Source organism: Ovis aries, chromosome 7 (genome assembly GCF_016772045.2).
Source record: "Ovis aries strain OAR_USU_Benz2616 breed Rambouillet chromosome 7, ARS-UI_Ramb_v3.0, whole genome shotgun sequence".
NCBI lineage: Eukaryota > Metazoa > Chordata > Mammalia > Artiodactyla > Bovidae > Ovis > Ovis aries.
In genome coordinates, this window is record NC_056060.1 from 40,878,143 (window position 1) to 40,997,500 (window position 119,358).

The 119,358-nt window shown below is 38.9% G+C and overlaps 7 protein-coding genes across 16 annotated transcripts; 3 read left to right on the forward strand and 4 right to left on the reverse strand.

The window, feature by feature from the left end:
• Positions 1-6,739: 6,739 nt before the first annotated feature.
• RPS29 (ribosomal protein S29) lies at positions 6,740-8,532 on the reverse strand. 2 transcript variants are annotated; one of them, XM_004010496.6, is made up of 3 exons: positions 8,440-8,532; positions 8,106-8,205; positions 6,740-6,838 (listed from the first exon to the last, which is right to left on the reverse strand). In XM_004010496.6, exons 1-3 carry the CDS (start codon positions 8,499-8,501, stop codon positions 6,830-6,832), a joined length of 171 nt encoding a protein of 56 aa, XP_004010545.1. In that variant the 5' UTR covers positions 8,502-8,532; the 3' UTR covers positions 6,740-6,829. The 2 variants fall into 2 exon arrangements, with proteins under 2 accessions (XP_004010545.1, XP_060274585.1); XM_060418602.1 differs by having other exon boundaries at positions 6,740-8,205.
• Positions 8,533-18,791: 10,259 nt separating this feature from the next.
• Positions 18,792-28,513, forward strand: LRR1 (leucine rich repeat protein 1). 3 transcript variants are annotated; one of them, XM_027971717.2, is made up of 4 exons: positions 18,792-19,045; positions 22,185-22,283; positions 24,882-25,603; positions 28,075-28,513. In XM_027971717.2, the coding sequence occupies exons 1-4, from the start codon at positions 18,833-18,835 to the stop codon at positions 28,313-28,315; spliced, it is 1,275 nt and encodes a 424-aa protein (XP_027827518.1). In that variant the 5' UTR covers positions 18,792-18,832; the 3' UTR covers positions 28,316-28,513. The 3 variants fall into 3 exon arrangements, with proteins under 3 accessions (XP_027827518.1, XP_027827519.1, XP_027827520.1); XM_027971718.2 differs by lacking the exon at positions 22,185-22,283; XM_027971719.2 differs by lacking the exon at positions 24,882-25,603 and having other exon boundaries at positions 28,075-28,233.
• A 2,760-nt stretch (positions 28,514-31,273) lies between these two features.
• RPL36AL (ribosomal protein L36a like) lies at positions 31,274-32,455 on the reverse strand. Its single transcript, XM_004010497.4, has 2 exons — positions 32,400-32,455; positions 31,274-31,722 (listed from the first exon to the last, which is right to left on the reverse strand). Exon 2 carries the CDS (start codon positions 31,689-31,691, stop codon positions 31,371-31,373), a length of 321 nt encoding a protein of 106 aa, XP_004010546.1. The 5' UTR covers positions 31,692-31,722; positions 32,400-32,455; the 3' UTR covers positions 31,274-31,370.
• Positions 32,456-32,622: 167 nt separating this feature from the next.
• MGAT2 (alpha-1,6-mannosyl-glycoprotein 2-beta-N-acetylglucosaminyltransferase) lies at positions 32,623-35,153 on the forward strand. The gene has a single exon (XM_004010499.5). The coding sequence runs from the start codon at positions 33,099-33,101 to the stop codon at positions 34,437-34,439; it is 1,341 nt and encodes a 446-aa protein (XP_004010548.2). The 5' UTR covers positions 32,623-33,098; the 3' UTR covers positions 34,440-35,153.
• Positions 35,154-35,207: 54 nt separating this feature from the next.
• Positions 35,208-43,544, reverse strand: DNAAF2 (dynein axonemal assembly factor 2). The gene is made up of 3 exons (XM_027971720.3): positions 41,570-43,544; positions 38,303-38,446; positions 35,208-37,411 (listed from the first exon to the last, which is right to left on the reverse strand). The coding sequence occupies exons 1-3, from the start codon at positions 43,406-43,408 to the stop codon at positions 36,908-36,910; spliced, it is 2,487 nt and encodes an 828-aa protein (XP_027827521.1). The 5' UTR covers positions 43,409-43,544; the 3' UTR covers positions 35,208-36,907.
• A 2,421-nt stretch (positions 43,545-45,965) lies between these two features.
• POLE2 (DNA polymerase epsilon 2, accessory subunit) lies at positions 45,966-75,906 on the reverse strand. 4 transcript variants are annotated; one of them, XM_015096967.3, is made up of 19 exons: positions 75,828-75,906; positions 73,035-73,130; positions 69,923-69,998; positions 67,709-67,786; positions 67,483-67,576; positions 64,003-64,077; positions 61,598-61,681; positions 60,985-61,041; positions 60,224-60,272; positions 58,739-58,811; positions 55,781-55,953; positions 55,127-55,216; positions 54,905-54,959; positions 54,137-54,196; positions 53,972-54,049; positions 52,325-52,433; positions 51,329-51,505; positions 49,219-49,286; positions 45,966-46,083 (listed from the first exon to the last, which is right to left on the reverse strand). In XM_015096967.3, the coding sequence occupies exons 3-19, from the start codon at positions 69,985-69,987 to the stop codon at positions 46,065-46,067; spliced, it is 1,404 nt and encodes a 467-aa protein (XP_014952453.1). In that variant the 5' UTR covers positions 69,988-69,998; positions 73,035-73,130; positions 75,828-75,906; the 3' UTR covers positions 45,966-46,064. The 4 variants fall into 4 exon arrangements, with proteins under 4 accessions (XP_014952453.1, XP_004010550.1, XP_042108235.1 ...); XM_004010501.5 differs by having other exon boundaries at positions 73,035-73,135; XM_042252301.2 differs by having other exon boundaries at positions 73,035-73,148.
• Positions 75,512-118,897, forward strand: KLHDC1 (kelch domain containing 1). 4 transcript variants are annotated; one of them, XM_042252303.2, is made up of 13 exons: positions 75,512-75,664; positions 87,554-87,624; positions 88,076-88,193; positions 88,625-88,743; positions 91,635-91,713; positions 93,320-93,403; positions 99,653-99,736; positions 100,209-100,267; positions 105,244-105,356; positions 106,864-106,936; positions 110,971-111,055; positions 113,127-113,179; positions 115,593-118,897. In XM_042252303.2, the coding sequence occupies exons 3-13, from the start codon at positions 88,080-88,082 to the stop codon at positions 115,777-115,779; spliced, it is 1,050 nt and encodes a 349-aa protein (XP_042108237.1). In that variant the 5' UTR covers positions 75,512-75,664; positions 87,554-87,624; positions 88,076-88,079; the 3' UTR covers positions 115,780-118,897. The 4 variants fall into 4 exon arrangements, with proteins under 4 accessions (XP_042108237.1, XP_004010552.2, XP_042108236.1 ...); XM_004010503.5 differs by lacking the exon at positions 75,512-75,664 and adding an exon at positions 77,952-78,134; XM_042252302.1 differs by lacking the exons at positions 75,512-75,664; positions 99,653-99,736; positions 100,209-100,267 and adding exons at positions 77,952-78,134; positions 92,011-92,102.
• The last annotated feature ends 461 nt before the right edge of the window (positions 118,898-119,358 follow it).

Consider the following 119,358-nt stretch of genomic DNA (forward strand, 5'->3'; position numbering starts at 1 on the left):
ACATTTTTGGTAGAATTCAGCTGTGAAGCCATCTGGACCTGGGCTTTTGTTTCCTGGAAGATTTCTGATTACAGTATCAATTTCCGTGCTTGTGATGGGTCTGTTAAGATTTTCGATTTCTTCCTGGTTCAGTTTTGGAAAATTGTACTTTTCTAAGAATTTGTCCATTTCTTCCACGTTGTCCATTTTATTGGCATACAACTGCTGATAGTAGTCTCTTATGATCCTTTGTATTTCTGTGTTGTCTCTTGTGATCTCTCCATTTTCATTTCTAATTTTATTGATTTGATTTTTCTCTCTTTGCTTCTTGATGAGTCTGGCTAATGGTTTGTCAATTTTATTTATCCTTTCAAAGAACCAGCTTTTGGCTTTGTTGATTTTTGCTATGGTCTCTTTTGTTTCTTTTGCATTTATTTCTGCCCTAATTTTTAAGATTTCTTTCCTTCTACTCACTCTGGGGTTCTCCAACTCTTCCTTTTCTAGTTGCTTTAGTTGTAGAGTTAGGTTATTTATTTGACTTTTTTCTTGTTTCTTGAGGTATGCCTGTATTGCTATGAACTTTCCTCTTAGCACTGCTTTTATAGTGTCCCACAGGTTTTGGGTTGTTGTGTTTTCATTTTCATTAGTTTCTATGCATATTTTGATTTCTTTTTTGATTTCTTCTGTGATTTGTTGGTTATTCAGAAGTGTGTTGTTCAACCTCCATATGTTGGAATTTTTAATAGTTTTTCTCCTGTAATTGAGATCTAATCTTAATGCATTATGGTCAGAAAAGATGCTTGGAATGATTTCGATTTTTTTGAATTTATCAAGTTTAGATTTATGGCCCAGGATGTGATCTATCCTGGAGAAGGTTCCATGAGCACTTGAAAAAAAGGTGAAATTCGTTGTTTTGGGGTGAAATGTCCTATAGATATCAATTAGGTCTAACTGATCTAATGTATCATTTAAAGTTTGCGTTTCTTTGTTAATTTTCTGTTTAGTTGATCTGTCCATAGGTGTGCCACCATCACCCTAATACCAAAACCTGACAAAGATGTCACAAAAAAAGAAAACTACAGGCCAATATCTCTGATGAACATAGATGCAAAATCCTCAACAAAATTCTAGCAATCAGAATCCAACAACACATTAAAAAGATCATACACCATGACCAAGTGGGCTTTATCCCAGGGATGCAAGGATTCTTCAATATCCGCAAATCAATCAATGTAATTCACCACATTAACAAATTGAAAAATAAAAACCATATGATTATCTCAATAGATGCAGAGAAGGCCTTTGACAAAATTCAACATCCATTTATGATAAAAACTCTCCAGAAAGCAGGAATAGAAGGAACATATCTCAACATAATAAAAGCTATCTATGACAAACCCACAGCAAACATTATCCTCAATGGTGAAAAATTGAAAGCATTTCCCCTAAAGTCAGGAACAAGACAAGGGTGTCCACTTTCACCGCTACTATTCAACATAGTTCTGGAAGTTTTGGCCACAGCAATCAGAGCAGAAAAAGACATAAAAGGAATCCAAATTGGAAAAGAAGAAGTAAAACTCTCACTGTTTGCAGATGACATGATCCTCTACATGGAAAACCCTAAAGACTCCACCAGAAAATTACTAGAGCTAATCAATGAATATAGTAAAGTTGCAGGATATAAAATCAACACACAGAAATCCCTTGCATTCCTATACACGAATAATGAGAAAGTAGAAAAAGAAATTAAGGAAACAATTCCATTCACCATTGCAACGAAAAGAATAAAATACTTAGGAATATATCTACCTAAAGAAACTAAAGACCTATATATAGAAAACTATAAAACACTGATGAAAGAAATCAAAGAGGACACTAATAGATGGAGAAATATACCATGTTCATGGATTGGAAGAATCAATATAGTGAAAATGAGTATACTACCCAAAGCAATTTACAAATTCAATGCAATCCCTATCAAGCTACCAGGCACATTTTTCACAGAACTAGAACAAATAATTTCAAGATTTGTATGGAAATACAAAAACCTCGAATAGCCAAAGCAATCTTGAGAAAGAAGAATGGAACTGGAGGAATCAACTTGCCTGACTTCAGGCTCTACTACAAAGCCACAGTCATCAAGACAGTATGGTACTGGCACAAAGACAGACATATAGATCAATGGAACAAAATAGAAAGCCCAGAGATAAATCCACACACATATGGACACCTTATCTTTGACAAAGGAGGCAAGAATATACAATGGAGTAAAGACAATCTCTTTAACAAGTGGTGCTGGGAAAACTGGTCAACCACTTGTAAAAGAATGAAACTAGATCACTTTCTAACACCACACACAAAAATAAACTCAAAATGGATTAAAGATCTAAATGTAAGATCAGAAACTATAAAACTCCTAGAGGAGAACATAGGCAAAACACTCTCAGACATAAATCACAGCAGGATCCTCTATGATCCACCTCCCAGAATGCTGGAAATAAAAGCAAAAATAAACAAATGGGATCTAATTAAAATTAAAAGCTTCTGCACAACAAAGGAAAATATAAGCAAGGTGAAAAGACAGCCTTCTGAATGGGAGAAAATAATAGCAAATGAAGCAACTGACAAACAACTAATCTCAAAAATATACAAGCAACTTCTGCAGCTCAACTCCAGAAAAATAAACGACCCAATCAAAAAATGGGCCAAAGAACTAAATAGACATTTCTCCAAAGAAGACATACGGATGGCTAACAAACACATGAAAAGATGCTCAACATCACTCATTATTAGAGAAATGCAAATCAAAACCACAATGAGGTACCACTTCACACCAGTCAGAATGGCTGCGATCCAAAAGTCTGCAAGCAATAAATGCTGGAGAGGGTGTGGAGAAAAGGGAACCCTCCTACATTGTTGGTGGGAATGCAAACTAGTACAGCCACTATGGACAACAGTGTGGAGATTCCTTAAAAATTGCAAATAGAACTACCTTATGACCCAGCAATCCCACTGCTGGGCATACACACCGAGGAAACCAGAATTGAAAGAGACACATGTACCCCAATGTTCATCGCAGCACTGTTTATAATAGCCAGGACATGGAAACAACCTAGATGTCCATCAGCAGATGAATGGATAAGAAAGCTGTGGTACATATACACAATGGAGTATTACTCAGCCATTAAAAAGAATTCATTTGAATCAGTTCTGATGAGATGGATGAAACTGGAGCCGATTATACAGAGTGAAGTAAGCCAGAAAGAAAAACACCAATACAGTATACTAACACATATATATGGAATTTAGGAAGAAGGCAATGACGACCCTGTATGCAGGACAGGGAAAGAGACACAGATGTGTATAACGGACTTTTGGACTCAGAGGGAGAGGGAGAGGGTGGGATGATTTGGGAGAATGACATTCTAACATGTATACTATCATGTGAATTGAATCGCCAGTCTATGTCTGACACAGGATGCAGCATGCTTGGGGCTGGTGCATGGGGATGACCCAGAAAGATGTTATGGGGAGGGAGGTGGGAGGGGGGTTCATGTTTGGGAATGCATGTAAGAATTAAAGATTTTAAAATTTAACAAAATAAATAAATAAATAAATAAATAAATAAAACCTAAAGGAAAAAAAAATAAATAAATAAAGGAGATTAGTCCTGGGTGTTCTTTGGAAGGAATGATCCTAAAGCTGAAACTCCAGTACTTTGGCCACCTCATGCAAAGAGTTGACTCACTGGAAAAGACTGATGCTGGGAGGGACTGGGGGCAGGATAAGGGGACGACAGAGGATGAGATGGCTGGATGGCATCACCGACTCGATGGACATTGAGTTTGAGTGAACTCCAGGAATTGGTGAGTTGGTCCAACTCTTTGCGACCCCATGAATCGCAGCATGCCAGGCCTCCCTGTTCATCACCAACTCCCGGAGTTCACTCAGACTCACATCCATCGAGTCAGTGATGCCATCCAGCCATCTCATCCTCTGTCGTCCCCTTCTCCTCCTGCCCCCAATCCCTCCCAGCATCAGAGTCTTTTCCAATGAGTCAACTCTTCGCATGAGGTGGCCAAAGTACTGGAGTTTCAGCTTTAGCATCATTCCTTCCAAAGAAATCCCAGGGTTGATCTCCTTCAGAATGGACTGGTTGGATCTCCTTGCAGTCCATGAGACTCCCAAGAGTCTTCTCCAACACCACAGTTCAAAAGCATCAATTCTTCAGCACTCAGCCTTCTCCACAGTCCAACTCTCACATCCATACATGACCACTGGAAAACCATAGCCTTGACTAGACAAACCTTTGTTGGCAAAGTAATGTTTCTGCTTTTAAATATGCTATTTAGGTTGGTCATAACTTTCCTTCCAAGGAGCGAGCGTCTTTTAATTTCATGGCTGCAGTCACCGTCTGCAATGATTTTGGAGCCCAAAAAAATAAAGTCTGACACTGTTAACTCTTTAATGGTAGTTTACACCTCTCCTGTACAATCTATTGTGTTTTGCCATCAACATTATTGAGCTTGGACTTACCTGGTGGTCCAGTCGTTAGGACTCCAAGCTCTCACTGCCAAGGGCCCAGGCTCAATCCCTGGTCAGGGAATTAACATCCCATTTGCAAGGTGTGGTTAAAAAAAAACAATTATCAACCTTTTACTAGCAAATTTAATTCAACTCTTCCAACAATTCAGTACCTACTATTAATACACAGTGTCTAATGCTACATGCTGTGGTAAATATTAAGATAACTTATCATGTAAATTCATCCTCTGGGGACAAGGTAGTCTTTCAACCTTAAAATAGTACTTCCTGTTACCTAAATTCATCTTTGGGGATCAGAGGTACAGTCTTTCAACCTTAAGTGTGCTGTGGGTATTAAGAATATTAGCACTGATGTCAGTCTCAAGTTCCAGTCTTGACGCCATTCTAATTTAGGAAGACTGCAAAAACTGCTTAATCTCTAGCTTTGTAAGGATACCCACAAATGTGGATATCCACAATGTGGATATATCAATGCACAAATGTGGATTGAGACTCGAAAAAGATATTACACATAAAAGCACTTAGCATAAAGTGTCACATACATTTTTGTTGTTGTTGTCATAGTTGATATACAATATTGGGGCACATTCATTTTAAAACAATCTTTATTCAACTCTGAATAGAGAAGACCATCTGCCCACACCAGCCTTCCTACCCACACCACAGGGCCAGGACTGGCCAGAGAATGTTCCCTTCCACACAATTCTCAACTCACACACAATTCTTACAGGAGCATTTACCCAGAACTATCCAACTAGAGCAGTGTTCATCTTTCCCCCAGCTCTCATACCCACATATACCACTTCATTTACTTAAATCACTGTTTAGGCCTCTCCTCTTCACCTAAAATTTTTTACACTTGCTCAGCTGGTATTGCTTCTCACCCAGCCACTCTTATCTTTAACATAGAAAACTTTCCTGTTTCATCTCCTCTGCCAAAATTCTATCTACTTCCTCACCGTTTGAAACCTGTTCCCTAAACACTTTCCCAGAAACAGTTAAAATTTCATTAGAAGTCCATCACAGGATTACCATGTACTCTTGTGACTCAGGGCCAGTAAGAGCTGAATTTACCATGAAGCTCTTGAGACCTAAGCTTCAGGGTCCCTAACCTCCATGAGCTCAAGTCTTTCACTGTGTTCAACCGTTTTTGAAGTTTTCTAACATAACACTTTTTTGCTTTCCCTTCTATCTTCCTCTTCCCTTCTCTTGGAAATAACCCAGAAGAGCCTTCTCCATGTTTATCAATCTCTAGACTTTAGGGATAAGATCTCACCCAGTCAGGGGAATGAGATCCCCAAACAGCAGATACTATTCATAACCTGAGAAAAACCAGTCAAGCCTATCTCGTCATAGTTCAGTTCAGGTTAGTCACTCAAGTCTTGTCTCTTTGTGACCCTACACCAGGCTCCGGTCTCTGAATTCTCCAGGCAGGAATACTGGAGTGGGTTGCCATTTCTTTCTCCAGGTATTCAGTGACAATTCCATACCACCCACTGCAAGATCCCCAGGCAACAGCAAGCCCCAGAGGGAGCCCAGGATAGGCTGTCAATTCCAGATGAATGCCTACTTCAGAGCTTAACACAAATGTCTAATAAGCATTTTAAATTCAGTATGCCTGAAACTCAACACTTTTTCTTCCCTAAACCAAGCTAACTTCTCAGTCCTGGCTCAAGAGTAACCCTTCCAGTTGCTTGGGCCAAAACCCTTAGAATCACTCTTGGTTCTCTCCCACACCTAATCCTTCAACAAATCCAGTCTTCCTCTTAAGTCATTTTGACTTGTGTGTTAGTTGACTAGCTCAACTTTTATGCTGCCTACTCTGACAGACTTGTTTTTCTGTTAAACCTTGCCCACTAAAAGCTATTTTTGTTCGTAAGACCCATTTCACTTTTAATCACCTCACCCAAACACATTAGGAAATTTACAAGCTTTCTTGTAAACTGGTGAATTATCCCAAAAGCCAGGACTACTAAACACTAGGTAAATGCTCAGAGATCTTAATGGCAGCAACTACTCCAGTCCAATTTGTCTCAGGTTATATGCTGGATGCTGCTACATGTAGTGGGCACCCTAACAAAAAATGGCTTTTTTGCTGTATAAAGCTAAAACTGACACCGCAAGAGTTCAGCATGAATACTTTCGCATAAGTCAGGGAAAATAAATATTAAGTTGAATCCTGAAAAGTAAATTTTTAAAAGATTTCACTCATAACTGAAGTTTTGAAAACTTTTATTTTATATACAAAGAGCTAGTATTTCCGCCTAAGGTTGGTGTGCTGGATGAGCCATCTGAGGAAGTTCAGTTAGTCCAACTGGGGAAAAAAAAAAGAAAATTAATTAATTCAAAATGCCTTAAACATCACCATTTTATCCTCAGAAAGAAATGGTTCATTGTAGAATGAGGTTTAAACTGGAAATCTGACCCACCCAAACTAGTAATCCAGATCTAAATACCTTAAATATTTATTGAACACCTACTACAAGCTGCTCCATGAATCTCAGCTTGATTTGTAACTCAATTTTTATATTGGGATATCCACTTCTACCATCAAAGAAATTTCCCAGTAGAAAACATTGCTTCAGAAAATGATCCTTACCAAAAGCTCAAGATGGTCATTAAGTAGTAACTAATTACACAGCTAATATTTTGTTACTCATTGTGTGCCAGACACTGTTCTATGAGACATTCATAAACATAAATCAATTCATTTATTCTTAATCTCTGAGAAATGGGACACAAAACTGGCAGACTTGAGTCCATTCTCCCATCTGTGATACTGAGTTATTTCAGCTTCCATAACACTAAACATGTATTTCTCAGGTATTTGGTCAAAGTCAAAAGTTTAAGCTTAAGATACTTTGTCACAGAAATCGCACATTAACAATTCATCTCCGCTATTACATTAACAAATTATACCCACGGTAACACTTCAACATAAGAACTTCTAATTTAAACAAATAAGTTCTACTCAACATTGTTGCATTCTAATTACTAATAAAAAGGTAGTGACAAAATTTTATATCTGAAAGAGCCAGTTAGAAATTAATCAACTTAAATTAAAAACAAAAAAAAAACATTTAAGTGACTTTTAGGAGGCAAGAAACCGTCACGTATGTTTGCAATAACCCTACTATTCATTTTTCGCAGGAAAAAACTTAACTTTGAGTGACTTGACCAAAGTCATAAGACTATTAAATGACAGACCTCTGAATCCTAAAAAGGTCTATCTGGCCCCAAACCTCAAGCTCATTCCACTACATGACCCTATTCAATTATTTCAAGGCAGAGGTCAAGGCACGTATTTTGCCGAAAATTAACAAGCTATGATTAGTGATCTAATGTTTCATTTTAGCGACTTCTGAAAAGTAATGTTTATCCAACATTACATATAGCAGTTAAAACTAATAGAAATTGGTAAAAATGTATTAGAAAAACTACTTTTCCACGCCTTCGCATCCCCCTCAATCCTATTAAGATGACTGCTGAGCCTCTCAACTGCGTTGTCCGCTACAAAGGAAGAGCCCTGCTAGCTGAAAGAGAAAAACTCAAACAGGAGACCATGGCGTCCGCCAGCGTACCTTAATGAAGCCGATGTCCTTCGCATACTGCCGGAAACACTGGCGGCACATATTGAGGCCGTATTTCCGGATCAGACCGTGCCGGTTTGAGCAGACTCGGCTGCAAAAAGAAACGGCGTTATCGCTAGTGACAGAAAGTAAAGTATCGGCACTCCGGGGGGCCACCACTCGCACCGGAGGTCTCCACGGACCCATCTGAGGCCTGTAAATGGCGGCAGCCACCTCTCCGATTCCGTCTCCCCCCACGCGCCGCCCGTGGGCTCCACTACATTATATTTCAAGCAGTGTCGCGCCCCAAAGCAACCCTTCCAAACAACCACATTCTGTTTCTCACCAAGAGCGAGAACCCTGGCCGAATTTTCTCGGATGGCTCCAGTAGAGCTGCTGGTGACCCATGTTGCTTTCTCGGCTGCAACGAGGTAAAAGGAAGGAAGGAGCGTACGCATGCGCTCTTCAAAATTTTAGCACACAGCTTACCCAGAAGCCAGTGCTGATAAATGGCGCGTGCGCAATGTGTCCACGGAGTTGCAGGGGCGGAAAGAGGCTCGCAAATATTCTAGGCGGGCCCAGCTGATGACGTCACCACACCTCAGCCTCAAGTGTTGTCTTGCGCAGGTCTGCGATCGCCGGGCGCGGTGGCGCGCGCCTGTAATCCCAGCTACTCGGGAGGCTGAGGCTGGAGGATCGCTTGAGCTCAGGAGTTCTGGGCTGCAGTGCGCTATGCCGATCGGGTGTCCGCACTAAGTTCGGCATCAATATGGTGACCTCCCGGGAGCGGGGGACCACCAGGTTGCCTAAGGAGGGGTGAACCGGCCCAGGTCGGAAACGGAGCAGGTCAAAACTCCCGTGCTGATCAGTAGTGGGATCGCGCCTGTGAATAGCCACTGTACTCCAGCCTGGGCAACATAGCGAGACCCTGTCTCTTTTGAGCCTCCAGGAAAGAATTTTGAACTTTTAAGAAATAAATGATATAACTTTGTTCTCGTCGTCTGAACCTTTATACATTCTTCTAGTTAAAAGTTTACACTTGGAAAAAGGATTTTTTCCTGAACTCAGCACTGACACCTACTGGAATAAAATTGTAAAATAACTTAAAATCAACTGTAATAATTAGGAGTGGACGGTAGGCGTTGCTGTTTTGTTAGGCGACTTCTTTTTAATTGGCACACAGTTTCTAGAGACACCTACACTATTCCAGAAGAATGACAAGAGACAATGTCTTTAATATTTAAGTGTAGCTAGTTGAGTTTAAAGTAAGAAAAAGTAAAAAGCCAATGTGTGCTGCTTTGACTAAATGATTCGGTAATAAAACAACTTGTGAAAACCAAATGCCATCCAATAAACTAGTGAAAGTTCAGTTCGGTTCAGTTCAGTCGCTCAGTCGTGTCCGACTCTTTGAGACCCCATGAATCGCAGCACGCCAAGCCTCCCTGTCCATCACCAACTCCCGGAGTTCACTCAGACTCACGTCCATCGAGTCAGTGATGCCATCCAGCCATCTCATCCTCGGTCGTCCCCTTCTCCTCCTGCCCTCAATCCCTCCCAGCATCAGAGTCTTTTCCAATGAGTCAACTCTTCGCATGAGGTGGCCAAAGTACTGGAGTTTCAGCTTTAGCATCATTCCTTCCAAAGAAATCCCAGGGTTGATCTTCAGAATGGACTGGTTGGATCTCCTTGCAGTTCAAGGGACTCTCAAGAGTCTTCTCCAACACCACAGTTCAAAAGCATCAATTCTTCGGCGCTCAGCCTTCTTCACAGTCCAACCCTCACATCCATACATGACTACTGGAAAAACCATAGCCTTGACTGCTGCTGCTAAGTCACTTCAGTCCTGTCCAACTCTGTGCGACCCCAGAGATGGCAGCCCACCAGGCTCCCCCATCCCTGGGATTCTCCAGGGAAAAACACTGGAGTGGGTTGCCATTTTCTTCTCCAATGCATGAAAGTGAAAAGTGAAAGTGAAGTAGCCTTGACTAGATGGACCTTAGTCGGCAAAGTAAGGTCTCTGCTTTTGAATATGCTGTCTAGGTTGCTCATAACTTTTCTTCCAAGGAGTAAGCGTCTTTTAATTTCATGGCTGCAGTCACCATCTGCAGTGATTTTGGAGCCCAAAATAATAGTCTGACACTGTCTCCACTGTTTCCCCATCTATTTCCCATGGAGTGATGGGACCAGATGCCATGCTCTTCGTTTTCTGAATGTTGAGCTTTAAGCCAACTTTTTCACTCTCCTCTTTTACTTTTATCAAGAGGCTTTTTAGTTCCTCTTCACTTTGCTGTCCCTAAAATCCACGTAGTCATTTATAATGTCTCTAAATAAACCTAAAATTATACATGGCTCTGATATCAAAGCTTTAACCAAATCTATAAAATGTACCACAGGGTGCAATAATGCAGGAAACTTTTACACATGAACTCTTTTACTAGAATTGAAATACCATACCTCTTGAAGATATATTCTGTCAGGTCTAGTGCCCCTCCCAACCTAAATTAGGCACTTTGTTACCTGATAAAGGAAGTAGTCAAGCCAGAGATTTAAAAAACTGATATGACCTGATCCTGCTCTCAGAACCAATGTATTAAGAAAAATAGAACTGTCTCAGAGCCCTTCCTTCCAGTTTCAGCTTCTTTGTTTTGTTTTCACGTTCAACGTTCATGACTCTAAGTAGGTAGGACAATTGTATTCAATGATAGATGTACTCATAGAGCACAAGAAGAGCAAAGAAGAAAGAGATTAATTCCAGGGTGAGTTTCATTTGAGGGGCCTTTGAAATAGACCTTAAGTGAAGAGTGAGGTTTACACAGACAGCAGGGAGCATAGTGAGAGGACGACTTTGAGCCCAGAACTGGAGTTGGGAAAAGCTTAGGGAGAATAACAACCCTGTGTAAGTAGAGAGGAGGATGCACAAAAGATCTAGTGACAGATGATTAATTAAAACTTAAAACTTGCCTGGATTTGTATCAGTCATAGATGTGTAGTTTACAAAATCCATATGCTTCTCAGAAGCTAATCAAACATTTCCCCGCCTATAGTCTCTCAGGCCTTTCCTTGTTGTTCTCCATAATTGTTAAAAGATGACAATGATACTGAGATCAATTCCATAAATAATTTCAATACTCTGCTATAAAATCCTCAAGGGAGCAGGGGAAAGATAAACAAGAAACAATTAATTACACTTGAACAATAACAATCTCTTATAGCTTAAAGTGTGTTGAACTATGGTGATATTCAACTAGTTCTTAATGTTTATTCTCGTCTTGAAAATTATTCTCCTTGATGGAGATATTACAAAACTGCGGTTGAAAAGTTGTACTTCCCACTCAGTCTTAAGATGATGTAGCACCATCTGTCTCCATCAATGGAATTATCAATTTCTTTTTCAATAAGAAAGCTGAGAATACCATTTTAAAAGTCCATTTTAGCCCAATATTTGTAAAGAGCTTTTAGCTTAATTCTATACTATTTTTACAAAATCCTATTACTCATTTGTATTTGGCTTTTAAATACTTCTTTTAGATTACATTTTCCCTGAATATAATACATACCAAGTAGTCTACGTTATGACCAACCTAGACAGTATATTAAAAAGCAGAGACATTACTTTGTCAACAAAGTTCCGTCTAGTCAAGGCTATGGTTTTTCCAGTAGTCATGTATGGATGTGAGAGTTGGACAATAAAGAAAGCTGAGCGCTGAAGAATTGATGTTTTTGAACTGTGGTGTTGGAGAAGACTCTTGAGCGTCCCTTGAACTGCAAGGAGGTCCAATCAGTCCATCCTAAAGGAGATCAGTCCTGGGTGTTCATTGGAAGGACTGATGCTAAAGCTGAAACTCCAATACTTTGGTCACCTCATGCGAAGAGTTGACTCATTGGAAAAGACCCTGATGCTGGGAGGGATTAGGGGCAGGAGGAGAAGGGGATGACAGAGGATGAGATGGCTGGATGGCATCACCGGCTCAATGGACATAAGTTTGAGTGAACTCCAGGAGTTGGTGATAGACAGGGAGGACTGGCGTGCTGCGATTCATGGGGTCTCAAAGAGTCGGACACGACTGAGCAACTGAACTGAACTGACTGACTGACTCTTTCTTAAATACAATGAAATTCAAAGAAAAAGAAAAAATGTGCCACTAATCTCCTAGCCCAGATAACCCCTATTAATATTTTGTTTCACCTGAGTATAGATATTATTTTTTAATTTAAGCACATTGGAATGATCTGCATGTTAAGACATCATTATGCAAGATATCACCTATTTTCCTCCTTAACTTAGTCTCACAATTATTTGTGATTCTGCATCCATAATTTAAGACTTACATCTCTATTGAGCTGTCTTCAATTTCAAAATATATATTGTGTATATATATATATATAAACATGTATATGTTTATGATGCATTAAGCTCTGCATCATCAAAATTCAAATAGAAACAAGAGTTGCCATTTTTAGGCTATCAGAAGGACAAGTACAAAATAAAAAGATTGCTACTTCACACTGTTGAGGAATGTGAAAAAACAGATACTTTCTGTGGGTATGAGTTGAATTGTTACAATTTCCATAGAAAGCAAATTGATAATATCCATCAAAAATTTAACAGATTTTTCTTTTATAAAATATTTCAACAGATATTGATATTTTAATTAATTGTATACTGTAAAGCAGGCTTTCTGGTGGCTCAGACTGTAAAGAATCCACTGGCATTGCAGGAGACCTAGGTTTGATCCCTGGGTTGGGAAGATCCTCTGAAGGAGGGCATGGCAACCCACTCCAGTATTCTTGACTGGAGAATCCCCATGGACAGAGAAGCCTGGCGGGCTACAGTCCGTGGGGTGGCAAAGAGTCGGACACGACTGAGCGACTAAGCACAGCATAGCATATACTGTAAAGCAAAACACAGATACATAAAGTATATTTTTAAAAGTAAGTTTTTATTCAACCCAGATCCCTGTTTCTCCAGTCTCTCTGTCCAAACTCACCTGTTACCAGTTTTGGAGAGGATCTTTAAAAAACAGTGTTATCTGTCTACCTATGTATTCATCCACTTAGAAGTGTATGTGTGTTGTATCTATGTATATGTATAAATGTGTCCATATACACATTTGTACTTATCTTTATATATGTTTATTACTTCTCTTTTCATTTATACAAACAGAATACCATACCCAGTATTTTCACAAATAGGTCATAAAGCATCTTAGAAGAGTATAAAATCTATAAAGAAGTACCAAAAGTAGAAGATGAAATTAAATGGAAACATCTTTGAGCATTCTTTTGCATACTTAAAGTGTAGTCATATCTATATAGTATATCTATATTATAAAGTAGGTCTTTAAAATAAAAATTCTGGAAATGGGACTCAGAGACCAAAGAACATGAACTTTTAAATTTTTGATAGAGATTACCAGTTTGCTTTCTATGGATATTATAACAATTCAGCCTCATACCCATAGAATGTATCTGTTTTTCCACACTCCCCCAACAGTGTGAAGTAACAAACTTTTTTTATATTTGGCCTTCTAATAGCCTAAAGATGACAACTGTTCTTTCTATTTGAATTTTGATGATGCAGAGTATGTTTTCCTATGTTTATAAGACAGCCATGTATCTTTATCAGATAATTTCTCCTTCCAGTCTACAGTTCACTTCCTTAATGTTTTACTGGGCTGTAGTTTGTGTATTTGTAAATGACTATATGAAAGAAAATTAGCCCTTTGATCATCATATTGGTTGCAAATAGTTTTAAAGTTTTTGTATCAAAATTTATAATTGATAGGTTTAAATTTTTTTTTCCAGTGTTTTCTTGTAGTACTATTATAATTTTGGTTTTCATTTTAAATCCTGAATCCACCCAAAAGTTATGTCTCTGTCACCGACGAGTACGGGAGAATCCAGTTCTTTCCCTACCAAATGGCTAGCTACTTATTCTAACACAAGAAGGATTAACCAAATGCATATTAATCAGTAATCTTACTCTATTCTAGCACAATACAGGCTCTCATACATATTTGTTAAATGATATTCATTTACTCATTCATTTATTCTGCAAATATGCATTGAGTACCTACAATATGTGAACATTATGCTTGATCTTAAATACAACAGTAGTGACTCAAGAAGCTGTCCAGGAAGCTTGTAGTCTATTGGTAAAGACAGGCATTAAATAAATAATCATATAGCAATTATTTTAGACAAGATAACCTAAGATTCCTCTTGCTGTGAACATCCAAACTTGCTAGAAGAAACATGGTACATTTTAAAATGCAGAGTTGAGTTCCATGGACTCTCAAAGATCACATACTAAGAAGTAACTGAAAACGACAAAGGCTGCTCTGGAGAGATTTGTCCAGCTAGTTTATAGGACCTGGATTCCAAAGAGAAAAAGAGGCAAGGCTTTGGGTAACTGTATTCAATTAAACTGCAGAGTGGAAATCCATGAAGGTTTCTTGGAAGAATTAAATACAGCATTTGAGACTTAAGTTCTAGTACTATTTGTTCTACCAGTGACTATCTGTGAAGTCACAGGCAAATTCCTTTACTCTTTTCAGTCTTCACTACTCTTGTGTAAAGTGAGAGAATTGAATTAGAATACTATAAACTGTGTTTCAAAGTAAGAGAAACCCAAGTAAGATGGTAGGCACTAAGAGAGGGCATCAGAGGGCAGACAGACTGAAACCAAAATCACAGAAAACTAGCCAATCTGATCACATGGACCACAGCCTTGTCTAACTCAATGAAACTAAGCCATGCCGTGTAGGGCCACCCAAGGCAGATGGGTCATGGTGGAGAGGTCTGACAGAATATGGTCCACTGGAGAAGGGAATGGCAAACCACTTCAGTATTCTTGCCTTGAGAACCCCATGAACAGTGTGAAAAGGCAAAAAGACAGGACACTGAAAGATGAACTCCCCAGGTCAGTAGGTGCCCAAAATGCTACTGGAGATCAGTGGAGAAATAACTCCAGAAAGAATGAAGGGATGGAGCCAAAGCTAAAACAACACCCAGTTGTGGATGGAACTGATGATAGAAGCAAGGTCCAATGCTGTAAGAGCAATATTGCATAGGAACCTGGAATGCTAGGTCCATGAATCAAGACAAATTCGAAGTGGTCAAACAGGAGGCGGCAAGAGTGAACGTTGACATTCTAGGAATCAGCGAACTAAAATGGACTGGAATGGGTGAATTTAACTCAGATGACCATTATATCTACTACTGTGGGCAGGAATCCCTTAGAAGAAATGGAGTAGCCATCATGGTCAACAAAAGAGTCCAAAATGCAGTGCTTGGATGCAATCTCAAAAACGACAGAATGATCTCTGTTTGTTGCCAAGGCAAACCATTCAATATCACAGTAATCCAAGTCTATGCCCCAACCAGTAACGCTGAAGAAGCTGAAGTTGAACAGTTCTGTGAAGACCTCCAAGACCTTTTAGAACTAAAAAGAACCAAAAAAGATGTCCTTTTCATTACAGGGGACTGGAATGCAAAGTAGGAAGTCAAGAAACACCTGGAGTAACAGGCAAATTTGGCCTTGGAGTACAGAATGAAGCAGGGCAAAGGCTAATAGAGTTTTGCAAAGAGAATGCACTGGTCATAGCATATACCCAACAACACAAGAGAAGACTCTACACATGGACGTCACCAGATGGTCAACACCGAAATCAGATTGACTATATTCTTTGCGCCCAAAGATGGAGAAACTCTATACAGTCAGCAAAAACAAGACCGGGAGCTGACTGTGGCTCACATTATGAATTCCTTATTGCCAAATTCAGATGTAAATTGAAGAAAGTGGGGAAAACCACTAGACCATTCAGGTATGACCTAAATCAAATCCCTTATGATTATACAGTGGAAGTGAGAAATAGATTTACGGGACTAGATCTGATAGACAGAGTGCCTGATAAACTATGGACAGAGGTTCATGACATCGTACAGGAGAGAGGGATCAAGATCATTCCCAAGGAAAAGAAATGCAATAAAGCAAAATGGCTATCTGAGGAGGCCTTACAAATAGTTGTAAAAAGAAGAGAAGCAAAAAGCAAAGGAGAAAAGGAAAGATATACCCATTTGAATGTGGAGTTTCAAAGAATAGCAAGGAGAGATAAGAAAGCCTTCCTCAGCAATCAATGCAGAGAAATAAAGAAAACAATAGGATGGGAAAGACTAGAGATCTCTTCAAGAAAATTTAACATACCTAGGGAGAGTCGAACACAAATGAAGCTATTTAGCAGCAGCAGCAGCACCAGGGAACATTTCATGCAAAGATGGGCTCAATAAAGGACAGAAATGGTATGGACCTAACAGAAGCAGAAGATATTCATTAAGAAAATATGGCGAGAATACACAGATGAACTGGACAAAAAAGATCTTCACGACCCAGATAATCATGATGGTGTGATCACTCACCTAGAGCCAGACATCCTGGAATGTGAAGTCAAGTGGGCCTTAGGAAGCATCACTATGAACAAAGTGGAGGTGATGGAATTCCAGTTGAGCTATTTCAAATCCTAAAAGATGATGCTGTGAAAGTGCTGCACTCAATATGTCAGCAAATTTGGAAAACTCAGCAGTGGCCACAGGACTGGAAAATGTCCGTTTTCATTCCAATCCCAAAGAAAGGCAATGCCAAAGAATGCTCAAACTACCACACAATTGCACTCATCTCAGACGCTAGTAAAGCAATTCTCAAAATTCTCCAAGCCAGGCTTCAGCAATACGTAAACCGTGAACTTCCAGATGTTCAAGCTGGTTTTAGAAAAGGCAGAGGAACCAGAGATCAAATTGCCTACATCTGATGGATCATGGAAAAAGCAAGAGAGTTCCAGAAAAACATCTATTTCTGCTTTATTGACTATGCCAAAGCCTTTGACTGTGTGGACCACAATGAACTATGGAAAATTCTGAAAGAGTTGGGAATACCAGACCACCTGACCTGCCTCTTGAGAAACCTGTATGCATATCAGGAAGCAAGTAACAGCTGGACATGGAACAACAGACTGGTCCAAATAGGAAAAGGAGTACATCAAGGCTGTATATTGTCACCCTGCTTATTTAACTTATATGCAGAGTACATCACGAGAAATGCTGGGCTGGAAGAAGTACAAGCTGGAATCAAGACTGCCGGGAGAAATGTCAATAACCTCAGATATGCAGATGATACCACCCTTGTGGCAGAAAGTGAAGAAGAACTAAAAAGCCTCTTGATGAAAGTAAAAGAGGAGAGTGAAAAGCTGGCTTAAAGCTCAACATTCAGAAAACTAAGATCATGGCATCTGGTCCCATTACTTCATGCCAAATAGATGGGGAAACAATGGAAACAGTGGCTGACTTTCTTTTGGGGGGGCTCCAAAATCACTGCTGGTGGTGATTGTAGCCATGAAATTAAAAGATGCTTACTCCTTGGAGGGAAAGTTATGACCAACCTAGACAGCATATTAAAAAGCGGAGACATTACTTTGTCAACAAAAGTCCGTCTAGTCAAGGCTATGGTTTTTCCAGTGGTCATGTATGGATGTGAGAGTTGGACTATAAAGAAAGCTGAGCACCAAAGAATTGATGGTTTTGAACTGTGGTGCTGGACTCTTGAGAGTCCCTTGGACTGCAAGGAGATCCAACCAGTCCATCCTAAAAGAGATCAGTCCTGGGTGTTCATTGGAAGGACTGATGTTGAAGCTGAAACTGCAGTACTTTGGCCACCTGATGCGAAGAGCTGGCTCATTTCAAAAGACCCTGATGATGGCAAAAATTGAGGGCAGGAGGTGAAGGGGACAACAGAGGATGACATGGTTGGATGGCATCATCGACTCAATGGACATCAGTTTGGGTAAACTCCGGGAGTTGGTGATGGACAGGGAGGCCTGGCCTGCGGTTCATGGAGTCCCAAGGAGTCAGACAAGGAGTCGGAAAGGTCCGGAAGGTCTCTCCAAGTCTAAGATGCAGTCAAGTCAGTCACTCCATCCAATCCACTAGCGGTTGTAAACAGGGAATCTGTATAATAGGAATTGGTGTTCAGTCTCTAAGTCTTGTCGGACTCTTGCGATCCCATGGACTGTAGCCCGCCAGGCTTCTCTGTCCATGGGATTTTTCAGGCAAGAATACTGGAGTGGGTTGCCAGTTCCCTCTCCATCATTTACCCAAAACAAATCAAGTCTTGGATAAATCCTGTCATATCAAGTTCCCTTCTGATGTGGCAATTGTCACCTCCAGGGCACCCAAAACAAAACACCAGCCTATCAGCGCCCCAGCTGGCAGTGGGCCCCTCGCAAAGCTGGATAGGCAAAAAGACCCCCCAAAACACAGGAACTACGGCCTTTCTTGGGAAACTCAAAGACCCCACGTGTGTGGGCAGCGTGTAAACTGTCAGCAGTGGAAACTAGGACTCGGCCCCCAAGTATTACACCGGGGCCGTCAGCGCGCGCTCCTGGGAAAGGACGTGGCGCCCCCGCCGATCGCCGGGTTCGGGAGGCGCGAGCCGGATCCTCCGGCGGTCTGTGTCCGCGGTCCGCAGCCACAGTGTAGACTCGGTCCTGCACGGGAGAGGGGACCCCGTTCGCCCCCGCAGGACTCGTGGAGCCGCTGCCCGAAGAAACAGGGACGTCGGCACCGCGAGCCGGCAGGCAGATCCCCGGACAGCCCGCGCTCGAGGGCCCCGGCGGCGGCGCGGTGGGGCGGGAAAGGGGAAGTTTCAAAGCCGAGCGGTGGGAGCCAGTGGCTGGCGTCCCGGCGGGATGAAGCTGCACTGCGAGGTGGAGGTGGTCAGCCGGCACTTGCCGGCCTTGGGGCTGAGGAACCGGGGCAAGGGCGTCCGGGCGGTGTTGAGCCTCTGTCAGCAGGCGCCCAGGACTCCGCCGGGTCCCAGAGCTGGAGGCGAGCGGGGCGGCCGTCACCCCGCCTGCTTGTTCATTTCCACCCTGAAGGACAAGCGCGGGACCCGCTATGAGGTGCGTGGAGCCGGCGGGTCAGGGCTAGCAGCCAGGCGTTCTTGCCCTAAGCGCCCGACTGTTTGCCCAGCTGGACTCCGTCTTGGGGGTTCCCGACTGCCGGCCCCTGAACCCCACCATCACCCGGACCCTGGCGTCTCCCTACGGACCCGAAGGCGGGAAGATTTTAAGAGTCACTTCTTAATTTTCTTGCCCATTTCTGCGACTTTATTGACAGCCTTGCTATTTAGTAGTAGATAGCAACCCTGCCCCTTTAATGCCTTTGAAATTTCGGCATAAGTAGCATCAGTCCAGTTTGGGAGAACCGTAAAATGACTACACCTTGGTTCAGTAGATTCTGTTTCTCCCAGTTTCTTCGCTAAATTTGTTTGTTTTTAAGGCTTTGTGGGATGCGTCTAAGGTCGTTAGGCCAGGTTGTGCTGTGCTTGGTCGCTTCAGTCGTGTCCGACTCATTGCGACCCCAGGGACTGCAGCCCGCCAGGCTCCATGGGATTTTCCAGGCAAGAATTCTGGAGTGGGTTGCCATTTCCTACTCCAGGGGATCTTCCCGGTTAGTACAGTGGTAAAGCAGTGATGCTTGGGTTGCGTCTTGATAATTTTATTAAAATTCTTGGCTACTGCATCTCTTGCTCTTTCTTAACTGTTTAATTTCCTAAGTTTTGATTTGTTAGGTACGGGGCTCTTTTGTATTTACATAACAGTAGTAAACCCTCTAGAAGTTGGAAATTGAATTTTTAAAGCACAAGTTTTATAAAATCCTTTTACCTTGATTCCCAGGCACGTTCTTTTGTGAAAATGACTAGAATACCCTTGTGCCTACTATAATAAAATTGAGGGGTGATTCATCACCCTCTGTTGCATCTAACTTTTGACTGGGTTTTATACAATTTGTGGGATTGTTTCTCTTAGTGTTGTATCCTCAGTAAATACTCTTAGTTGAGGAAGAGTTATTGCTGTTTTATTCAGAGCCACGTAAATGTTTGTGTAAGTAGTTGAAAGTCTAAATAATTCCTCTCTTCCGGTGGAATCAACTCATGTAATTTTTCAAATGGAAGGGACTTCTGTCACCAGATTTTAAAGATTAGAAAACTGTTAGGTGAGAAAAGCAAACTCATAACCAGAATTGGGTCTCCCTTTTTTCCCTGTTGACCTCCCTTAAACCTATCTTTTCATGCCCACCTTAGGTACTGTCTTAAGAGTCTGTTATGATCTCTCCTTTAAAACTTCCGCTGTGCTAAGGTCAGTAGCTGAAAATCCTAACGAAAATTTTATTGTAAACCACTAGTTGAAAACAGTGTGTGCAGGGCGCATTGCTGGATAGATACTATGGGAAATAAACCTGATTTAATCACTGTTTTTCCAAGACTAGAAAGGGAAAAACAGAAACCACCACTTACAAAGGTGGGCTGTAATTGCTGTAATATAGGGAGAAGCAGAGTGGTATTATATAGTATAATATTAAAAATGAAATGAATTCTGATTCAAGTCTTTGAGAAAGTTTTGTGGAAGAAGTTGTGCCACAGGGCTTAGAACACAGTAGGTGTCAAGTAAACATTTATTTGATAAGGTGGTTTGGTTTTGGCCTTGAGGAGTAGGAATTAGTGCTGAGTGTGGAAGCACCTTGGGTCTCTTTCTTACAACCTTCTACTTTTCTGTCCCATGACGCTGACATCCATCTGACTGATTTCCAAATCTGTATCTTTTGCTAGTCCTCTCCCTTAATTTCCAACTTGAGCCAGCTACCTACTGGAAATCTTCATTTGGTTGTGTCACAGTATTTCAAACTCAGAATACCTCCAGATTAATTTTCCTTGCCACCCCTAACCCAGCGTTTCTGATAGTGTTCTGCAGCTCCTTTAAGTAAGATTCTGTCCCTCTCCAGGAACCTTAAAGGCTTTTCTTCCCCACATCCAACATATTATTGAATTCTTTCAATTCTGCTTCCTGGGTAATTTTGTATTTTCATACCCCCTTCCATCCCAAGGTGTACCTAAACCACCATTGTCCCTTGCCTGGCTGGTTTCTTAAAGGATCTCCTTACCTCTACCATTGTCTTTCCTGCATCCCATCGTCCCCTCTCCCAAAGTTCATTATTAAACTTTGTAGTTAAAGGGAACTTTTCAAAATGTAGATCTAACGGTAATATCCGCTGAATATTCATCTAATCTCCATCATCTAATCTCTGTTTACCTCTCTACACTCACCTGCCTCTTTTCACTGGATCTTCCAGCATACTGAACGTCTTTCACCTCCTCAGTTGCCAAACTCTCTTACCTTCAAGGCTTTACACACTATTCCATTTTATTTATATACTACCTCCCTCTCCTTCCCTCAGTATCTTCACTTGCCTAACATCTTAATCCTTCATTTCTTGCTCATTTCAGTTCTCTTTCATACCCCCAGACCAGGTAAGAGTCCTTTCCTATATAAGGTCTTATAGCGGCCTGTACTTCCTTGTCTTAATATTTGTTATGCTTATAATTACTTGTTTAATAAACTTTCTCTCATGAAATTGGCAACTTGATAAGTGTAGTTACCATGCTGGTCTTATTTACCACTGTTGTCCCAAGCCCCCTGTCATAGAGCCTGGTACATAGTGGTTTCTCAATAAATAGTTGTTAAAGTCTGCAGCAGAAGCAACATCAGTTATTAAAAATTATTGAGCAGCTACTATATGTTAGTCACTCTTCTGGCTCTGGGAAAATAATACTGAACAAAGGAGACAAGATTCCTGCCTTCATCAAGTTTATATCTTGTGGGAGGCATGCCTACCCCAGGCTAGTAGGCTGAAGTTAAGAAAGCAGGTAGCTACTATTGGCAACTCTTACTACACCCAGAGTTAGAATGGGAGAGAAGAAGCATTCTCCTCAAACAAAGCGGATTCTGTTCTTGAGGAAGGAAGAGTTATTGGACAGGTAGAACAATTGTATTTTACCCAAAGCTGGATAAGGAGTGTAAATACCCCCAAAAGCAATCAAACAAAAACCTTTAAATCTTAAAACCACAAAGCACCCAGATGTAAGGACTATAAGCCAAACTGAATCTTGGCAAAGTGGCATATTGCAGGTGTAATAAATACTGAATAACAGTACCAGGTTTTGTCATTTTTCTCCCCTCCCCCCTCATTGGTTGCAAGCAGCTAAAGGAGAACATTGAGCAGTTCTTCACCAAATTTGTGGATGAGGGGAAAGCCACTGTTCGGTTAAAGGAGCCTCCCGTGGATATCTGTCTCAGTAAGGTATGGTATTAATGCGTAGGTTGGTTTACTGTAAAGAGAATAGAGGCTGTATTAGGAGCCTGATCTCCCACAGAGCTGAACAGAGATAGGCACTTGCAGGCATGTTTGTGGAAGTGATGGCAGCTTCCCTGGCTTGCTTGTGTGGCCTTGAAAAGAGCAGAGTCAGTCTTAGAAAAGTTGCCCAGGATGAGAAGGAAAACTGATTTTGCTTCTATGCCCAAGATGGAGCCTTGGGGTGGTCTTAGAACTCTATAAGCAGGTGGCACAGGTCTGCATCTTGCCAGCTGAATCACAGGTGACAAATCTAAATTTGGTGTTAAAAAAATGGATAAAATACAATTAGAAACACTTTAGGGGATATTTTACTTACTATAATCATTTTTTAAAATATATAAACCATTAAGATAAAAAACTGTTTTCTTTTTTGCCTTATCTCGCTTTTTCCGTTTTTCCCTTCCCAGAGGGTAGGAGCTGTGATTTGTTCAACCTTGCATTTGCCTTTATCCTTGACCCCAAGTCAAGTGCTTTCTAAACATTTAAAGTTTAATGACTGTTCAAGCTGTTTTATTGAATGGAGGTGCTTTGTCCTACCTCCTCCTGTTCTGGTTTTTCATTTTCTCTTGCTAATCAGCCTGTCCTGCCATTGACTCCTTCTACCTACAAACAAGCTGAGAGTCCTACCAATTAGAATAGAAAAGACAAATTTCTGGAAAGTTGAGGCTAAAGCTGTTGGTTCCACTTTCTCAGTATCTCTTTTGACCTCTACTTTCACTGGTTTGGGCTTCCCTGGTGGCTCAGAGGGTAAAGCGTCTGCCTGCAATGCAGGAGATCTGGGTTCAGTCCCTGGATCAGGAAGATCCCCTGGAGAAGGAAATGGCAAACCACTCCAGTACTCTTGCCTGGAAAATCCCATGGACAGAGAAGCCTGGTAGACTACAGTCCATGGGATCGCAAAGAGTCAGACATGACTGAGCGACATCACTTCACTTCACTTTCACTTCACTGGTTTATTCATAAAACACTGTCAAAGGTCAGTGATCTCTTCCTATCTGCTAATCACATTGCCATGATTACTCATCCTTTTTGAGCTCTGAAGAATTTGACACTGATGACCACTCCCTTCATACTAACTTTTCTTTCTTGCCACCTGTGATAGGGCATTGTGCTGGTTTATCTTCAGTTTTCTTAGCCGCTCCTTTGTTTCCTGTTTCTTGGCAACGTTTTTTTCTATCCTGGGAGTGAAGACTTTATTCCTATCCTCTGCCTGTTCTCTGCCATACATGCTTTCTGATACCACAGCTCCCTTTGATGCATGTAACTCCCAAGTATGTAACTCCCAAGTAGGTCCCTCTGCTGGACCTACTTAACCCAGGTCATCAGACTTTCCTCACTCCACGTCACTGTGTATGTTGCTGCGAGAATAATATGTAGCTCTTGTTACATAATTCTCAACTCATAATTCTTCAGTGATCTCCCACAGCTTGATCATTCTGTCCTCCTTACCCTGGCATCAAGGGTACTCATTTATACTCTGTAGCCATACAGTATTTCTACTCTTTTACTCCTCTGCAAAGCTCCCACATTCCAACCAAATAGTTTCCCAGACTTGCTGAAAGTTCGCTAATCCTTCATATATAAAGTTTTTGAAACTTCTAAAGTATCCAGCAAGTATTTTTATTGCTGACTTAATTCACATATCACTTTAATAGGGATTTCTCTGTCCAGCTGGAAGTGGTCTCTTGCTTTCGATGTGTTGTACAACTTTTTTCAGTAAGTGCTACGTTACACCTGCCTTTTTTTATTTTTAAAAGTTTCTTGATATATACATATATAATTTTTACTTATTTTATTTTTGGCTGTGTTGAGAGTTGCAGTGCATGAGCATCTCATTGTAGTGACTTCTCTTGTGGAGCCCAGACTCTAGGTGAGTGGGTTTCAGTAGTTGTGACATGTGGGCTCAGTAGTACCTCTTGGACTTAGTTGCTCTGCGGCGTGTGGGATCTTCCTGGTCCAGGGATTCGAACCCATGTACCCAGCATTGGCAGGCAGATTCTTATCCACTGTACCACTAGGGAAGTCCTTGGCCTTGCTTTTGACAGGGCTATTGCTTTTCGCAATTCCTAGTCTTTGTGAATAACCCCCCTGGGTATTTTGCACTGTACAACACTACTTCAGTCTGTCTCTGAGGCACTGGAGATTTGAGTCATTTCATCTTTTCATTTTCTTTTTGGTTACTAAGGTTAAACTAACTTTTTAAAAAAAATTTATTGAATTATAGTAGATGGGTGAGTTCATCTTAAATCCAAGTCTTCAGTGGAATCTTCATGTTTTCCTGTTTTATTTTATGCTCATATGGTTCCCCCTGTGAACAGTTTTATTTATTTAACAGTTTCAACATAATTTTTTCAAAAACTTAATAAATTTTTGTATATGTAATTAAATTTAGTGAAAATAGAATACTGAAAAAAGCTTAGTAATTTTCAATAAATAATTGCATGATTTTTATACAACTTCACCACGTTTGTTTAGGATGAACTAACATGCGTTTATTACCTAAAATGGAATTTATAATTGTACAACCTACTTTTACATCTTCAGGCCAATTCCAGCAGTCTAAAGAGTTTCCTTTCAGCTGTGCGACTGGCTCATAGAGGCTGTGATGTTGAGGCACCACTTTCAACCCTCACACCAGTGAAGACTTCAGAATTTGAAAAATTTAAAACTAAAATGGTTATCACATCCAAAAAGGACTATCCTCTAAGCAAGAACTTCCCCTATTCTCTGGAACATCTTCAGACTTCTTATTGTGGGCTTGTCCGGGTTGATATGCGTATGCTTTGCTTAAAAAACCTTAGAAAATTAGACTTGAGTCATAACCATATAAAAAAGCTTCCAGCTACAATTGGAGACCTCATCTACCTTCAAGAACTTAACCTGAATGATAACCACTTGGAATCATTTAGTGTAGCCTTGTGTCAGTCTACACTCCAGAAGTCACTTCAGAGTTTGGATATCAGCAAGAACAAAATTAAGGCACTCCCCGTGCAGTTTTGCCAGCTCCGAGAACTTATATATTTAAAACTTGATGATAATGAATTGATTCGCCTTCCTTTCAAGATGGGACAGCTCAGGAACCTGCGGTTTTTGTCAGCAGCTCGAAATAAGCTTCCATTTTTGCCTAGTGAATTTAAAAATTTATCCCTTGAGTACTTGGATCTTTTTGGAAATACTTTTGAACAACCTAAAGTCCTTCCAGTTATACACCTGCAAATGCCATTAACTTTACTGGAATCTTCTGCACGAACCATATTATATAATAGGTAAGCCTTTGATAGCATCATGGTATTTTCATCATTCTCAAGAATTAAGTCTTTAACATAGCTGTTTATACTATGCACAATCTGACCTTTTGCTCCAGTGGCCTTCTTTTAAAAAGAAATGACAAAAGTTATGGGTCTAGAAGAATGGGCATATGAATAAACACAGATAAACTTTATAGTGCTCATAGACACCCACTGAAACCCAAGCCAGTCTTCCCTCTTCATCATCCCTAGCTTAAGTGCTCTTATCCTAAAGCAGTGGTTCTCAGATTTTACTTCACATTAGAATTACCTAAGGAGCTTTAAAAAATTCTGATGGTTAGTCCCCACCTAAGACTTATTAAATCAGAATGCTTGGGAGTAGGACTGAGTTTTTTTTTTTAAACTATCCAGGTGTTTCTAATGTACAGATTAAGAGCCTTGGCTTACTTCTCAAATTTTAATATTCATCACATTCCTGGGAGTCTTGTTTAGCAGATTTTGTAACACAGTGCTTAACTAAAGCAAATTGCTGGTCCCAACCCTCAGAGATTCTTATTCAGTAAATTTGTCATGGGGATGAAGAAACTGCATCTCTAACAAGTTCCAAGGAGATGCTGATAATGCTGGTCAGGGGACCACACTTGGGGACTGCTGGTTTAAGGTATTGACTCTTAACTAGGAGTTTAAAATTCTCTCTTAAGTGACCGTACATGTAAGTGCCAAGAACAGTGCCTGGTTCTTAATAGGTCCCGATACTCACTGGATTTATAAATACATGTAATTTGCTTATTTGACAAATTAAAAATCATTAATTGTGTTATCATTTGTTGTAGGGAACTTCTAAATAATATAGATGTGAAATACATACCTAGATCTGGTCATATGGGTCGTAGATTCTACCTCAGATCAACTAGTTCAGAATCTCCAGAGATGGGCCCCTACTGTGTGTCATATATTTTTTAAAGTCTCCAGAAGTGATACTCATGATTCAGGTTAAAACCGCTGATTTGAGAGAACTCTAAATGGTGTCTTTTGGCAATAAACTACTCCCAAGTGTCTTGTTCTTTGCTTTCTCTGAGACTTACCTATAAAAAAAATAACGTGTTTATTCAATTTTGAAAATTATGTCCAAGTGAGAAATACTGTAAATGGTCACTGATGATTTGAAAGGATCGTAAATTGGCTAGGATGACTCTGATCTTTACTGAAGTATAATTTTGCAAATTTCCAGCTCCCTTGGTTTAAGAATATAGGTCCAAAGCCATGAGAACAATCTCTGCTATTTAGCTGTTGATAGATTGTCCTAACTACTGGTCACAAACATAAAGTTATAGTCTTAGAAAAATATGTGGGGACTTACATTGGGTAGAAAATACAGTTTTTAACTGTTTTGTGTTTTTCTTGGTCTATAACCAAGAGCCTGGAAAGTGTTTTTTTTTTTTTTTTTAAAGTTACTTACACAATTTAACAGATTAGTACATGTGGAAAAAATGAAAAATTGTAAACAAAGTCAATCCCATCCTTTAAGTAAGTAAGCCACTATTTTTTATTTGATGTGCACTTTTCTGCTAGGGTTTTAAACACCAGTTTAGGGACTTCCTTGGAGGTCCAATGGTTAAGACTGTACTTCCAGTGCAGGGGGCAGAGGTCAGGGCACTAAGATCCCACATGCTGTGTGGCAAAACAAAACAGCACCAGTTTAAATTATAATAGTAGGTTTTACTTGTTGCAAAAGATCTGAACACCTGTTAATGTGCCAGCCTATGTACTAAAGAAAGAATAAAGAAAAGCGACACAAAGCACTTGGGCTATGATTATGTTCAGGGTGCAGGAGAGATCTGGGCACTGGGCGGGCAATCTCAAGAGATTGTCTCAGTGTTATGCAGGGTGAGAGCAATTGTATTGGGGGCCACTGAAGTTTTAATTTTAAGTAAGAGGGTGAATGACTTAATTTAAGCACAGTTAGGAGCCTTGCTTGGCTTTAGTAAAGCAAAACTAATATCACAACATTTAAAACTTTGTTTCACACGGTTTAGGATTCTCTTTTGAACACTTGATGCCTAGGAGTGTATATGTATTTATTTAAATAAATGTTTCTTCACAGATAGAACTGAGAAATTCTCTCATTACCATTTTTAGGAACTGTATGAGAGAGCCGTACATTTAAATTATGTTATACTGGTCATACAGTATAATTATATAAAGGACAGATGACTCTTTCCTTGTATTCAGTAAGTTATACTATTAAGTGGCAATACTAAAAGGTCACTACTTTATGGAGTAGTATAGATCCTCTTAGGCTTATGTCATATGCTGTTATTTAGGATATTTTTCCCATTTGTACCAGTTTGGAAAATAAAAACAATATACTGAATTAATAGAGTAATTTTATTTTCTCATGGTTATAATTCAGTGTCTAATAATTGATGTCCTAATACATGAAGTTTTGAATCATTAAAAAATATCTTTAAAATATTTTTTTCCAATAGGATTCCATATGGCTCTCATATCATTCCTTTCCATCTTTGTCAAGATTTGGATACTGCAAAAAGCTGTGTTTGTGGAAGATACAGTATAAGCAGTTTTATTCAAGGAACTACTACCATGAATCTACACTCTGTTGCTCACACTGTGGTCTTAGTAGATAATATGGGTGGTACTGAAGCACCTGTTATTTCTTACTTCTGTTCTCTAGCCTGTTATGTAAATTCTTGTGATATGCTCAAGTAATAGGTGATACCACAAAAAGAAATTCCATTTAGTCTCAGACTAATTTGGGATTCACTTATGGTTTAAATGTCAAATTGGAGAAAGGGCAGCTTTCCATGGATTTTGTATACTTGACTGAGGGGAAGAATGTGTGGTAGTCTAACATTTTCAATTGTTTGACTGTAAAATTTTAATTTCATTAAAACCTGGTTCATTTTATTGTGGTGTTAACTTTTATCAGTTTATCACACTTGTGTTGATTTTGGCCTAGTATTTCTGGTTGTGCTGCTGCTGCTGCTAAGTCACTTCAGTCGTGTCTGACTCTGTGCGACCCCATAGACTGCAGCCCACGAGGCTCCCCCGTCCCTGGGATTCTCCAGGCAAGAACACTGGAGTGGGTTGCCATTTCCTTCTCCAGTGCATGAAAGTGAAAAGTGAAAGTGAAGTCACTCAGTCGCGTCCGACTCCCAGCGACCCCATGGACTGCAGCCCACCAGGCTCCTCCGTCCATGGGATTTCCCAGGCAAGAGTACTGGTTGTGGGGTTATCTTTTAATGTTAAACAGATACTGATCCCAACCATTCTGTTCATAGAATTTTCTTAATAAATTTTTATCTTGCATTTGTTAAATTGAGTTTCTGTATATAGAAAATATATTTTGGACAAATACAGTCTAAATTGTAGTGAAAATTTGTTCAATATGAAACTACATGTTTTTAAACACTTGTATTTTCAGGTATATTTTTCTATATACGGAATTTTATATTCACCAGCCATAAAGTAGAAGTTGTTTTGGAGAAATAGACTTCAGCCTTTAAGTTTTATATTAACTGCATAATCTTTGTTGTGATTTTTAAGTTTTTCCATTTTTAGGGTTGGAATAAGGTTTTGGTGTTGGAGAGGAATAGGAGAAAATTGCTACTTTTTTACTGATTGTCTGTATTATATGAGGGCTGTTCTTTTTCTGTTGGTCAAGTTTTTTAAAATTGGAGTATAATTGCTTTAGTGTTGTTAGTTTCTGCTGTACAACACAGTGAATTAGCTGTCATTGTTTTGTGTGTGTCACTCGGTCGTGTCTGACTCTTTGCAATGTAGCCCGCCAGGCTCCTCCATCCATAGGAGTCTCGTATACATATATCCCCTCACTCTTGAGCCTCCCACCGCCTCTAGGTCATCACAGAGCACCAACTTGAGCTCCTATGCTATACACCAACTTTTGGTCTTTAAAACGAAGAATTTTATAAGAATCTTAGAATTTTCTAAACTCATTACTGAGATATTGACCAAAAATATTATAAAATTTTAGTAACTTTCTTTAAAAACATGGTTCTTTTAAAAGTGATTAGGGGGACATATTTAAAAAGTAATTCAGTGCTTACCTGATTTTTACATATTCCTGTAGAGAATTATTTCATCAATAAATGCAGGTATAATAGTCTATGTTGGGAATAAGTGCTAATCATGTTATTCCTACACTCCAGCCCTTTGCATTCTTCCTCTCTACAAGCCATCTCCATGTAAGTATCTTAGCCTACTTAAAATTCATGTACAGAAAGCAGAATTTGTTCTCATAACCATACCCCTTCCCAATTTATTTTTCCTTTCACTCGATATTCAAACTCCTTTTTCTTTCTTGCCTGTGTTTACTAGACTCACTTCTTTCATTCTGATTTTACTTTTGTTTTATTCATAGTTGTTTACCTCCTCAACCCTCCCCACAGTCAATTTATAACATTTGAGTACCCCCCCCGCCCCGAGTATGCTCAAAAGGGTTCAAACAAGAATTTATGTTGTCATGAACTCATGCTCTTTTAACAAGCTTCAGAACTTTTTGTAGTTAGAAGTCCATTATCAACTCCTACCTTACATTCAAGACTGAGGTCTAAAAAGGTACTGTCCAAAAAACTGATGGAATTGGTTGTTCTGTCTCTTGTCCAATAGGGTGGTCATTAGCCACATGTGGCTATTGAGCAATAAATGTGAGGCATTGCATTAATATAAGTAGCTATATGTGGCTAGTAGTCCCTGCTGGAGTGTACACTTGCAGAAAAGTCAGGGGGGTTTTTTTGGCAGCCATTGTAGAATATTAACTCTCCGACCAGGGATTGAACCAATGTTATTAGCAATGAAAGCACCCAGTCTGAACCACTGGACCACTAGGGAATTCCCAATGTCAGTTTTTAATTTTTTCAACTTGGATCCCCTGTTTCACTCAGTCCACTATTCACAGGTCTAGCTTATCCCCTTCACTTTTAAAATTTCATATTGGAGCATAGCACAAATAATAGTGTTAGTTTCAGGTGTACAGCGAAGTGATTCAGTTATACATGGATCTGTTTTTCAAATTATTTCATTTAGGTCATTACAGAATATTCAACAGAATTCCTTGTGCTATACAGTAGGTCCTTGTTGGTTATCTGTTTTAAATATAGCAGTGTGTACATGTCAATCCCCAATTCCCACTCTGTCCCTTCCCATCAGAAATTTGTTCTCAATCTGAGTCTGTTTTGTACAATTTTAAATTCATTTTTATCTTTTAGCCATGTCATGTCTTTCTCTGACTTACTTCACTTAGTATGATAATCTCCAAGTCCACCCATGTTATTGCAAACGGGATTATTTCATTCTTTTTAATGGCTGAGCACTTGTCATTTACTTTTTTTCAAAATCTGATTAAGAAATTTCCCAGCAGCTCATCAATCATAATTATGAATTCACCCAACATAAATATATATTTGAAATTGACCTGAAAAAGTAAATCATCAGTTTTTCCCTTCTTTATGATTTATCTCCATAACCTAGTTAAGAAAACTTGAGGTGGGACTCCTATCTTTATATAAATATAAAATGCCAGTTCTTGTGGAACAAAATTTAAATAATGAATTAGATAAAAGGATGAACTTTAACCCACAAATAATTTACCATTATTTTAATTTAGAACCATATTAGGCATGCAACTAATGTAAAACATACAAAAGATTTTAGTAGGAGTATCACTGTTTATTCTCATTCAGGCAATTTTTCTGTAACTTCAACATTTTCCTCTCAAAACATAAGAACAAAAGAATCCCAAAGCTTAGAACTGGATCACTTGGCCCTTTCTCTTCTTATCTCCTCCGAGTTCAAAATGCTTGCACCTCTTAATGGCCAGCATCCTCTTGGATCTGCAGTTGGGCTCAACGCATTCAAGTCTCAGCACGATCTTCTTTGTGGTTTTAGCCTTCTTCCGGAAAATTGGCTTGGTTTGCCCACCGTAGCCACTCTGCTTCCGATCATAGCGCCTCTTTCCCTGGGCATACAGGGAATCTTTGCCCTTCTTATACTGGGTCACTTTGTGAGGCTGATGCTTTCCACACTTCTTACAGAAAGTCCTTCGGGTTTTAGGTACATTGACCATCTTTGCAGCAGAAGTGTCTTCGCGGTGCAAACTGTTGTAAGACACGGGAGCAAACGTTAGAACACTTGAAACAGCAACGTATAAATCCACCAAGTACTCATTTTCCGTATGAGTAAGTGCACAACTTTTTGGAATGCTTAGATTTACAGAATGAGACTCACTAAAAAACAGCAAGAGTAGCAGCACAGGGACGCCCAGTACGGTAAGTCCCGTGTACAAAGTGGGATCCTTTGGGGCTTAATTTATCGTGGTTGCCCAACAAATAAAGCGTAGTGGTGGGATACCTTATTTTCTCCGGCAGAGAGAGGGCCGAGGCTAGAGTTTATTTTCGACTCTCGGCGCACCCTTTCCCTCCATGTTCTAGCTCCCGGGCATGCCTGGCTCTGAGCGCGGTGTAGAACCACCGCCACGGCCCGCTCAGTCCCTTCGAGGACTGCATCTGCCTAGTTTCACTTTTGCCTTCAAAGCACCGTCACCCGTAAAAGCGCTAAAGGCTGACGTGTCCTTACTGAGTGCCGCCAGGCCCAGCAGCCGCCATGCGAGCGCCCTTTCCGGAAGGGAAAAGTGAATTCTGTAAATCCACTAACCAAGGCGGCAAACCTCGCCCTCCCTCTCCTAACAGGGCTCACCAGGTCCGGCCCGGCCCAGCCTCGAATCCTGGGCACTGGAGGCTCCGCCGTGACCGCCACCACCCAACACCTGGCTTACCGAGAGACCCGACGTCCACGTTCCTGTCTCGCTCGTCTCGCGCCTCACAGGAAAAGGAGGGACGTGGCGGAAGTAGGAACTGAGCCTGAGCGGCAGTGCCGCGGACCAATAGGTGGCGGGCAGCGACGGCCGGGCGTCTCCGGACGTGTCCGGCAAGCGCCAACCGACGGCCAGGGGCGGGCCGGAGGGGTGTGGGTCCCCGGGCCGCGGTGCTCGGCGGGCCAGTCGCTGCCTGTCAGGACAGTCGCCGCCGGAGTGAGGCCGGGCGAGGTTGTGTTTCTCATTCCGGGATGTCCGGGGCCGAATAGAGATGAGAGCGCGGAGGACGCAGGGCCGCTGGAGGCGCAGGTAACGGAGTCGAGGTACAGCGGGGCCGCGTCGGGCTTCTTCCCGGACCGGTGCTGGATGGAGAGGACCGAAGCGACGCCGTGCCTCTGCTCCTAGCGGCGGGGCCGCTGCCCGAGCTGCAGTTGCCAGGTGAAGATGTGTGGAGCCCGGGCGGCGCGGGGGAGCTGAAAACCTTCGGGTCCCGGGACCCCCGGGGCCCGGGATGAGTTAGCGAGGGCAGCTTCGGGGGCCAGTTCCGACTACTGCAGGCCACCGCCACGGTTGCCGCCCGCCCGCCCCTTCCCCGCCGGGGCCGCTGGCTCCTTTCCGCGCCCGCCCGCCCGCCTGCTCGCGCTCCCGGCCCCGGAGACCATGAGGTTCCGCATCTATAAGCGGAAGGTGCTGATCTTGACGCTCGTGGTGGCCGCCTGCGGCTTCGTCCTCTGGAGCAGCAATGGGCGACAAAGGAAGAACGAGGCCCTCGCCCCGCCGCTGCTGGACGCCGACCCCGCGCGGGGTGCGGGCGCCCGGGCTGGGGACCATCCCGCCGTGTCGGTGGGCATCCGCCGGGGCTCCAACGAGTCGGCGGCTCCGCTGGTCGCCGCGGCCCCGCAGCCCGAGGTGGACAATCTGACGCTGCGGTACCGGTCCCTAGTGTACCAGCTGAACTTTGACCAGACGCTGAGGAATGTAGATAAGGCCGGGTCCTGGACCCCCCGAGAGCTGGCGCTGGTGGTCCAGGTGCACAACCGGCCCGAATACCTCAAACTGCTGCTGGACTCACTTCGAAAAGCCCAGGGAATCGACGACATCCTCGTCATCTTTAGCCATGACTTCTGGTCGACCGAAATCAATCAGCTGATTGCTGGGGTGGATTTCTGTCCAGTTCTGCAGGTGTTCTTTCCTTTCAGCATTCAGTTGTACCCTAACGAGTTCCCGGGCACTGACCCCAGAGATTGCCCCAGGGACCTGGAGAAGAATGCAGCTTTGCGGATGGGATGCATTAATGCTGAATATCCCGACTCCTTCGGCCATTATAGAGAGGCCAAGTTCTCCCAAACCAAACACCACTGGTGGTGGAAGCTGCATTTTGTATGGGAGAGGGTCAAAGTCCTTCGAGACTATGCTGGCCTCATACTTTTCCTAGAGGAGGATCACTACTTAGCCCCAGACTTTTACCATGTCTTCAAAAAGATGTGGAAATTAAAGCAGCTAGAGTGCCCTGAGTGTGATGTTCTCTCCCTGGGGACCTATACTGCCATTCGAAATTTCTACGACGTGGCTGACAAGGTAGATGTGAAAACGTGGAAATCCACAGAGCACAATATGGGTCTGGCCCTGACCCGGGAAGCCTATCAAAAGCTGATTGAGTGCACAGACACTTTCTGTACTTACGATGATTATAACTGGGACTGGACCCTTCAATATTTGACTGTATCTTGTCTTCCAAAATTCTGGAAAGTGCTGGTTCCTCAAGTTCCTAGGATTTTTCATGCTGGAGACTGTGGTATGCATCACCAAAAAACCTGTAGACCAGCCACCCAGAGTGCCCAACTTGAGTCACTCTTAAATAATAACAAACAGTACCTGTTTCCAGAAACTCTAACTATTAGTGAGAAGTTTATGACAGCCCTTTCCCCACCTAGGAAAAATGGAGGGTGGGGAGATATTAGGGACCATGAACTCTGTAAAAGTTATAGAAGGCTGCAGTAAAAAAAAGAAAATCACAATTACAAAAGCAAAAGTAGTGACAGTCTTCTATTTTTGATATTTGTCCAAATAGGATATACAATTGAATAAAAAAGTTTAGGAACTGGTTTCTGCTTTAATACAACAAAATTCTTGTAAAAGTTGTCCAAATATAGTCATCTTTTCCTTTTATGTCTGATTAAGATTTAAAACGCAAGTTTTCATTTTGAGAATTGCGTTTTAAAGTTCAGTGTGTATCTGCTAGAGGTAATCACTGTTAACTGATAGAAGAGGGGAAACTTTATTTGCATCTATTAATCTTTTTATCTGGAACTTTGTACACTTTTTCACTTTCAAGACTTATTTTAAGTACAGCAAAATTTATTTAAAATTGTCATATCAGTAAAAAGTATTACAGTGAAATTAAGAGTATTAATGTAACAAGCCCAGCTTCACTCTTGACACAGTAACTAGGAAGAGGTTGCTTCAGTGGTTTTATAATTCGAAAATTAGGTTTGTTAAACACCCTGTCAGAACAGAGTCATTTTCAGTATTAAAGATTCCTGTATTATTGTGTTAAGAATTGCCTGTGCTCTGGAACCTGCATAGAACACACTTTCTTTTGGAATGTATTTGACTGATAAGAAAGTTTAAACACTTTTCACCTCAATGTAGAAATACAGTGATTTTTTTTTCTTTTAGTGCTGCCAAAATAAAATACTTGTTTTTGCATAAAAAGGTTCCTAATCGTTTTTCAGAATAATTTTACATCAAAGTCCACTAAAGACACTCTTGAAGGTTTAAAATTAGCATTACATTTTATTTCTACATTGTATAAGTAAGTTTGAAATAAAACCCAGCTCTTGACAGTCCATTCCCTTTGGAGGAAACTGGCTTTCAAATTAGCCACGTAGAGATAATGAGCAATAAAAAGCTGCTGTGTAAGTGAAATACAGCCAGAAATGAAACAAAGTTCAGTCTTGCCAAAGTGAAACATGTTCTAGAGCCAGCTTTATTTTACCAGAAATCGCACTTTTTAAAACAAGAAACAGGCTTAAAATTTATTCCATATTTAACATGTTTCCCTTAACATACATAATTGCATTCAACCAAAAGTATACTCATAGACTAATTTCTGTGTTGATACTGCAAATAGTCATTTCAGCCTAAAGACTGTGTACCCTAATGGACAGTCACAAAGTTATTACTGAATCAAATAATTCCTGTCATGGTTGAAGAATGTATGTGGTCATCTATAATGGTGCAAAAAGTTCTGTTTTATGAGTTCCTTTTCCAGGTTTTATTGGAGATAAAGTGTATATCAGGATGAACTGCCAGGGGTTGTTTGGTTTTTGGTGCTCTGACCTGACCTCCCTAGTTCAAAAAGACTAAAGAAATTAGGCAGTTTCCTGGATTAAGGTAAGGCCAGAGGTTTGAGTTAGTAGCTGACTTTGGAACAGAAATACATCATCAGCTCATGGTCTTGGGGTCAGCAATTGGATCAACAAATATTTTCCTTTCTATACTTTCATGTTGTCCTAAAACTTTTTGTGAGAGAAAACAGAAACTATTGCAATTTTCTCCTGGCCTTATATAAAATATTCCACAAAACTCATAATTTAGCAACTATTAAAAACATCTGCTGCCCTCTTTTAGGTATTATAAAAGAAACTGATTAGAAAACACTAGCTTTTGTTGTTGTCTTCATGTAATACTATAAGGAAGACAATTTTCCTATTGGAGTAAATTCTCAGATTTTCTTAAATTGTCTTGTTCTAAAACTTGTAAACTAATTTTATAAAACCAAGGAATGTTTTACTAATTTCCAAAAAATTATTTTAAATTTTGAGTTTTCAAAGTCATTAATAACCTTTATATATATGTATATACCCACACATTTATATGGTGACTTACATATGAGAAGAATAAGATACAGAGTTGAAGCAAAAATGCTAAATTTCAGTGCATTTGTATTGTTTGGATCATTTAACACTGGTTAATAAAGTTCTTTCAGAATCTCTATGACAAGCATAAATACTGAATAAATCCTATTTAGTGAGACTTATTAAACACATAGTTTTGAGATTCTCCTTCCCCCAACACACACACTCTACTGTGTGTGCTTTTAGTTCATTACATTCTTGAGAATTACTTTTTGTGACACTATATTTTGAAACTTTATTAAAGTAATAGCAAACAAAAGCCAAAAATAAGACTATAAACAGGTTGTATTGACACTAAACATTTAACTCTCCATTAGAAAAAACATACAACAGAAGAATCACAAAACTTACTTCCATAATTAAGGAAGCTTTGTATTGACATAAACTCTGTGTACACGCACACACACAAAATATACCTTCAGTTTCCCCATAAGAATAAAAATACAAATTTTAATTTTATACTTTTTTGAATGCTTTTGGTTTTAAGATAGTAAACAATCTGTTTCATATCCAAAAGTTTTTACTCAGCCTCTAAAAAATGATACAGAATTAATCCAAGTCATAAAGCAAAGAATTCTGAAAACTGAATGAGCAGTGAGTCACATGATCTTTAAAGATCTGCACACTACCATCCTGCATATTGGTTTCCTTTATGTGGTCAAAACCAGGTGTATTGTGAACTGCAGTTTTGTTCAGTAACGAAGATGGGTGATTTCCATCCAATTCTTTCTCTTCAGTCATTACTGGTTCTTTTAAGTTATCTTTTCTTTCATTTGCATAAACAGCACTTTTGTCTTTTATAAATTCATGTTCCTTTTCTGACTTAGGTTGCTGAGACTTTGCAAACAGCTTTTGAGAAACATCAAGAGCCCCTTGCTGCAAGCATGCGACTGAACAACTGTCTGCTTCTAGTACTGTGACTGCTACAGATGAATCAGAATCAGTTGTTGAAGTGGTAGCATGTTCTATATTTTCTTTTTCTATCAGAGGACTTCCTTCATGGACTCTTTCTTCTTTTTCATGAAGCTGCTCAGAGTTACTGCATTCTTGCAACTATGTTAAGAGAAACAGCAAATTAATAATTCATTGAAACAAACAGAAAAGTAAATTATACCCTCTGGAAACTTTTAAGTTGTGAAGGAATAAGCCGGTAGACTTGCAAATCCGCTTCCTGGCTTCCCCTTCAAAGTCAGTCTCCAAATGCTGCCAGTCATTTTTTAACAGTGCAAACCGGGCATTGATTCTCTAATTAAATCCTTTCACTGACTCTTCATCTCCTTCAGGATAAAACAATCTTAGCCTATAAATCTTTTAACATGGCCTATAAAGCCCAGTAACAGTCATTCTTATAAGGGCATTCTTGGTTCACTGGTTAGGACTCCACCCTCTCACTTCCAAGGACCTGGGGTCAATCCCTGATTAGGAAACTAAGATTCTTCTTTGGCCTCCAGAAGCAGCCAAAAAATTTAAAAAGGGCATTCTTGAATTTGCCTGTATTTCTGTGATTCTTCAGAACCTCTTTCTCACCTAGTTCACATGTAAGTCAACTGTGCTAGTTACTAAATTATTTAAGTCTAATATAAAAGACTATAATCAAACTTAACCTAGAAAGAAGGAACAAACCATATAATATATAGTTCCAGTGGTTTGAGAATCAAAAAGAGTTGTTAGTCCCTGGACTAATACATTTCCCAAAATGTTCGTTTCTCTCTATTCCTCACTGAACAGTTATTTTGGGATTAAATGAGATAACATAAGTGAAAATCAATCATAGATGTGTAATAGTAAAATACACATCAAAAAAAGGTCTGTATTCTTAACATCACTCTTCCCAGCCATTATGTGCATTTAAAGTTATGATATAAAAAATCAAGAATTAAGTGATTTGTCAGGCTTCAACCTTGCCCCAAATCACTAATCCATAAAGCCTACCCAAATCCTTACCTTTGCATGTATTTCAATCTTACTATCAGTAACCTGAAGAACTTCAATTAATGGTGGAGTCACAGGTAATGTCTGTTTGAATGGAGGGCTCAGGACCTCTTCAAGAAACTCATTAACATTGTCTTCATTGACAAATAACCTTTCCTAAAATAAAAAAAGAAAAAATATTCTACTTTATTGGTCATACTTGACAGACAGAATTGTATCTAAAATCAGCTCATAACAATTCTCACACAGTTCAGGTCTTCACTTTTAAAATGTTTATTTCATGTTCTTCCTATGCTTTTTTGGCCAAAGAAAACAGTATTGTACAGAGCAAAAAGAATAGCAAGAGTACACACATATATAGGAGAAGATCCTAAAATAAAGTCATAGTTCCTTGTCTAGGTCTGTATAAATCTGAGGTATGCTTTCCCTCCAGATAATCCTACTTACAAATCATATCTTCCTTTTTTCCCCCTCTCAGTATTTTGTAAGAATAACATCACCTCTAGTTTTAAATGTAGTCCAAACTATAAAATGTAATTCAATTTTAGAACACTTCCTAATGAGTCAGCTAAAGATAGACAAGACAGGATGCATTCAAATTTTGTATGACCAATTTGCCTTTTAGTTCTTGGCTAGGTAAGAGCCAAGTATAATATTTTATTTAAGATAATTATATTCTATTTTCAAGCACTGTAATAATCCATTGCAACACTAGCATATAACTGTATGTAAGAATAAGGAAACACTATAAGTCAACTAATCTAAAAAAAAAATGAGGAAACAAAACATTGTAAATCAACTATACTTAATGAAATTTTTTAAAAATTAAAAAAAGGAAGGCGGTAGATTACCAAACTATAGGACATACAAAAATCACTTTTGCAGGGAATCCCAAAGACAAAGCAATTTGTTCCTATTTGAGTATGTCAAGTGAATATAGGTATATGGTTAGGTCTTTGAAGGAATAACTATATTTTAAATTCTTCAAATCAGTTCACCATTGCCCCAAATAAAAATTTTTCCTCTGTACTACAATATAAACAAATTAATTACAAATACACACAAATGCATTATTTGGTCCAAACTGGGGGCGTGGTGGGGAAGGGAATCAGAAAGTGATGTTTCGAATTCCCTTTTATTAAACATAACTTGTGAACACCTACCAAACAAAAGTGAGCTTTGCTGAAAGAAAAACTGTACATTTGAAATAATTTGCCTTGTATTATCTGAAGATCTAGGCGACAGAATAATACTGTAGGGTACAAACAACCCTCCCCCGCAAAGCATTTCTAAGGTCCATGTCTCTGCAAAAGACTTACACATTAACTGCAAAAACTACACCAGACAGTTCAGTTACCTCAGAAAAGTAACATTTATAATGGCAATGGTTATGATTAAAATAGAAAGGATTTGCATAAACTTGCCCTCTCCATCTAATGACTAATTTTACTATAAAAGATAATAAATTCAGAGGTCCTAAAGCTCTACGAAAATTCCCAGTGAAGACTTAAGGTTTACAGAAATGTATTTTGTACTTGTGTGTAAAGTAACAAATTCTGACCTTGACAGCCACAAATCAGTCTCTTTATAATATTTTCATATAATGCATATAATAATGTAATCATTATATATGTCTACTCACAAAATACTGTTGTGATTTTTTTTTAAACTTTTTTTTTACTTTAATACAGCCGGGCCAGTAAAATTTAAAGGAAAAAAATTGAACATTATGGTTCCATCAACCTCAGCAAATGTGATGATTAATGAAGTAATTATAATTATAAATCTATTTCAGGCTTCAAAAATATAAAACACAGTTGCCCTAATCCCATTTTGGTCTAGTTTCTTTGCTAAAATAACATTCAGATACTAGAAAATCAGATTAAAATATATTCTTTAGTATTCTCTCAAATGCTGTCCATTAAAGCTTTCGTCCCACCTTGTGAGTTATTTTCTCATTTACTAAAACAATTACAGGAAAAAGACTGCCCTTTCCTAAATTTCCCCTTTCTGATGACATAAACAGATAGTCAATTTCATATTTTATTTTCTCACAAAGTATCTTACCTAGCCCTGCCTATTTATTTTACCATTATTGGAGGGTTTCAGTTAACCACTTCTCATACAAGATACACCTCATAAATATAAAAATTTAACTTACTAGTAAATTCTAGAAAAACACAGAAAGAAGTAAAACTTTCTGGCAGGTTAAAGAAACCCCAAGGCCCAAAGCTTAAATTTCAATATATAATCTGTGCAACTAGTGTTCTGAATTAGGGAATTTAACCCTTGAAGATCTTATAAGAGCAAAAAAAATTACATGTAACATTGATACAAACCTCAATCAAAATACCAATTAATTGTTGACTTATGAGTGTAAAATTTCTATAGAAGTTCAAATTTTAAGTAGGTTCTCTCCCCTCCCACCTCCCCCAGTATTTGCCAATAGTTCTGGAGTACTGAATTGACTCTCAAGATCCTAGTAGTAACTACAAAATTATATCCTAGGTAAACCTAAGAGTCACCCTCAGTTTTTGACTAAAAGAGATGGAGCTGATGTCGGTACTAAGGATTATATTACACTTTGTTAAATGACAGCCATTATGCCAAATGCTACTAGGGAAGAGATTAAAACTGATGCCAAAAGAAGCAATTTCAGTGTCATGTAAAGACCACTAGAGGTCAATCCCACCAACATCAGAGAGTAAAATTAAGCTGCACCTTATGTTAGAGGACGCAAGGTATTTAGATTCAGCCCTGGGTCTGAGTTAAGGTTTTTCCGCAGAAAAACTGGCACAGGCCGAGTTAATTTTGCTCTCTGGAAGTAAACTATTATTTACTTTCTAAGGTTGGGAAAAGCTATTTAAAACTGAAAATAACGCTATGATAGAATGTCTCTTCCCTATTTGTGTCACAAACCCCTTTGAGAATATGACTAAAGTTATTATAGTCCTCCCCAGAAGAAAACCCTCAACTTTGTGTATACAATTTTAGAGGTCTACGGATCCCTGAGAATCCATTCATGCATTGAGGGTGACTTTGAAGACTTGAAACCCATCTACAAGAGAGTATGCGTTAAATTTTCTTCGTTGTTGGTTCCCCCCCCCCACCCCCATTATGCGTTTAACGTGTACTGACGTCTTTCATCAAGGGTTATCAACTTCAAGTCGTCAGGAGAGAAGTTATAATGGAAAACTCTTTGTTCAGGATAAACTGTGAGGATGACTGTGATAAGTGGAATAGAATGTCAAACATTAAGACTCAAGAAAAAACTGTTACCTCCAAACAACAGTTGTTTAAACCGTAATACCACTCTCTCCAGTATCCATGGCATTCTGGAGATTTGGCCAGGTCTATGACTGCGTTGTTGGAAGAAATGCTAACCACTGGTTCCTTGGTACTCAATTTATTCTCTGGAGTAAATTGCAAAAAGAAGGAATAATAAACTAAGTCTTGGGTAGAGAAAGATAGTTTGTACCAGAGGGGGTTCACTTCCCCTTGAAGACTTTGAGGCAGGATCCAAGGCACTTGAATGAGCAGAGTCAGGGATTCTTCATCCTGACTACACTGCAAAGGCGGACACAAAGCTTCCCCGCGGTCGGTCCCGAGACCACCCATCGCTTGATAAGCCGGCTCCCTGCCGGTGCCTTCCCGGGTCTCGCGAGCCTCCACGCCGAGGGTCGGGCGCACGCTCGGGCTCCCTACAGAAAGGCCCGCGTCAAGGTCCCCGCAGGAAGTACTAAGTGCGCCTCCGCCACGGTCCCCAGGTGAGTTCCCGGCTCCGGGAGGCGGCTCCTTCCCGGTCCCCGTGGTTGGTATCTCTTGCCCGCCGGAATCCCGCTCCTCGGATTCTGCGACGCGCTCCTTCCCGGCAGCGTCCAGTGTGGTGATCCCGGCGTCTGCAGCCCGGGTTCGGCTGGGACCTGAGCTTGTGTCTCCAGCACAAACCCCCGCCGGGCCCGCCTCCCCCCGGCGAGCGGAAGCGCAGGCCGCGCCGTCAGTTCCTGGCGGGTCGGATGCCTCTTCCGGGGACGCGGCGGGCTCCGGGCGCGAGGCGGTCGGCGCCACGGGAAGCGTGACCACCAGCTGCCGCCGGGCCTTGTTGAACTGTGCCTTGCCGCGGCTGTCATCCACTGGGTACGGGAGCGAGAGTCGCAAACGGTAATCGGGCTTCCTTGAGTCAAGGCATAGCAGCTTCCCCGTCACCTCCAGCGCCGCCTGCTCGGCAGATCGCAGCAACGGCAACTCGATGGTAACCACCAGCTCTTGGGGCACGGTGCCGGGCACCGAGTCCCGGGAGCAGCGGTAATCTTGGAGGTCCACGTGGTGGCGCTGCACCACGCTGTAGCGAGGCTCGGTGGGGGCAGGCTGCCGGACAGCCTCGGGAGGGGAGGGCTCCTGGGGCCGGGGGACCGCAGCGCTCACGCCGGCCGCCGGGTATCGGTAGGGGTAGGGGAAATCGGGGAAAGAGCTCTCCGGCTCCACTTCGGGCCGGGCCGGCGCGCCTCCGGGCAGGGGCGTGCGCAGCACGGCGGCATCCGGGGTCCCCTTGTACTTGATCTTCAGGGTCTTGGCGTTCCTCCGGTCCAACTTCACGCCGAACTGCTTCTCCACGGCTTCCAGGGCCGTGGCGTCCAGCATCTGGCGGAAGCGCTCGTGGCGCCGGGCCAGCGCGATCGCGTCTGGGTGGAAGACCACGTCGTAGACAGTGTAGCGGGTGCCGCGCCCCCCAGCGTACTCGCGGCCGGGGGCCAGGCTGTAGGGCAGGGACCACTGGCTGCCGGACACCGCGCCCCCAGAGCCGGGTTGGCTGCTGGGCGCGCCCACCAGCGTGTTGCTGCACACGTTCACGAAGCAGCGCCGGGTCCCGTCCAGGCTGGTGCGCAATACGTGGCCCGGCTCCGGGTGCACGAACCGCACCTCCACTCCGCGCTCACGCTCCAGCGCCGTGATCTCCTCCTCGTAGCGCCGTCGGTTCTCAGGGTCTGTGAGCTCCTCGGCGTACTCGGAGAACATTCGCCGGAACTCCGGGTCCTGGAAGGCGGAGGTGAGCCGCTGGACCTCCTCTCCACTCAGATCCAAGTCTTCTAACGGCGAAGAGGCTGCAGCCTTGGCCATGCTGCCCTTCGGCTCCTTGCGCGGAGGCCAAGGGAGATGGATCTGAGACCTAGTGGGTGGGACGAGCGGTGAAATCGCTAGTCTGCGGAGAGAGAGGCGGCGGAGGTCTGTAACCGCCTCAGAACTGAGCCTGTGCGGCGCGTGCTCGTTGCCATAGTGACACCACCAACACCCAGGAGGAGCGGCAGGAACAGGGATGATGGAAATGACAGAAATAGCCTTAGTTTCTTCAGACCAACATCCTACGTTCTTTAGATTCCTGTGCCATGTGCAGTTACCTCTGCAGAATAAGCATCTTAATAATTGTAATTTCCAGCATTATGTACGTTATTCGTTGTTCAGAACCCTTCAAGGTAGACCTGATCCTCAATTCACAGGTGAGATGAGACCTGAAAAGTTACCTCACCAAAGTCACACAGCTAATGCACCTACCCAGCAGTCACAAACTGTGATTCTATCGTAAGTTTTTCTGCTTTATTCACTTCGCTAAATCAACATTTCACTCGTCTAGATATTTCACCAATTTACCCTATTTACAACTCTCACTTGGTGTGAGAGTTATGTGCAGGTTATTCATAAATAACCAATCATCAGCAAACATTACTTTCTTAATAAAAATGCAAATATAAGATACCACATATCACCTATAAAAATGGAAAAGGCTTTCTTTAAAAAAATTACTCTATTTCCTTGGGGTGGTAGAATTTATATTAAAATTTTTCTAGAAAGTAGTTTGGTATCTATGTCAAAAGCCTTTAGAATGTGCATCCTTTTTTTTAATGCAGAAATTCCAATTCTAAAAACATGCTCAAGGCACTATTACGATTCTAAAGGTTTGGGAGGAATCTAAGAATTCAACAGTGGGACTGGTTGAGCAGATTTGGGTAGAGCCATACAATGGGATTCTAGCAGCCATTCGAATTGATATTATAGAAGAACATTTATTGACTGAGGTAGTTATTAATTGGTAGTTGTTAAATTCAGTGATCATTTTTCTGTCCTCATTTTGTTGAAAGCCTCAGCAACATTTAACATAATGTTGGCATTACCTCAGTGACAAGACACTATCCAGGTTTTCCTCGTACCTCATCAGATACAGTTCCTGTGGTTTCCCCACACTGAGACCAAGTGTTGGCTTTTTTCATAGCACAGATATCTCAACCCACTCCCCTCTTGTGTGATCTACCTGGCCTCTTAAGGCATAATGTCACATGATGGTGCTTTAGACCCAGATCTCTGAGGTGAGGTCAGCCATGCTGATTACACACCAAGTAGGCGAGCACACCACCTCTCTGTTGGTCCTCACAGTATTAGCTCTGGGTACTCCTGCAGTACTGTTTGTCTGCTACCCCATTTTTCAGATCCATGCTTCCTTTTAATTTCCAGTCAATGTCCAAACTGGTTCTAATTCCTGTCTTATTCTAATAATTATAATTCTGGTAATTTACCTGCTCATAGTTAACTGCTCTGCTTCATCTTTCTTCACCTTGCTAACCCCTAATGCACCCTGTATTTCTAGGCATTAAATGTGTTCCTAAAGAAATCTTTCATGTTTAGCTCTATGGTTCTTGAAACTAGACCAACAATCTGGCAGTGTCTATTTCAGTACCAGTTTCAAGGCCTAGATTGTAAATTTTTCCAAGTAATCTAGTAGCTTTTGGAATTATGCCTTGATTTCACTTTTAATCAAAATTTCCAGGCTTTAATATTCTTGAGATTAAAGCTCTATCTTGCTGTTTTAACATCAGGTCTTTTCTAATATTTTGAAAATTTACATCCTCAAACCATATCTCAAATTGCCACTTCATCCTTAACCAAAATTCGCTTATCACAATATGCAGATTAAATTTCTTGAGGAATTTCCTTCAATGTCATTTTAGTTTTATTAGTATCTCTTCCCCCCACAGCTAAGTTTCTTTGAAAGAAGGGTCTTCCATTCCAAGTTATCTATAATATTAAGATTATTCCTATGTTTGAAACACTCTTTGTACCTTTAACAATGTCCTATCACTCAGATTGATTTCTGGGCTCTCATTGTAGTTCCTGCCATAAACTAAAAGATAAGGGGATGGTATTGAGTGGTTATGCCCAAAATAGAAAAACAGGGCTGCTTCAAAGTGAATATTACTTCTCTTAAAGGTAAAAACTGTGAGGACAATGTTTTTAAATTTTCAGTGCAAAAGGTAATGTATTGAATACCACAGTAATATCCTGAAACATGGTTTTCACTATCATTAGAATAAATTCTACGATTTGAAATTTAAACAATTTGAAATTATTAAATACACCATTCAACAGTTAGCATGTGAATTGTTCAATCGCTCCCACGCCAGGCTCCCCTCTCCTTCACTATCTCCTAGAGTTTGCTCAAATTCATATCCAAGCATATAACTAGTATAGAAATAATGAAATTTAAATTTTTATATACAAATATATACTTAGATTATGTATTTTTACACATTTTCATATTTTCCTTACGATTATACAGAAAATATTTTTCCTATGAAACTTTGTAAAGTATACCATCATGTTTATAAATAGAAATTTAAACAGGACATTCTAAAGTTTACCATAATTTTATTATAATTTAATAACAAAATTACATAAAATAAGCAGATGATTGATGAATTCTGTTTCTTCAGATGATCTAAGAATCTCAAAACCCTTGAAGTTTGCTGAAAATAGAAAATATTCACAAAATTAAACATCTTGGAAAGCTAAGTTATACATTTCTTAATATCTAGTTTTAATTTTAAAAATAGGTCAATACATGCACATTGCTCCAAATTCCAAAGGGGACACAGTAGAAAATAAGTCTGTCTCACTCTATTTCTGTTCTCTAGAAGCAACAGTTATATCCTTACAAAGACTGTCTAATCATATATAAAGGACTGTCTAATCACATATAAGCATGTGTAGGGGTAAATGCTTTAAAAACACAAACACAAGTGGTAGAATACATGAACACTATTCTATGCCTTTTTTTCAATTAGTAATAAATACACGATATATTTATAATTTTAACTAATCCTTTATTGAAATTAATGTAAATTAGAAAAGTCAGAATATAACTTTTAAATGGGTATATATTTAAACTATTTGTTTTGCTGTTATAAAAACTACAGTAAAAACAGTTATACCCACTTTTATGCATAAACCCAAGTATACCTGTAGGATAAATTCCTAGAAATGAAATAGATGGTATATGCAGTTGAGGTCTTAAGAAATCTTATTCAATTGCCCTCTGTAGAGGTTTGTGTGGTTTTTTTTAAACCATTTTTATTCTGACCGACTATTGTATGAGAATGGGTGTTTCTCCTGTACATCACTAACATTATGTTTTTAAATAAAACAACTATATTTGAAAGCACGTGTTGAAACAGGATTAACCTCAGTCCACTTTGGCTACATTTCTGTGTTAACTCTAAAATATGATTTCACAAATATTCTAAGAAAAAATTCTTTTTAGGAGAAACTATTATTTATAAATATAAGTTATTTCACGAAATTATTTCACTGTATCATAAAAATTTTTTCTCTCTTTCAAAACAAAGGAAAAAAGCATACATCAACTTGTTCGATCTAGCACTGAAAAAATTCCTCAAATTATCACTACTAAATTATAGTTTGGAAATTAGGTCAAGGGTTTTAGTATCTGACTCCACAGATGATAAATGGACCAACTATGTCAACAATAGTATCAACTTCAAGTCAAGGCCTGTGCTAGAAACTTGAAGAGGGACAGGCACATAAGTGACTTTTCATACAGCATATTAAGAACTGTCATAGAAGTCTGTATACAGTCCTTAAAACACTAAACAATTCTGCATGTCATTCAGGAAACATTATAAGAAATTTAACTGAAGTGTCCTGTGCCATCATAATTAATAAATCAGTTAAATCCTATTGTGGTTTTTCTATCTCTAGAATATTAAATGGTTTGCTAAGATAGATATAATAAAAGGATAAAAGTTAAGAAGGAAATTCAGGTAAGAGAAAAATACAGATCAAAGAAGATGAGGCCAGAGCCACAGCCAACATTTATGCTAGTAATTCCTGCTGCTGTAGAGGTGGGCTGCACACTTGGCTGTGCTCCTGGCAGCGAAAGCAAAGGGAGTCTATCAGATTTACAGTCTTCCCAAGATGAAAATGAACAGTTGCTTGGGACAGGCACAGATTTCTTTTGTTCTGAGACCTGTTGAAAGTGCTCACTATTGGTTTTCATAGCAGAATAAGTTTCATATGTCTGTTAATTTACAACAAAACTCAGTTCAGTAAAAGTCAATCTAAAGGTGGACAAGACGGAATTCCCTGGTGGTCCAGTGGTTAGGACCCTGCATGTTCACTGACAAGGTCATGGGTTTGATCTCTGGTTTGGGAACTAAGATTCTGAAATCTGGCATAGTGCAGCCAAAGATTGTTTTGAAAGATGGACAAAATATGCTTCAGAGGTAGCTTAATCCTGGGGTCACAAAATCATTGTCAACAACAGGGAGTAGTTGAGACAGGGTAAGAGTGTTTGCCCTTACCTAAAAGCATTCCAAATTTAAAAAATTTCTTTAAGGATTCATTGTTAACTAAAGTCAAACATATGTTCAGTTTATGGAACAGAGGCTAGAATATCAGTGACTTTTATGAGTATCTGGCTGGTTATATTCCAAAAACTAAGCTGTGCCTGGAATGCAGTAAGAATCAAATACATGTCAAATGAGCAAATCCAATAATAAAATTTAGTGTGTCCCAAAGTGAACAGACTTTTTCCTCCATGAATACTGAGCAGCAAAAATAATGCAAAAAATTTTTTTCAAGAAATATATATAAGAAACTATTAATCATGATTTCAGGGTTATGAAGTAGAGGTATGTTTTCTTTCTCTATTTTATACTTTTAAGCATTGTTTGAAATTTTTATCATGTATTTGTGCTTTTATTTAAATAAATTTGTTAATTATAAAAAGTAAAAAAAGGTTGAGTGTCAAGATTATATTCTCTAACAAGAACCTGGAGGTATTTGGTTACTGTTCTTAACTGGTGGGAAATAAAATACAATTAATGGAGAAATCACATGTTAGGATGCCTGTATCTAAGGGGAACTGTTAAAAATGCACATTTCTGGGTGCTACAACTGGAGAGACATTTAATAAGGTTGGGATGGGATCTTGTAATTTAACACTTTTAACATGGACCTCAGAGGATTCTCATGCATGTGGTCTATAGGACACCCTCTAAAAACTACTACCCACCAGGTAATTATTCTTTTTTTCCTCAGTACCTCCCCACACCAACAATTCTTTCCTGCCAATTTAAGGCAGATTACCTGGGTTTTGAGTGGCTCAGCTGGTAAAGAATCCGCCTGCAATACTGAAGACCTGAGATTGATCCCTGGGTTTAGAAGATCCCCTGGAGAAGGGAAAGGCCACCCCCTCCAGTATTCTGGCCTGGAGAATTCCATGGACTGTATAGTCCAGGGGGTCTCAAAGAGTCAGACATGATTGAGGGACTTTCACATGTGGAAGGCAAGACTGCCCTTTCGGAATAATAACCTCATCACGAGTCAGCCTATAAAAGAACTAGCCCAGCCCTACAGCCAATCTGAGATTTCCCGCAGAAAACAGTTCTTGGTGTATCTCATACAAATGTGCCATCAAGTACATACAATTCTGTGTCACACAGCATGAACACAATAAGTTCAGCCTAGAACATTGCCAATGAGCTACTGTAGTAATTTTTTAAAAACTCAGCACACCTTCAGAACATCTGATTTTTAGCAGTATTATGCCAAGAGACAGCTGTTTCTGAAGGCACACTTACCTATCTTCTACTATCTTATTGGAAGGATAAAAAACTTTGAATGAAAATCCACTTCTTGGAAAAGAGCCCTTTGGAGAGAAAAATAACCATAAGTGAATACTCAACTTTTAAAAAAAGAACCCCTATTTTTAAAATCAAAGTGCTTGCTCGTGGCTTAAAGATGAAGGTACAAGATGTGACTATAAAGTAAGGAGACAAATTTCTGTATGCTCTTTGTAGATTAAAAAATATTACTATTAAAGTATCTCCACTAGAAGGAAAAAGTAAAGTTGACCAGAACAGTCATGCTAAAAAATGTGGCCAGAAATGCTTAGGAGTGGGTCTGCTTAAGTATAAGAAATAAGCAGTACTGAATGATGCTTAGTAAGCATACAAGAGACTCAAACATCCTGTTCAAGAAATCTTCCCTGCCCCTCTCCCTAGTGAAGACCTGGGATTGATGCCCCACCATGGTCCCCTCAAAGCAGCAGAGCAGGGTCACATATACAACTGTCCATTAGGAAACTCTCAATAAAGCAGACTCTTATCTTTGCAATCTTTGTGTCCCTGGCACTAGCTCAAAACGTGGCCTATTGCAGGCATTCATTAATGGGAATAAGTATCAAGAAAGGATGAAACAATGTCAAGACCAAGTTTTAGGGACTTCTCTGGTGGTCCAGCGGTTAAGAATCCACCTGCTAATGCAGGAGCCGTGGGTTCGATCCTTGCCCCTGGAAGATCCCACATGCTGCAGGGGAACTAAGCCCATGGACCACAACTACTGAGCCTGCGCTCTAGAGCCTGGTAGCCACAGCTGCTGAAGCCCGCTCACCCTAGAGCCTATGCTCTGCAATAAGAGAAGCCACTGCAATGAGAAGTCCAGGCACTGCAACTAGAGCATAGCCCCTGTTCGCCACAACTAGAGAAAGCCCACATGTAGCACCAAAGAGCCGGTACAGCCAAAAATAAATAAAATTATTTAAAAACAGTTTTGAGCTTGTCCACAAAGCTGTAAATAATGTAAAATGGTGGTTTACTCATTTACAAGATGAAAAAGAAGAAAAATTCAGAAATAAAGTGTTTTCAAATGCAGCATTAACTATGAGAACACACAAAGAGTTCAGTTTAAATAAGGAAATAGCCTCATTGTGACAATATTGAAATATGAATAAAGATTCTGTAAAAATTAGGCCACAAATTACAAAAACAATGAAACCAAATCAATTGTGTACATCCTTATAGCAGTAGTTCCCAACCAGGGTCAGTTCTGTCCCCTAGAGACATTTTCGATTGTTAAAACTGGGGGCTGCTACTGGCATCTAATGGGTGGAAGTCAGGGATGCTGCTAAACACCCTGAAATGAACAGGACAGTGCCCCAAACAGAATTATCTGGTTCAAAATGTCAATAGTTGTGTGGTTGAAGAAGCTGGACAAAATAAATGTGTGAGAAAAGCAGTAAGGGATGATGTTTCTAAAAGTGACCTAGATTAAAAAAAAAAAAAAAGAACCAAAAAATTAAAGTCTAAAATTCATAAGAATCAAGGAAGCATACATATTAAAAATCACTACTGAAGATACTTGATATAAATAGCAACATTTATGCAGCATTTAACCCCCAAGTTCAAAAAGTCAGTTATACTTCTACAGAAATTCAGAAGCAACTTCAGGATTCTGAAGCATTTCAAGGTTCCACATAAAAATGAAATATTAAAGTGTGTCCCAGTAAGAATTTCAACATTCATCAGGCTTAGATTTTGGAGACCTGGACAATTTCTTAAAAAAAAAAAAAAAATCACTCTCAATGGACAAGTACCAGTAATATGTGTACAGAACACAGGATATATACTCTGAAAGTAATTTCTAGACAGGAATCCCAAGGCAAATTACTCTGAAGGGGAAAATGCGCATTTGGATTTATAATGGTGCCTTTTTTTTAAAGACTAAGTCACATTACTTTATAGTCACACATTCTTTTGAAAGTTTAAAAATTTTCTCTTTATACCAAATTAATTCTGTTATTTCATTGATAGTATGTTTTTACTCCAACAGTAACTGATTAAACATATACTTTAAAGAAGTAACACTCTAATCTTGACAAATTATGATACATAATGTTAACTACATTCTTACAGGGTTTATGCAGAGGCATTCAGTATTGGTCAAAGTAAAAGGATCATATTTGTCTGCGATGACAAGTAGGTCAGGCACAGGGTACACTCTCAGAGCATAGTCATATGCCCAATACACTGGACAGACATAGAGAGGGAGAGGAGTCAGGTGTCCTTGGGATAAGACAGTCTTTACAAACTGCAAAAGAACGACACAAAACAAACTTCAGTGCATTTGTAAAAGCTAAAAGAGCAACAGAGAATTTCAAATTAAATACTGATTACCAAAGAGACTTAGAAAATTTGAGAAACATTTGGGAAAACTGAATCACGAAGCTTTGGGAACACTGATATGAAATTATCCTGTATTTTAGGAGAAATTTATGAGTTTTCACTTAATACTATAAAAGCTACTTCCCCAAAGAGTCATTTTGGAGCAGTTATATTTTTAGCTGTACAATAAACTCATTTCCTAATTCTGTTCATCTAAAAATAATTCCACAGCTTAGGTAATGCCAAGAATATATACTTGACCTACATACACATTGAAGGTTATAAAATACATACTAAAAATGCTGTGTGTGATCTATTTCCAAACTTATAAATGAGGATACATGTAACCAGTGATTGACAGCTGTATGTCAGGGAATCTCGATAAACACAACATCTTCCTAATGTGGGTATATCATAGGAAATATTTAATAAACATGATTAAAAACACATTTTCTTTAAATATATATATATAAGTATGATGTAAGATTTGTGAGTTCTAAAGGCAAAACAGGAAGCTCCAAAGAAATTTCCTGCTTGTTCTGCGCTTTCTTCTGTCCATTAGGGGATACCTCAATAAGAAAACTGAGAAACACTGATTTAGGGAACAAAAATTACCTTACAGACAAAAGCGTGTTGAAATTATTTTGAACTATAAACAAAAAACAAAAGGGCAAGTGATTAAGTGACTTAAAATTTTATTTAAAGTCACATGTAAGATACCTTAATAAAGAAGTGCTTAACTTACATGATTAGGAATATCCAAATTGCTACTGGGAAAACGGACACAGTTTCTGCACATTTTATTCACTAAGTCTTCACGAAAGACAATAATTTCTTGTGTACAATACTGAATTCTGAAATGAAAATGGTAGTTGAATGTGACTTCCTCAGAAAAAAATATAATGTAATTTCAAAGGCAAGATGTTTTATAATACATTCCCACTTCAAATTCAACCATAATCTATTTATCCATGCATTTGACAGTAATTTATTGAGCTTTCTATATGTGTCTAGCATTACTTTAGGGATGAGTGAACAAAACAAAAAGACCCCAGCCCTGATACAGTTCATTCTACTGGGGGTGGGCATTCAGAGACAATAAACAACAGACATGAAAATTAACAGTATGTTGAGAGATGATTAAGTATACAGCAAAAAGCAAAAGACTAACAGGGATCATTTGCAGGAAGAGAAGGTCAAAGTCTGGAGTATTTAATAGGGGGACTGGAACAGGTAGGACTCATAATGAAATCTGATTTGAGCACAGAGTTGAAGGAAGTGAGAGAGTCATGCAGACACGCAGAGGCAGGCAGAGGGAGCAGGCAGAGCAGAGGCCCTAGGATAAACCATGCCTGGCACATCTGAAGAATAAAAGGAGGCTGGAGTCGCTGGAATAAAAGAGGAGAAGAAATCACAGAGGAGACGGGGCCAGGTCACCAGGGCCACGACCACCATTGCATAGGATATGGGCTGTTATCAAATAAAATGATAGTCCATCTTTCTGAATCTGTAAGGGCAGTGTGATATGCCTTCTGGTTTAAAGGATCACTCTGACATGGTTGAGGGCAGACTACAGAGGAGCAGGAGTGGAAGCTAGAGACCAGTGAGGAGGCTATTACAGTAGTCAAGGCTAGAGAAGATGGCAGAGGGTCATAGAGGGGGAACTATAGAGAAATGGCCAGATTCGGGATATAAATGTTTGAAGTCTTCCTTCAGATTTTTGAAGGACTTCCTAAAAGGCTGCATGTGAGGAGAAACCCCAAAGATTGGCCTGAATGAATGATAGGCAGGATCAAGATGTTCAGAACTACAATGAGGAAAGCTACAGGACAGGGTGGGGCTGATAGGGGAAGAAGATTAGAAGTTTGGTTTGAAGTTGTTTATTAGACATCCACGGGGAGATGATGTGTAGGCAACTGAATATGTGTGTCTGGAGTCAGGGAGAGGGTTTGAGAGAGAGATATCAACGTGGGAGTTGTCAATACATACAGGATATTTAAAGCTCATGGACTGGATAGAGTCACCGAAGGAGTGAATGTAGGTAGAAAAGGGAGGGAACCCAAGACTGAAAGCATTCCCTCCGTAAGAACCTATGGTCACTGTGGCACACACAGTAAATGCGTAATCTTTCCATTCTTCCACTGTAACTTTTCTTAAAGGATGTATAATCGGAATATCTATTTTAAAATCTCTATCCATTATTAAATTTCTAAATTCAATGTTAGTGAATTATTTAAATATAGTTAAAGTATTGTTAAAGTTTTGAGAAACCTAAAATAAGAAATTTCCTTTTTATCCCATGACAACCAAAATCTAAAGACAAATTTTAAGAAATAGGTTAATTTTTAAATGAAAGGTTAAAAAAAACACAATACAAAATACTAATATTTACCTGCAAGGATTAGTAGTAAAAACTGAAAATGGTACTCTTTGCCTGAATTCATTAGTGATGCTTTCAGCAAATGGTGGCCTATAAATACAATTAAGATGATACAGTATATATTTTTTAGTTTACAAAGTTTTTTTTTACTGTTGCAAATATCTGAATAAAATTTACCTTGGTAAGATGGAACCAAATCCAGGATCCTCTGGGCCGGGTACAAACACAAAACGACTACTGTAGCAAAATTCAACATAATTCATTCTAAAAATATTATACTGCTACCCAATAGTCTAACACCAAGTTATTGCCTTTAATTAAATTATAAAATTTTAAAATTGAATTTCATAATTTTAATAAATGAACTAATAAAAGTCTCTAGACCAATACCATCCAATAGATCTTTTTTGCAATGATGGAAGTGTTCTATATCTGTATTGCTTAATTACTGAGTACTTGAACTGTGGCTAGTGTGACTGAATTTTTTTTTTTTTTTTTAGTTTTTTTATTTTAGGTGGCACTGCCAGGTTAATAGGGTTCTTTGAGTTCCCTGACCAGGATCGAACCCAGACCCCTCCTCAGTGAAAGCACAGAGTCCTAACCACTGGACCCCCAGGCAATTCCTTTAAATGATATAGCTTTAAATTTAAAGAGATCCATGTGGCCAGTGACTATTATATTGAAGAGTATAGTTCTAGACCGTTGGAATAATAATGTCATCAAGAAATTTGGATTATGGTTGAAATTATCACTCTTCCATTTAATACTTTTCAATATAAATCTCTACTAGAATGTAACATATATTATTGTGATAGAAGGATAATTTTAGTCCCAGCTATACTAATTTTCTCAACTTTTTCTTCCACTCATTTCTTAAATTAGGATTTATTTTTGTTTCTCAAATAACCCTTTAAATGAAAAAAATATAGCAATAGAAATCATTACCTTTGATGAATATTTGGGTATTCGCATATTATATCTGCCAAAGTTTTTAGGGAATCTAAAATTTTAAAGGGATATTGAATTTAATTTGCATATGATATGCATAAATCAAATTTTATTTGAACAGATACAACTCTACATATTATTAATAAATTTAAATTAATATAGATTATTTCTTTTAGTTTATATAAATGTAGGAACACTTATTAAATAGATCCTCAGTACCTTTCAAAGCTTGAACTTGATTTTTTCCATAAGGTACAGATGAAAAATTACCACACAGAATAAAGCAGGTTGGAGGTGCTGGTGAGTAACCTAAAAATAAAAGAATAAATGAGCATCACTTTTCTGGTCTAGAAATCATATTAAAATCTTTTAGCCATAAGTTTTTTTCTTTTTTTAGCCATGAGTTTTTAATAATAAAACCTTACTGTCTAAAAGCAATACCTTATTTTAATAACAACTTCTTATAAAAAATAGTAATAATAGTGCCCATTTATTGAGCACTTATTTTGTGGCAGGCCCTGCAATGGCTTGATTAATCCTCACAACATCCCTCTAAACTGAGAGAGAGATTACATAACCTGCCCAAAGTATTAGGCTGCAGTTTAAACCCAGTTCTGTCAAACTCCAAAGCCTAAGCTGTTATCCCCTCTTGTACTGTTTTAGGACTAATTCTTATTTATCATGAACACACACATACAGTTATTTTTCAAATGTAAAAATGTAACTCTTTAAGATGAATTTATTTAAAATATTTCACCGCTGAATCAACTTTTTTAACAAAAATAGACTCCTCAAAAAGATACATTTTTTAAAAAGAATTTAGTTTTAAGACATGAGCTCTCATAAAAAAGAATAGAAACAAATGACACTTACCAGAAAACATGATGTGAAGTTTTTCCAATACTTCTACTTGGTCCAACCAAACATCAGATATAAAGACAAACATGGCATCTTTATTCTCATCCTCTAGTTGTTTTAGTTTTGCAGAAGTCTTCACAGATGTATTAGAAGGCCCTCCGAAAAAATTGATATTTCCATAGTATGCCCTAGGTAATTACAACACAATTATTACCTTCTATCCTATATTCTGTTGAAGATAGTTTTCTGCTAATTCTACAAATTAAGCTGTCTATCTAATGAGGTTATTTCCCCATCAATGTAAATTGTACCATGCAAATGTATTATTTGTACCACTTAAAAAGCAAACAAGCTTATTTAAACATTCTAGAATGAGAAAGGAAGCAACACTGAGGCAGTCAACAAAGATAAGTAAACTATATCTGGACCTTTAAAAACTTACTAAAGCAAATATTAAAATAAATCATAATTTCCTTATATAGTTGAAGGTAGGAGAAACAGGTACTCAATTTGAATAATAACTAATAAAAGTCTCAAAAAAAAGTGCTAGCCATTTGACCAAGCAATTTCACTTCTAGATATCTGTTCTAAGAATTTAAAGATGTCTACAGAGACTTATCTACATCCCAGAATTGTGAAAATCTGGAAGAAACACTAAAGCTTGCTCAAAATGGAAACGAGTGATCTTCTGCACTCCCAGCCTCTACTGCTCTTGCCACCCACCCTTCACCAGCTGCCATTCTATAGTCCTCAGTTTAAATGTTGAATACTATCCCACAGAACTGTCCTGTGAGGATCGCAACAGAAGTCAGATTTCCCCATTACACGCACTTGGAGGACCCTGTACTTCTCTTTCATAGAACTTATCAAATTTGTAATCAGCAAATTATTTGGGTGACGTTTAATGTCTGTCTCCCTAATCCAACACCTGGCACAGAGTCTGGCTAAAATATAGTATGTGCTCAAAGTACATTGCTGAATGGCACAAATCATGTAATAAAAAATTTCATGGTAATGGAAAATGTTGACTGAATATTATTAGATGATGAAGCAGGTTACAAAGCATTGTACAGTATGTATTCATTTTCAGCATCCAAAAAAGCGAATAGATATAGAACCTGTATATTCTTATTAAGTCACTGTAATTATATCCTATAAAGTCACAGCAAACACTGCATTAGGGAATACTGAACCTTAAGGAAAATGTGTACTGGTATCAGACAGATTGTAATATTAAATCATAAAATACCTCATCTTGGTAGATTCTATTTTCTTTATCTTACAAAAGAGAAAGCAAGGTTCAGGTTTAGAAGTATTAAGTGACGTGCCTGAGGCCATCCCAATAACAGGTGATGGTGTTAGGTTACAATCTTGCAGTTATCAGAGGAATGAAATAAGACCAGAACATTACATAAATCAGAACATTACAAACAGAAATACCTAGAGTAAGCTGATTCTTTAGAAATTAAAGCTTAAAAAGGCCTCAGTAACATCTTCCATCCTTGATTCATGGAATATAAGGTTCAAAGACAAGAGCAAGAGGAAGGCTATTTTCCTAAGAAATGATCCAGGAATTCTAGGAACTTTAACAATACATCAGGCTCAGAAAACATAAGTCACATGTCTTGTACCAGTGAAAGAGAACAACATGGCAATGGAATCCCAGCAAATCTGTACTTTAATTTAGAGAAAGTGGGACAATTTAAATAGACGGTTATTTGAGACATTACAAAGATGAATGCTTGGCTAAACTGAAACGAATGGTAACACTTAAGGCCAGCTTCCTTGTTTATACCTCTCATTCGGAAGAGTAATTCTGAGGCTTGTATGAAACTATAACACCAAGACAACAGCAATTATGCTTTCAATATAGCCCCAAGAAACCCTACCATGATGTAAACCTAGCCACAAACTAGCACTAAAAGCACAAACTTAAAAGTAAACTGGCTTGATGTGGGCTTGTATTCTCTGTGGCATGACCAGCACTTTACCCTGGATTTACTTCACCAGGAAGAAGATGCACAGCAAAAGCTGCCTGGCAGTGACTCCTCACCAGCAAACATGGCCTTGGCACCTGATTCATAACAGCAGACTGGATCTAAAATCTAAAATCTTAATCATCAGACTCCTTGAAATCATCACCATCATCATGGAATCTCAGGATTAGAATGCAGCTACTTTAATTACCCCAGATGCCTACAGGCTCCAGGAAGCTAATACTAAATACCAAAGCAGCAGCCAGCTGAGGCTGACTAGGTGTGAATGAGGATGCATACATTTATCCTGCCCAAAGTGAGCCATCACTGAAGATGTTCCAGGCGAGAATTTAGGTGCGAAGTACTGCCAGAGCTGATTGTTCAAGATAACTCAGAAATCTCCTAATTTTCAAATATTGGACACTAATTCAAAATATGCTTAAATACCTCCAAGGGGAAACAAGAAATGTCTATAGACTACAATCAACCCACAGGCCACCGGCTACAACTTTCACACCATTATTCAGCCTCTGTCAAATTCCTTGAGTGACAGGGAATTCACTCCTCTAGAGAAAGTCCTTTTGGAACCCCTCTAATATTATAATGATTTTGCATATATTAAGTAACTATATAATTTGCTTCTTACAGCTTTCACTCAGTAAAATACAAAAATAAGAACTTTATATTAACATGGGAATTATATTCTTCTGTTTTCCTATCTCTTATATCAGTCCTATAGATAAAGAAGACCAATGGATTGGAAATCTTTCCCAGTGAAAGCCAAATACAAAGACGCAATTGCAGCCAGGCTGGAGTCAACCCACTAGTTTTCAGTTTTATATAAAGTCCAGTCTTTTAACTCTCATTTTCCATTGCTCTTCACCTTCTAACACAAAGTCTGAGGACTTGTAATAATTGACACGTGATATACTATCTTACATTTATTGCTGCCAGTATTCTAAAATTTCTATAGAGTTTAAGTCAAACATTTTTATACCTAGTAGTACTAGAGGGTTCAGTGGGTGGAAATCCAAAGGCATTGACATGAAACACCTGATCTTCAAACCAACCTGAAAAACAGATAAGTAACAAATCACTTTCATTTCTCCAATTTTCTTGTTCGAAAGGACAAAACTGGAACTCAAAGCAGTAATGCTAGGCCATCGTTTAACCCCCGGTCAACTAACCACAGAATTCACCAGCCCCCCTGAGCTACAAAACAGTTTCAGGTTCAGAGACAGTCTCAGTTCTTTTTTGTTTTTTATTTTTGGCCACACCATGTGACTTGCAAGATCTTAGTTCCCTGACCAGGGATGGAACCTGGGACCATGGAGGTGAACATGCTGAGTGCTAACCACTGGACCACCAGAGAATTCCTGATAGTCCCAGATCTATTAAAAAAAAAAAAAAAGTCATGAAATTGTAATAGATTTAGAAGTAAAACTTTTCCCTTTCTTATTTCACATTACATGTTAAGAGTATAGACAGATAAGGTACACAGATAAAAATGTGGTTTTTTTACATTTATTTTTTATTGGAGTATAATTATATAACAAAGTGTATAACAGAGTGAATCAGCTAAATGTATGCATATATCCACTCTCTCTTAAGCCTCCCTCCCCCTCCATCCCACTCCTCCAGGTCATCACAGAGCTTCAAGCTGAGCTGCCTGTGCTGTACAGGAGCTTCTCACAGCTATCTATTTCACACGTGGTAGTGTACCGATTTCAATCCTGCTCTCCCAGTCGGTCCCACCCTCCCCTTCCCCCCTGTAGCCACAAGTCCATTCTCTACATCTGCATAAAAATGTCTCGTTTTATGACTCTATGTGGTCTTTTTTTCTTTGAACTTCACTGAGACATAATTCACACATCATACAACCCTTTAAAAGCGTATACCTCAGGACTTCCCTGGTGGCCCAATGGTTAAGAAGCCACCTTGCAATGTAGAGAACACAGGTTTGATCCCTGGTCTGGCCAGATTCCCACATGCTGCAGGGCAACTAAGTTTCTTTGCCATAACTACTGAGCCTGCTCTCTAGAGCCTGGGAGCTGCAACTACTGAAGCCCACACACCCTAGAGCCGATGCTCTGCAACAGGAGAAGCCACCACAATGAGAAGCCCATGACTCAACTAAAGAGTATCCCCCACTTGCTACAACTAGAGAAAGCCCACACATAGCAACAAAGACCCAGCGCAGCCAAAAATAAGTAAATCAATAAAGATAAATTAAAAGTGCATACCTCAGCAGTTTTTAGTCTATTCACAAGTTGTACAACCATCAGTACTAATTTCAGAATATTTTCATCATCCCAGAAAGAAACCCTGTGCCCATTAGAAGTCCGAGAGTTAAATAATGTCAAAAGTATGCTCTGATAATCAATATTCCCCTGAGTTACACTGTTAATGTATTTTAACCAGTGTAGAAAGGGTTTTACTGTAAAATGATAAGGAGGACAGGGGAAAAAGAATACTAACTTACCCTCTGCTAAGACAAAGCATGATTCTGTGTATAAACCACTATGAAACTGGTATACAGTAATTAAGGAAAATAATTCTATTTCTATGCTTGAGGTGGTGATAAAGTCGATATACATTTTGGGCTCAACAGGACTTTCAAATAATACATTCAAAGACTGCTGCTGCTGCTGCTAAGTCGCTCCAGTCATGTCCAACTCTGTGCAACCCCATAGATGGCAGCCCACCAGGCTCCCCCGTCCCTGGGATTCTCCAGGCAAGAACACTGGAGTGGGTTGCCATTTCCTTCTCCAATGCATGAAAGTGAAAAGTGAAAGTGAAGTCCCTCAGTCATGTCTGGCTCATAGGGACCCCATGGACTACAGCCCACCAGGCTCCTCCATCCTTGGGATTTTCCAGGCAAGAGTACTGGAGTGGGTTGCCATTGCCTTCTCTGACATTCAAAGACTACACATTTAAAACTCTGAATAGATTATAGCTTAAAAAATGTTAGGTTTAAGTATCCCCATATCTGATTCTAAGATGTAATACTGAAGATATAGATCATTTTTAGCATGTTATAAACTTTTTCAGTCATTTGTCTGGATACAGCAAATAAGGGGGAATTAAACATTTCTGTCTCTAGTTAGGATTATGTCTTTAGATTCCTACACCACCATACGGAAGTTACACTAAGTACCCAAATAGGTAAATTTGAAAATGATATATAATCAATTTCCCCAGTTCATTTAACACAGATTAAAAAAAAATAAAAGTGAAGGATATAGCTTTACTAAGATCCAGTTGTATTGTTCCTGTAGGGTCTTCCAGAAAAAATTTTCCCTAAAAAAAATCAAAAGAAATATGTCCACATTTATGTAAAAATGAATACTATGGCAAAACAAGATACTGACAATTTTGACAACAGAATATAGTAGAGAGTACTGTGGATTTTTTAAAAAATCAGTAATTCCAAGTCTAGGCTTTTCCATCATTTAATTAAGACTCAGAGTCCTTAGAGGTATCAAACAATGACTACTGCCGATCAAGAGATGGCAGCAGGGACATTTGCTGGCTGCCACAAGAGGGACCTCACCAGGTGCCTTCACCTAAGAGAACCAACCGCATCTCCCAGGGAGCAGGATGTGGTCTGCAGCTTTGAATGCTTAGAAACTGAGAAATCAACCAGAGATTACTGGGGAACTAATTTCAGGCTATGCAAACTGGTGGCTTGTCTACTCAGGAAACCAAATGCAAATGAAAAAGTTACTTGGTAACTGAAGTAGCTGCTTTCAATGAAGAATACATTCCAGTGCCCTCTGTAAAAATGCTGTATTTAACTGACATTTCAGTCTGAAGGCTGAAAATAAAAGATGAATGCTTATCAAGTTTAACTTACCTCTTTTAACTGGGTTATCATCCCAAGAACAATCACATCTCCAATTTTGCTTGTACTGCCCAATAGGGTTTCTATTGTCTTAAGCTAAGATAAACAAAATAAACTCTTAAGGACTGAAAATATATTCCTTTAAGAAACTAATCTTTTTTTTCCTAAAAATAAGTAAATTTTGAGTGCACACTGCAGTATTTACACCTATTTTACAGTAGAAAATCAAATAAAACTCAGAAAATATAATTTTATCCTACAAAAAGCTAAAATAGCAACTGATGATGTCTTGGGAGAATTATGCCTAAAGAAACACCAATGTCAACACAGGCCTTTACCAATGACTGAAGTTTCATACCATATTATTTTGAATAATGATAAGTATATTTATCTTTAAAGTATAGAAGAATATGAATTTTATTTGTCAGTCTCTTCAGCACCTGCAAATTAGTGGGCTATTTAAAAAGTTATATTCTACTGTAACTTTATTATTTTGAAAGTCTGTCATTATTACTTATATGCTCAATTTGATCATTATATTTTTATCAGAAAGTTAAAGGTAGTAATAATTGGGGCACTATTTTAAAGGGATCCTTTCTGACCCTTTTCTATACATATAATCCTAACAATATATTAGTATACACATACATAATTTATAAACACATACCCATACAGTTTGTTTTATTTGCAAAGATGAAATCATATTATTTGTATTATTCTTCAACTTAACTTTTTAAGTTTAATACATCTTAGACATGATTGCATTTAACTATATTTAGATATACTTCATTCTTCTTAATGGATAGAAATATCTATGATATATATACAATAACTTACCAAACAACTTAAAGGATACAATCACAACATCCCATAATAATGTTAACATATGACCTTGAAGTTCTCTTTAAAAACATGAACCTCAAGCAACATAAGAATACAATGTTCATTTTAAACAGTTTTTAAAAAGTGAAATACTTGGGAATAAATCTGAAGAAAAGACATGTATCCTAAAAACTGGATTAGGTAAAGATTTCTTAGAAACAATACTAAAAATATGAGCCATAAAAAAAAAAACTTATAAGCTAGATTTCAACATAATTAAGAACTTAAGTATTTCAAAAAGACCATTGAGAGAATAAAAAGAACACTTACAGACTGGGAGAAATATTGCAATTCGCAATCAGTAAATAAAGCAACACAGGAGTACAAAGCTATAACAAAGTGAGGATACCATATTTGTAGTTTGCAAAGGTAGAATGCCATACAGGGACTATAAATGGGGATTTAAATCATATACCAACAGGGATACAAAATTAAACAGCCTGGAAAGATAACAAGAACAATGAATTATTTAGCTAAGCCTTAATGTTACTTTGGCAAAGAGGAAAGGTGAAATAATGCTTCCGGGCTGTAGGTATCTGAGTTACTATAGGAAACCTAATATATATGAGAAAACACACAGACAATCATTGGTAGAGAAATATAAATGTCAAGTTCCAAAACTTAATATTTTTTCTGATAGCAGAAACTATCAAACACTATCAATGTTTTGTCCTCAAGGTGCTGCCATCAAACATTAATTTAAGCATCATCTAGTATTATTGTTTTAGGATCCATCAGGCTGCTCATCCTTACAAATGCTGATCTAACATGGTAGAGAGCTGAGTGAGCCTGAGCAGAGCCTGGGCTCTTCAGAAGTCATGCGGAAATGCATAGAAACAGTGGGGCCTAGCCAGAAGGAGCTAAGGACTGTCCCGCAGCAGGGTTCCACGTGCTGAAGCAGGGAACCAAGCCACTGATGGACTGACAGTAACCAGGTATGTGGCTGGGACAAAAGTGACGGTGCTGTTTGGTAACTGCTTCCTGAAATGAAACAGCAGAAGGAGCACAGGTGGCAGGAAACACTCCCCCTCTCCCTGGACGACACTGTGGCCTGAGTGCGCTCTCTCGTGCATTCTATAAATGTGGTTTCCTTAGCGCCTTCAGTAAAGTCTTCACTCCAGCTGAAATAACATGTCTTGGCTGAACAAGTGTGTGGTGGTCACTAGATGGCTGGATTGGGCAAAGAGCAGGATTTCAGAGTGGGAGTGAGGGCGAGATGGGTAATGTTGAGGGTTGGTCAGAAAGTCAGCAAATGGACCAGGAGGACTAGGGTTCTGTCCTGGTGGTGAGAGACTATCTGGGGGCTACCAGCATTTCAGGGCCTGCCCCAAAAAAGGAAGTAGATGATTCTGTTAGAGATTTGTAGCACCTGGGACATAAGGCACAGACTTTGCCAAGAGAGGGTACATGCAGGTCAGTTAACTAAACAGTTATCAGTGGTTCATTTGCATTTAAAATTCAATAAATTAGAATTAAGCAACAAATATTAAACTTGTATACTTACACCCCCTGAATAATAACGATAATGTTCTAACCTGGAATTTGCTTCCACTTTCATCAGGGTGAGAACCTATCACTGGAGGAGTAAATAATTCATGTCTGTGGGTTCTCTAGAAAAAAGAAAAATTCACATGAATTACTGAGGCAAACCTTTAAAACAGAGCACTATTCATTAAAATAGCACCCTGACAAACCACTGTTCTTAAATTAACATTACTATTATTTATTCTCAACAGATTTGAAAACCCCACATACTATAATGTACAAATATCTAGAAATGCAATTTTTTTTTTACTGTTAAGGCTTTTTTAAAAAGGTCTATTGTGTACCTGGCAGTAATGCACTGTGGGCTGATATGAAATGACAAACTAAAGCTGTCATCCTCAGAGGCAGGGGCCAGTGGGAAGTGTCAACAGGTCACAATACAACCAAGGACCCTGAGAAGAAGGGGCCATTCAATGAGATCCTAAGTGATAAAAAGGACTCTGCTTGCTAGTAAGAAACAAGAGGAGACTGAGACAAGATACTTTAGGCAGAGGAAGGGAATTGTCACAGAAGGAGTTCTAAAGAATCAAGAAGTGTTAGGGACGTGATGTGAAGTTTAGTACAGTTGGATCACAAGGTGCACAAGTCAGATAATGCGAGAGTTTGGCTGGAGTCTCTATTTAGGAAACTATGCCCCCCATATGCACTGTGGTACACAAAGTTTAGGTAGGGCAGGTGCCCTTCCCCCTCCACTGACATACCACCAAGACCTAGCAAATCAAAGTACTCCATCCCCTTGGCTATTGATTGGTTCAGGGTTGAATAAGTGCCTAAAGCTGTGCCAATAAGTGACAGTTACTAGAACTTTTGAAAAAGAACAACTCTCTAAGAGTCACTAAGGCCACTAGTGGCCACATCTGTCACCTCATAGGGAGAATTTGTTTGAAAGTAAGATGAATTTTTTAAAGGTGCTGGGAGATGGAAAGAGCTAGATGCCTCAGGACATTGTGTGAGCACCTCCAGGTGTGCTTGACACAGGTGGACCTTCTCCACAAGCCAAGAAATTCCTTTGTCTGTTTTTGCCAGTTTGAGTTTCCATTACCTCTAATAGAAAAGCCCTAACAATACAGACTCTGCATGCCAAACCAAGAAGTTAGTCTTACACACAATTGAAAATAACAATTTTGAAGTAGAATGGTAAAAGCAGATTTGTGTTCAGGAAGATAACGGCAATAAAAATATGCATGGACTAAAATTCAACCCTTTAAAAAAATGTATGTATTTATTTATTTGGCTGTGCTGCATCTTAGCTGTTGCACAGGGGACCTTGGATCTTCACTGAGGCATGTAGGATCTTCAGTTGCAGCACGCAAACTCTTAGTTGTGGCATGTAGGATCTAGTTCCCTGATCAGGGATCGAACCCGGCCCCCCTGCACTGGGAGTATAGAGTCTTAGCCACTGGACCACCAGATTCAACCCTTTTAATGAGGCTCGGGAGGGTTTAGTGACACCCCCAAATAATATCGTAGGTTCTAACACATAATTTTTAAAAAGAAAGAAAAAAGAAAGTGGTATTTACTGAGCATCTTCTCTGTGAAAAGCACTATGCCAAATGTGGTGGAGGAAATAAACAAGGAGTGTGCAGTCTGACAACAGGGCTACGCACCCCGAATGCCCAGCAGGACCAGCTCTAGTAACTGACACAGGAGATACACTGAGTCGTCAGAGGGTTGAAAGCAGAAAGAGACTGCATCCAACTGGAGATCACAGAGGGCTTCGGAAAACAGGAGGAACCTGAGAGGGCCCTTCCAGAATGAGGAGGGTTTCAACAGTAGAGATAAGACAGAAGAGCAGCAAGAGAGTGAATAGTTTCCGCAAAGTCACAGAAAAAGTGAAGAAACAGAAAAATTCCATGTTTCAGTTTTGGCTCCTCTACTTTTAAAAGTAGAGATTAGGCCAAAAATGTGTGACTGGAAGAGTTGTACTTAATCAAATAAGTAGTAAACTTCCTTGAAAGACTTGTGAGCAAAATCATTACAGGATCGGTGCTGAACTTTGGGAAGAGCAATCTGGCAGCACTGTGTAGAGGATGGAGGCAGGAGAGAATAGATGTCTTCAGGGCTCATTCTCTTCAAGCTCTGTTCAGTGCTTACTCCTGCTGACCACCCTCTCCTCCTTGAAACCTCCCAGTGCTTCTGCCGTATAACTGCACCCTAACCTAGCCCCCAAACTTATCCTCTTCCCTTTTCCGTTATCTCTCAGGAGCTCAGCCTCACCTGTGACTCAAGGCAGATGCCCCCTCAATCTCTCTCCCTACCCAGATCTCTTTCTTTCCCTGCAGACATGCATCTCACCTGATATCCTGCTGGCGACCTGAACTCAACTGTTTGAAATAGAACCTGCCATCACCTTCCCCCTTCTCCTTTTCCTAGTTGTTAACTTTTTATCATTACGCTACCCGTGTACTCTCTCAGGCTCAAAACCTTAATCATCTTGGAGTTTTCACTCTCCCTGTTCTTGTCCAGTCACCATGAAACTGTGCCTTCCATGTTCCTGGACTGTCCCCTCTTTCTGCTCCCCTTGCCTGCTTTCATTCAGCCTATCATTTATGCCAGGACTAATATCACACACACCTGTAAGTCTTCTCTCATACTCTAATTCATTCTAAAATCTACTGAGAGAGGAAGTGTTCAAGGAATCTGCCGTAATGAATCGCTGTGGTATTTTAAAGCTCCTTGTACCAAGAGAACAGAGTCCAACTCCCAAGAATGGCATCCAAGGCACATCCATGATTTAGCTGCCACTTGACTTTACAGACTTATCCCATGCCACTCCTCCTCACGAGCCTTCCTCTCCACACGAAGGACTGAGTGCTCATCATTTCCTGCACAGAGTCCACTTAACCTTTAGCTCTTTGTTCACAGTTCACCACCTTTCCCCCATTTCCACAAGATCAAAGCAATCAAGGTCCCTGTCAAATGCCATCGTTTCCCTGAAGCCGTCTCCGATTTTTCTATGGAATGCATTCTCTTTGTATTTCTTCTAAAGCATGTATAAAATTCTACTCTATATTTTATTTGTGCACATGTCTTCAACTTCATAGACTATAGTAGGAGGCAAATGTTGGGCTCAAATCAGACTGACTAGATTCAAATCCTTGTTCTACTTACTAGATATAACCTCTGGGCTAGTGACTAAACTTTTCTATGGCTTAGTTTCCCATCTGTAAAATGGGAATAAATTTATACTACGGAATGTTGATATTATCGTGATTAAATGATAAGCAACGTCTGTAAAGTAATAATAACTGGCATATCAAAAGCATGTGAAAAATGTTAGCTACTATTTTTACCATCATCATGATTGTTAAAGTATTTTTTTCATATCTGTATCCTCTGTATGGTCTCAAACATAGAGAGCCCAACAACAGTCTACTGAATGACAAACTTTAGAGTACAAAAGCCCATCCTTTGATTATTCCTGAGTCTAACCTAAGTTGAAACAGTCTCTTTCTCCCCCTCCAACTCACCTGGTGCAAAATTGTGTATCGTTCACGAAACAGCTCTGCTTTATCTCTTGCTGTCCCAAATAAATTTGGTGCAGGGTGGTTGGTCATTAATAAACTAGAAAAAAAAGAATATGTCTATTTATGAGTATCATAATACACAAAGATAAATCAAAAATGAAAGACTATATACCTTCTGAAAAAATATATACATTTGAAATTAGCTTAAATCAATGGACGGCATACTTACGGAAGAAATTTTTTTCTTTCTGAATTGTACACAAAGCGTGGGATATCAAATGCTCCTATGATATTGAAGATATGATCTCTGAAAAACAACCCATAAGAACAAACCTGATTTACTAAAAAATAAGTATTCCAAGTGAACATGAAAACTTGCATTATAATCTGACGTCATACACATATACTTTCCACAGATCATGTAAACAATCTTTTGTAGTGTCAAAAATAATACAAGGTTTTTAGCCTGTATATTTTCCTCTCAGAGAAAAGAAAGCACTGCCAGTACTCTCAAACAAACAAAAAATTTAATCAACTTCTAATTAATAATGTCATCTGTTGGAAAAGAACATTTATAATAAAATAGTGACATCTTAAAGAAATCTCTAATATATACTACTCTTATAAGCTACAATATTATTAAAGGGTATAATTCATTTCCAACTATTTTGTAATCCAAAATATCATGCAAAAGTGACCCAGGAAAAGATGTAAACAGAAAAAAGAACTGCACCCCAAATTATGACTATATCATTGACATGTATAGTGTTAGAGAAGGGCAATTCACAAAATAATTTACCTTCAGACACTTCTAATATAACCATGTTTGAATGAGGTTAAATAGCACTATTCTCAGCACTACTGCATAAATATGCCAATCTAAAAAAAAATTCCCTAAAATTATATCTATCTCCCAAAATGAAAATGGTCAAAAAAACTTCATGCTCACCTGTTGGTAGCACCTAGTATAGTGAAGCAGAAAACCAGTGAACTTGAAGCAAGCCTTGATTCTAGGCACAGCGCCATGGTTTTCTAGTGGATCAGTCTCAGCAAGTTATTTAACTTACCCATGCTCCTTATGCATCTATAATAATGAGAGCCTCTCTCTCCCTTCTGCTATAATATAATGACTTTCTGACAACTGGAGCTGCAAAGATGATTTATAATTCAGTCCCCACTCGACTTCTATATTGGCTGACAGTAGCGTGGCAGCCCACTCCAGTATTCTTATTTGGAGAATCCCCAGGGACAGAGGAGCCTGGAGGGGGGCAGTCCATGGAGTTGCAAAGAGTCAGACACAACTGAGCGACTAAGCACAGCACAGCAGCATATGAACAGCTTGACAGAAACAAAGGGTACCTTTAACGCCTACTTTAGAGTGATAATCCTTATACTTTGATACAATTGGTTTGAATTTCTAATGAGGGATTTAGGAGCAAGTACTCTAGTATCTTAAACAATGAGTTGGCAAGGATAAAATTTAAATACCTTAATTTCTGTATTTTTTGCAGCTCTAATAAGTTCTAATAGGAAAGATTAAAACTTCGAGATAGACATGTACACACTGCTATATTTTAAATAGATAACCAACAAAAACCTATCGTATAGCAAAAAAAAAAAAAAAAGATTAAAACTACTGACCAAAAGGAATAATGACTCCTTTCAATTATCTCCATTGCCCCAGTAGGAAAAAAAGTGTTAAAACTGTTTCTTTTCATTTTTCCCAGATGTTTTTGTTTCAGTTAAACCCGAAGGAAAAGGAAAGAGGTACACTTGGGAATAAAACCCAGAAAAATTACTGCCATATAAATTCCTAAGCTCTAACAGTATGAGACAGGGTAACAAGTCATAAAGCTGAGGTTCTACCCTCCTTCGCCATTCAGCATTGTTACCCAAGTTAAGTCCCTGAACTTTCGGGACTCAGCCCTTTCGAAACTAAGATAAAAAGTAAATTATACCTCTGAATAATCAATTCAGTTCACCTGTAGCATATAAAATATTAAATCAGTTGGGTAAGTGGCAAAAGTCTGTCATGGTACAAACACATCAAAATCTCAAATCCTGAGATAAAAATAGTAAAGATGAGTCATGTAATACTGAGGTTTATAGTAGTCACTCAGTCGTGTGACTCTGAGACCCCATGGACTATAGCCTGCTAGTCTCCTCTGTCCATGGAATTCTCTAGGCCAGACTACTAGAGTGGGTAGCCATTCCCTTCTCCAGGCGATCTTTCCAACCCAGGGATCAAACCCAGGTCTCCCGCATAGCAGGCGGATTCTTTACCATGAGCCACCAGGGAAGCCCATGTAGCTTATAATGTAAGCTATCACCAAAAAGAAACACAAAGAAAGAACCACTGTAGAGATGGTGACCAAGAAAATAATTTAAAATAAGCACTCAATAACACTTCTGTACAGAGAAAAAGTGAAATTTGTCCACATACATAGTTTCATCTACTGACTGACTGCATTCCTGGACTGCTGCTTCCACTACCGATCGCTCAATCATGTTTGATGACACTGAAAAGAGAAGCTCAAAGTCAAATTTTAAAAACAGGCATACAATTTAGTTCTCTCCACATATGGCTGTTTTTCCTTAAAATAATCTGTAAACACTAACCCCAAGATTCTCATTACATAAGTTTTAGGAGGAAAAAGCATGTTAGGTTAGAACAGTAACTAACAAAAGTCTTATCTCAAATATCTTAATTTTCTTCTCTCAAATACACTTATAATACCCTGATACACAGTCAAATGCCTCAGCTTTCTAAATAGTGTTTAACAATATACATTCAGGTATACAAATGCTTCTGTAAGCTCCTAGGTTAATATGGTTACATACGTAAAACTTTTCATCACAACTGCTATGTTTCTTCCTTTTTGTGTGTGTGTGGCTGTGCTTGGTCTTCGTAGCGGTGTGCAGGCTTCTCCAGTTGCCCCATGGCATGCAGGATCCTAGTTCCCCTATCAGGGATAGAACCCATGTCCCCTGCACTAGAAGGCAGATTCTTAATCCCTGGACCACCAGAGAAGTTCCAATAACTGCTATGTTTCAACAGGCATGAAAGTAACAGTAATAACAATAACTGCCACCATTTATTAAGCCCTTAGTAAACAAGTGACACTATGCTCAGTACTTCACAAGCATTACTGGATAGACGTCCTATAAGACTGATGTTCAAGCCATGTCTTACAGATGAGGAAAGCGCAACTCCAAGAGGTCAAATAACCTGCTGATGAACATAACTGGAAGGAGTAGAGAGCAATACAAACCAGAGCCTGGTGATAGGGTGCCCTTAACCACTGTGGTACGTTCTCAGGCAAAATGCCATCATGTGCCATTCAGTTCAGTTCAGTTCAGTCGCTCAGTTGTGTCCGACTCTTTGCGACCTCGTGAATCGCAGCACGCCAGGCCTCCCTGTCCATCACCAACTCCGGGAGTTCACTCAGACTCACGTCCATCGAGTCAGTGATGCCATCCAGCCATCTCATCCTCTGTTGTCCCCTTCTCCTCCTGCCCCCAATCCCTCCCAGCATCAGAGTCTTTTCCAATTAGTCAACTCTTCACATGAGGTGGCCAAAATACTGGAGATTCAGCTTTAGCATCTTTTCTTCCAAAGAACACCCAGGGCTGATCTCCTTTAGAATGGACTGGTTGGATCTCCTTGCAGTCCAAGGGACTCTCAAGGGTCTTCTCCAACACCACAGTTCAAAAGCATCAATTCTTCGGCACTCAGCCTTCTTCACAGTCCAACTCTCGCGTCCATACATGTGCTATTAACGTATACTAATTTTCTAAAATTAATCATTTCTAAATTTTCAACTATAAGGAAAATTTTAAAACAAAGATATATTTAAAATTCTACCCTTAGAAGTAAAAATGAGATAAAATAGCAATTTCTCCTCTATCATAGAAAGTTTCCACCCATTTAACTGAAGAAACCGGCATCTGTACAACCTATGAGAGCAAGGCACACCCACCTCCCTTCTTCAGTGCTCTAGAAACGGGACATTTTTTTCTAGAAGAGCATTTCTCTTTTGTAGGTCCATGCTTATGGCAAAAGATTGAATATTTAACAAAAAGATCCCTCAAGAAAGGCTGAGGCAGGAAGGGAAAGTTATTCTCGCTCACTTTTTTCCCTCAAACATTTAAAAATAACTAACTTGAGGAATCTGTATGCAGCTCAGGAAGCAACAGTAAGGAGTACATCAAGGCTGTATATTTTCACCCCGCTTATTTAACTTACATGCACACTGGGCTGGATGAAATACAAGCTGGAATCAAGATTGCCAGGAAAAATATCAATAACCTCAGATATGCAGATAACACCACTCTTATGGCAGGAAGTGAATAAGAACTAAAGAGCCTTTTGATGAAAGTGAAAGAGGAGAGTGAAAAAGTTGGCTTAACGCTCAACATTCAGAAAACTAAGATCATGGCATCTGGTCCCATGACTTCATGGCAAATAGATAGGGAAACAGTAGAAACAGTGGCTGACTTTATTTTTTGGGGTTCCAAAATCACTGCAGATGGTGATTGCAGCCATGAAACTAAAAGACACTTACTCCTTGGAAGTAAAGTTATGATCAACCTAGACAGCATATTAAGAAGCAGAGACATTACTTTGCCAACAAAGGTCCGTCTAGTCAAGGCTATGGTTTTTCCAGTAGTCATGTATGGATGTGAGAGCTGGACTATAAAGAAATCTGAGCACCGAAGAATTGATGCTTTTGAACTATGGTGTTGGAGAAGACTCTTGAGAGTCCCTTGGACTGCAAGGAGATCCAACCAGTCCATCTTTTTTTTTTTTTTTTTTTTTTTACAGTGACATCCCCTCCTTTATTATCAAGGCCTTCAGAGCCAGGACAGAGGAGATTGCAATGGGGATCTTGACGGCCCCTTTTCTCCTAGCCACGGTACCCACAGGCTTCCTCCAGCCAGGGGCAGAGGTCTGAGTCCCTTCCTCTTGGGAACCCTGGCCCCCAACCAGTCCATCTTAAAAGAGATCAGTCCTGAGTGTTCACTGGAAGGATTGATGTTGAAGCTGAAACTCCAATACTTTGGCCACCTAATGCGAAGAGCTACACATCTGAAAAGACCCTGATGCTGGGAAAGATTGAAGGCAGAAGGAGAAGGGGACAACAGAGGATGAGATGGTTGGATGGCATCACTGACTCAATGGAGATGAGAGGGAGGGACAGGGAGACCTGGAGTGCTATGGTCCATGGTGTCGTGAAGAGTTGGACATGACTAAGCAACTGAACTGAACTGAACTGAAGTAACACAAAGAAATAGGCATACAGAGAAAAGAAAGTGACCATAATGGAATCAGAGGGAAATTTCATAAAAGGGAAGAACTGTAAAAAGAGTCTCTGGGAATGCCCCAAGGTTCCAACAGAATTAGAGGCTCCCCTTTAGCAACAAGTGCTACCAGGGGTATGTCTCATGCCACCAAGACATTCAATACTGAGTCCTCAACTTCTCCTTAAACTTTTTAAGATAACTGAGGATGTAGAACTATATGAACAATATACGTTACAGAGAATGTTACTTACAGGGTTGCTTTTCAACTGCATCGATGATCTTTTCCAGTGCATCTTCAAGCTCTATTTCATTGATAGACTGAAGAGCTTCTGTGAGGTACTTAACAGCTTCGCTGATAAGAGAGACTGGTAATTAAGGCTACACATTTTATGCCAAAATCTGGCCAACATTCGTCAATCCAGCATTGAAATTAAGACCTACTCACTCACTCCTCCCTGCAAGCAATACTCCCCTTTCCTGTGATTTCTGAACAAAGTCTTTCCCCTACCCACTGCCAATAGAACCATTCTTAAAATCCCAAATCACATCCTTCTTCTAGGGAAGAGTTCCTAAACCAGCTCTACCAGCTACAATCTTCCCTTCCTTCTGAAATTGTTAATCTCACTTATAGGTACCTTACATCTGCTACATCAAGTAGCCTTGTACTATGTATTACTTGACATTAATAAACTCAGTCTGCTTCAATGTTCTGAATATAACAATTAAATATTTATTAACTTGATAATGCATTTGCTTAAGTTCCAGTAATTTCATCATTTTCAACTGTAAAATAAGGGGAAAAAATGGGCTAGAAAAAACTGACATTTGAATATCGTCGTAGAGGTAATAACATTCACTAAAATCACATGAATCCCTCACGCCCGCCCCCATAATAATAAAACTGAAATTTTTAATAAACCACATGAATTCTTGGTTTAAATAACAATAATTCTCAGAGTGAACACTGTCTCCTTCAACAATTAGCTAATTCCAGGCCATTCTGTATTTGTGGACCACAACTTTACACTTTATATCAATATTAATTGTTATAGTCATATATCTTAGGTTGCTTACTGTTTCATGTGTGGGTGTCTCATCCCTTTAGTTTATTATAGAACATGATTGATTCCCTAAAATCACACATGTACTGCGTGAATCTTGGGAAAGCTACTAGGATAGACCAAAGTCACACCGGAGCTTGTCCCTGTCAAATCTCACTGGTCTTATCCAGTGTCTCTGGACTTCCTGATGCTCTCCTGCTTCAAGATCTTGATATGGTCACTTCTCCCCTACTGTTTACCTCCTCAAGACCTGCTCATACTCAGTTCAAACCATTCTTTTTTTTCCCCCAAATCATTCTTTAATGAAGCCTTTCTTGGCTCTAGAACTCTATACACCTGGTTATACACTATCACAGCACTTTCTTTCCTTGGATACTTTTCACAATCGAAAGTAAATAATTGTGAATTATTTAATATCCATGCCAGACAGACTTCTAAGATGACCCCTAATAATCCACACCTCCTGGTAATCACCTTGTTTAATCACCTCCCCTTGAGTGTGGGTTGAACCTCATGACTTGCTTCTAATAATAGAATATGGCACAAGTGATGAAATATTTTACTGTATTGTACTTTTTTTTGTATTGTACTTTTAAAAATAAACATTTTTAAGTAACAAGATGTCACTTTCTTGCCTTAAGTTACAAAAAACGGTGGTTTTCATTTACAAGCAGACTCTCTTGCTAGTTTTGATTAAGTAAGCTGCCATGTTGGGGAGGCCTAATAGCCAGCAAGTGGATGAACTGAATCCTGCCAATCACTGAATGAACTCGGAAGCAAACTCTGCCCAACTGACTGTGAGATGACTGCATCTTGACCGCAGCCTTTTGAGAGGCGGTGAAGCTAAAGACCCAACTAAGCCTACCTGAATTCCTGACCCATGGAAAATGTGAGAATTTAAGTGCCTGCTGTTTTAAACGTCTAACTTGGGGGTAATGGGTTATGCAGCAATAAATAATTAATATACTATCTGCCCCCCGACCTCCGCAGTGTTGTACTCTCCTATTCCCTTGCTCCATAAGTATTTTGCAGCTAACATATTTCAGTGTATTTCTGACTGAATTAATGAATGACTGCTCGCTGTTAAGTCAAATTCTAAGTGAAAAGAAAAATACCAACTGATATATTGCTTGTATTTTTTAAATGTCGGGGATCAACAAATAATCAAATAATCAGAATTTATTATTTTCTCCTACAGAATATCCACTCTTGCCCCTGTTCACTAACCCCAAAACATGGTAAAAGTCCCATAAAACTCATCTTCACAAAAACAAACCAAAAACCTCTACACACACAAGACCAAGCAAAACCTGGTAGAGAAGTGTGTCCCGTTCGGCAGGTATTTACGTATGTAAATACCGTATTCTTTTTTTTTCTTTTTTAAGGCAGATTTAATGAGAAAAAATCTTGTATAGGATCATTCTACAAATCGTAGGGAAAACACGGATATGGCAAGAGAAGTTCTAAAGGAAATCGTAAAAAAAAAAAAAAAAAAAGACATGCTTCAAACCTACCCACTTTTTAACACTTCACGAATTCTCTCTCAAGAATAGGACCTGACCTAAAATTGGGAGAGCTGGCAGGGCCCACAATTTGTACCAATCTGACAGCTACTGGCAAGCAGTGGGCTTTCCCAGGTCGCTCATTCGCTGTCCCCGTAACCACGTGAGCAGCGATGCTGGGATTCCCATGCCGCAGAGGAAAAGACTAAGCGGGCAGAGAGTGCCCAAGCACCGTGCTAATATACGGATGCTGCGGAACCTATCGCCACTTCTCCGGCTGTTTGGCAAGTGCAGGAGAGCCTCATCCCATCTAAGAAGGTATCGCCTGATCCTCTTCGCTTCTTAGAACTCTCTCAGGGTCTCTGTCATTTTAAGGCCAGAGGCCAGGTTCCGTCTCGGCGTGCGGCTCACCCCGCTGCCCCGCACAGCACTCTGGCCCTGGCTCTCCCCTCCTACCCCGCCAGCTATCCGGCCGACTCACCCCCGGAGCATCAATCCGCGAAGCTTGAAGGCGGAGAGCGCCCGGCTCCTTAACCGCTCAGGCGCCATGTTTGCGTTTTGGCGCCACGGCCCCGGCTCCGCCCCTTCCCGGGCGAGCCCGGTCCTGGCCCCGCCTCAGAAACGCCAGTTCTCTATATTTAAATAGCGCCAGAGGCCACTACTCCTCTCAGTGCGTGGAAAGATCCGCGGTTCCGCGGGCCAGGCGGGCTGCCTCCTTGCTCCCTCTAAGTTGCAGGAGAAAACGACCCTACACTGCTCTGTTATTGCGATACTGACCAGCGAGTGCGCTGCTGTCTGGTTGGGAACGTGCTTCCCTATCTCAAGTGCTTTCGTGGAACCCACCTCCACCTTCGTGACTCCCGTCGGGCTCATCCGAAACTTAGGGCCCTTAAGTACTTCTGTTCTGTGCTTCTCACAAGCCCTGGAAATGCTCTGTTTCACCACAGGTTTTTCCCCGACATTCACTCGCAGCTGTTATACGTCACCATAATTCTCAACCACTCCACTTTATGTTTAAGTTGCGGGCTGCCGTTAAGCGCTTTAAATGTATTAATATATTGCTTGTAAAGCCAAATGAGTTGTGTGCTGTTTTTTCAACATCTTCCTTTTACTGATGAGAAAAGTGAGACACAGATATGGTAGGTAGATGGCTCATTCAAGATGAAACATTCAGTGAGTGATGGATGGAGCCAGGATTACTCAATCTTTTTCCAGCAAGTGAGCTGTTAATTTGCTACGCGTCAAAACGCTTGCTCCAATGAGTTAAAATAAAAACCTTGGAGTGCTTATAAGTGAACGTGCAGTCTTATGAAATGTGAGGATGATTCCCAAGAACTGCTATACAGTGGCTTCCAGAGTATTCGACTTGTTGCTTATGTACGACTCTGCGACCCGATGGACTGGAGCCCGACAGGTTCCTCTGTCCAACGGATTTCCCAGGCAAGAATAGTACAGTGGGTTGCCTCTTCCTTCTGGGAATCTTCCCAACCCAGGGATTGAACCCAGGTCTCCTGCACTGGCAGGCAGATTCTTTTACTGCTGAGCCATCAAGGAAGGCCAGTATCTACATATTTAGAATTTATTTAGTATCTATTACTACGAGCCTCTGAGGAGTCAATAATACTTGATTATTTCAGCGTTTGTGTCTAACGGGGCCTCTGTACCAACTAGCTACAGCAAGCAGGCACTTAATAATCATATGCTGAATAAATGAATGAATTAACATTCTGAGGGGTGAGCAGCCACATTCTCTAAAAGGACAGGGGCATTTATAGACACTAGCATGATTATTGTCTTCCCTCTTGGCACTAGTTTTACTTCAGTAACATCATTTTATAGCAAGGGTTACGCAGCTTTCTCTGGAAGGGGCCAAACAGTAAACATTTTCCACAGTGAGACCTATCTGGTCTTTGTTGCAGGTACTCAGCTGGGCCTACTCAACTCTGTGGCTTACATCAGCAGCCACAGACAGTCCTTAAACGAATTAGAGTGGCTGTGTGCCAATAAACTATGTACAGATGCTGAAATTTGGATTCGTATTTTTTATGAGTAATATAACTTTTAATTTTTTTCAACCATTAAAAAATGTACAATTATTTTTAACTTGTGGGCCCACAGAATCACGTAAAGATTTGGCCTGCAGGCTGTAGCTTGCTGGCGTACGTTTTAGAAAATCTTCAATTAAATATATATATTATATATATAATATATATATTTTCTCATTCTCTCCTGTTCTCGCTCTCTCTCTCTGGATAACCATCTCTGCTGGAAGTTGAATGGAAAAGGCAAACCCTCATAAAGCATTTGTGTACTAATACATGGATTTAAATCACAGCAACATCAAGTCCGTGTACAAGAAGTCCATCGAGTCACTGGATAAGGTACAGAGTTAGGCTGATCCGCCCACACAACACAATCCAAGTGACACGAAATCGGCGAGTGGCAGGGCTGCGGAGAAGCGAAGGCACCTCCCTGCCCACTCAGACCTCAAGCATCCCTAACTGGCGACGCCACCCCGGGCTCGGCTTCCCGGGCGGGCTTCGGGACGGCGCAGCCGCACTGGTGCCGCCTTCCCACCAATCTCGACCCTCGACGCGTTCCGTTCGTGCGTGGAGGAGCCAGGCGGGAGAAGAGGCCGCTCCGTGGGCAGGGGCTGCGGCGCGCCGAGCGGCTGGGCCCAGCAACCGCGCGGATGGCGGACTCGCAGCTGTTCTGCGTGGCCGAGGAGCGCAGCGGCCACTGTGCCGTGGTGGATGGAAACTTCCTCTACGTATGGGGGGGCTACGTGGTAAGGGGAAGAGGCGGGACGGGGCGGACTCGCGCCGGGAGACCGCCCGGCCTCTCGGCCCGACCGGCCGACTAGCCCCCGCCCACACCCGGCCCAGAGGCGGGGGCCGGTCCGCGGCCCTGGCCGACGCCGTCGGCGCCCCGCCCGGCCCTCTGCAGTCGGCCGCTCTTCCGCCGCTTCGGGGCTGGACGCCGAGCCGCCGTTGCTTGCACTAGGAAAGCCTTCAAAGCCCGCTCCGGGGCCCTTCCCATCTCCAGTCCGCCGGGTCCTCGCAGCTGGCGGATAGCTCGGCTTGCCCAGCGCTCAGGCGGTTACTGCGCGATTGATGATCATTTTAAAATGCTTACGCAGACGCAAAAGCCCACCGAGGATGCCGTCCTATATTATTCCATAAATATTTCCTTATTCCCGCGGCGCGGTTCGGAATCATTGAAGCATTTAAGTATTCTTAAGTAGTTTTTTTAGTGGCATTCCTTTACCAGTGGGTAATGACAATTTTTTTTCCCCGAATCTGAAAACAGGCTCATATTAACAGTATGAATGTTAGGCTTTAAAATTCTTGTTACAGTGGAGGTTTGAAAATGTGCTTTGTTTCTATAATCGTAGGATTATAGAATCAAGGATTCTAAAGATGGAAAGCAGTTCAGGAATATATACCGACCCCTTTAGTTTAAGATTTAAGGGAAAAAAAAAAAAAAGCGAGCCATCTGGAGTTCTACTGGAGGTAGAACAGATATTTTTCTGACTGATTCGATACTGTTATGTGACAGATGTAACATGACTGAATCGCTCAAAGAAATAAAGAACATACTGTGTATGTTAAATGATTCTCACATCCAAGTTGGTTTTTGTTTTGTGTTTATTTTTAATCTGATTCAGTGTCAGGATGGGAAAATCAGAACTCACATTTGAGTGCCTACTATACGTGGCATGTGTTAGGAAATCTCATATTCCTAATCTTAAATAATCCTTACTATACCTTTTAAGGTAAGTAATATACTATTTTAAAGATAAGGTCTATGAGTCAGTAAGAGTAAATAATTTGACCGTTTGGCTGCACGGGCAGCAGATTCCAAATCAGATATATTGGATTTCCAAAGCCTATTTTTTTCTATGATAAACATAAATTAGGCTTTCTTAAGGTCTGATAGTTCCACCTCGTGTTCTTGGTGAAAATATAGTCTAGATATAATGATGGTTTTTGCAGAATAAATATTTTTATTGTTTTGAGGTATACCACTTGAGGATGTACAGTTGTCAGACTTCAGGGCTATATTAATTCTAGTGTTGTGACAGATGAAAAAAATCTCACTTAAGATAGTAATCTGTAATATCTCATATCTGGTGACAATATAGATATCTGTTGGGCCCATAACTGAAATGTCTGGAGTTTTTACATTTCATTGTAATCTTGAAAATTGTGTAATTGGTAAGATTCCAGGTTTTCAGGTGATAGTCAGTAAATAGAAATACTTCCTGCTACTGATCCAATGAGTAAATGCTATAAGAACACCCTGGAAAGTACCGCACAGATTTGGATCAAGCCTACTTTTAAATCCAGGGATTGTCAGCACTTACAGTATGTCTAAGGCATAAGCAGAAGGAAAGAGAGAGTGGGAGGCAGAAAAGAAGACATGGCATATCATGATGAAATAGTAGAATCATTCCAACAGTTGTTTTATTCACATCCTTCTGAACAGCTAAAAGGCCCTGGAATCTAGAGATAATCCAATAGTCAGTCGTTAAGAATAGTATTCAGTTGATTCCAGATTGTTTGTTCCAAACCCAGTTTTCCTCCTCATGAACGCAATGTGTGTTAAAATTGACAAAAGTATATCCTAAAACTTGAATGGCCCACATTTATCTGTCTAAATTATTATTACCCTATTATTGAACATCTTGTAAAATCCAGTGTATCTGAAAATAGCCCTACCTCTAGAGGTAAGAGCAGCAGTGCTGAAAAAAGTAAATTCTAATTGGTGCCAGAATATTCTCTTGTTCCTAGTTTTCTCATATATTTTCCACACTACTGAAATTCATACAAACTTTAGTATTACAACTAGGAACATTTAAAAGTTGTGAGTAGTTTTTTCTAAATTTTTGAGGAGAAGCACAATGTTTTAGCATGTTTACAGATTATATACTTTCCTCTTAAGGTTTAATCATATGAACAGTTTTATTTGCATAATACAATTGATGTTAATACATTTTGCCCTAAACCTTTCCTTATACAAGCTAGCTGCATGAATCTGTTTAACTATATGTTTCTGTTCTGGAAAAGGACTTAAAGGAAAGAAGAATCAATTTAGAAAATGTTTGAAAATAATGAAAGTTGGAGGTTTACAGTACTAGATTTTAAAACATAACACAATACTGAAAAAAATCAGTGGTACGAGTTAAAATAGCGTGATGGAATGGAGAAGGAATTACATAAACAACCAAGCATATAAGAGTATTTTGTATATAAAAGGCAGCATTTCAACTCTGGAAAAACAGTTACTTATTCAATATGTTCCTGGGACTACTGGAGGAAAATGATAGAGTTTAGGATTAACAAATATAGATAAATTAAGCTATTTGATACCAGAAGAAAATATGTGACTTGTAAAATTCTGAGTTGGGAAAAGAAAAACTGAATTGGGAAAAAACTATAAGGGAAAAAGTTTGCAAGTTGTTTTTTAATATAAAAGGAAAATTGCTTAATCATCTTAGAGCAGTTAAGATCAAAGTTTTAAAAATTAAACTCTGTGCTTTTTAAACACCATAAAGTGAGAAGGTGAATGACAGACTAGCAAAGTTACTTGCAACATATGTCATAGACAAAAGGTCTGTAAAAATAAAGGTTGATATTTCTCTGAAAAATGAGCAGTGGACATGCACAGAAATTTAAAAGGAAAGAAATAGATTGTGAATCAAAGAAACACAAATGAAAATTTTCTTTTCCAATTTGCAAGTATTAAAAAATTTTTGAGACAAGCGTAGGGAAATGAATTACTCATGCACTAGCAAACTTTTTTGGAGAGAAAGTTAGCAATGTGTATTAAAAGCCTTAAGTGAGTATTTCTTTAACTTAATTATTTATTCATAGGTGGTCACACAGACCACCCATATTATGTGGAGATGTTAATTCTTTTTAGATGGCCAGAATTTGAATCCCCTTCCTCTTGTAGTATCCCCCACTAAGTGAGTCTTATTTTAGTTGTCTGAGTATTTATTTTAGTTGTCTGAGTACCTCCTACGTACCTTCATAGAAAATATATTCTGTAAAGATAGGAATTTTGTTCCCTATTCTGTCCTCGGTGTCCTGAGTCAGACATAGCTCATAGTAGGTGCCCAATAAAAAAGAACCAGAGTACCAGGTTTTTTCCAGCTTCGCTTGCAGCTAGGTTCTGGGCAAGTAGCCTGGATGCTATTGGTTAGATGTATGTGTGGTAGATTTGGACTTAAGAATAAAGATGTAAGAATCACGACTTAAAGAGGATTCTTAGCTACCCATAGAATTTGTAGGAAGATAATGTCCTTGGCATAAAAGGTAGTTCTACAAGCTGCTCACCAGCGACTGGGGCAGTTTGCACTTCAGTCTGGTTTTCTGGGTTTTTAGGTTTTGCTTCCCTTATCATAAGCTGGTTCTCCAGCTTCCCTGATGATTCCATGAGCTACCTAATATTCATTTATTAGAATTTTATTCTTTAATTTAAAAATTTGAAATGTTTATACAAAAGGATATGTAAAATAACTATCATGTTGTACTTCCAGATTAAGAAATCAGCTAAAATCAGTACCTTAGAAGTTTCCTGTTTATCCTTCCCTGATTATATAGTTCCTCCCATGCTCATAGGTTACCACTATCTTGATTTCTTATTAATCACCATTTTGTTTATAGTTTTATCACTTATGCATCTGTCCCTAAACAATATATTATTTGGTTTTTTAATCAGAGCATGGGTTTTCTTTCATGACTTAATTCTTTTAGTTAACATTGTGTGTTTTAGACTCATACATTACTTGTATTCAGCTAGTGGGCACTTGCATGGCTGTGACTGTTTGCTTAGTGTTTATTTTGTTTGGTCAGTTTCTATCCTGTGCAGTTATTAAATATTTTGGAAATCTCCCCTAGATTTATTATTTTGATGTGTGTACTATATAATATTCTCTTGTGTGAATTCACAGCAATTTCCTTATCTATCCACTATTGATGTATATTTGAATGTTTCAGGTTTTTCTTTTCTTTTTGGAATTGTAAGCAATGCTGCATTGAGCATTCTTTGTAACATGTCTCCTATTATACATGCAAGGGGGCATATACATTCTCTAGGGCATACACCAAGGGATGGAATGCTGGGTTGCCTGGTCACACACTTCCAAATTAAATTGGAAACATCAGTGTTACCAAAATATTTGTATCAATTTATACCACCCTCACCAACTTCCTCCTTGTTCCACATCCTTGACAACATTTGGTACCATCTGGCCTTCAAATTTGCCAATCCAGTGAGTGTGATGACATATTTCATTGTGGTTTTTATTTGCTTTCCATAATTACAATACAGTGGGGTGTCTTTTCATAGCTTTATGAACTATTTGTGTTTTCTGTAAAAACACTGGTCCATGTCTTTTGCTCACCTGTCTATTGAGTTCTTTTTTACTGATTTATAGGAATTCTTTAATTATATAGTTATATGAGTTTAATATGTCTTTTCAGTTTGAGGCTTCCCTGGTAGCTCAGTTGGTAAAAAATCCACCTGCAATGTGGGAGACCAGGGTTTGATCCCCTAGAGAAGGGAAAGGCTACCCACTCCAGTATTCTGGCCTGAAGAATTCTATGGACTGTATAGTTCATGGGGTTGCAGAGTTGGACACAACTGAGCAGCTTTGACTTTTCTCAGTTTGCAGCTTATCTTTGTATTTTCTTGATGATTATATTTTGTTCAACAGAGGCTTTTAATTAATGACATTAATGCTTTGTACTTTCTGCATCTTAAATCTTTCCCAGTGTGGAGATCATAAAGTCTCCTATTTTGTCTTCTAAACAATTTTTGGTTTTGCCGTCCACATTTAATTTTTTTTAATCTGAGTTTTTTGGTTGGTTGGTTGGTTATAGGTAGGGATCCAATTTTATTATATTTTCAATATGGATAATCAGTTATTCTTATGTCATATATTAAATAGTCTCCTCTTTCCCTACTAATATGCAAACTATGTCACTCATCAAGTTTCCATGTTTGTGTCATCTGTTTCTAGGTTCTTTATTCTGTGAAGTTTGCTGTTTATTCTTGTGACAGAACCTCCCTCAGTGTCTAAATTACAACAGCTTTACTAGAAGTCTGAATGTTGGATGGTAAAAGCCCCCCTCACACTCTATCTTGCTCTTGAGGAATATTTTGGTTATTTAGGGACTTTTGTTTCATATACATTTTCTTTTCTGTTTCTATTATAGTAAAATGTATAAAACATTTAATTTGTCATCTTCACCAAGTTAGTGTACAATTGGTGGCATTATATTCAGTGTTGTATAGTGTAACCACTATCTGCTTCCCACATGGTGCTAGCGGTAACGAACCTGCCCGCCAGTGCTTGAGATGTAAGAGGAATGGGTTCAGTCTCTAGGTCGGGAAGATGCCCTGGAGGAGGGCATGGCAACTGACTCTAGTATTCTTGCCTGGAAAATCCCGTGGACAGAGGAGCCTGGCTGGCTGCAATCCATAGGGTCTCACAGAGCTGGGCCTGACTGAAGCGACTTAGCCTGCACCACTGTCTAGTTCCAAAACTCTTACTCCAAACAGAAATTCTGCCTCCCTCCCTTTTTACCCCAGTCCCTGCTAACTCCTAACCATTCTATCTTTATACATTTGCCTTTTTCTAGACATTTCATGTAAATGAGATCCTAACAGTGTTTGTATTTGTGAGTCTGGTTTCTTTTATTCAGCATATTACGTTCATGGTTTGCCTGTGTTGCAGTATGATCAGAACTTACTCCTTTTATGGAGAATACCACATTTTGTTTATCCATTCATCTGTTGTTGGGACACTTGGGTTGTTGCCACCTTTTGTAAATTGTAAATAGTTCTGATATCAAGATTGGTATTACAAGTATCTGAGCTCCTATTTTCAATTCTTTTGGATACGTAGTAGTGGAATTCCTGGGTCATGTGGTTATTCCACATTTAACTTTTAGAAGAACTGCTAACTTGCTTTCTACCATACCTCCTCATTTGTATAAACTTTAGAATCAGATTGTCAAATAAAGTACTCTATTAAGATTTTATGTTACTGTACTCAATCTTTAGATCATTTGAGAGTGATAGACATGTTATGAAATTGAGACTTCAGGTCCAAGTATGTAGTATATCTCTATTCAAGATTTTTTTATGTCTTTTCAATAAAGTTTTATAGTATCTTCATCAATATCTTATATATCTTTTATTGGGTTTACTCTTGGCTTCTTTGTATTTTTTGATGTTAGTTTCTTTAAAAGTAAATTTCTTGATTATCACTGGTATTTTGAAATACAACTAACTTGAATATTTTTTACTCTGGCAAGCTTTCTAAATACACATTCATTCTCAAAATCCATCTGTTATTATCTTTATTTTCTATGTGGAATCTACACATGATGACAGCTTTGTTTCTTTCATCCTAATCTTTATTCCTTTTTTTTTAAACTACACGGTGGACCTAAAGTACAGTGTAAAACGAAAGCTATTTTTTTCTTGCTCCTAATCTCAGAGGGATTGTTTTAAACTATTAACCATTAAGTTTGATGATTGCTTAGGGTTTTGTTTGTTTGTTTGTAGGTGTCCTTTTTCAATTTATGAATGTTGAGTTTCCAAGAGTGACTTTTGCATTATACTGAGATAATTATGTTTTTTCTTCTTTACTCGCCAAATGTGATGACTTATAAAAAATAGTAGTAATATTTGTAATATTAAATCAATGTTCCATTCCTTGGATTAAGTACAAGTTAGTATCATATGTTACCTTTTATATACATCAAGTGGATCCTATTTACTCATTACTTTTTAAAGCAGTGTTACATCTTTGTTCAAAAGTGGTTTGGGTAGTATTCCTTCTTTTATATTCTGGAGTAGATTTTTTGGAAGATTTAATTATTTGTTCTGTGAGTGTTTGGAAGAACTCATCTGTAAAGCCATCTGGGTTTGGTATTTTGGGTGGGGGAGATTTTAAATCTCTGATTCAATCAAAACTGAGATTATTCATTTTTTCCAATTTTTCTTGAGTCAAGTTTCCTCACTCTCATTCTCTCTCTTCCTCCATGTCTCTTAACTTCTTTTTTATATATTCCATCTCTCTGGGCTATGTTTCTGGATTAATAAATTCACTAATTCTCTCTCTTTTTTTTTTAGGGTAACCTTCAAAAAAGCAGTTTTAGTGGAATGAGTCTGAATTGATTGATCTGGGTTGATGTTGTAATGAGCAGTGAAGCAATGGAGAGTTCCACTATAACTCAGTATGGAACCTTTGTTATGAAGGGAGCTGAGAAATAAGAGAAGGATTTGTGGAAGAGTTTTGTTTTCAGATGAGCAATACTAAGGCATGTTTGAGTATTGGTAGGGGTGATCTACCACAGAAGCAAAATTTGATGATGTAAAAGAAAAGGGACAATTTAGGAGTGAAATCACTGAGAAAATAAGGAACTAGGACCAAATTGTTCAGTTCTGTGCTCCATTAGGTTTTCTGCAACACCGCTTTTAAAGATTAAACGGACTTCTCTTTTTATTCATGAGATGAGCATACAGTCAGTTTAATAAGTATTATTCATGTATCCATTCTCTTAAGCCACAAATATTCTATTTGTCTTGTATGTCCAAGTCACTGTGAGACTCTGGGAACAGCAAAATAAACATGATCTATGCACTCATGAAGCTTGTATCGTGGCAGTGGTGGTGCTGTGTGTATATGATAAAGACAAAGGACTTGGAAGGGAAAGTACAGGATTTATGAGAGCATTTAACAGGGACCTTAATCTCTTAACCTTATTCTAGAAGATTAAAGAAGCAACAAAATGATTCCCAAAGAAAGAGTAATTAGCCAAACACATTCTGAGAGAGCATTGCAAGAAGAGAGAAGAGCATAGGTGAAGGTCCAGTTGGAAACTTGCATGGATTTAGGAACGGAAGGAAGACTGAAACTTAACGATTAAAGGCAAGAAGAACTTTGGAGGGATAGCAGGTGCCATACAGCACAGAATCATAAGAATTTTAGACCATCCTGAGAGCAACAGGGAAGCACTGAAGGGGCTTCAGCAGAAAAGTGACAGAAGCCATTTTCATACTATTTCTGTTGTAAAGGTGCACGTGTGGCTCCTAGAGCTGGATGCCGTTAAACCTTAGGGTCATACAGTTAACTCCCTCTCTTAACAGTTGTTTACTTGTCCATCAGTCAGACATGGTTTCCTCAGTCAGAGTGGAAGTTTCCTTGGAAATATAATGTTTTTCTATTCTGAGCATAAGTGTATGAGAGTAGGGGCGGGGGAGAGAGACAGACAGAAACAGAGATGGAGTTAGAGACAGACCCAGTAGTCAGGATACTATTTTAAAAATTTTAACTAATAGAGCAAGGAGAATTAACTAATTCTACTTAGCATGTTAATAATTTATACATCATACAGAAATTCTTAAATTTTTAGACATTTAATTCTTAGATATTCTTAAACATCTTTTGCAACTAGCTATTTTTTGAGTTACCTTATAACTTTTAAGTAATCCTGACAGATTTATGTAAGGATTTGTTTTAATCCCTAGGTTTTTAACTTTAACATAAAGAAAATTGTTATTTTATTCTTATTTCTCTTTTCATTATAAATATCAGAATGTGCTGTATATGTTATCAGCATCTTTAGAGATTATTAATATTTGGAGTTGACATTTTGACTAGCTAAATTTATCTTGATCCTTAGGTTCTATATTTAATCGACATCTAACACTATGCCTTGCACATAGTAGGCACTCAAAAAACATGTCCAGTGAATCAAGGTATATGATATCGTGCTCTTAATTATACTTCATAAAAGTTTCCTTTCTTACCTACTCCCTTTTACCACAAATATATTGCCCTTTTTCAATATTCCTTTTCTTTCTGGATTCATAGTCTTCAGTATTCTGCTCTAATGTTACTGTTCTGCTGTTTTCTCTTTCTTGAACTTCCGTGGAAAGTTTAATGGCCCTCAGTCTTCTTCTGAGACTCATGTACTTGTGTATTTGCCTACTTTCTCTGAGAAAATGTCTCTCTTCCCCTTCTCTTTTGATCTATCTTAATTTCTATTGGAAAAAACCATCTTTGAGGCTGTTTATTGCTTTTGTGTTTTTCACTGTTTTCATTGTGGTTTTCCCATCCTGAGCAACTGTTTAGTTGTTACTTTGTAAATAATAAACGTAATTTTATGTATTCTGTGTTTTTAGTCTATTGAAGACAATGAAGTATATTTGCCTAATGATGAGATTTGGACCTATGATATTGATAGTGGGTTGTGGTAAGTAATTTTACATTGCATAATGTCCAATCTTAGTACCTGTTGTAACTGTTGTCATAGACAACAGGAGATTTGAGACCATACTCGGAACATACTGCAGTATTATGTTGTCTCCCTTTCCTTTTCTTTCAGTGCTTTATTCCCTCTGGATGTTTCTCTCCCCAAATCCCTTCCCCGCCTCATTCGTTGTCCTTTACCATTCTGAAGACTTTGTTTTGTTCTACTATTTCCCAATTCTGGTGACATGAGAAGATTTTGTAACTTTTTCCCTCAGTAGGTTGAAAAATCTTTACCATGGATCTTCTTACAGTTTTTAGAGTATTGGCTACCATGATATCTTAATTGTAATTGTCAGTGACAATTTTCATTGAAAAAGTACTGATGGAGTTCAAAAGGAATTTTAATTTGCCTTTCTGGAAAGTTACGGAATTCCACGTTATTCTTGCTGCAGGACAATGCACCTCATGGAAGGAGAACTCCCTACCTCCATGTCAGGAAGTTGCGGTGCTTGCATAAATGGAAAGCTGTACGTTTTTGGAGGATATGATGACAAAGGATACAGCAATCGAGTAATTTTTTTTTTTTCAATTCAGGAGTACAGAAAATGTAATGTTTAATGTGTCACTTCATCTCACAAGTTTACAAGTATTTTGCAAAGAAGACGTGTAGAAAAGCTTGAGCTAACTGATAAGGTTTCAAAAGATAGAGTGAAAATGCAGCATACCTGCTCCTCTCTGATCCCAGATCCTTCTGCTTCAGAATTAACTGCTTACTTGGTTGATATCCATAGGGCAAGAACAAGAAGGGTAAAGATTCATTTCAGTATGTTTCATATACCATTTTTGCTTCTAAAACATAGTCCCATTTTCATTAACTCTACAATTAAAATTTTTACCTTTTAAAAATAAAAAGTAATATTAATTTTGGATCACCTGTCCCTGTGACATATATTTAATTTTCTGATGCCCTGTCTGTTAATAGTATTCTCCTCTTTTAAAAGCTTTATTTTGTTAATTTGCGAACAAGAGATGGAACCTACGTTTGGGAAAAAATCACCAACTTTGAAGGGCAACCACCCACACCACGTGATAAACTTTCCTGCTGGGTATATAAAGACAGGTAATGCAGCAAAACCACCTCATTAACTGCATTCGAGTAAGGATTATAGCTTGTGTCCAAAACAGAGAAAACTTAAAACTCTGAATTTTTTTCAAGATATAATTACAAACTGTTTTGACACTGATGGTAAAGGCAGTTTTGAATGCTAGTTAAGAACCAGGTCATAAGAATAAATATGGTGGAAGCAACTATTTGTTTTTTTAAATTAATTACTTTATTAATTTTCTGGATAGTTATTATAGTCACACAGTTTAAAAATCAAAACCATATTAAAAAGTCTGGCTCCCATTGTTGCTCCCATCCATCCTGTTCCTACCCCTCCAGATGCACAAATAGCTACTTTTATCAACATATTTTGTATTTTTATAGCAGTGGTTCTCAAACTTGTTTGCCATAGGAATAATATAGGGATTTTTTTTTTTAAATGCTGTGAAGCCCAGGTGATACCCTAGACTAACTAAATTACAATCAATGGGAGTATGATTTTTTTAAGCTGCTCAAGTAATTCCAAGGTGCAGACACATTTGGGAACAATTGCCCTCTGTTATTTTAAGCAAACAGAAGCAAATACATATGTATGTATATATATGTGAAAGTGAAGTCGCTCAGTTGTGTCTGACTCTTTGCAACCCCATGGACTGTAGCTGACCAGGCTCCTCCTTCCATGGGATTCTCCAGGCAAGAATACTGAAGTGGGTTGCCATTTCCTTCTCCAGGGGATCTTCCTTGACCCAGGGATCAAGCCCGGGTCTCCTGCATTCCAGGCAGATGCTTTAACCTATGAGCCACCAGGGAGCCCCGTATACATATGTATAAATATATATAGAGAGAATAGTATTCTATATATTTATCTGTATCTTTTCTGCCTCCTCTTTACACAAACATCTGTGTACTCTACACTATTCTGCATCCTACTGCTTCTTTTAGTCTACACTACCATGGAGAACTTTGATTTTTCTATATCTCTAGTTGGAAAGCTGTTTTTTTTGTTTTTGTTTGTTTTTACAGCTGCATAGTAATCTCCCATGAGGATATACTATAGTTTATTTAGCTTTTTCCCTATAGATGAAGCAACACTTAGATTATTTCAATTCCTATGCCTTTACAAACTATGCTTTAATGAATATCTTTGTGTTTATATACATATAATTGCAGATCTATTTGTTGCATAAAATTTCACAATCTGATTTCTGGATCAAAGGATAATACATTTATAATTGTGGTAAATGTTTATTTTGCTAGGGCTGATGTAACAGAGTTCTATAAATTGAATAATTTAAACAACAGAAATGTATTTCCCTGGCTGTCAGTGGTTAAGACTCTGCACTTGCACTGCAAGGGGCACAGGTGTGCATCCTGGTCAGGGAACTAGATCCCGCATGCCATGGGGTGTGTCAAAAAATGTATCGTCTCGTCGTTTTGGAGACTAGGAGTCTGGGATCAGACTGTCAGCAAGGTTGGCTCATTCTGTGGGTTTTCAGGAAGAACCTACTTCATGCCTCTCCCTAGCTTCTGGCGACTTGCTGGTAATCTTTGGGGTGTAGAAGCATCACTCAGGTCTCTGCCTTCACAGTCACGTCGCATTCTCTCTGTACTTGCTTGTCTTCCTCCAAATTTCCGCCTTTTGTAAGAAAACCAGTTATATTGAATTAGTGCCTACCCTAATCACTTCATCTTAAGTTGATTGCCTCTATAATAGGGGTCCCCATGTCTCTGCCAAAATTACCTCGTTCTTCCTGAACTTTGTCCACCTTGTACAAGTTGGTCTGTTACTATTTCTGTTAGAATTACTTTAAAGGCCAGGTCTGCTAATTCCAATATCTGGGCCACCTTGAAGTCAGCTTATATTGACTCTTTCCTCTCTTGATCCCAGGTCACTTTTTTTTTGCCTTTTCATATACTTTCTAATTTTACATCATATGAGAGACATTCTATTTGAAAGAACAGTAAAGTTGTAGTAAACAATGCATCTCTCCAGAAAAGGGCATGCCCGTTCTTTCTTTTTCAGACTGCTGGAGTGTGCTTTAAGTCAGTCTAACCTGCAGTTGGCCTGTGCTTAGGCTTTGTTGCAGCTTTAGTTTCTTTCAGTTTTAGCACTGGCTTCAAATGTTCTGATGCAGGATCAAGAATTTTCTTTGCTAGGGCCCCACATTTTGAGCACTAGGGATTGTGTAGAGATTTTGAGCTGGGCTTCACAGCCATGTTCTTACTTCTCAGAACTGTGAGAGATCCCTCCTTGTTCCATAGCCTAATTGGTAGGAATTTAGGTTGCTAGGGAGTTCTCTTTGCTCCCCAATTCCACTTTATACTTTCTGTACCTTGAGTGATCGCTCTAAGCATTGCATGTCCTCCCTGGCCTTTTGCGGGCAGCACTCTGAGGTGTTTCCTCCAGATTTCCTATCCTGATCCCAAACTTTAGAGTTGATAGCTCAAATTGCCTCAAGAAGAATTGCGCTGCTCTCTGCTGCTTCATTCTCTTGGTGACTGACCGTAAGTCCTCTCTGAAGATTATGTGAATACTTTTTGAATAGATTCAAACTCCCTAGGTGACTGAGTCTCTTAAAGTTCTAGTTTGCTGTGTGAGCCTACATGTGACTGTTAAAATTTTGGCTGGCTTCTTTTACAAACCCTGTGTGTGCCAGGGTCTTCCTCCTCCTGTTGCATCAAGGATAAAAGCATGGGTTTCTCTCTCCTGCTACAGGCTCATCACTTTCTGGAATTAGTTTGCTTAGGTCTCTGTGTTCCCATAGCGGTTTGATTTTTTTTTTTTTAATTATGGTTTTGTAGTTTATATGGCTTGTTTAGGTTGTGAGAGAAATGATATCTTTCAACTTTCTGTGAACAAGCTGAAAGCAGAACTCCCAAAGTGTGTCCTTTGTTTTGTTTTTCAGATTAATATATTTTGGTGGCTATGGGTGTAGGAGACATAATGAACTCCAAGATTGTTTTGATGTTCATGATGCATCTTGGGTAAGAGAGTAATCACTGTTTACATTTTCCTCTAATTTAGTGTCGCCTTAAAGTTTTTAGAAATAATGAGCCCAGTCCTTCTCATTTTAATTTGCTATAATTGATATTATGAAAAAAAAAAGGTGTCTTTTCTCTCTTTTGAATTTGGGTTCAGTTGCAAGAGATTTTCTCACCTAATAGTATCAGCCTTCATTGCTACTGGCAGAGTAATTTCTTTTCTGATGTCATAAATCACTTACAGATGCTTCTAGTAGACAAGTAGTGGCTTTAGCACAACTTGAAAAACTCTGTTCATAGGTAACCACAGTGGCTGTTGCTGACATACACCTCCTTTTAGGTACGTCCGCCAGAACTATTCATAGCTCAGACTGGCTTCTGTATGACAATGAGTAAGTTGGTAGTGCTACTGCTTTTTTCTACTTATTCTTACTGGCTAGAGAATAAACTATTATATTAATGAAAGAAGTCATGACTTACAAAAATGAAATCTTTTAAAAGATAACTTTAAAAGCCATTGATCTTCCCACTAAGATACACAGTAGCCTCACTTTTACCTTCTACTAGTGTATTTTATTATTATTCATTATTAATGTAAAGATATATGTACATATCATGTATATCTCTTTGTATATGAGTATTTAAAATTTCTCCATAGGCTTTACTTAGACTATGTGTGAAATTAATATATGTTAATAAAATTGAATGGTTTTTAAGTGACAAAAGTAGTTTACATGGTTTTTCAGTTTTTAAAATGAAGTATCTTTTAAGTTTTGCTACTGACAGTATTACTGATAATTTTTAGTAATATAACTTCCCACTAATTATGTCCAATTATTTTTGCTCATCAGTGGAAGCTCTCATTTTTTTTCTCAACTAGTATAGTTAGGCTAATGATCACATCCTGAAGTTTATGATGTACAGGTAGATTTTTTTCACTTAGATTCTGAACTAGGTAAATTATGTAGTTTATTTGACTTGTTTGACAAGTCCTGATGAAAATGAATGATATAGTCCTGACGTATGACACAAAACTGCTGCAGAGGTAAGCTTGAGTAGTGGCAGAGGATTTCAGCAATGCAGAAGATACTAAATACAGTCTAACTGCTAAATCTTTGTCTTGCCAAGTCTTCCTAGAAAACAAAGGAGAGTAAGCATACATTTAATGTATAAGAATAAGCTGCTTAGTTAAGTGATTAGAATTCTTTTACAAAAAGAACCACTGTTCCCTAAAGTTTCTAACAGCAAATATTAGAAATTTGGCACATGTACTTTAGGAAAACAGATTTTCAAATCTAAATATCATTCTATCCTCTGCAATTTTCAAAGAGATAGTCCTTTGAGAGGATTGGAGAACTGTCACCAAGTACAGTGATGAGTCATGAAAGCGATGCTATGAGAAGAACAGTTGCTAGGTGATGCTGCTATAGCCTAGGGATCGCACTTTGTGAGCCACTGGTGATACGCGTTAAGTTTATAACTATGGTCACACTTGACGGTATTTCTGTAAAATTGTCTATTATTTCACCAGTAAATATGCAGTGAAACTATCATGCAAATCTAAAAGTCATTAAAACCTTTTAAAACCTTTTAAAAATTTATGTTTTAGGAAGAGCAGATATTCTGGGGATGGCATAATGATGTTCACATATTTGACACAAAGACACAGAGTTGGCTTCAGCCCGAAATTAAAGTAAGTATTCCGAAAAGTCACCTTTATGTTTTAACACTTTTAAAGTGAATTTCTTTTACTAAGTTATTGGCTGTTAGTAATTGAGTTTGTAATCATATAGAAAGGGGTTCTCTTGAGTGCAGTCACTATTATTGTTTTTTTATCACATATTTTTCTCCAGGTTAAGGTTTTCTAGAAAACTCTAGAGAGATGCCATCATCATTCTTTACCCACAAGTGTTCAGTTCAGTCGCTCAGTCGTGTCCGACTCTTTGCGACCCCATGAATCACAGCTCGCCAGGCCTCTCTGTCCATCACCAACTGCCGGAGTTCGCTCAGACTCGCATCCATCGAGTCAGTGATGCCATCCAGCCATCTCATCCTCGGTCGTCCCCTTCTTCTCCTGCCCCCAATCCCTCCCAGCATCAGTGTCTTTTCCAATGAGTCAACTCTTCGCATAAGGTGGCCAAAGTACTGGAGTTTCAGCTTTAGCATCATTCCCTCCAAAGAAATCCCAGGGCTGATCTCCATCAGGATGGACTGGTTGGATCTCCTTGCAGTCCAAGGGACTCTCAAGAGTCTTCTCCAACACCACAGTTCAAAAGCATCAATTCTTCAGCTCTCAGCCTTCTTCACAGTCCAACTCTCACATCCATACATGACTACTGGAAAAACCATAGCCTTGACTAAATGGACCTTAGTCGGCAAAGTAATGTCTCTGCTTTTGAATATGCTGTCTAGGTTGGTCATAAAAGACATTAAGCGTCTTTTAATTTCATGGCTGCAATCACCATCTGCAGTGATTTTGGAGCCCCCCAAAATAAAGTTTGACACTGTTTCCACTGTTTCTCCGTGTAATGCCCTAATTTAATGAAGGCTCTTTTTAAAAGTCCTTTTGTAGCAAAGTTCATGATTTTGAAAAGCCTATGTTTCATAAACTCATGAAATCTTAATACTCTTTCATGTGCTAGTGAGCAAACACAGATTCACATTAGTTTAAGCCATAAAGAATTCTTGCATAGCTGGGAGGTATATTTTGAAGTGGCTCACACAGTGGAAAAGCTACAGGGACCAGGGCCTTAGGAACTGGAGCAATTTACCCAACCTCATCACAATATTTCCATCTTTCTATTGGCTTCTCCCTGCTTCTCTGTGTGCTAGCTTATTCTGTCTGCTGCAGACTGGCCAGCTCATTTAGGAGGGAATATAGCCCTGCCTATTCCGGCAGTTCTTTCGGTTGGTGCTGTATTTTCTCAATGTCTGTATCTTCACCCTAGAAAAAGGACTCTGGCTCTACTTAGGTGTGTTCCTCCTCTATATCAGTCCCCGTTGCCAAGGGTATGATTGCCCAGGCCCGAGTTTGAGACCTGTCCCTAGGGGAGAAAGGTATTGTGTTGGTCAGATCACTGGAACTGTGCAGAATAAAATACTGAACAAAATTTGTGTTCAAATTTTTGAACAAAACCCAAAATTTGATTCAAATTCTATTCTCTGTGATTTTAAAAGAGAGGAGAGAGGATTTGAGAGGATTGGAGGATTGTCAACAAGTACAGTTATGAGTCATGCAAGCAATGTTATGAGAAGAACAGTTGCTAGGTGATGCTGCTATAGCCTAGGGAAAGACCAAATTTTTATCCACTAACCGGCAGGCATATGGGCTTCCCTGTTGGCTCAGCAGTAAAGAACCCACTGACAAAGCAGGAGATACAAGTTTGATCTCTGGTTTGGGACGATCCCCTGGAGAAGGAAATGGCAACCCACTCCAATATTCTTGCCTGGAAGATCCCATGGACAAAGGAGCCTGGTGGGCTCTAGTCCCTGGGGTTGCAAAAGAGTTGGACACAACTTAATGAATAAACCACAGCATACATGTATACATAAAATTCCTTGCAGTTCAGCTTCTGTAAATGGAAGTGAGGGAAGTTCTATGCAAAATAAAAAGTGTTGCAAGGCTTGACCCATCTCAGCATCCTCTTTTTCCTAGCAGTGGCTTTCACATTTCCAATGTTCTTCTGTTCTATTCTAATTTTGGAACTCATCAACTATCAGTCAATCATATTTGCTGATGGACGTTTCCTGCAGTCAGTATTTGAATGTTAAGATTTATGTGTTAATGAAATAAAAGCATCTTGTCTCTCTTAAAATAATTTCATATCAGTAAGCAAGTGGAGAGAAATTTTATTGACACTGGATCTACTAAAACTCATCCTAGATCTCTTTCAGGCTTCTTAACACTTTGCTTCCTTAGACAATAAGCAAAAATCTGGAGCTACTGCACACATAGTTTTAGAATGTGCTCCTTGGGATCAGTGAGCTGAAGTAGCTTATAAGGAGTTCTTTAGGACTTCAGGTCTTTCTGTGACTGTCTCTCCTTACCATAGTTTGTAACCCTCCCATCCTTCTGTGCCAACAGCCTAACAGGCACGGGACACTTTTCGTTAATGTTTAACAGTATTTTCACTGTGATTTCTCTGATCATTTCTTCAGATATGTTCTTCAGTTCAGTTCAGTTCAGTTCAGTCACTCAGTTATGTCTGACTCTTTTTGACCCCATGGACTGCACCATGCCCGACTTCCCTGTCTATCACCAATTCCTGGAGCTCGCTGAACTCATGTCCATTAAGTTGGTGATGCCATACAATCATCTCATCCTCTGTCACCCACTTCTCCTCCTGCCTTCAATCTTTCCCAGTATCAGAGTCTTTTCCAATGAGTCGATTCTTCACATCAGGTGGCCAAAGTATTGGAGTTTCAGCTTCAGCATCAGTCCTTCCAATGAATATTCAGGACTGATTTCTTTTAGGATTAACTGGTTGGATCTCCTTGCAGTCCAAGAGACACTCAAGAGTCTTCTCCAACAAATGTACTCCAACAAAGAACTCTTACATTGTTTATATTCTATCTGAAAGTTTTTCTGATGTGGTTGCAGCTAGAATCTGTTTTCTTTATTTTCTAGACACTTCCTTAAATTAATTCATTGTTCCTCAATATCTGCATCAAAGTGCAAGGTAACTTGATACAGTGTAACAGTTACTTGTTTTGAAGTTGAAGAAATTGAATTTGCATTCTAATTGTGTCATGAAAGAGCTGTGTACTTTTAGATAAGCCATAGAGTGTGACAGTGGCACCCCACTCCAGTACTCTTGCCTAAGGAATCCCATGAATGGAGGAGCCTGGTAGGCTGCAGTCCACAGGTCGCCAAGAGTCAGACATGACTGAGTGACTTCACTTTCACTTTGCACTTTCATGCATTGGAGAGGGAAATGGCAGCCCACTCCAGTGTTCTTGCCTGGAGAATCCCAGGGACAGGGGAGCCTGGTGGGCTGCTGTCTATGGGGTCACACAGAGTCGGACACAACTGAAGTGACTTAGCAGCAGAGGGTGACATAGGCTTCCCAGGTGACCCTAGTGGTAAAGAACCCACCTGCCAATGGAGGAGATGCATTGGTTTTTAATACTTAAAGAATCTGCCTGCAATGCCAGAGACCTGGTTTCAATCCCTAGGTCAGGAAGACCTCCTGGAGGAGGGCATGGCAACCCACTCTAATATTCTTGCCTGGAGAATTTCATGGACAGAGGATATGGTGGGCTACAGCCCATAGGATCACAGCGAGTCAGACATGACTAAATCGACTTAACACACACACATACTGTGTCATCCATAAAGTGGAAGGTTGAAAGAGTTTTCCTACACAGGATTCTTAACCCTATGAGAACAGAATTGCGTTATCTTGAGTATTTCAAACAACTTAATAAGCACTGTGCATCGTTTGCACAGTTTACACAATCAGTTCAGTTCAGTTGCTCAGTTGTGTCCGACTCTTTGCAACCCCATGAATCGCAGCACGCCAGGCCTCCCTGTCCATCACCAACTCCCGGAGTTCACTCAGACTCACGTCCATCAAGTCAGTGATGCCATCCAGCCATCTCATCCTCTGTCGTCCCCTTCTTCTCCTGCCCCCAATCCCTCCCAGCATCAGTGTCTTTTCCAATGAGTCAACTCTTCGCATAAGGTGGCCAAAGTACTGGAGTTTCAGCCTCAGCATCATTCCTTCCAAAGAAATCCCAGGGCTGATCTCCTTCAGCATGGACTGGTTGGATCTCCTTGCAGTCCAAGGGACTCTCAAGAGTCTTCTCCAACACCACAGTTCAAAAGCATCAATTCTTTGGAGCTCAGCCTTCTTCACAATCCATCTCTCGCATCCATACATGACCACAGGAAAAACCATAGCCTTGACTAGACAGAACTTTGTTGGCAAAGTAATGTCTCTGCTTTTGAATATGCTATCTAGGTTGGTTATAACTTTCCTTCCAAGGAGTAAGCGTCTTTTAATTTCATGGCTGCGATCACCATCTGCAGTGATTTTGGAGCCCCGCAAGATAGTCTGACACTGTTTCCACTGTTTCCCCATCTATTTGCCATGAAGTGATGGGACCGGATACCATGGTCTTCGTTTTCTGAATGTTGAGCTTTAAGCCAACTTTTTCACTCTCCTCTTTCACTTTCATCAAGAGGCTTTTTAGTTCCTCTTCACTTTCTGCCATAAGGGTGGTGTCATCTGCATATCTGAGCTTATTGATATTTGTCCCGGCAATCTTGATTCCAGCTTATGTTTCTTCCAGTCCAGCATTTCTCATGATGTACTCTGCATAGAAGTTAAATAAGCAGGGTGACGATATACAGCCTTGACGTACTCCTTTTCCTATTTGGAACCAGTCTGTTGTTCCATGTCCAGTTCTAACTGTTGCTTCCTGACCTGCATACAGATTTCTCAAGAGGCAGGTCAGGTGGTCTGGTATTCCCATCTCTTTCAGAATTTTCCAGTTTATTGTGATCCACACAGTCAAATGCTTTGACATAGTCAATAAAGCAGAAATAGATGTTTTTCTGGAACTCTCTTGCTTTTTCCATAGGCTAATGCAAATGCCATTACTTTGTTTTTGTTTGGATTAATATGAACCCAGTTTATTCAGAAGCTTTGATTGGCTATTAAATGTATTTCATAAATAAAAAAGGAGAAAGTTCATTTATTTCACAATGAACATGTATGTAGTAGAAGAATTTTTCTAAAATTTCACATCAGAGACTGGATACTAAAACTTGTTTTGCTTGAAGAGTTGGGAACTGCAACACAAATGGTTCCCTCTCACTTATTTAAAAATCTTATGTAGGTAAAGGGGCTTCCCAGGTGGCTCAGATGGTAAAGAATCTGCCTGCAGTGCAGGAGATCCAGGTTCGATCTCTGGGTCGGGAAGATCCCCTGGAGAAGGACATGGCAACCCACTCCAGTATTCTTGCCTTGGAGAATCCCATGGACTTAGGAGCCTGGTGAGCTATAGTCGATGTGGTTGCAGAGTCAGACATAACTGAGCAACTAACACACACGCATATAGGTAATATCAGAATTATTTCTTACCGTGTTGACCTTATTCAAATAAACCTGAAAAGTGTAGAAAGTTATGATCTTTGATGCAGAGATTAAATTTTGTATGCCCACATTTGGTAGCCAACGAGCTGAAAATACTGGGTTCCTTCAGAATTTGGAATGAAAAATACAAACAGAAAAGTACTCATCATGAACACGTGGAAATTATGCAGAAAATTATTTATATTTTATTCATTCATCTACTCATTGTACTTTTTTCCCACCAATCTAAAACTTCTCTGAAGAAAAGATCTGCTATATTTATTCAAAGTAAAGGATAAAGGTATATTATCAGTTAGTCAAGAGTTTTAGTAAGAGATAAAACACTGGCTTAAGCCAAGAGTAAAGTTCTTATTGTGGAATTTGAAGCACCAAGAGCCTTCAGGGACAGATGTAATTTTTTTATTAGAGTCTCTGAGATTACCACTCTGTGTACTGTCATTCATAATATTAACTCTGTGTATGTGTGTGTGTGAGAGAGAGAGAGAGAAAAGAGAGGAAAGAAGGGGTGGGGTGTGTCAGAGAGACAAAGAGAATGTCTTTAAATTTAATTTTTTAATCTTTACATTTTGAGCTAAAATTAATGTGAAACCTCATGCTGCCAAATAGTGTCAGGTATTTAAGGAAAACATTAAAAAAAATAAAGATCTGAGTGAATTAATCCCTTAAGAGTAGTATTTGTCTATAATTGCTTACTACCTTGAATAGACTTTTGCATTAGGGTTTTTAATTAAGTTACATACATAATTGTAACCTAGCAGCAAGAATTTTGCATATTGAGCATAGGAATATAACTTACAGATGTTCTAAGCCTTTGTGCTCTGTTTTCTGATCTCTGCTTGCAGGGTGGCATTCCACCACAGCCACGAGCCGCGCATACGTGTGCAGTTCTTGGAAATAAGGGCTATATCTTTGGCGGACGTGTGTTGGTTAGTGTTTTTTATGGAAATGGTCTTTTTTGTTTGATGTTTCCTATAAAAAATTTATCCTTTGATTTTGTGGAATAGCTGAACATTCAGATAGTCTGGAGATTAAAACACCGTTCAATAATAACTTCTAAAAATCTTCTATTACCCGAACAGACCGTATCTGAGTAATCACAGATGATTATAAATCATACTTTAATGCGGAGAATCCTTCACTTCAGTGATTTATCAGAAAAACTTTACTTATTATCTAAATCTTGTTAGTTTATACTCATTTTTTCCTTTCTCCCTTGACACATTAATTTGGTAGCTCTATGCTAATTTTATTAATGCTTAACATTGTTTCCCAATGTGTAAACTTCTGATATTAAGTAAAATAGAGTTGATCTATTTTTAATATGACTTTATTTTAAAGCCAAAATTTAAGTCCGTTAAATATTTAGAACAGTGACCAATTTCATACATTTTATTTTAGCAAACTAGGATGAATGATTTGCACTATCTAAACTTAGATACCTGGACCTGGTCGGGAAGGTAAGTTTGAAATTCTAAGAATTGTTTTAACCTGTAGGTATTTCTGGATTTGTGTGTGTCTGCACATGCATGCTATAATCCAAATTTGGGTCTGTAAAACTGAACAGATGTTTTCTTCCCCTCCAGATTGTTTGCCTAAGCAAGAAATATATAGATATAAATATAGAGTTTGTTCTTTAATCAGGCTACCTAAAACATGAGAACACTAACAGTGAAAAATTGATTATGTGAATGTGCTGGGGTTTTTTTGAAATTACTGGTTTTATATTACAAATTCTTAAGGGTCTTTAAGAAATAATGAAGTTTTAATGGAGTCAGATAACAAACAGATAATCAAGTGAGTCAAAATCAGATTTTATTGCTCCTAATATATATTTAGAAATAGAATAATATATTTAGCTACCAATTCAGCTGTTCATGTAATGAGATAGAATCAGAGCCATCACTTCAGTTCAGTTCAGTCGCTCAGTCGTGTCCGACTCTTTGTGACCCCATGAATTGCAGCACACCAGGCCTCCCTGTCCATCACCAACTCCGGGAGTTTACACAAACTCATGTCCATCAAGTTGGTGATGCCATCCAGCCATCTCATCCTCTGTCATCCCCTTCTCCTCCTGCCCCTAATCCCTCCCAGCATCAGAGTCTTTTCCAATGAGTCAGCTCTTCGCATGAGGTGGCCAAAGTATTGGAGTCTCAGCCTCAGCATTAGTCCTTCCAATGAACACTCAGGACTGATCTCCTTTAGGATGGACTGGTTGGATCTCCTTGCAGTCCAAGGAGAGTCTCGAGTCTTCTCCAACACCACAGTTCAAAAGCATCAGTTCTTCGGCGCTCAGCCTTCTTCACAGTCCAACTCTCACATCCATACATGACTACTGGAAAAACCATAGCCTTGACTAGATGGACCTTTGTTGGCAAAGTAATGTCTCTGCTTTTGAATATGCTATCTAGGTTGGTCATAACTTTTCTTCCAAGGAGTAAGTGTCTTTTAATTTCATGGCTGCAGTCACCATCTGCAGTGATTTTGGAGCACAAAAAAATAAGTCTGACACTGTTTCCACTGTTTCCCCATCTATTTCCCATGAAGTGATGGGACCAGATGCCATGATCTTAGTTTTCTGAATGTTGAGCTTTAAGCCAGCACATTATGCCAAAGTGCTGCCGCTGCTGCTGCAAAGTAGCTTCAGTCGTGTCCGACTCTGTGCGACCCCATAGACAGCAGCCCACCAGGCTCCTCCGCCCCTGGGATTCTCCAGGCAAGAACACTGGAGTGAGTTGCCATTTCCTTCTCCAATGCGTGAAAGTGAAAGTGAAGTCACTCAGTCGTGTCGGACTTTTAGCGACCCCATGGACTGCAGCCTACCAGGCTCCTTCGTCCATGGCGTTTTCCAGGCAAGAGTACAGGAGTGGGGTGCCATCGCCTTCTCCGATGCCAAAGTACAAATACTGTTAAAAAATGAAACCACAGAAGTACTAGAAGGAAATATAACAATTTATCTTTAAAATCTTGGCATGGAAAAAGCTTTTCTAAAGATGATATAAACCTAAAATTCATAAATAAAAAGACTGATAAGACCACTTAAGAATTAAATATTTCTGTGTAGAAATATATACCATAAAAAGTTAAGAGGCAAGTTGGAAAATGCAAGCAAAAAGCAAACTAGAAGTAATATTTACAGTAATTCTAACAGAAAGGGCTATGACTCACAAGAGCTCAGAAAATCAGTAAGAAAAAGACAATACAGTAAAACTGAACAAGGAACATGAATGAGCAACTCATAGAAGAAATACAAATATTTATAAATTATTTTTAAATTGTTTACCTTCATAAATTATTAAAGAAATTGAAATAAAAATAATAATTTTTCACTTACCAGGAAGAATAATTACAAATGACCAGTGTATCCTAGGTTGTAACAACACAATTGGTGGGTGTTTAAATTGGTACAATTTTCTGGAAGGTGGTGTGGCAATGTGTTTAAAATATGGAATTTCTACTTTGATCCAAAATTCCTCCTAAGACAAAAATAGGACAAGTATTTATATGTGTGCACATATGTGTATATGTGTGTGCATATACAACAAAGATGTTTATGGCCACGTTATTTATAAAAGCAAAAACATGACATCAACCCTCATGTCCATAAGTGGGGTCTGTTAAATCATGGTACATTTGCCCAGTGAACTGCCATGCTTCCATAACAAAGGAAACAATGCTTCATGGAAATATTCTGCAATATATTAATTGAATAAAAAAAATTTACAGTCAGAATATATGATTCTATTTGTATATTTTTAATAAATATGTTTAAATGTACATAAAAGTCAGGAAAGATCTATACCAAATTATGATTTCTTATTGCTGGAGAACAGGATTACAGAACTCTCCTTTATAAAAACTAATTTAGTGGTTGAACATTTTGTAACCCAAATATTTTTTAATAGTTATAAAAACAGTAAAAATATTTCCATTTTGGAAAAAACAAATTACGTCTTCTACCACGGGCCCATGTTATTCTCACCTCCTAAATTAGTTAAACTTTTGCACTTATGGTCTTTCTGTGTGGGTTTTTTTTTGGGCCTCAATGCATGGCATATGGGATTTTAGTTCCCTGACCAAAGTTTGAACCTGTGTCCTATGCACCAGGAAGTCCTTGTGTTTATGTTTTTATTTTAAGAATATGGCAATATTTGTTTGAAATCTTTAGAGGTTTATCCTGGATCTGGAATGGCCTGCATGCTTTTATTTTGCAGTTGGAGTAACTAGTGTTTTCAGGAAATTCCATAGTAAAAAGACCAAAGTAAAAGACAACAAAATCCCATAATCAGCTGAAAATACAAAACTAAACGTGAAACAGCAGTCAAGAAAATGATGGACATGAAAGTAATTACATTGAAAACCTGAAGAGGTTTCTGCTGATTTACCGACAGGGAAGCCGAATCTGGCCTCTGTACACTAACACCAAATTAAATCTCAAAGATAGAGTTTTGGGTGAAGTAAAAAAGAATAGCTCTGTCTCTTTGCCAGGCAAAGGGGGTCACAGTGGGCTAATGCCCTCAAAACTGTGTGTCCCCACCCGAGGGAGCTTGTGAGGAGTCTTACAGTTCAGGAACAGGGCTGCTGATAAGGATCAGGGTTTGCGCAGGGTCCACATTCCTTCAGTCCAGAGATTGTCTGATGTCAGATGATGACGGGCAAACTCTGACCTTCTCTGCCATGATGAATGTTTCATCGAGTAGTTAACATCTTCCATTTGCTGAGGGTTTCAGTGCTACAGAAGAGTTCAAAGATATTATGCATATCCCTTGAGGGAACCAGGCCCTGCCCCAAGAATGCACTTTTGTTTCTTCACTGCTCCTCCCTTGTTTCTATACCCTCTCCTTTCCCTGATTAGCAGCTGTTTCAACCTGCCCTGGTTTTAGAAAAGGCAGAGGAACCAGAGATCAAATTGCCTACATCCGCTGGATCATGGAAAAAGCAAGAGAGTTCCAGAAAACATCTATTTCTGCTTTATTGACTATGCCAAAGCCTTTGACTGTGTGGATCACAATGAACTGTGGAAAATTCTGAAAGAGATGGGAATACCAGACCACATAACCTGCCTCTTGAGAAACCTATATGGAGGTCAGGAAGCAACAGTTAAAACCGGACATGGAACAGACTGGTTCCAAATAGGAAAAGGAGTACGTCAAGGCTGTATATTGTCACCCTGCTTATTTAACTTATGTGCAGAGTACATCATGAGAAACGCTGGGCTGGAAGAAGCACAAGCTGGAATCAAGATTGCCGGGACAAATATCAATAAGCTCAGATATGCAGATGACACCACCCTTATGGCAGAAAGTGAAGAGGAACTAAAAAGCCTCTTGATGAAAGTGAAAGTGGAGAGTGAAAAAGTTGTCTTAAAGCTCAACATTTAGAAAACGAAGATCATGGCATCTGGTCCCATCACTTCATGGGAAATAGATGGGGAAGCAGTGGAAACAGAGTCAGACTTTATTTTTGGGGGCTACAAAATCACTGCAGATGGTGACTGCAGCCATGAAATTAAAAGATGCTTCCTCCTTGGAAGGAAAGTTATGACCAATCTAGATAGCATATTAAAAAGCAGAGACATTACTTTGCCAACAAAGGTCCATCTAGTCAAGGCTATGGTTTTTCCAGTGGTCATGTATGGATGTGAGAGTTGGACTGTGAAGAAAGCTGAGCTCCAAAGAATTGATGCTTTTGAACTGTGGTGTTGGAGAAGACTCATGAGAGTCCCTTGGACTGCAAGGAGATCCAACCAGTCCATTCTAAAGGAGACCAGTCCTGGGTGTTTATTGGAAGGACTGATGCTGAGACTGAAACTCCAGTACTTTGGCCACCTCATGCAAACAGTTGACTCACTGGAAAAGACCCTGATGCTGAGAGGGGTTGGGGGCAGGAGAAGAAGGGGACGACAGAGAATGAGATGGCTGGATGGCATCACCGACTCAATGGACATGAGTGTGAGTAAATTCCAGGAGTTGGTGATGGACAGGGAGGCCTGGTGTGCTACAATTCATGGGGTCACAAAGAGTCGGACACGACTGAGCGACTGAACTGAACTGAACTGAACCTGCCGTTTGGAACTCAGAGAAGGGGACACAGAAAGGCTTTTGTGCCTAGGAGCCCCACAGGATCCAGCTCAGTTTCTGTAGGAATGATGCTCAGTATGCATTGTGAATAACTAGGAATTAACTTTTAAAATTTTCAGTCTGTGTTCTGTGGGCAAGAGGGATAGACATTACAAGGAAAGAAATTGTGTAAATTTGTCTAAGAATTTAAGAATGCTTTAAAATATTCTTGTAGGTGGGATTAGTAGAATCAAATTTTTTTAAACTGGGAAGGGCAGTTTTTTCTTTTGAGATCTGAGATGATCAAAAATCTTCATTTTGACTAACATAGTCAAAATTGTTTTGACTTGACTTTTCTTTTTTTTCCCTCACCACAGGATTCCTATTAATGGAGAAAACCCTAAACATCGGTCATGGCATACTTTAACACCAATAGCTGATGATACACTTTTCCTGTTTGGTGGCCTAAGTGCAGACAATATTCCATTAAGTAAGCTGAAGTTTAGCCTACAATTAATATCTTATTCTTTTTACCTGATTGTATTTGATACTATGGTATCTTTCTTTTTCTGATTTTATAGTTTACCTTTATCCCCAACTATGTGGTCACATCAAGAATTAGAAGGCCCCTTTGCTTTTGTACCCTTACCTCTCTTTAGGTTCTCCTGTTTCCTGGGTGTAGGGAAAGGAAGTAGTTGAACCTAGGGGAATTAAAGCCCCTTTCAACTATAGTATTCTGTGATTTTGTGTCCTCCCAATTTTTGACCCAGATGCTTATGCTGTAGTCTAGAATAGGGATTAGAAGAAGAGCCTTTCCCAGAAGTCTCTGAAAAGCAAGCTGAGAATGTCAGTTGCTTCTCTTTTTGTTCCAGAAGTATAAAGAAAGTGCTTAGCTAGAGTATTTTTAACTCCTGACACTGCAGATTCCAACGGCTGTGCGTTTGTATCCCAGTTTTTCTTCAGCAGTAAAAGTTGTGGCATCAAGATAGACAAATGACCAAGAATTATTTACTTAGTTTGACATATTAAGTGTTTTGTAATTTAATTCAGAGTTTTCTATAGCTTAAGACAGTTTCCTTAAGATACTTTATATACCATTAAGACCATTTATATATTTTTATATAGGGTGTAAAAACAATTACTTGTTTTCCAACAAAAATTTCTATTGAGCACCAGCTGTGTACCTGGCAGTCTGCTGGCCAGGAAACTCCAGATGCTGGTTGGAGGAACAGCCAGTTTTTGTAGATTTTTATACTTGTCTAATTTGTGGGTTTTTTAATTAAAAGAGATTTGGAATCTAATTTAAAAACTAACATCACTACATCTTAAATAGGTACAGTATTGTGTGTCACTCATATCTCAATAATAAAACTGGAAGAAAAAAATTAACATTTACCCATTACGCTAGGGTTTTTTTGATATATCTTCATGAGCTTTAGTGCTTCAGATCCCTATATGCTGGTTTTTGTCATTGAACTATGGAGAACTAAATGTCCTAACTCCTACTCCAGTCAGTTTCCTCCCTTAGAGATTCAGCTTAAGATACAGTCACACGGGTATCAGATGATCCCAAAAAACCACTTGTAGTTTTCTTGGCTGTGACTGTAGCATTGTGGTTAAATGATAATAGCATTGTAGCTAATTACAAAATGTCTAGTTTTTTTGTTTGTTTGTTTGTTTTTTAGTGATGCTCACTGAACTATGACTGGGGAAAGTAATAAGACAGCTAGGATTTGCTTTAGAATAATTCAGCAGCAAGAAAACAAAGAGAGATAAATGGAGCACATTTGGCAAAATCTCAGTAGCTGTTGAATCTGGGTTATGTGACAGTTCCTTGTCATGTTCACTTGACTTTTGTCCATGTTTGAGGGTTTTTATGATAAAATATGCACACACACAAAAGATAGTCATATAAATGTAGCATGACAAACTTGGGGGAAAAATTAAAATTCTATCCCAAAGACCTGATCTCAATTTCTAAACTCATAATGTTGCAGGTGATGGTTGGATTCATAATGTCATAACAAATTGTTGGAAGCAGCTTACACATTTACCTAAAACAAAACCCAGGTAAGTCTAGAAGTTGGCAAATATTGAAATAGTTAAGAATTTTAAAGTATTAAAATATAGCAGTAAATTTATAGTGTTTGTTATTAAAACAGGAAACCATTTGGAAGGATATATTTCAAATAAGCTTGATATTACCCAAATTAGATAATAGAAAGGATATATTCAGTTTCTATCCATATTTGTATATTTGAAAGTATTACTCTTTTAGCTAACTGCATAATCTTGCCTGGTAAATATGAAAAGGCTAAGAAATTGAAAGTATCATATAATGTTAATATTTTTAATAAGTAGATGCAAATGAGGTTGGTTTTATTAGTAGTTATTTGGGTTTTGAAGTGGTTTATAGCAATTTAATGAGGAAGTTGCTTTCATGTTTATCTCAGTAGATGACAGATTATTATTTTGTTTATTAACTGATATACTCATTAATGTAAATTTCTTGAAAATGTATTAGTTATTTGTGGTATATTATAGAGTAAAAAATTGTAGAAAAATATATCATTATTAGACTGCAAAGAAAATCACATTCATATTATAATTCTTATTTTTTCTAATTTGATTGAATGTAATGAAGATATATCCATAGGAGATTCAAGCAGTTTTATTCCTTTTTATATCATGTATTTCAGAATTTTTTACTATAGATTATTTATATTAATGTGAAGCTAATTAATGATATATTAATGCATAACCTAATGTTATGTATTTCAGAAATTTAAGAAATAACAAGTAACATACTTGAGAAAAAGGCCTGAAAAAAATATATATATAGTATATGTCTATATTAATATGCACAATACATTTAGAGCTTATCATAACTTCATCTGTGATTATCATATTCTTATATATAAAAATTCAGTGGACTGTATTAGCAATTCTGGGTCTTTTGAAATATATTGTTTAATTTGAAGAGTTTTATATTAAAATCCAGAAGCCCAGTGTTCTAGTCCTTGCTCAGCTAACGCTTAGTTTTTTGGCTTGGGCAAGTCACTTTGAAGAAGCTGAGCATCAATTTCTTCACCTATGAAAGGAGGGAATTGGACCAGAGGAGCTCTTAGTTCTCTTCCAGTTGTCTGTGTGGATGCATTACTTACAGACCAAAGTGGTAGTAAGAATATGTGTAATTTTTCATTGCTCCTGTTTAATATTTCAATCCTTAATGAGTAATTAGAGCCATACAACTGTTATCAATAAAATACTAGTTAGAACTGAGCTATGTAAAGAGATTTCTTTGAACTCAACTGATGTGTCATGTAAATCATATGCTTTATTAGAATGTTTAGGTGATAAGTTTAGAGCAGCTGTGAGAGGACATAAACTATCAGTCTATAGAAAAAACATCAGGTTGCAAGCTAGATGTCACCAAAATCGAGGCAGGAAAGGCTTTCCAGTATTCCGAGATGATGAAGTCCAGGCCAGAGTTCCCCTCAGGCAGATAAGACAGAGGCAGACCTATCTTCAGGTTACAAGGTGAGGAGGAGAACAGGTGGGATGCAGTTCATTGTAAGGAGAACATACATAAGTGTATATATACTAGTTGTTTTTATGAAAGTAAGAATGTACTTAACACCAAAATGCATTTTGTGCAAACTTTTCCAAGTTATAATTTGAAAAGTAAGCTGCCTAATCCTCCGCTTGTAATTCTACGGAAAGGTTTCTCAACTTTGGTATTACTGATGCTTTGGACCAAATTATTCTTTGTTGTTAGGTGTGTCCTGTGCATTTTAGGATAGTTAGAAGCATCTCTGGCCTTTACGTAATAGATGCCAGTGGTGTTGCGCCCACTCCCCCTTGCCACACACACCTGGTATTATAACAATCAAATATCTCAGATATTGTCAGATGTCCCCTTGGGGACAAAATTGACCCTGGTTGAGAACCACTGTCCTACAGTCTAGCACTCTCTTCACTAGCTCTCACTTTAGATGAACTATGCTTCGGTGAATAGCCATCTATGTAATCATATCAGATCATCTATATTGGTGGCTATCAGCAAGGTCCCTTTTTTGTTTCTGTAAAAGATGTCCAGTAAAGTGTTGATATGTAGAGCCTTAGGCACTGTTGGATCCCATGAGTATTGCCAAGGTTACACATGGCTTTCTCTTCTCAAAATTAAGCTGTTCCTTCCTGTGAGGGCATTTGTTATACTCTTGTCTCCTTTGCTCAGTCCCTCCTCCAAACCCTGTCCCCAGTTCTACAACATAATCTGCGTGTTGCTGAAGATCTATACAATTTGTATTCTAACATACAAGTTGGAGAATTGGGCAGAGTATTTCCCAAACAAAATTTCTAGTGACTCAGTTCTATTCTGGGTTCCAAGTGCATTCGTCCTTAAATGTGTCATGATTGTTTGAGAAAACTATTTTAACAAATTGTGCACAGTCCCACTGTTTGCACTTGTGGGAATTAAATAAAAAGAATTAATGTACTAAAAATAGTCGTGTGGTAATAAAATACGTGGTAATAGGTAATTTGGGAGACATCTGTTGCTTCAGCAATTTGGTCTATTAAGGAAAGCAATCAAATACTCTCAGAAACAAAGCAATGACTTTGTGAAACTTTTCATTTATTTTCTAAAAGTGAGAAATTATGTATACTGTTTTCTGAGAGTTAGACCCCCAGAAACATTGAATTTTATAAAAATGTAACATTGCTTTTGGTAAATAATATGAAATCATACATGAATATGAGCTATCAAACCATTTCCAAAACAACATGAGATGCTCTAGCTCTTTCTGAAATAATTTGTGTATTGAGTAAATTATGCTAATATGTTGCGTTTGCTTTTGTTAGTCAGAAGTTTTTGAGCACCTACCGGATGCAGAAAACCTTATTAAGTATTTTTAAGGAGAACATAAAATTAGATTACCCAAATTCCAGTGGTGTGCTGGTACATAGTTAACAACTGCTCTCCAAGAAAAACAAAACCAAAAAAAAAATCCTAATTTTGTAGCATTTGCTGATTTCCACTGTGGCCAACATATCATTGAACATGGAGTTGCCAGGCACAACTGGCTTTACCCATGGTTTCAGCACACTACTAGGGCCATTTTTGACCTTAAAGACTTTATAGAGTTTTTGTTGGGAGTTAGAAAACAAATTACATCAAACAATTGAAGTAGTAGATAGAGCAGTTTGTCTTCAAATGTAAGTTAAGATATTATAAAATAAGCACATAAATGTTGAAAGATGCTGAGCAGAGAGGGTAACAGAGCCAATTTGGGTGGTCTTTGGAATGCTTCCTGGGGATTTTGAGCCTATTTTTAGGCCCTGAGAGAATGACTTCTCATTCTAAGCCTAAGAAACAGGGCAAACCAAAGCCTAGAAAGAGACACAAGCTTTTCTCTTAGGGGATACAAATGAATGAACGTGGCTGAAGTTGGAGGGAGGGTTCATTTGAAAAAAGAAAGGAATTACAATTTATCAGAAAAAGAAATAGCTGTTGATCTTAAATTTTAGGCTAAGAACAATGACACAGATGCTTCCTGATCAGGAAATATCCATGTTTAAAAACAACAAATATTTGAAATACATTATTTATCAGCTCTATGTAGCTGGAAGAGATTAGAGACAGAAAAATGAGGAACATGTTATGGCATTCTGTGCCCAAAGTGATTGACGTGACAGTGTAAAGAGAATGATGATAATAGCGCCATGGCAGACAGCAGTAAGGAAACTGTTTATGGAATAGGCTGGTCAGTTCTTTTTAAAATCGTTTTATTTTGTGATAGCGGCAGCAGCAGCATCTATGAGATAAAGAGGTTAGAAAAAAGTTGAAGGATACAATATGAAAGAGTTATTGGGAGTCATCTCTTTCATTGAAATAATGTGATTTAATGAACCCTAGAACCTAAGTCTCTAATGATTCTAGAGGAATCTTTAAAATCTAACCTCTTTGATGATATAGGCTTATGTTCAATCATGCCTCTTTTGAAATAGATTCAATTTTAGAGTGTTCAGTTTAAAATTGATTTATATGTGATGTACAGCTTTTTCCTTGATCGTATTTCCCTGTTTATAATTTTCAATCACAGGTTATGGCACACAGCCTGTTTGGGAAAAGAAAATGAAATAATGGTATTTGGTGGGAGCAAAGATGATTTACTTTCCTTGGATACAGTAAGAAATTTTCATATCTAAATATTTTCTCTGAGTAATTGTTTTATTGAAGCTAAATGGCTGTTCAAAAAGATTATTGATATTCCCACATTGAAAAATATGGAAGGGCACAAAATGTTACACTGTTGTATGATTAATCTCCAGAATGAGTGACTTTTGTGAAGCATTTCAGGATATTTGGAGTCGATAAATCAAAATAGGTCTATTAACTTAACATTGCTGCTGCTGCTGCTAAGTCACTTTAGTTGTGTCCGACTCTGAGCAACCCCATAGTCCCTGCCAGGCTCCCCCGTCCCTGGGATTTTCCAGGCAAGAACACTGAGTGGGTTGCCATTTCCTTCTCCAATGTATGCAAGTGAAAAGTGAAAGTGAAGTCAGTCGTGTCCGAGTCTTAGCGACCCCATGGACTGCAGCCGACCAGGCTCCTCCGTCCATGGGATTTTCCAGGCAAGAGTACTGGAGTGAGGTAACTTAACATTAGTCAAGTTATTAAGAAGAGCTTTAAAAAGATGACTCTTCCTTTTCTCTTTGACCCTTACCATAGTCTGGGTATTTATAATTTTATCAAATTAAAATATTTGTAAACATGAAAAGAATACGTATAATGTATATGTAAACTACTAAGTATAAGTACTCCTGAAATTTGCTACCTAACTTAATAACTGGAACATTATCAATGCTAGCTTTTCCCTTCATGAGGAAACTACTTTGAAATGTTTAAAGTATATTTTATTTCTATTTTATGTTCCCTTTGCCACTGCTTTATCCACCCCTGTTTTACAATTGAGTTCAGTTAATGCATTCTAATTTTAAAATCTGATAAAACTAAAGTCAAAGGAATAAATGAGTAGATTTTGTAGCTTGTGTGGCTCATCTGGTAAAGAATCTCCCTGCAATGTGAGAGACTTGGGTTCGATCCCTGGGTTGGGAAGATCCCCTGGAGAAGGGGAAGGCTACCCACCCAAGTATTCTGGCCTGGAGAATTCCATGGACTGTGTAGTCCATGGGGTCGGAAAGAGTCGGACATGACTTTCACTTTTCACTTTGGAAAGTATTTTTCTTTCCCTCCTAGCACCCTGGGAAATTCAGAGAGATGGGCACAGTCTGTACATGATGGACCAGGAGCTCAGGATTGCTTGCTCTGGTTTGCGTCAGGCGCTGGGGAATGGCTGACACTGCGAGCTGGCAGGGATGGGCTACGCTTGAGCCAGAGCCCGCCCCCAAGAGCCCCAGTGCCCTCTCACCTCTTCAGGCATTGTTTTCTCCAGAGCTGCTCCTACAGAGTGGCAAGCCCTGAAATAAGGTGGCTTTTCTCCTGGGAATTTGGTTTACTGTAAGGTTCTGGGGCCTCCAAATCAAATGTTAGGTATAGTGAAAGTTTTAGAACTTTCTTTGGCTAAGAACTCAGTGCTTTAATAAAAGATTAAAACCACAACTTTACCTTTATTTAAAAAGCAAATTTTGTGGTTTGTCTTTGTTTTCTTGGCACTAGAAATCTCTATTTATTTAGGATACAAACTTTATCATTAACATATGAATTCTGATTAAAATCATGATCATAAATTGTAAAATTCTAAAGACCTGTTTGAAAGGATAAGAAAAATGTTTGCTGACTCTTCCCCATTAACTTTTAGATGAGAGAGTCATTATCCAAAAAATCATCCGAATCTGTGATTTTCAAATTAGGAATTCCCAGGGAATCTATCACCTGGAAAAGGGAGACAGAATAAAGAGATTTTAAAATGAATCATTTGGAAGAAAAAGTTCTGTTTAAAAGACAAAAAACTTGAAAACCACTACCATTCTCATTTTGAAACCACTGTTCTAAGAAAAAACATTTGCAGTTATATAGGCTGTGCTTAGTTAAAAGTTGGGTCACTGAAAAAATAGTAACCATATACCCAAAGTTTGTATAGCTAGCAGGTATGTATATATTTGTGTGTGTGTGACTAGAGATTTATTTGCTGCTTTACATAACTACTTCTACATTTATAAAATAAAAATACTCAGTTATTAATGTTATTGTTATTTTTATTAAAAGTCTTGATAACTCCTTTTTTATGTTGATTAGGGTCATTGTAATGATTTATTGATCTTTCAGACACAGCCTTATTCATTACTCAGGTAAGAAAATTCATTATTTTAAAATATGTTATTAATATATAATAATTTCTTTCTTCTTCCTTTTTGGGAAGTGTTACAATATTTTTCAAGTAGTTTATCACTTGAATTTAACTTTACAGCTGCCTAAGAGTATAACCAAATTTGTAATGATGACCCATACACCAGTACAATTTCTAAAAATTAAAATATACAGTGTAGTCACAATTTTGTTTCTAAAATTGAATTTAGTTCATGTAGGAGTGTTAAACATAGTGTATTTCCTTGATTCTAGGCCCGACTTTTTCATATTTTAACTTTTCTGAAATCAGAGTGTGTCTAATATTAGACACATATATGTGCGTCTCATCTAGTATATAGAATTTCTCTTTTAACCCCAAAGTTGTTGTTTAGTTAGTGGTGTGACTTTGTGGGTCAGCTCTGCCCAGGAAGAGTTTTGAGAGTAAGCAGGGGGCCAACAACTGAGCATTAAGAACTCATAACATTTGAGGAATAGAACAAGGAGGCACAAGAGAGTGAGCAGAGTTAAAGATGAAGAAGGAGGCACAAGAGAGTGAGCAGAGTTAAAGATGAAGCAGGAGGTACGGAGCACAAAAACTGAGCGGGGAGAGCACTGCAGATGGAGCGTCTGCTCCCTGTGAGGAGGCCACGGAGCACCTGGGCTGGCAAGGGCCGTGGAGTGTGGCGGTACTAAGACGTTGTTGGTACCGTACGGAGGAAGCCAGGATAACTTCGGGGGTGAGCACCACAACCAGAGGAGTGAGGGTATTTGTTTCCATGCTTATGGAAGAAGCCATCAGCGAGTCAGCTATTGGAAACACAGTAAATGAAGGGAAAATGAATGGAGCAGGCTCTTGAGGAGATTGATTTTAGCAAACAGGTAATAGAATTATCCCTTGACTGGAGGAAGAGTACTTTTAAAATAATGGGGAAAGGAGGAAATATAGCTATAAAAATAGGTGACTTTGTTGGTTGGGGCAGGGCACTGAGGAGGTTTTGGTTGACAGCGAGGTTGTCTGAGGAGGAGGAGGAGAGGTGAGGCTATGAATTTAAGAGTGGTGAAGATGTTCCACAGCTGCTGAGGAGACTGCAAGCAGATGCTGAGGAGGGATGTATCAATACAACATTGTCCTGCTGAGCACTCAGGAGGGCTCGGCTGAGATGGAACAGAATCTGTATGCTACATCCACAGAAACATGGTTTTCTCCAGCATGAAGCAGCCAGGCTGTAAGTGCAGGAAGGAGATGGTTGGCTGAGTTTAGACAGGATGGTATAAACAGAGGGACAGTGGCAAGAGAATGAAGAATGAAGTGTATCCGGACAGGAAAATGCATCTGGGTAAACCGTGAAATGAATGTGGACAGGCTGGTTAGGTAAGAAAGTTACAACTGAACGGGTGTTATCATTTGGAGATGCAGAAAGAGTCAGAGGAGGAAAGGGGTATAAAAGTTAAAAGAATATAAGGTTGTGGTCCAAGAGGAGGATAGAAGTTTTAGATTTCAGAGGTGAACTGTTCAGAGTGAAGTTATAAGAGTAAAAAGGGTTTCCCACAGATGTTAAAATCGGTCTAGGGACAAGACTGTGATGAGCCCAGGGCCAAAGTCCTCAGTAATGGGGGGAAGTGAGCAGGAGGTTAACAGATGGCAGCACTGGAGGGTGAAATGATTGCAGCCTGGAAGCAGGAGGGAGGAGCACGGAGAATGCATACTAGTATCCGCTCCCGTGTGAAAATGGCGATGAGGGGGACATTTGTTCCCTTTTCTCAAGAAGGCTGCGCAGAAGGCAGTTTCCTTAGATTTCACTTAAAACAGGGACAGAAAATCAGAGAAAGCAGGAGTGTTTGTGGATACAACTAGTGTTCCAAAAAGCACAAAGGAAAGCTTTGGAAGGGGAGATAAGCAGTGATGGGGAAGAGGACACTGGATGTGCCTGCCTTTGAGGTTGGGACTCAGTTTGGCTGTTAGGCCAGTGAAATCATTTCTGGAGGTGTGTGCAGGCTGCAGGGAGGGTCGGGTTACAGCGGATGAAATGGATGCAAAGTGTTGCATCTCAGGGTGATGGAGAAGAAGACAGTTCTCAGAGAAGAGTAAATGGTTTTTGGGTTGGAAGAATATGTGAAAAGGAGTCTGCTTCAGACTAACTTGCTTCGAAATTAAGTCTGAATCTTTTTTACTTAAATAACAGTATGCATGGTAAGTTGTAACTGGATTTTGGTCAGACATAGGCACTGTGCTATAAAAATGCACAAGTAATGTGGTGCTCTGGAAAGAACATATATCCTGTCACGTTCCAAACAGTACAAAGGGAGTACATAATACTGTGAGATTTTTATAATTATATTTTTACAATACTTGCCTATAAATATTTTGTAAGTTCAGGTTCAAAAAGTAATAATTCTGTTATGTTTGGCTTACAGGTCATGCCTTGACTGCATTGGTAAAAATGCTATAATTTTAGAAAGTCAGATATCTTTATTACCTCCTAAACTTCTCCAACAAGTACTCAAAAAAATAACATTTTGGACTGCAGCTAATCACCGGGAAGAACAAAGAGCCCAAAAAGAAGAAACAGAAAATAAATATCAGTGGATCAGTAGCAATTAAGTTGTTATATATATGTTTAATATGTTTAAACATTTTAATCAGACTGTATATTTACTCCCCAAATTGGAGGCTTTATTTAGAAGATAAAATCTGAAACAGAAATTCTATGTTAAAGTGATTGTATGGCATGAGATATATGGGAAGAAGACGTTAATGACAGATTAATTTATATTTATATTTGTAAATTAATTTAATTGTAAGTTGCAGAAAAAAAAATCTACTTTCTGAAAGTAAGTACAATTGTCAGAGACTTTAACTCACTGTGTCCTCTTTACAGAAAAGATTATACAAATTTGAGAAGAATAAGAAATTACCCCCAAGGACTTAGGGATTCTCCAACATAAAGACAAATAGATATATAAAAACACCTCATGTCAGCTTTCAGAAAGAACAGATTTTTCTCAAGTCACTTTAAAGTCACCTAAAGTTTCCCATTAAATAATTCAGTTATTTAAAGAACTTCTCCTTAAATAACTAATGTAGCTGGCCAAAACAAGAAAATAGGCAAGCATTGGTATGGGATTAAATATTGAACTCCTTTTAGCATTTATCTAGTAAAGTATTCTTGGTCATCTTTTTTTGAGTAGGGAAATGAATGTCTTCAATTGTCTTTCTGTTACCTCTAAGTTGTTAGATTGTCCCATTTTTCTCTGTATATATAAAGACAATGTTTGAAAGTGTTACAGTGGAGATTTATCATACAGGGTTTGACATATTGAGAGGCAGTATAGTTATTAACTTTTGATACACCTTAAAATACATTTTGTCTTCGGGGCATACTTATAAAAAGTAACCTTAAGTGAATTATGAAATGGGATGATAACCTAGTAATTTATCTTTCTAGAAACTCATTTTGGCCCATACCATTTTACAGAGTTGGTGCTCAAGACCCAGGATATTAAAAATATGTTATCTTCCCATTTGCTTTCAGTATTAACTCCCTATAAAGAAATGGAACATGAATATTTATCTTTGTAGTCCTTAAATAACTTTTGCCATAATTAAGAAGTTCTTCATATATCACAGTCATATCCGTCCATTGAATTATAACAAGGAATTACTGAAAACTCGATATATAAAATTACTCTCTACCGTACTACCATGCAAGTTGGTTCTGCAATTTAAAATGTTAAATGTATTTCTATATTGAAGTATATGTGTAATTTATAATGAAAATTACAGTAGTTTGTAGATCTTCTTAAATTTTAGAGATATATTTTATATATATATATGTACTGTATTTTGGATGTGTAAAACTTCTATTTATGTATTGAAATATTTTGTGTTTGCATTTTATTTATTATACTAACTATATAGAATTACTATTTTCCTAGTTTTGTTAGTGTGAACCAGTCATTAGAATTAGTTGTGCAAACAATACTTCAGCATAAGTTTTCATTTCTGCTTACTATTTTTAGGCTGAATAACAGATTTAGAAAGTGAGTCTCACAGGTAATACAGGTCTTAGAAGTAATTTTATTACTATGAACTTTAGTATCGAAGTCTATAAGGAAAAACTATCTAAATCTGTTAGATAGTGATAGATGACACTGAGTGGGATGACCTCTTTTTAAATGGCTTCTGAATTATTTCAGTACCTTCTCTAGCCTCTTCGAAAAGCACTTCTGTTTATAAATGGTTTACCTAAACATTAAAAGTTAGATTAGCCCCTCAAAACACACACACTTGACTAAGGCTTTAAGAGAATGAAAATCTATATATTATCTTTGGCACACAAAACTGGTGCTCTTATTTGACTGATTATGCTATACTACTTCAAAAAGTTATGTTCTAAGGTAGCCCCATGGTAGGAGTCGTAGGGAATTCTAATCTGATCTTCAATTTCCAAAACTTGCCTTAAAGCAGAGCTTCCCTGCTACTAAGTGAAGTGAAGTCGCTCAGTCGTATCCAACTCTTTGCAACCCCATGGACTGTAGCCTACCAGGCTCCTCCCTCCATGGGATTCTCCAGGCAAGAGTACTGGAGTGGGTTGCCATTTTCCTTCTCCAGGGAATCTTCCCCCCTGCTACTAAGAGATGTAGAAATTCTGGGAGCTGGCAAAACCAGTTTTGAAAATCCCTAGTCAAGCAGTATTCATTCCTCATTCTTACCTCTTACGCTTTGCTGTCAGCTTTGCTGTAGCTGACCTGTGCTGTGTTTAGGAGCCCAAGGCAACATCTGTCTCATAACTTTAAACCCTCCCTAATAGGTTCTCTGTTTGAAAGATGGTCTAGAGGGTTGACTTTTTTCTTTTTCCAGGTGGTTCACAAAATAGGTTTCCAGTCTGATTCTCAAGGAAAAAGAATTTCTGGCCATCTTTATTATGTGTATCAGAATATTCTTCCAGTTGTCAGGAAGGATCCTTTTGAGGTATTATTGTTTTTAGAATGATACAGTAAATGGCATATCAAAATTAGTAGTATCTTTTCCAAGTAGTATCTTTGCAAAAACACCTTTAAAAATTATTAGCCTCTTGATAGAAGCTTAAAAAATATTCTTTAGAACTTCATACTGCCAACCCAGAAACAAAGTGATGTTTTCACAAATACATTATTTATATGTATGTATGTGTGAGAGAGAAATAATATAAACTCACTAAAGTAGAATAATTTTCTTGGTAGTACATACTGTTTGAAAAAGTAAAATTTTGATTTCAGAACACTTCAAAGGAAAAGAAACAGTTTTAAGAATTCCCATTTTTGGGTGCCTGTTTTTCCATTGTATTAATATTGTGATTCCATTGGACTTTGCAGCTTGATGAAGTTACCATGTGGTTCAGCATGTGGGTACAGCAAGAACATTTTCTAAATCACCCATGTAATGGACTGAATGTTTATATCCCCACAAAATCCATATATTGAAACCCTAATCCCCAGTGTGATGGTTTTTGGATGTAGGGTATTTGGGAGGTAATTAGGTTAAGATGAGGTCATGAGGGTGGGGACAGGTGATGGATTAGTGTAAGAGACCAGAGCTCTCCTTCTATATCCCTTCCCTATGAGAAGGCACCCCACTGCAAGGCAGGAAGAGGACCCTCACTAAGTACCAAGTCCGTCTGTACCTTGATCTTAGACTTCCTAGCTTCTAGAACTGTGAGAAATAAATGTTGTTTAAGCCATCCAGTCTGTGGTATTTTGTTATGGTTGCCTGAGCTAAGACAAACCTGAAGTCCACAGTTTACCTTAGGGTTCATTCTTGGTGGTGTATGTGTTATAGGCTTAGACAAATGTGTAGTAACATGTATCTGCCTTTATAGTAACATAGAAACTAAGCACTGCTCTAAAAATCCTCTGTGTTCTGCCCATTTATTCCTCCCTCCCCACTAAGCCCTGGCAGCCGTAGATACCTTACTGTTTTCATATTTTTGCCTTTCATGTTATACAGTTAGAATTACACAGTATGTACCCTTTTAAGATTGGTTTATTAGTAATATGCATTTGGGCTTCCCTGGTAGCTCAGATGGTAAAGAATCTGCCCGCAATGTGGGAGATCCGCGTTCAATCTGAGTCGGAAGATCCTCTGGAGAAGGAAATGGCAACCCACTCCAGTATTCTTGCCTGAAAAATCCCATGGACAGAG

Bases quoted from the DNA above. Each gene is read 5' to 3' on its own strand.
- RPS29 (XM_060418602.1), bottom strand. From the start codon at position 8,501: ATGGGTCACCAGCAGCTCTACTGGAGCCATCCGAGAAAATTCGGCCAG. The intron at 8,206-8,439 runs GTGAGAAACAGA...TTCTTTTTGCAG, and splicing joins GGCCAGGGTTCTCGCTCTTG to CCGAGTCTGCTCAAACCGGC.
- LRR1 (XM_027971717.2), top strand. From the start codon at position 18,833: ATGAAGCTGCACTGCGAGGTGGAGGTGGTCAGCCGGCACTTGCCGGCC. The intron at 19,046-22,184 runs GTGCGTGGAGCC...GGTTGCAAGCAG, and splicing joins AGCGCGGGACCCGCTATGAG to CTAAAGGAGAACATTGAGCA. The intron at 22,284-24,881 runs GTATGGTATTAA...TTACATCTTCAG, and splicing joins TGGATATCTGTCTCAGTAAG to GCCAATTCCAGCAGTCTAAA.
- RPL36AL (XM_004010497.4), bottom strand. From the start codon at position 31,691: ATGGTCAATGTACCTAAAACCCGAAGGACTTTCTGTAAGAAGTGTGGA.
- MGAT2 (XM_004010499.5), top strand. From the start codon at position 33,099: ATGAGGTTCCGCATCTATAAGCGGAAGGTGCTGATCTTGACGCTCGTG.
- DNAAF2 (XM_027971720.3), bottom strand. From the start codon at position 43,408: ATGGCCAAGGCTGCAGCCTCTTCGCCGTTAGAAGACTTGGATCTGAGT. The intron at 38,447-41,569 runs GTAACAGTTTTT...TTTTTATTTTAG, and splicing joins TAAACAACTGTTGTTTGGAG to GAAAGGTTATTTGTCAATGA. The intron at 37,412-38,302 runs GTAAGGATTTGG...CTCTTAACATAG, and splicing joins AGATTGAAATACATGCAAAG to TTGCAAGAATGCAGTAACTC.
- POLE2 (XM_004010501.5), bottom strand. From the start codon at position 75,895: ATGGCGCCTGAGCGGTTAAGGAGCCGGGCGCTCTCCGCCTTCAAGCTT. The intron at 69,999-73,034 runs GTAAGTAACATT...TTCTCTTTTCAG, and splicing joins TGCAGTTGAAAAGCAACCCT to TGTCATCAAACATGATTGAG. The intron at 55,217-55,780 runs GTAAGTGTCATT...TTTTATTTTTAG, and splicing joins ACTTCACATCATGTTTTCTG to GTTACTCACCAGCACCTCCA.
- KLHDC1 (XM_004010503.5), top strand. From the start codon at position 78,039: ATGGCGGACTCGCAGCTGTTCTGCGTGGCCGAGGAGCGCAGCGGCCAC. The intron at 88,194-88,624 runs GTAATTTTTTTT...CTCTTTTAAAAG, and splicing joins ACAAAGGATACAGCAATCGA to CTTTATTTTGTTAATTTGCG. The intron at 111,056-113,126 runs GTAAGAAATTTT...TATGTTGATTAG, and splicing joins ATTTACTTTCCTTGGATACA to GGTCATTGTAATGATTTATT.